The sequence below is a fragment of the Dipteris shenzhenensis genome, chromosome 25, assembly GCF_047967505.1.
Source record: "Dipteris shenzhenensis isolate YYH24624 ecotype China chromosome 25, Dip_SZ_1.0, whole genome shotgun sequence".
Taxonomy (NCBI): Eukaryota; Viridiplantae; Streptophyta; class Polypodiopsida; order Gleicheniales; family Dipteridaceae; genus Dipteris; species Dipteris shenzhenensis.
The window spans coordinates 28,491,563-28,635,741 of record NC_141620.1 but is presented as its reverse complement, the minus strand read 5'-3'; the positions used below and the strand labels follow the sequence as shown (position 1 = coordinate 28,635,741).

The window sequence follows — 144,179 nt, the reverse complement described above, 5'->3', positions numbered from 1 at the left end:
GAACATCTATTAGAGCATCTAATAGTGCGTCTATATGCGCATCTCTATGTTATATAGATGCACCTATGGATGCGGGTCTGTAGACGTGCTAGTAGACATGTCCATCACTTTTTTTTTTAATTCAATAAATGCATCTGAAAACACATTTATGCATGCATTGTGTTGTTGTGTTCTAAAATATCTTGTATTGGTCCCACAATAATCTAACTATGAGGCAAAAAGATTGACATCTAAAGTTATCACTTAACTTTCATGTATGAAGGTAGCCATCATCCCACAATAAAGTGTGATCCTCTTCAAATCGATGTATTCCATGAGTTAAAAAATATTGACATGAGTTAAAGGAGATAGGCCAAAAGAGAGAATATGAAGAGAAACCCTAAACGGCAATGGAGAAATAGACCAAGATAAAGTAACACAATAACATCCTTATATTTATATAATATAAAGAAGGAGGACCATAGTGGAGATTAAATTTACATCACCTGAAGCTTTATAAAGCCTACATTGTCTCTAGAGATAAAGACATGGAAATCATTCACAAAGCCTAGAAAAACTCAAAGAAAATCCCAAAACCAATTGAATGGAAAGTATAAAAAACTTAGAAACAAAGATAGGATGATGATTTGACATATTTGAAATTGGCAAAAGTGAGGGGAGAAGGGGGATTTTGAGTTTGAAGCTCCTTCTTTGCCTTGTTTATCCTTTGACAAGAACTAGAATAGGGTAGGAAAGAGTGCTTGTGTGAGGGGGGGAAGCATTTTAAGGGTGAAAAAAGTTGAAGAAAAAGAGGGAGACAAGAAAACTCTTAAAAGATGAGAAGCAAAGCTAAAATGTATGTTTTTGGTTTCTCATTTTGGGTTTTGTTCAAAATTCCAATGATATTTTTTTCAATGTCATGGATGTTCTCCATAAATGGTTTCTTGTACTGAAGCACCTATAGTTTGATAGGAGGTGGATGCTAGATTGCATGCATGTCATGATGGTTTATCAAAGATTAGAAATTAGAGATGCAATGCAAGGGTTATTAATAGCTATTAAGCATGTAATGGATCTGGCCCGCCCCAATCCTACAAGTTTTGAGCTACAAAAGGCTCAAAATCGAGGTAGTCTTATGGGTTTTGACAACAAATGGCTCAGGACCAAGGTAGTTGACAGGATTGCCCAAATTGGCAAGGATAACACAAGAGCCATTTGCACCTCGTATATGGATAACACAAGAGCCATTTGAAGATAGAGGGAAGGTTGTGAGACTCAGCATATGCCTTGACACCATATGGGCCCAAGTGGTTGTAATAAAAAAGAGAGATGTGTGGTACAAGGAATAGGGTTGGCCCTCCCTTCAAAAGGTGACTTATATAAAAGGCCAAGTGGTTGACTTTGGTCTTCATTGTTGTATGCAACCTTTGAGAAATACAAGCTCTCTTCTTGCTCATGTGTTGAGACTGAGGTTTGCTTGCTCTCCTTGTGTGCCTTTGGTGTTTGCGGATGTGCATAGTTTTCGAGCAAAAACCTACGAGCAGAAAAGTCCGAGCGATAATTTTTGAAACCAACCATGCTTGTATATTTCTCAAAGGAATATACAATTCTTTCTTAATTTCTCATTTATGGAACCATATACTTGCTTATTTTTCATTATAACCCTCATTTTAGAGAACATCATCTACATATGAACAAATAGTGAACACTTTAGAAACTCCTATAAATACCTCCCTACCATACTCTCTTTTGAGGACTATGGTAATTCAATCAATTTAAAAGAGTTTCCCTAATCTTTAGCGATCCCATATTTGAAGCTCTCATATAACAATGTATACCATATTCCTTGGATGAGTAGGAAAAAGATATTGGAAACCTCATACTTGAAGCCATTATAATTTATCATAAATTAATCTCTAATACATTATCAAATATGGGAAGGCAAGGAAGGGATTTTCAAAATATTCCCAATTCTCCAAACCTCAGTACTTTTAAGGAAATGTGGTCTCTATTGAACTCCTTCTTACCATAACATGAATTAGGGAGAAGTTGTAACTCTCATATACATCTTGAAATTTTTAAATTTTCTCTCTTATAACTATAAATATTGTGATTTTAAGCCTACCATTGCATAGATCATGAGATTCTAAACATTTTTTGCTTTTACAGCTCCTCAATCTGAGCTAAGGAACAAAAGTTATGACCCCTTCTATGTAGGCTCTACAAGGGTATTCCGCCGGTGGAATAGGGTTGGGGCAAGCTCTTCAAACCATATTCCTCTGGCAAAATACACTTAGAGTGTCTATTAAAAAGGTATTATATATTTTTCTTAGGTCATCCTGAGGAACTGTAAAGACGATATTTGCTCAAAATTTCATGATCCAGCCAATGGTGAAAGGAAAAGAAAGGATTTTTGAAAGTCGTAAATAAGTCACCACTTAGACATTATATATGTATATTATATAAAGGTATATTTATATGTATATCTATTTATCAATATTTCATATTTACTTACATATTCCTTGAAAAATTTGGATTTTTTTGCTCCCCAAAAATGACTTGAGCCTATATATTTGGACCCTCCCACCTTTTGTTTGCTCATCGTTCGAGGGTTTTGCCCCGAAAAATGGAAACCCTTGGTGTTTGCCATGATTCCTTCTTCACCTTCTTCTCCTTCTCCCTCCCCTCCCCTTCTTCCCTCCCTCGCCTCTACTCTCTCTCTTTCTCTCCCCCTTCTTCTTGGTAGAAACCCCATTGCAACAATCTAGTAGGCACTCAAGTGACACGAGTGAAGGCTTCACAATGCAATGCTCCCACAAGGAGTTGCACTGGAGTGACGAGCTCCATCGGCACACTTCTAGCATCCCCACCATGACACGTGTGTCTCCACTAGACAACACATCTTTGGCATCGTTGTCAGGGAGATATGAGGTATGATTTTGCATTTGTTTAGCTTCCTTCCATAAACAACCCATCGCACATGTCCTTAGGCCTTATTAGTGGAGATTATGAGTGGATTGGAAGCGGAAACTAGTGAAGAAAGAGTGATTTTAGAGTAGGAAAGCTCATGTTTCAACTTTCTATCCGTAAAACCATTGTCATGCATTTGAGCTTGTTTTTTATTGTTTTTTTATGTTTGTTTAGATAGGGAAGTAGCTAGAATGTTGCTATGCTAGTTGTAGTGTCAAATCCAACCAAAAACATTTGAAAATGAAGATTGGAGTGGAATTTCGAAGTGGTTTGGGTGCTTGACATTCCAACTTGTAGAAACCACTTGTTTGTGTGCCCAAAAGTTATTGTTTTGTGATGTTTTTTGTTTGTGATAGGTAGTTTCAGTCCTTAACAACCCATTGCACATGCCCTTAGGCCTTGTTAGTGGAGATTCGTCGGAGTGGATTAGAAGCAGAAACTAGTGAAGACAGAGTGATTTTAGAGTAGGAAAGCTCACTTTTCAACTTTCTATCCATAAAGCCATTGTCATGCAGCATTTGAGCTAGTTTTTTATTGTTTTTTGATGTTTTTTTATGAAAGGAGGTAGCTAGAATGATTGCTAAGCTAGTTGTAGTGTTGAATCCAACTAAAAACACTTGAAAATGAAGATTGGAGTGGAATTTTGAAGTGGTTTTGGGTGCTTGATAGTCCAACTTGTAGAAACCACTTGTTTGTGTGCCAAAAGTTATTATTTTGTGTATTTGGGGAACCACTAGGAATCATCAGAAGGGAGGTGGTGATGGCATGTTCCCAGACAATTCCTATCCCCACAACCCATCATCTTAGATCGCTATCCCAACGAATCATTACCTTAGCTCTATCCCACCGACCTGACACATGTCATTCACCTAACCCGCCACCTTGTTTATGATGTGTCAGGGTTTGCTATCCCGTTGGCATGATAGGCAGTGACTCATCGCCTTCAAACTATCCCCAAGATCCATCGACCTACAGCTAACCCTCGGACTGGTGCCATCCTTGTATCCCTCTAAGGTAAGCCATCCCGTTGCCCATTGCTTTATTGCTAACCCCATGACCATTTCCATACTCACATCCTACCAACCTGATTACCCCCCACCCATTGCTTTACAGCTAACCCTCTGACCGGTGCCATCCTGGTATCCCTCCAAGGCAAGCTATCCCATCGACCGTTGCTTTATTACTAACCCCACAATCGTTGCCATACTCGCATCCTACCGACCGTTGCCTTAAGACTATCCCTATGATCCAATGGCATACAACTAACCCTCCAACTAAAGGGATAGCTTTGGGAATAGATTCTCTAACCAAGAAAAATAATAATTTAGAACTGAATTTGAGGTAGGGTGTACCCTCGCAACAATGATCTCATACATGCACTTGAGGTCCAGGAGAATTTTGTCCAAGGAGCCAGAGTTTGAGGATAGCATTTTGAAAAACTCGCAACCTACTTTCGCCCCATTTTTGGTTTAGATCCACCAACATGGAGTTCAATCCCCAGTTGTTCTCACTCAGTGTTAGGGCCCCAATGTAGCGATCCCTCTAGTTTGTATGAGACTAAGAACTTGAACGATGAAATACAAGAACCCACTAGCCTAAGGGACTTCGAATCCTCCTACACCAGCATAGCTCCACCTCATTTCCTTGCTCCTTCTATACCCTATAGATTAAGGGGGACTATATCCAACGTGTTCGGATGGTTAGATCGATCACATTCAGCAAAAATGGAGAACCCTTTTGCTTGCATGCCCACGGAAAGGGGAGGCCGCTGACACCTAATCCTTGAGCCACAGGCAGGGACTAAGGCCATCTTTGTGGATCAGGACCATAGTCTTCATGGGCACCCTGACTCAGAGTGCATGGAAGATGAAGACCCATGGATGAGGTCCTTTGCGAGATTAAAACCTTGGTCTTGGAAACACACAGGATTTCCAAGGGGGGAACTCTTATGAACCTCCGACCTTCCAGGTGCCCCCAACATTCATCGACTAAGTGCCCTTGCAAGTTCCACCTTATAGACCAATGCAAGGAGCATCCATGCAGATGCCTGGTAACCCACTTCCTTCTAAAGCCCGATAGTTTTACTCCCATAATTTTGACCCCAATGTACAGGGGAGCGGGCCACATAGCCCCAATATTAGTACTAGTACACCAATGGACACTGCTTCCCTATTAAGCCCACAGTAGTGCTGCCTCCACAAGCTTCCCAAATAGTGCTATTGGATGAGGCAATGAACATCCTGGTGGATGCACTAGGAAGGGGGGCCGCAGCTATACCTATATTCCCCATAGGGATCACCAATCCCTCTAGGAGTTGAGCCAATAGCCATATCCAAGATGATAGCTAAATTTCTTATCCGGTCTCCCACGTGGAGTGATTTGAGTAAATATGTGAAGCATTCGGTGCTCCTAGAGATCTGGAATGGTTAATGCATTCGACCTCAGGCTACTAGATGGCAAGGGAGGCCAATGGTGTAGGGCCCTTAGCCCAGAGGAGAAAGTCAACTTGGAGGTGTTATGGAAAGCCTTCATTGTAGGTTTTTCACTCCCAGTGGTCACAAGTGGAGTCCGATTAATCAATTGTATGAGGTGAATCAGAATGAGAAGGAATCCCTTCGAGACTACATCACTAGGATCAAACACCTCAATTCCCACAGCTAACTGCATGAGAGGATGAGCTATGACCGACTGTTGCCACACTTCCTCATTCAATTGGTGGATCCAAAGCTGCATGACCACTTAATGGTTATGAACCCCACTTCTTTTGAGTTGTGCAACAAGGTAGCCATCTATATAAGTGATGATATGATGGATAAGGATGGCAAGGACAAAATAAAACTCCGTTTAAGGTACCACCACTGGTAAGGTCTTCCAATATGGGGCCTACCAAGGAGGATAAAGAGTCCAAGCGGTTAGATATGGGCGAGTTTGGCCTCTAGTTTAGACTCTAGTCTACTGAATCAGCTGGGCCAGTAGTGGAAGGTAGGGACCTCCAAGGAAACATTGAGTAACCCCCACTTATAGCCGAGAAGAGCCAATGTGTGGTGTGGGGTATGCAACAGCAATAACCCCTCAAATGAGTGCCCCTGCATCAGAGTAGGTAAGCCCTCTACTATGCACACTACTATAGATGGGGGAATCATGATACCTCTCATCTGATTCTCGAAGGTCATCCCCCAACTGATCTACCAGCCGAGGCCCCAACTAGCCTTGACAACCCCACCCAACCCAATGAATGTGCAATATAGGGCACAACATGCTCCACTACCACCACTCCATATTAGGTCCACAATGGCCCCTACCTCATATAACTCCAATCAACCAAGTATTGGTGGAAGAACTACCTAATGATTGGGAAGAGTTGGAGCATGATCACATACATGCCGACTATCATCCCTATGAGGAGGGACGTGGCATCATAAGCCACCACCTTTTACATGGGGATCATCATGCTCCAATATATCAGACAACTCCCGTGGCAACCAGGGCAAGAGACATGAATTCTTTGTCATGAAGGACCTCGATCCAATGCTATACATGCTAAGGTCCACACAGGGCAAGCGAATGCCCATATAAGGGCATAAAAAACCCCATTATGTCATGTTTTACATGCCAAGGGCCACACTTTTTAAAGGAGTGCCCATATAGGGATCTCAGCCCTGTGGTCCCCCCCACAATATGTACCATGCCCTTTTGTGCTGCTTGTGAAGTGGAGCATTTATTTAAGGATTGTCCCCTAAGGAGGCCAACAACTCCAACCACCCCTCTCAAGAGTACTAACAAGCATTGAACAAGGTCAAGTAGAGGCAGTTCCCTTGAAGGTCATCACAAGGATGCAATCAAAGGCCTTAGGCAAGGAAATGAAGAAGCAAGCAAGGAAAGATAGGACTCCCATGCCTCTAATTCCCAACTCACCCCAACCCCCACATACCAAATCTAAGAAAGTCACGAGGGTGGCCGAAGGAACAAATCAAGTGCTTATCCAAGACGGTTCGAATGAGGAGACAGCCACCCTTGCCACCTCCTCTACATTTGGATGAGCCCCTTCTCAAGATGATCCTAGTATGCCCCCATATCTCTGTAATAATAGAAGCAAACCACCGCACTGGTGGTGGTAGTTAATATCCTAGTGCACAACCAACCTCCGAGCTGCAACCAACCATTGCTATTATACTAGAAGCTATTATACTAGAACAAATTGCATTGCTACAAAGTGTTATCCTAAAACATATACATTGCCCAACTAAACTCTGGATAAAATTAATAATTCAATAGATTACATATAGACTACATAGATTACATCTCAAAGACTCCTTTCCTTTAGATTACATCTCAAAGACAGACTACATAGATTACATCTCAAAGACTCCTTTCCTTTAGATTACATCTCAAAGACTCCTAAATTCCTTCAAGGGGTGGGTTCCACGCCGCTTTGAGCAAGTTGCCTTTTTGAGCTCCTTGATTGCAAGCTCGGCCCTCCTTGCTCCTTTTCTGAAGGGGGTTAGTTCCTTCTGTCATAGGGGCCTGGCCCCTCCCTTCATGTTGCTTCCTCTTTCCTTGCTTTGTGCTTCCTGGTTGCAAGCTCGGCCCTTCTTTCTCCTTTCCTGAAAGGGGTTGGTTCCTCCCTTCAAGCTCCTTTTCCTTGCAGGAGGCAGGCTTTGGCTTGGCCTTCTTCAATTCAAGCTCCCTGTCTTTTGCATTTTTTTCCCAAATGTCAAATTGAGCTACAACATCTACTTTCTCATCTATTGGCTCTTTCCCACGGCTTTTGCAAGGTATTCTCAGTATGCAAGGTTCCTAAGGGACATATCCGAACCCAGTCTTAGAGAAACAATGATTAATAGATGCTTATAACTCGGTATGAGAATGCCAAGAGAAATTCGAGCATAGGTTCAAGGTCAAGAGAGGGTCAGATACCATCCACCTAGACTAGGTGACTACTCACAAGGAGGCAAAGACACTTAGGGTGCCAGAGAGAGAGGAAGAAGAGGATTCACCCAGCTTTGGTAACTCAAAAGTTTTGGACGTGATGCAAATAGATGTTTCAAGAGGATCTAGTGCTACAGAACCTACTAGAGGAGGAAGACGTCTATGCCTTCGAGGATCCACTATTGGTGGGGAGGGAGACCTCTCAAGAACCACGTGATATTGCTGGGTTAGCAGCCTTCCTCTACACAGAGGTCAAGATGCCAATAGCAGCCTTGTTGAGAGGAAATCCTACCCTCTGGTGAGACCTATCAAACTGGATGAGGGTGGAAGCACGTTAACCTGCTCAAAAAAGCATGTCCATGGACAATGCTAAGAAGCACAATTGAATAACATGTTTTGGCTTGGTTTGTAAGTGAGCATAATGTTAATTGTGGTAGTTGCATCAGCCCATACTTGAAGTGTCACTATCTTTTGAATTTGAATTGCAGTTACAGGTTTACCCCCCCCCCCCTCTCTCTCTCTCTCTCATATGCATAGAGGTGCACTCTTCATCTTGCCTACTCCATCACCAGCTCTCTCTCTAATAGAGGTGCAATCTTCCTCCTGCTTGTTCCATTGGTAGAAACTATTATCCTCCCTCTTAGTTTCCTCTTGCTTGCTCCATCACTAAGAATCCTTGTTGATTCAGAGTATTCTCTCATGTTGACTCGCTATCTCTCCAATGACACAAATCATTTCAGACTACATTGAAGGGGTTACTGCAATCTTGTTAGGATCTCCTTGCAATGAAGCTTTCTTGAAGCTTTGGTAAGTATGTTCACTATATTAAGTCACCAGATCTTGCTGCTTCCACTTGCTTTTTTAAAGAAAGATTTCAAGTTATGGAGTTGATCCAGAAAGTTGTATGGATTCTTGGTTTATATTGCTCATTGTTCAAAGCATTGCTTAATTCCACATTTTTGTCTATGTGCTACATAGAATATTCTATTACTCACAGTCCTGAAGTCTTTGTCTCCTCTTCACTATGTTGGGCATCTACATCGTTGTCTCCTCACTTGCCTTGTTGTCTAGAGTCCCTCCTAGCCTGTTGTGCTAAAAATAATGCTACCCACTATGCTAAAAGAAAACACTAGTTGCTTTCATAATGAACTCTATCCGTGTCTATCTATTTGTCTATCTATCTACATGTCTATGTACTCGTCTATCTATCTATCTATCTATCTATTGACAAAATATTAAGAGGGGAGAGGAGAAGAGTTGAGATGAGGAGAGAGGGAATAGCTAGAGAGCACACCACAAATGACTAACTATACACTAGATTTAGTTGAAATTCTAGAATATATACAAACCCATTTAGGGTTAGCATTTCAGGTCATGAAGGCATTGGACCCGAGGATGTTGCAATATTAAATTGAAAAGTTTAGTCCTAAGTTTTGCACCCATGCGAATCATCATGCTATCAAAAAAATTCACAGTTTTGTTAACAATCCTTCGCTTCTGCAAGTCCTTAATTCCATGTATAGTAACCTCCCTCCTAAGTTTGTCTCTTGTGCATTGCTCTCTTTTCATTCCCACTCCATAATCCCTTATGACATTGTCCCATACTGTTGGTTCAATGGATCTTCCCATGTTGCCTTGCATTGGCTCACCTTGTTGGTAGCTCAAATGTAAACCCAAAACCTACAATTCAGTGCAGGCTAGAACTAAGTAATGTTCTAAATGGTTAATGTGCATATGTTATGTGGCACACTACAGCAACATAGCAGACAATTTCAATACACAGAGATGGGACACAACATGTATGCACTATACAACATTATCTTTGCTATACAAGGATATAAACCCCACAAAGTCTACTATGTAGTGCACAGTTTGAGTGCACACATAGATGTGGAGCTATGTATACTGTATAGCTCACTATTTGTGCTACTCAAACCTATATAGCAAACAATTTCAATATACATAGACACCACACACCATGTATGCTCTAAAGCACACTATTTGTGCTATTTAGCCTGTCTGCAAGTCCTACCTCAGAAGGCTTCAACTTTCATTGTTCCCACTATCAATTGCTTATTAGTCAAGCTAATAGAACAACCTTTCCTAGTTGTGACTTTGAATGATGTAGAAATAATTAACTTGGGGAGGATAGGACTTGAGAAAAAATCTTTTGATATGACGATTGTTTTCAAGGACTTCAAAAGCAACTCCCTAGCATCATACATGAGGTCCTAACTAGCATATGATAGTCCATATCTTTAGTACATGAAAAGAAACCCACTATATAGCCTTCCATGAAATTATAGATATCTCCCATACACTTAGGAGATAGTAATATTCTTTGTAATCCTCTCTTCCTCTTCATCTTGTTCCAGTGGTTGCCGAAGTGTACTTGGAAAGATCTATAATTTCATCCAAGGCTAGCACACAACACAGGCTTCCATGAAATTATAGATCTCCTGTACACTTAGGAGATAGTAATATTCTTTGTAATCTTCTCTTCCTCTTGATCTTGTTCCCTTGGCTACTGAAGTGTACTTGGAAAGATCTATAATTTCACCAAAGGCTAGCACACAACATAGGAAATTTGCCATTGTGGCTAGATTGGTGGTTTCTTTTCATGTGCCATGAGATTTATATAGCAGTGAGTGAGGCTAGTGCTACATTAAGGTTATGGTGGTGACTCAAGTTTTAAAGACCCTGGTGATGATTCTAACTTTGGGACTGACCCCATCAGACTTCATCTTGGTGTGTTTAGTGTACATAAGTCATGGTGCAGATGCCCTACAGATGACATGGCAAAAGAAAAGTGAGCGGATGACATGGTTATATTACAAAGTGTGTTTGTTGGCGTATGATTTTCTTGTTTCCTTTTGGGCATGCAACTTTACCCTTCATGCATGTAACAAGAGAGTGGGTAGCCTGAATTTGGCTCTTTTTGGGTAGAACCTAGGAGGAGGAATTGGTGTTTGAGTCCTTTGGGAGCTAGAATGAGCACTTTTCTCTATGTGCCTATGCTGTTGCTAGGGTTGGGATATCATCCTTCTTGGGTGTGACTGCAATGGGAATAGCTCATGGAATCGTGACGTCCTTGTCGGCCTTTCTCTTTTCAAAGGATTACGTAATTGAAGTCTTAGCATCAATCAAGACCACCTAGGTATAGACGTTGTAAGTTAGGGTAGCCGTTCATTCTCGCCAGCCAATCTGGTAGTTAACTGTCCAACACCATGTCCTCACTAGAATTACCCATTCATCCATGGCACTTGATGGCATGATATAACCATGCAATGGTTGTTAATTGACTAAGGAATTTCAATATAACTGATAGGGAGGGGAAATCTCACCATTAACATCACGAACCATGACAGGTCTAGGTTCCAGGGTTACCTTGAAGGTCAGGAGCTGAGTTCACATGTCATAGGAGATCAAATTATGGCTAGCACCTGGATCAATGAATGCATTGGCTAAATAGATGGTTTTCTTGCACAATTGAAAATTAGATCGCACCCTTGTAGGAGCAACTATCAAGTCTTCCATAGGGTGTAACCCTTCCATGGATGCTTTATAAATAGATATAAGTCCTGAATTCTTTGCCTTAGCCTGACGTGCTCTGGCTTCTTGTTTGGCCTACCACTTCATACGAGTGACCTCTAGTTTTAGCTGCTTCTCTCGATGGATGGGATGTACGGTCTGCAATGTTAAGGAGCTGTGGTAGCATTTAAGCTTACTACCATTAATGTAGCCATCCATCTCTGTGCCATCAATAGTTGCAATTCTGCAATCCTTGTGGTGTGATTTCTACTACCCAAGAGGGACCTATGCTACAATACTTTAGCTTGCACTTGGTGTTTCTAACGCTACACAGAAGAGCAAGATCACCTTCCTTAAGTTCTTATTGTGCAAGCTACGATCAAACCATTTTTTTCAAAGCAGCTTCTCCACTTTCATGCCATAGGCAGCAAATCTTAGCCTTGTCTCATTAAGCTTTTCAAGCTTGATTAACTACTCGAGAATGCCTTCATCGGATTTGCAATCCCTAACTGCCACTCTAAGGCTGCTCATAATAAATTCCATGGGCATTACCACTTCCACCTCAAACGTGAGGCTAAAGGGTGTGCATTTTGTCACCACCTTGTAGGCCATCTGATAGGCCCATAGTGCAGCAGTAGTGAGTTTATGCTTCCAATCACTGCGGCTACCCTCAATCGTACACATCATGATTTGGCACAAGAACTTGTTTGAGATTTCGACTTGTTCGTTTGCTCGGAGGTAGTAGAAGTAGATTTCTAGTGCACTATAAGGAACAAACTTATTAGAATTCTAATTGAATCATTCATGAAGTGTGTCCCTCTATCACTCACAATCTGGAGTGGGAGGCCAAAGTAGGATATCACATTTTCATACAGGAACTTTGCGGCGACCCTTGCATCTTCTTTCCTAGTGGCCTTACCCCTACCCATTTAGTGAAATAATTCATGGCCACGATAATATATAACGAGCCTTGTTTCCTTTTGCAACAGTACTGATATGACCAACAAAATCAATTTCCCACTTTTCAAAGGGCTGATCAGTAAGGACCTTGGTCAATGGCATGTAGTCTTGGTAATGAGGTATGGAGACGTGTTGGCAAGGATCACAGTGCTTGAACAAATTGTTGAGATGAATTGATATAATGGGTTGTACCAAGGGGTACAAGGTTGGTGTGAGTTTGTCTAGTGTGACTAGATTAGGTGGTAGAAGGTTCTAGTAGGTCTGATTGAGGGAATCATGGACCTGATTGAGATATCAATGGAGAAATTAGTGGATCTAGAGATGCTCTCTCTTGGGCACATGCATTGTATTAGTTGCCTATAGAAGGCCACTTCTACTCATGAACAAATAAGTCTTTCTCTCCATTTTTGGTACTCTTCATGTTTCCATTGCTACTCCATCATGTGGTATCAAAGCCACTTTGATGTCCTTGATCCTCCTAGATCCTCCTTGAAGCCTCTAGCTCTCATTATGCCACATCATCATCTTCTCCCCCATCTTTTTCCTTCTTCCTCCTTTCTTCCCCCTTTTGCCCCACTATTTGCTTGAGCTTGTTCTCCCTCTTTACTACACCATTGCTTGAACTATCTCAGCTAGATGTTTCCCACTCTAGGGCAAACCTCTGGATTTGGTCAATGCTTCAAAAATTTTCTCCTATCGCTTGTATTCACATGGAAAGTGTTGACACACTGCTCGTTAGTTCTCTTTGCTAGAACAACATTTCTATAATTCCTCTTAGTGTAGGTTGGGCAACACCTCAAGCCATCTCCAGTTCAAGTTTGAGGTGAAATGGTCTAGTGAGCCAAGAGAATTCACCAAAAAACCGGTCAAAATGGTGACACTCTCCATGATGACCAGGCACAACATTGTGACTTTCCTTTGCTATGCTAAATCTTTAGTATAAGAGCTTTTATTTGCCACTGAAGCCCCTTGTTTAGTGGTCTATGGAGTACGAAATTGAGCCTCCACTTTTCCTTTGTTTTATGCAAAAAAAATTGACATTTTTGAGCATTAGGTGCTAAAAGCAAGTCTAAATATGTGTTGAGGTTGCTCCACTGATAGCATACTTCCAAGATTCCATCTAATCTAGTTTTGTAAGAGAGCAGACACTGACCATTTCTAGGTAAGACCCTCTCATGGGTTACTCAAAGTATTGACAAGTTTGCAGGAAAAGGTCTTCACACATGGCCAAAAAAAAGATGGTCAAGTCTAGTCTTATGAAAAAGAGGATATGGAATGTTGCTATTAGAAAGGAAAAGAAGCCTAGAGAAGAAGAAGATGCTTGGTTGATCAAAGACAAGAAGGCTCTTGATATCATTTCTTTTGGATTAAGTGACTAATATGTTGTTCACATTGATGGCTTTGAAACTTCACATGAAGCTTGGGAACATCTTCACACAGTGTTTAGTGCACAAGGGAAATGCTAAGTTCTTTTGGGTACAATTGAAAAAGGGAGTGTGTTATTTCATGAAGAACAAGAAGGGGTACATCAATCCAAGTACTTCATCAGAAAAACAATAATGAATGTGAGTTTTGTGGAAAGATCAAAAGATTGCTATCTATAGAAGAAGAATGAGAGAAGATTATTTCTCCCACTCCTCTCATCATCCAAGTCAAGGGTGATGATACATTTTTCTTCTGATTCATTTTGTGTGCTAAGCCAATAAGGGTTTTCTACCCTAGGATGTCCCCCTTAATTGATTGTTCCTCTTATTATAAGTGAGTTTTTCCTTGTTAGACCTATGGGAACTTCCCATGCATAGTCATTGTCCATTCTCCCAGTTATAAAACAAGAGCCATAACCAGAGTGAGTCACAGGTTGGGATCATGAGTGCTATTACTAGGTGTGAACAAGTCATGAAGGTTTCGATGTACTACTACTAGGGTGAGGTCATCAATTTGTGGGCGGGTATGTTGGGACAAACTAATGTAATGGTGGGGTTGTACCAAGGGGAATAAGGTCAATGTGAGTTTGTGTGTGTCACCACATGGTGGTTAGTGTGACAAGGCTAGGTGGTAGAAGGTTCTATTAGGTGTGATTGAGAGAATCATGGACCTAATTGAGAGATCAGTGGAGAAATTAGTGGATCTGGAGATGCTCTCTCTTGGCACATGCATTGTATCAATTGCCTACATAAGTCCACTTCTACTCATGTGAATAAATAAGTATTTCTTTGCATTGTTAGTACTCTTCATGCAAGTTCCATTGCTGTTCCATAAAAAATCAGTAGCATCACTTAAGAGTGTTGGCCACCATAACCCGTCTTGTAATACCTTGTGGGCTATATATCTCCAGCAAAGTGGCTACCAGTGATGCTAGAATGAGCTTCCTCTAGGACTTCCACAAATTCATCTATCTGAATGCATCGATGCATAATACCCTCTAACCCTATCCGGTGGAGGGGCTAATGCCAAAACCAACTTAAGTGTCTCATAAGACAATTGAGATTATTCTATCCAATGGAATGTAATCAACAATTTGTACAAGGGTAGGCAATCTCTACAAAATTGTAAATAAATCGCCTATAATAGCTTGTATGATTGGTGAACCATTGTAAACCCTTCGCATTTGTGGGTGGGGGTAATTCTAAAATTAGTTTGATTTTGTTGTAATCAATGGAGATCCCATTCTTGGACACTACGTGTTTGAGTATTATCCCATAGTTCACCCAAAACTAGCACTTCAAGGTGTTGAGGGATATTCTATAGAGACGACATCTTTCAAACACCAATCTCAAATACTTAAGATGATCATCCAAGTTAGAGTGAACACACAGATCATCCATGAAAACTTCTAAAAATTCCCTCAAGTATTCCTTGAACACAGTGATCATTAGCTATACTGGAATGTTGCGGGTGCATTAGTGAGTCTGAAGATCACCACTTTTGAAGCATAGACTCTCCCCATTCTTGGTAAATGCAATTTTATGTTGATCTTGGGGTGCTATGGACACTTGGTAGTGACTGTTGCAGTCTCTTCATCTAAGCCACGTTGGATAATGACTCGGTCTGAACCTTCCCCCACTTTAATTGCATTCATTGCCCTTAGATTAGGATGAGGCCATCCTTTACCTATTGGTGTGCTTATAGAGCTCCTTACTCATGGCTTTGTTCTGGGCCCTTGTGAACACATTCAGTGATACTAAGTCCCTTTCAATACTTAGTAAGTTAATATTAGCTTTTGGGTCAGGAGCCATCCTAGGAGTCCTTCTCATAAGGCAGTCTTTATTAGAGATGATCCCCACTTGCATGCATACCTTGACCATTAACAACTTTTATTCTGGTAGCTCTTGGCTTAAGGAGTACTACCTTTAGAAATTCTTCCCATACATCCTACAAGATGAAGTTGTGCTTGCTCCCAAGTCAGCCAATGCTACTTCAAAATGTACCATTTGCTTGGTTAACTTGTAACTGAACTGGCAACTCGATAGGTTTAGCTGTTAGATTATCCAAATCACGTTCACGTTCTAAGGTTTTCCTTGAAAATTGTCATTAGGCCCTTTTATTTTAGTTTAGGCCCTTTTATTTCACTTTAGCTTGATAGACCCGTGCTTTCTCTATCGCTTGTCTTTTCATGCGAGTGACCTCTTTTTTTAGCTCTTTTTTTCTATGGATGGCTTGCAAGGTTTTTGGCCTAGAGGACCATAGTAATACTTAATCTTGATTCCATTGATAAAGCCATCCATTTCAAACCCATCAAGGGTTGAATTTTCATGTCCCTTGTGGCATGACCTCTATAACTTGGTACAACCCATACCATGATATTTTAGTTTTCACTTGGTGTTGCAAGGTCACCTTTGGTAAGCTCCTTATTTCTAAGGTTGCATTTGAACCAGTGTTTCCTTCAAAGTTTTTCAACTTTCATGCCATATGCTCCCCCAAGTTTGGTCTCATCTAGTTTCTCAAGTTCAATCAGCCTCAAGGATGTCTTCCTCAGATATTCTTTCTTAAACTGCCACCCTTAGGCTTGGGACAATGAATTCCATGGGCATTACTTCCTTTACCCAAAAGGTGAGGCTAAATGGGGTGCAAGTAGCTACAATCTTATATGCGGTTCGATATGCCCATAATGCAATAGTAAGCTTATGCTCCTAGTCACTTTGACTGGCTTCTACAGTGCATGTCATATTGTTACATAGGTTTCTCTCGGGTAGTAGGGGGTTTATTTCCTATGAATTAGTAGAAACTCACTCATAAGGATTTGTATAGTTTCATAAATGAATTGAGTCCCTCAATCACAAACAGTTTCCAAGGGAAGGACAAAGCGTGATATGAAATTTCCATACAAGAATTTAGTGGTTGCCCTCACCGTCAGCCTTCTTGGTTTCCTTGGCTTCTGCCCACTTGGTAAAATTGTTGGTTGCCACAATAATATATCAGGCTTGTGTCTCTTAAGCTACTAGTCTAATAGGTCAAATAATCCTTCTTTTGGGGGATGGAAGCTCTTTGGCGGGTGTCATAGTGCTTTGTGAATTTATTTGCATTTGGAAAGAGTGTTGATCCCAGCTTGCAATACCATGCGGGCCATCAGCTATCTTGCAAAGTGCTCCATTGCAATACCTGAATGGGTTTCTTCCACCACCTTGATGAACTCATCCTCATGGACACAATGGTAAATTATGCCATCCTTACCCATTCGATATGATTGGATGTCTATTAGTTGATAGGGGGTTGCATCCTCGATGACTTTTTGGGCCATGTCTTTGTTAAGTGCCTTATCTTGCAGAAACCCATTGGCAAACAAATGGCCAATTTCTTGAGCCCATTTTGGCATTAGGTCCACAAGGAATAGTGGGGCATTGGGGATATCGTCATCAATGCTAGTTGTTGGCTCTCTATTGGGAATCTAGGACATGTTGTCCACCATAAGGTGTGTTCATCCCTTGCGAGCCTCAATAGTGAAGTCGAATTCTAAGAGTATAAGCATCTACCATGTGATGCCTCCCATCATACAAGGCTTGTTCACTAGATATAGAAGCTCTTGATGGTCTACAAAAGTTACAAACTTGTTTGGCAGTAAATAGTGATGAAATTGCATTATGGCATAGACCATTGCGAGGCCCTTCCTCTCCATGGTGGTTAAGTTGGCAGCTTATAAAATATATGTTATAGTCTAAGTTGGCAACTTACTGCAACAATGAAAATAAATTCTAAGAGTATAAGCATCCACCTCATGATGCATCCCATCATACAAGGCTTGTTCACTAGATAGAGAAGTGCCTGATGGTCTATGGAAAATACAAACCATTTGCCAACAAATAGTGATGAAACTTATTTATGTCATAGACCATTGCAAGGCCCTCTCTCTCTATGATGATATAATTCATCTCAGCCCCACTAAGTTGGCGACTTATAAAATATATATGATAGTCTAGGTTATTCTATCCCGGCTGTTCCAATACACATCCTATCATGCACATGGAATATTAAATCCCAATTTGATGCTTGCAAAATACGAGTGGAAGATAGGACAAGGTTAAGGGTTTCAAAGGAGGTTTGGGATGCCTTCATCGCATTAAATACAATAAAGAGATTATACAAGGGGCGAGAAATCTTGGCATAGCGATAAATAAATCTTTTATAATAGCATGTATGCCAAGTGAATTGCTATAAACCCTTTGCATTTGTAGGGGGTGGTAGCTCCAAGGTTAGCCTGATCTTGTTATAGTTTGTAGAAATTTTATTCTTGGAGATGACATGCCCTAAGATCATCCAATGTTTGCTGGCATTTGAGGGGATTGAGGGAAATCCTGTAGAGGGAACACCTCTCAAAGACTAGTCTTAAATATTAAAGGTGACCATCCCATGCCAAATGTATGCATAGGTCATCAAGGAATACCTCTAGAATTGCCTCAAAAGCTCTTTGAAGGCCATGATCATTAGCATTTAGAATATTGTGGGAGCATTAGTGAGCCCAAACGTGGGAATATTAGTGAGCCCAAAGAGCATTTTCCTTGAAGCTCAACTCCCCATTCCATGGAAAGCCAAAAGAAGAGAGGGATTTTCCTATTCCTCTTGAGGGATTTCTAGAGTCCCCTCCAAAAAAAATCCTCCATATCTGTAGAGATGTGAAAGCTATCCCAATGAGGACATCTAGAGGGCCTCCAACCTCTATAACTAAGCTGAAATCTCCAGGCATTTCTAACCATGTAATGAAAGAAGGGGGTGCTCTTCTCTCATCGCCCTTCATCAATCCACTCCCACTCTCCAGGGTCCCACTGCAAACATGTAATCAGGACACCTCCATAGAGCCAAAGTCTCCATGAATCTAGAGCCAAAAGAAAAGGGTCAGGATCTAGGTACCACTCTGAATCTATACCCTACTCCATAAAACCTACAACCCTGACCGACTGGAAGGGAACCCCTTGAAGGATGTCATCAAAAGATATAAGTAGCATCCTCCAAACAAAATAGAAAACCACGGCATCCTCATGTGCATCCCACAAAGCAACAACCTAAATAGGAATACCCGTCCCAATGAAAGAAACCAACCAAGAGGAATCCATAAGGGGCATATCATGTGTATCCATCCACTCTGCTTGAATGGCTGCATCAAAACTCTCCAACCCTCTGGAAGCTTTCTGAAAGCTTTCCAAGATCCCATAGTGGATGCAGGGCCTCTCTCCCCTCTGGAAGATTTTTGAAAGCTTTTCAAGATCCCACAATGGATGTAGGGCCTCTCTCCCATCTGGACCACTACATATAGTGCAAAGTGCCTAGTGGCATACCATGCTCATTAAGTATGCTTTCTTCCACATAATGGTTACATATTAATTTCTTCACAATAGGAGGGTGGCACTCTCCGCAGTGTACTTTTGAAGTTATCCCAAGCTTTCAGAATGGCTGCCATAAGTCAAAAGTGGGCAATAGAATGTTTCTTCTTTCAAAGAAAGATGCAAAGCACTTTGTGATGCCACCTCCAAAACCATCTTGATTTCCTGAATTGGTGCCTGCATTGGAGATTCTCCAACATGTGTGGGAGAAATTTCCCATTGAGGAAGCGAGAAAAATACATTTGAAGATAATCCTTGAATACTTTAAGGGTGCCATATACAATGTTCAACTTCATTGGAGGGACCTTAGGAGAAGAAACATACCATGCCCTCCATACTAGATCTCTTGATGGAGACAATGTTGCAACTCATGTTAATACTTTGAGGAGTCTTATGACACAATTAGCCTCAATCAACTCTCCAGTTATATATTCATGTATACTCTAGTATTTGGATCCATGTTGAAGACCATGTGATCATTGATGAGCTCATTCCATACTTTGTTACAATAATCCTAAATCATATGTATGGCACACGACTTTAGTAAATGTCTACAATTCCGTCCACAAGGTGACTGCCAACTTCACAAGGCATTTCGTTTTTAGTGATGAGACTCAAAGAATTAATTGAAGAATGGAAAGTGTCACTATCAATGTCAATTGGATGACAGAAGGTGTCACTATCGATATCAATTGGAGAATGGAAAGTGTAACTATGAGTGTCAATGTTATCATCTACTAGGATCTCAAGTGCCTTAACACTTTATTAAGTGAAAATTTGATTTACTTTCTAAAGGACTTTTGCATCTGTAGTTCCAAGGGAGCAAAGAATTCACCCAAAGAAATAATTGCGTAAACAACTTTGTTTGAGCATGATTTGGAAGAGCCTATTAACTTCATTGCGTTTGAGGATGCAAAGAAGCTTATTGTGTGAAGGGACCCAAATATTTTGCATTTCTCCCCCTTGACTCTCCAAAAGAATTGTCTCTTTATCATCTTATTCCTATTTCATTTGGATTAGATGCTTCCCAGAGATGCACCTATGGGTATTAAGATAGTTTGACCAGTAGTGCATGTGCATGCAATCTACCCCAAACCTTGACCTCCACTGGTTCGTTGCAATCCCTCCATGAATAGAGAGCTAAAAGAAAAGGGTGATTTTCATCTTCCAAGGGGTTTCCAGAGTCACTTCCAAAAGGATTTCTACAAATAAGAAAAAATCTAAAAATTTCCCCGGGCCTCTAGCCTCTAAGGATGAGTTGGAATCTCGTAGCATTACTAACCATGTATTGAAAGAAGGTGAGGCTCTTCTCTTAGTGCCATGCATCAATCTACTCCCACTCTTTGACTGCAAATATGTTATGGCAACACCTCCATGGAGCCAAAGACTCCATGAGCCCAAGGAAGTGTGACATGGGTTAGGGTTTGTGGAAGAGTTGGTTCCAACACACCAGAAGTGCACTGGGTGAGGGGGTATCAGTCCCTATCCGATAGCCACACAGAGCCTCCTCATCTCCCAAAAAATCCCTAGAGGGATATGAGGAGGGGCCTTCACCAAGTGTTTATATCCATAGTCACTTAGATTACATATTTGCTTATGGGATTACTTCCCAAGTATATTGCCACGTGTCAATGCACGACACCACAAAGCTCTTAAGTCTCTAAGTTCTCCATTAGTCCACTTAGTCCAAGTTGCCATGGGGGGGGTGTTAAGACCACACAAGGCCCTATATTTCAACACCCCTCCTTGGTCAAAACACCACGACTTGACAAACTATAGCACCAATCAAAGAGTACTGATCACCTTACATGTGACCATCATGAAGAACCACCAATCACATGCCACACACACAAGAAAAGTGTCAATTTAGATCACAGACAACTACCACCTCCCATGACATGCGCCCGTTAGATCTAGTCGTAGAGCCACCGCCACCAACTCATACTATAGTCATAACATCACCTTTTCTCATGACATGCATGCAATCATCAATGCTTCCATAGACTATAGCAAGCCACTACCATGAACTACAAGTACCATGCCCAATCGTTGCCATGTGTCATCATCATAGAGTCTCACAGGTTAGACTCGCTTTGATACCATGTTGAAAAGATGGCGCCAACCACCAGGTGTCACACCAAGATTGCGCCAGTTTCGGGGTCCCACTCCTCATCCCACAGCCATGTAGAGCCTCCTCATCCACAAAAGATATTAGGAGGGATATGAGGAGTTGTTCTTATATCCATGGTCACTTAGACTACATATTTGCTTATGGGATTTCTCCCCAAGCCATATTGCCATGGTATCAATGTGCAAGGCCACGAGGCTCCTCCAATTTTTGGGACAAAGGTTTGCTTTTGACCATGTGAAGGTAGATTTACAAAACCCATCCCTAACTATAGTTAGGGTTTTGGGGAGTGGGAGAGAAGATGGACATCATGGAGAAGAGTGTGGGAATGAAAGAGCAAAATGTTCCATTGAGTTGAGAGCAAGTCCTCTATGAAGCCTCAAGGGTACACGGCTTAGGAAAAGAAGCAAATCAAGCTTCCATCTCTTTACCTCTACTTCTTCTTGTTCTCCTTGTGCCAGTCCTATGGTAGCTGACTTTTCGGCCAACCCGCAGCCAATAGACGGATGCTGCTGTAGCATGTGGTAGAGAATTGGCATGTATAGCATTGGGTTACCGATAACCTCTCCGTGTATTTTGAGGTCCTTCCTCATTTGATTGAAGAAGTAATATGCCTAGTTCGTGACCTAGGGTTTTGCCAGCTGCAACAAAATATTCGACACGATTGACTGGTGGTGGTCGGTGTGCCTTACTTGTGTTAACCACTACAGGGCCCTTGCTAGTTTGGTCTTGAGGCACCACTACAGGGCCCTTGCTAGTTTGGTCTTGAGGCAAGGGAAAGTATGAGCCACAAATAGTCATTAGATTCCAAATCCTAGCCTTGGAAACATTGGAAGGACAAGCATGACTTCTGTTGTGATGGTAAGTATTCTTGCTCCTCAACATCTTTCAGCCTTGACAAGAGGTTTATCTAGTGTTGCTAGACCTAGGATTTTGAACCTAATGACTTTTTGTGGCTACTAGTTCCCTTTGCCTCAAAATCCTTGCGCACGGTTACGAATGGGTTTGCCAATATACCTCCACATGGTTGGAAGAACATTTTCCCCTTTTCTAAAGGTGCCAACTCCAATCTCTCTCCAATCATGACTAGAAGTTGATGCGTCAAAGGGTTATAGGATGCAAATTGAGGGGACCAAGACACTAGTATGAGGGTGATGAGACTCTTCACACTCCTATCTTCACATATATTAAGGAAAATAGAAACTCATACATTGTAATGCTAAACTAGGTTGAGTCCCCCCTCCCCCCCCCCCCCCCCCCCACCTCTTTCTCTTTCTCTCTCTCAAAAACGCCATCCAAATTACCAACATTTATTCCTACCTTCGACTTGTATCAATTCTTTTTGTGCTAATCAGAATAATATTGTACAATGAAGCACATATAGGGTAGCATTGGTGCTATTGTTATTGATGTTTATCCTCATGCATGTCTGCCACATGTCAAAATTTGTGTAAGAATGTTCCTAAATTTAAGGACAACCCTTAGCATTATTCTATATAAACACCCATTAGCTCGTCAGAATTCCCTTTGTTCATAAATAGGAGGTATATTGTTGATCTACTTAATCTCTACACCCTAATAGTTTGACATGTCATTCTCAATAAACAGCTAGGGCTCAGACAATAGCCTCATTCTCACCACTCAAACTCTAACAGATCGACTTGGTTGGCCATGCAAATACAACTTTTGGCTATAGCTCTAGAGGTTTCCATGGCCTAAAAACATCAATCTAGGAAACAAGAAGCAAACAAAGACACGTCCATAGTGGGCAAATATTGTTGAGGCTATTAAAGTTATTAACGAAGGTTTGCTTTAAGATCCAAACTCTAGCCCCAATTAGAGTTTATTTGTAGATGTGATGATATATTTTCTTATCCATACCTTGCGGTATATTTCGTGCATCCCTCCATGCTTGCCTCCCAAAAGAGGCAAGTAAACCCATGTCTTGACAAACACAAGTTCTAGCTATAACCAAAAGTTCTCATGTGCGCATCTCCTTGAAAATGACATGCAAATGCATGAAAGCGGCATTTGGAGGAAGCTGAAGTGATTGGTGCTTGGATGGAAGTGGCAACAAGAAAAGAGTAAGGCTTGCACTAAAAGAGAAGGCTAATAAAAATTTAGTAATAAGTAAAAAGGTTAGAAAATAGGAAACACACCTTACAAAATAAAAAGGATTTATCCCAATATTATCAACCACAATATGGACAAAAACATAACTAGGTGAAATTTGCCATGTCTGCAATTACAATGAAAACATATATCTACACAAATCCTCAAACTCATCCTCTTTTTTTTTTTTTTTAATAGTAGTTTCAACCTTGAGACAACTAACCACAAAGTTGAAAACCATGAACTCCCCCAATAGCAAGGACTTGAAACTAATCCCCATTGATGTCATCAATGCTCAATGGTGGGTGTAGAGCATTGTATAAACATTTTCTCACACACTTTTTTTTTTTTTGGATGAAATCTTTGATTGATTATATTATATGAGTAGCAACCTCAAAATAAGGTGCTACAATTACATCAACTGAAAATTTCAGTATATGCTAAAAAGACCTCATGATCTATGCAGCGGGTCTGCAAGTAATCAAAGAAAGATTGCTGCAGAGAATGCCTAAAAAAGCTAAATAGAGAGAAAGTAGGATCACCAAAGACTTTATAATTCATATATGTCCATAAAGTCCATTATGCCCAGTAGCAAACCCAAATGAAGAAAAGATGAAACTCCGATTTGGATGGATGAAACCCAAATAGCCAGAAGAACTCAAACGAAATAGATGAGAATCTCGCTCACAGGCGCTATCAAAGCAGATCAAAAAACTCATGAGAGCACTAACAATGCCAAAACAAGTAAGGCACAGTCTCCAAAGAAGTAGAACATCTGTGACAAAGTACAGGAGCAATGTGTCGATGAGCTAATAGCTGTCCAAATGAAAACACTCCCAAAAGAACTTGCCAAAAGAAAAGATGTTGCCGAAGCGATACTTTATTGGTCCAAAGTTGTTGTAATCATTTCCTTCACCACTTGGCTAGGCGATACATTTGCCAAACAAAATCACCTCTCTGAAACCCAAGGTTGAGGCAAATGGATTTTATACAATGCAGGTCCAGTAATCTAAGATAGCCTCAAAGGACGAGAAGAGTACCCTCGAGAAGTCAAAGTCCAATCTTACAGCCAGTCCTGGAGTTCCAAAGGAGGAATCGAAACAAAAGGCAAAAGCATAGAAGTAATTTGTCGCCACAAAGAATGATAATGAGAGCCCAATCCATATGTAGTGGCTGCTAGAGAAAAGGGTAGCACAGTACCAGCATCATCTATAACATCAGCAACCAAGGTGATGCCTTTAAACGAGACAAAGTAGGAACGTCGAGGTTCCTATAAAGCCAAGGGAGGTTGAAAGACTTTCGACTAGTGAATGCTTTTAACTCTCAAAGAATTCCCAAGCAAAGATTGCCATCCATTCCATTCTAGATGAGAAAGAACATGCTTCCAATCAAGAAGCAAGCGGGAGACAAAAGGACAGCTAGGCAAAGTGCCATCAATTTAGCCAAAAAAGAAATCCTAGTGATCGAGTTACCAATGATCAAACGCAGAAATACTAATATGAGTGACCAGAGTCGTAATCATAAGAGCCCAAGGTTTTGATCACCTTGCAGAAATTATAGCAACATTTTTCCCTTGTGGGCAAGAATATGCACATGAATATCCATGATGTTCAATCCACCATGCATCTTAGGAGAACAAATGTGATGCATCAAATGCAGCCTGAGACTTTTTCTGCCATGTTTGGATCTTTATAGTAAGGGATTTTAACCCCTTTTGCTAAAAAATATCTTTCTTATTGAGCAGAAAACACAGCACAACATGCATACCTTGGTTGCACAAATCCCAACTCGAGCTATTTGAGAAGATTTGGTGGTCCTAGAGACGAGACTTCTTTTCTCTAGAAGCCTCTTGGATCTCATGACATTTACTTTTCACCTGTTTGGTTGCCTGTGGATAAGACCATTGTCTGATAGGTTACTCCGACCCTTCTTGATCTTTTACGTGTGACCATGAACAATTTTTTTGCTGAACATTTCTTCCTTTTCCCAATGAGCTCTTGGAATACTAGAAGAGAATAAACATTAACTTCAAAAGTCCATCCTACATCTGTAAGGTGCACATAACTCCATCAGAAAGACCAATTGCACTAACCATTGCTTTCGTACAGGGTCATATTTACTGCCAAAGCAAAAATTGAACAAAATTTGACATAGTCCATTGAATGTGAGAATGATGTATAATCATTGTTCATGACCTGAACAAAGCCTCAATAGCATGATGCTCTGCAAAACTATCAAGAATAGAATGGGTAAAAAAATTTGTATTCATTAGTAAGTTCAAATGTCCATTTTACATATGTTAGGTGCAGAGAACCCGATCGGAAAGCCAAGACCCCTAAATATTGTTTCCCTAAGGGTATTATATTTCCTGCCAAAGTAGACATCGAACAAAAATTGATACACTCATTTGTATGTGAGCTGTTGTATGATATTTTCTCATGACTTCAATGCTTTTACAATATTATAATAATGGCCACGCTTATGAAAATGTCCACTATGAGGGCTATACAATCTGCTTTTACATTACTATGGTAATGCCCACGTATGAAAATGTCCATTAAGTGGGCCTACATAATCTGATCTCACAGTGAGCAGAACTTCATAGCTGCAAAACCGGAAGTTTGAGCAAAACAATAAAAACTCTGAACAAGTTATCTGAGCCTGTTGCATTTACATGCATCATAGTAAGATCATCTTCGATACCTTCCATAAGCTCATGAATTGAAGTATATCCACTGTCCAATGTCGCCCAATACAATCCAATCTGTTCGGTAAGTGAAGCTTTAAACATTGTGAGAACGAACAGGAAGACTTACACGCAACAACAAAGAATTTGAGACAACAATGATTGAGCTCATTGCCATCATTGCACCTGCACAAAAGCACCATCAATGTTGATTAGAAAAACCCATCATCCAACACCCCCCCCCCTCCTCTCTCTCTCTCTCTCACACACACACACACACACACACTTTTTTTGGGGTGAAATCTTTGATTGATTATATTATATGAGTAGCAACCTCAAAATAAGGTGCTACACTTACATCAACTAAAAATTTCAGTATATGCCGAAAAGACCTCATGATCTATGCAATGGGTCTACAAGCAATCAAAGAAAGATTACTACAGAGAACGCCTAAAAAAGCCAAACAGAGAGAAAGTAGGATCACCAAAGACTTTACAATTCCTATATATCCATAAAGTCCACAGTGCCCAGTAGCGAACCCAAACAAAGAAAAGATGAAACTCTGGTCTGGATGGATGAAACCCAAATAGCCAAAAGAACTTCAGAAATGGAACAGATGGGAATCTCGCTCGCAGGCGCTGTCGAAGCAAATTAAAAAACTCACGAGAGCACGGACAATGCCAAAACAAGTGAGGCACAATCTCCGAAGAAGCAGAACATCTATGGCAAAGTGCAGGAGCAATGTGTCGATGAGCTAATAGCTGTCCAGATGGAAACACTCCCAAAAGAACTCGCCAAAAGAAAAGCTGTTGCCGAAGTGGTACTTTATATGCCCAAAATTACTGTAATCTTTTCCTCCACCACTTGGCTAGGCGATGCATTCGTCAAATAGAATCACCTCTCTCTAAAACCCAAGGTTGAGGCAAAAGGATTTTATACAATGCAGGTATAGTAATCTGAGATAGCCTCAAAGGACGAGAAGAGGACCCTCGAGAAGTCAAAGTCCAATCTTCCAGCCGGTCCTGGAGTTCCAAAGGACTCACACACTTTTTTTTGTGGGAAGAAATCTTTTATTGCTGTAGAATAATTACATTCATAGTTACTTCAAAAAACGAAGTAGCTACTACTCAACTGAAGATCTCAATATAAGCTGTATATACATCCTGATCAATCAAACGAGTCTGAAGACAATCATAAAATGATTGTTGCAGAGATCGTTTGAAAAAAAGAAAAGATAAAAATAGTGGATCACCAAAGACTCTATGATTTCTGTCCATCCATAAAGTCCATAGGGTCCAATAGCGCACCCATACAAAAAATAAATCAAATCCTTGTCTCTGTGGATGAAAGCCAAACAACCAGAAAAATCAGCCAAAAGTAACAGTAGGAAATCGCTGTCAAAGCCTCTATCTGATGAGAGCAATGAGATCAGAAGTGTTTGGGCATGACAAAAAGATATGAAACACTGATTCAATAGAGTGCTGACATCGGTGACAAACAGCTGAAGCAATATGTCTGTGTGCGAGTAACTTTCCGGATGGAAAAATGCCAAGAAGAACTCGCCATAGGAAAAGCTGTTCTCGTAGAGGGACTTTGTAATGCCAAAGGAGACGCAGCCTTTTTCTCCACCACTTCATTGGGCGATCCATATGCCAAACAGTATTTGCTTTGTGGGAAATCCAAGGCGGAGGTAATAACACTTTATACAGTGATGACACTGTGATATGTGAGAGCTTCAGAGGACGGGCATATAAGGAAGGAGAGCGTAAGATCCAATCCTCAAGCCGATTCTGAAGTTCCAAATGAGGTACCGGCAAGTACGGTTGGAGCATTGCTGAAATTCGATGCCATAAAGGACGATAATGAGCTCCCAAGCCATATTTGCGAGCAGCCATAGAAAAAGATAAGATTGTGCCATCATCCTGAAGTACATCCGCCACAGATGAAATGCCTTTGAAGGAGAGAAAATAAGAACGTCGGGGTTCTTGTATGGCCAAAGGGGGGTGGAAAACTTTAGACCAAAAAATATTCTCTACCCTCAAAGAGTTGCCGGAGAGAGAGTCCCTGCCATGCCATTCCAAATGGGATAGAATATGTTTCCAATCAAGAAGCAGACGAGAGACAAAAGGGCATCCTCTAATCTTGCCTTAGATAGAGCCAAATAAAAAATCCCACTGAGTAAGCTGCCAATGCCCAAAGGCAGATGTATGAAGATGTAATAAGAGAGAGCGGATCATGAAAGCCCAAGGCTGATCTCCTTGCATAAACTGTATCATCATTTTCCCTCTGTGGGCAAGTAAATGCATTTGAATATCGAGAATGTTCAGACCTCCGTGCATCTTGGGAGAACAGAGACGATGCATAGAGTAATTTGAGACTTTTCTTGCCATGTTTTGAACGCCAGAAAATTTCCATGATAGCTGACATAAATGAAACTAGATCTGCCTTAGTGAACATAGTGAGAGGCAGATAAAATTGTATGTATGCTATCAAAATGGATTGTGTGATTCGCAGGCGAACATGTAATGGCCAAGTTGCAAGCTTCCAATATTCAAGTTTTGCCCTTAACTTTGCTAGCACCCAATCAGTTTGTTGTGAGCGGGTGAGTCCCCAGCCTAGAGGATAACCAAGATGTCAAATAAAATGAGAAGCGGGGACAATTTCCCCAGGCCACAGAAGGTTGTGCCATTCCTGTGCATGTAATGGCAGCAATTTTGATTTCTGAAAATTTACCCGAAGGCCAGCAGCCAAACCATATGTGGAAAGAGCATGCATAATCATGGACAAATCAGCCAGAGTATTTTTTGGAGTAAAGAATGAATCATTAGCATATGCCTGAGCAATCCTGCTGCGACTACCAAGAATCTCCAAACCGTGCAACTGATCAGTGTCCAAAAGGTGATCCAAATATTGAAGCAGTGGATGGGTGGCTATGGCAAAAAGTAAAGCACTCAGGGGACATCCTTGCCTGACAGAGCAAGCAAGAGTCCAGGATGGGGAAATATCTCCTGAGAGTATACGGGCAGCTTCACTATCTTGATATAGCCAAGTGATGAGCTGCTGCATTTTTGTGCCAAAACCCAATGCTTGCATAGTCGATGAAATAAAATCCCACTGAACAGTATCAAAGGCTTTGGCAATATCAATTTGCAGTAACAAAACATCCTGCTGTGTATATTTAGCATATTCAATTCCAATGTAGGCATTAGCAATGTTATCGGTGATGTGCCTGCGCGGGACAAAGCCATATTGAGCAGGATGCAACCCATCATGTAAAATCCCCTTTAGCCGATCGACAATCATTTTGGTGGTGACTTTGTAAATTATGGGCATAAGAGTGATAGGTCTCCAATCTGCCAAAGACTCACAAATTTGTTTTTTGGGAAGGAGCTTAACAAGACCTCTCTTCCATGTGTCCGGCATTTTCTGATTTTGCCACGCAGCATTCACCATATATAACAATGAATGCTTCAAAATAGGCCAGTAGGCTAGAAAAAACTCTACTGTTAAACCATCCCATCCAGGGGATTTCCATCTGCCACATGATTTGATCGCATCTGACAGTTCCCTCTCAGTAAAAGGTTCCTCCAATTCCAAAGCTTTAGGAGGGGAAATGATAGGAGAAACATGTTGCAACAGTAAATTTCGTGCAAGCAAAATCTGTTGCGAGAGAGGAGCTGCAGAGCCAAATTGCTGAGAGAAATGATGCACACAAAAGGAAGCAAGCTGTGATCGTGAGGTAGTCCATGATCCATCGGGCATAAGCACTCTGCAAATTTCTGTTTTGATTCTCCTCTGATGTAAACTTTTGAAAAATTCTTTGGAAGAGCAACCTTTATCTGTAAAGGCTCTTGTCTCCCATTTTGCCAGTTTCCTTTGATCATTTAGTTTAAGACAATGTCTGGCCTGGCATAGTGTTGTTTGCTCATGCAAGGACAACGAACGATGATGACTGAGTTCAGTGAGGTCTTGACAAGTAGATTTGGCCTGAGCAATGGTTTCCCTTAGAGTCTTCATGTAAGACTTGCCATAAACTCTAATCACCACTTGCATTTTAGAAATAAAAGTATCCCAGGCACCATCAACATTGAGATGGCTGCTAGAGGAAAGACAATGAGCTGCTTCAGTAACCATTGCCTTGAAATCAGCATGTTGCAAATAACTATTGTTTATGATGAGATGTCTCCTGTGTGGCAATCTATCATCTGGCATGTTATGAAAAGATAACCGTAACCATAGTGGTGCATGGTCTGAATGCACAAAGGCATAGTCAATCCACATTTTGCATGTGAACTCCCCATTTTGTTGGGGAGAAACACTATACCATCGATCCAGACGTGCCTGATAGGCTGAAAGAGCATTATGTTGAAAAGTGTAGCCCGGTGACAAAGGCTGCAATTCCTTCCAAAGGTCAACCAGATCCAGATGCAGAAGTAATTGAGACCATGCATGCCTTTCAGGAGATAACATATGATCATGTCTGGAGGTGTTGTCTCCCTGTTGTGGAGCATTATTGAAATCCCCACATATGTAGGCATGATATCTCCACGGATATTGTTGCATGGCATCCCAAATTGCAGTTCTTTCTCTAGAGGACTGAGGTGCATAAACTGAAGCAAATTCAAACACCTCTCCTCTAATAAGGCATTGGAGAACAAGCCATCTGCCTTTGTTGTCATTTAATGCAATGGCTGGTTGAAGCTCATGTTTGATCAGAAGGACAACCCCTGAGAAAGAGTGCTCCCCAGCATAAAAAATATCATATCCACAGTAGTGTCCTGTCTTGCCTGCATACATATGTTGGTTGTGTTCTTGTAATGCCACTATGTCAGGCTGAAATCTGTTGATGTACAGCCACACAGATTTCCATTTCCTACTGTCACACATGCCCTAGACATTGAGTGTAAAACATTTGATGTGAGCAGTCATATATACAGGTATTTATAGTAATGTAACAACTATGTACAGCAGCAAAATTTATGAGGTCAGCCTTGCATTTCTATCTCAGGGTCAAGACCTCGCGCCTGAGAAGAAGTAGCCGCCTGAGAAGTAGACAGCAAAGCAGCAACCTCTTCTTCAGGGAAGAGTGTTCTGCTGGCTGTTACTGCAGCCCATGTAATCCCAATTCCTGTATTTATCTCTGGGGTATTCCCGCTAGAAGAGGCACCAGTCCAAGTGCGGGGGGGTGGAATTCTTCTAGCAGAAATAACTTTTCTTGGACTCTGCCAGCCATCAGTTGAAGGTTGCTGTCCTTTGGTCGAGGATTGAATAACAGGAGGTGAATGTGATGTGAGATTCCCATTGGGAGCCACTGGAGCTTTGCCTTTATCCTGACTCCCAGCAGACTGTCTACTGCTTTTATTTTTGTTGGCCACTGGAGTAGGAACATCTTTAGTAGGCATGGAAACTGACAAAGTGGCACGAGGCATTTTATGTAGATTCATTGGACACTGTGAAGCCATGTGTCCAAACTTTTTGCATTCAAAACATGCCCCTGTAAATAAACCCCATTTGAGTTTATAAAAAGCACTTCCCATGTTCACATTATTCACCGTGACTGAATAAGAGTCCGGTGTGGGATTATCAGTATCCCAGAGAATGCAAAATTTGTTTGAGTTGCCATTTGGCCGTGGTGGGCAAACCACTTTACCTAAAGATGCTGCAATTTTAGGCAAAAGCGAGGCCATACATTGGGGGAAATCAACAACTTCAACCCAAACCGGGCATCTGTGTCGGATTAAAGCCTGAACGTCCCTTGTGGGAGACCATGGCAAGACATGCACCATTTGCTGCCCAAAAAAAAGGGGTGAGTGTTCCAAAAGCATTTGTCTGTGGATCTCATCCACCATGATAACCTCAAAAAAGCCCCTGGCCGCATAGTGTACTTTCCAAAGGACACACACACACACACATATCCACATAAACATAGGCTTAAAGTGTTTGGATACAAACACCCAATAAAATCAGGAGATGCATTGAGAGACTTTGACATTGGTGGGTGGAAGAGAACTTCCAAGGCATTTAGATATTTATGTCCGCCCCAAGACTGACACACACTAAGAAGTAAATTATTGCCCTGCATGTATAAACCTACAGAAACCTACCACCTAAGAGATACCTATATGTGACTAGCAAGAAAAAATGGACCTAAAATGGCAGAAGATAAAAGCAAAGGTGATCTAAGAGGATGAAAAAATGCACGGGAGGAGCTAAAGCCAAAGTCTAGGAAAGTGACAGCAAAATATGCCATGCAGATGCAAGCAAATGCAAGAAATTATAATGAGAATGGATCAGCATCTTAATTCCACTTGAATGGTTTCATGAAATCAAGAATGAAAAAGTGACAAAACCGAAAAGAAAGAGTCCTCAACCTCAAGAGAATGGGGCTGAGAACATAGACGAGGCATGCAGTGAATTATTTCGGAATATCATTGCCATCTTTGCACCTCAGTGACAGGATGGCTATAGAGTTTGAAAGGAGGGAGATAAACGAGATGTTTCAGAATGAGATTCCAAGATGCTGAAGCAATAATGGTGTTTTTGAAGCTCTACAGGAAGATTGCCTCTTGAGATGTCATCTAGCATTTTAAGCTTCCCCTTTGCCAAAGCAGACTTCTTTTAACCTGCAGCTAGAGGTTGTTTACATAGTATAGACATTAACTTCCCTTTCACAAACTTTAGTCTCACTTTCAGTGATGCATCCCCCACAAATCTGAGCTGAGGAAGTGAAATTCTCTACATGGACCTTTTCTGCTACAGATCTGAATTAAAGAGTCGGCCAAGTATACTCTTTCGGAGCAAGACTATCCTAAGATCAGCAGATAAATCTTTGTGGTTTTTTTTCTGGAGCTTCTCCCTGCACCTCCCAGTAGCTGTCCATCCCTTCCCCTCTCCACGTCCTGTCACCCCCGCCCCATTCACCTCTCCCCACCCTGTTCACCAGCTGCATCCCCGCCTCTGCTCCCTGCACAGCCTGGTAGGGGCTGACGCCAACCCTTTCGGGTCTGACCTGGCTTGCTGCCTGTGCGCCACCCATCCGCCCCTGTCCAACCCTCACTGCTACGCTTCACTCTATTACTTCCGTCACTTCATCCTGCCTCCTTTCTGATCATTTGTGCCTGGTTTTTGCTCTGTCATTGCCTGCTGGAGGCCACCCGTCAGTTTGGAACTTGGACCTTTGAAGCTTCCAAGTGTTACCGCCAGCCCCAGGAGTTCTATTCTAGCCACCCTGTATTGTGACCGGTTTTTGAAGCTGCTGGCAGTTTGTGTGCATGAAGGCCTGATTCTTCTCTGCATTGCTGCAAGCCCTTTTTTGGATCTACTAGCCTTTTCTCAGCCAGCTGGTCAGCCTTATTGGAGCCTCGAACAGTTTCTCTTCTGCCCAGCCCTGGTGGAGTAGAGCCCCATTTTCCATGGCCTGCGTCTTGACTATTTCATCCCTTGGTACCACGGGTTCACAGCTGACGACATTGACATGACGCATTTCCTGGTGATGCTCTGCTTCCAAGGCCTCCCAAAGGGGTACCGACCTATCCCTCCCTCCATCAGGGGCTGTTTTGGCACAGTGGTCCCTACCAGTTTCAGCAACCTCAGTTGTGGCAGACGATGGGGTCCCTCATCTCAAATGGATTGTGAAGGACCATGAGCCTCTTCCAGAGGAGATCCTCCTTGACACACTGACTGAGGTAGACGGTTGAGGTTTCTAGAAGTCAGTGCCTTCGTTGCAGGCAGATGGGCCATCTAGCATGGTCCTGTCCGAAGGGGCAGGGTAGGGCTAACCTCTCCCCCTCATGCTTGTCAGGGGTAGCCAAAAGAGAGTTTCATGCAGATAGAGCACAGTGCCCGTCTAGATAGGAGAAGTTCAAGACCCCCTAGGTGGAGTCTTCCAATGGGGCTTGGACCAGGGTGCCTTTGCTCTTTCTTGCCCAGTTTGTCAAGGTCTGCTGCCCTCTTGCTCCCTTTCTCTTCCTCTTCATGGTAGAGGCTCTAGGTACTTTCTACACTCCTTACAGGCCTCTCGGGAATGAGGTTCCAGATTCGTCAGGAGGAGCTCGTTGATTCAAAGTTCGTAGATGACACAACACTCTATGTAGAGGGAAGGGGGAAAGTACAGAGGGGGTCGGGATAGCTCTAGGGACCTATTGTTTGGCCTCAAGGGCCAAGATCAACTACACAATATTAGTTGGCCTTCTTCTAGCGACTAAGGAGGTTCAAGAGATCCAAGATTTGGGGGCTACAATTGGCTTCCGATGGATCCCGGAAGTACAATGAGATACTTACACAGGTGGACATTGATATTTCAGCAAAGCAACAAATCATCCCAAAGCTAGAGAGTGTGAGGCGCAAGCTTCTATACTGGAGCTCAGCCAAACTCTCACTAGCAAGCAGGGCCCTAGTGGCAAAACAGATTTCTGTTGACTACGGCTTGGTATATTGCCTCTTGTTGGTGCTTTCACAAAGACTGCATCGTTCAGCTCAGGTGCCTAGTGTGCAATTTCTTATGGGTAGTGGAGCTGAAGATGTGGGATATACAAGTAGGGGTCCTCAATGTTTATGCACCGACTACCAACAATGGAGAGAGCCCTTTAGGAGACAGCTCATAGAGAGTATTCCAGACATGGAATCCTCGATTCTTGCAAATGACTTCAACAAACTCGAAGTCCAAGGAGGACAAGCTCCGTGAGTCCTGCTTAGTTACCAGGTCGTCCTCCAAGTGGGGAACATGGGAGCAGTTTATCTTCACCATCAAGGGCCGAACCCTTGATGAGAGGATGAGTTGTCCAAGGTACTAGTGAGTCTCAATTTCTCTTTCGAGCAAGGCTTGCACGATAGGCTCTTGGAGATACTAGACTTAGACCACTAGGTCCTGCATGGAGGTTTTCATTCAGGATTCTACCCGGATGATGATGTTGGACCACATCATATTGCATCTAGAAAAGCCATAACATGGGCTCCACCAGATGAGGTGAGGATTCTACATGCGTTGTTTCAAGAGGAGGCCATTGCATAAATTTAGCGGATGGAGGTTGGATGGTGGGCTAGTTGGATAGCCAATTTCATTCAGCGGGTGCAGCGCAAAGCTCCAATCACAAGCAAAAACTACAAGAGGGGGGGGGGGGGGCGGGGGAGGGAGAGAGAGAGAGAGAGAGAGTTTATTAAAGTCTTCGGAAGACCGATGGGTCTATGAGACTGAGAGTATCCTAATACAAACAAACAGTGAGAGTGGAGCTACAGCATGCACACCAATGCAAATTGCATAAAGCTAGTGCTAAGTACTACATAGTCACGCCAGAGTGATCGACTACACATCAGTATCATCATCATCCTCCTCCTCCTCCTCATCCTCTTCATCATCATCATCATCAGGTCGTCAAGGTGGATGAGAAAACGGAAGCATGAAGTCAGCGATAGAGTGTTGTCGGCTGCTCGCGGGCGTGGTCCTATGTCATCTCTTGGTCATAGCTCTGCGCCTAACAAGGGCTACAGTGACCCATGTCGGTCAAGCCTCGACTCTGAATAGAGAGGGGATATCCCTAAGTGTAGTTTTACCAAGGTCGACCTTCAAATCATAGGACTCACAAAAGGACTGTAGTGCATCAAGGCATCTCTGGAGGCCCCGTGATGATGAAGATAAAAGTGCCACGTCATCTACATATAGCAAATCCGGATCAGCGTGCCAGCAAGACAGCATCCATCCCCCACTAGTGTCCGCATAACTGTCTCAAGCTCGTCAATGTAGAGGCCAAACACGGTGGGTGATAAAGGACACCCTTGTTTGACCCCAATAGTGCTCCTGATCTCATCTGTCCACCCAGACCCTACCCAGACTCAATATACCATCTTCTTCCATGCCCTTGCCTCCTCAATGATACACCTAAGTGTGAGAATGTGATCCATGGTTCCATGATCGTGTCGGAAGAGAGAGAGAGAGAGAGAGAGAGAGAGGCCCTTGTTAGAGTGACAACCTCTAATCTAGCACCCAGACACCTAAGACTAGAGTATTGTAGGTTGGGCCGTGCACGCACATTGGGTGGATGCACATTGAAAATGGTCCGATGAGATCCCTTGATCCATGGAGTCGACTCCCTTAGTAGCCCTAGGAGAAATTGAGCATGCTCGCCTACTTGAGAGGGGCTAGTAGCAAGCTTCGAGAGATCAAGGATGCCATCCCGAAGGCTTGGTGAGAGGGGCTTGGCGCGACCTGGATGCCAAAAAAAAAACTGCTTTGGGTAGTTCTTTAGGACGGGAGTTCCTCTCATAGGCTTCGATCTTCAATAAGACTACGACGAGCCCTACCCGAACTTCTTCAGCTCGGCTTCACCGGGTTACTCTAAATGGAATCAAAGGCAGGGGACAGAGGTGTGGGATACAATGGGATCTTAGACATAGTGGAGTGGTAGAGGATCAGAGTAATTGGCCAGTCGGAGGGAGTTGGACAATCGACCCCAAAACCTTTTATATATGGGCAGGCTCACTCTAGCTAGTGCCTCTGGTAATGATGGCAGACCGGTGCGGTGGGTTTCGACCATCAAGGATAGGTTACTTGGAGCAAGTGGAGAAAGTACCCTCCTTCTCCTACACCACATATGTTGGTAGATGGCTTCAGCTAACCGTGTCAGCGTGAACCTCATCATATGGGCGGAGCACTAGCGATCAGCAGGTGCCTTCTCTTGTCCTACAATCTCCATAATGAGATGCCATATTTTGCCTGAATGCTGGGTGCTCCACACATGCTTTAGCCATCATTCTTTTGTAAAAAGAGAAGAATCTTACAAGTATCCTCTGTCTTATGCATCTAGGCATATGTTACCTAGCAAGTTCAAGTACGAAACAGAGGAGAAGGATTAGCACTGTCAACACTACTTAATGGGAAGAATATTCACTGTGTTGGTGAAGAAGCTTTGCAAAATGGACCCAATCTTTCTTGGAATTCAATTCTTGATATCAAAGTAGTAAAGAAAGGAGCTGCTGCTTGAAAAATGCCTTGCTTGAGTTTGGGCAGCAAGATATGATGTCCCCACCAACACTCACCAATGCTCCTATATTATGCTATCTAAAACATTACATTTCTCATTCCCCTCAAATGCTACAAAGCGAGAAAGAAAAAGGAGAAGAAATTTTAGCGACCATTATATATACCCTATTTGAGATTTGTAATGTATGAATTCTTCGCTGACATCACAAAGAAGGAAGGGATACAGACAGCTTAAAGTTGTCATGATGAACTTTGTGGAGACACTTTGCTGTGGATTATACTACTAAGAAGGTTTTCATATACATAAGTTATGTTTGGCCCACCATATTTGGAAAACCTAACTTGCAGACAGTAGACATCTAACATGAACTAAAGATTATGCACAAGTGGGGAAGAAGTGCTGTACACGAGATTTGATGGAAGTTCTCACCTCCATAAGATTTAAGGGGTTAGAAAAGGTTTGTAGGGTTCAAAAGGAGGTTAGTGTTAAGAAATCTAGAGTTGCAGGGTTTAGGAAGAGTTTAAGGGTTGAGAATGAGTTGGAGGGTTGAGAAATGGAGAGCTAGACTCCTTCACGGATCAACGGGATAAGGCTGGAGAAGTCTAAGTAGGGTTCCAAGGATTGCAAGGGTAGATCTAAGAAAGGGGGAGTAAGGGGCAAGGCAGGGAAAAGGAGAGGGCGAGAATAAGGGAGATGAGGAGGAGGAAGGAAGAAGGGTTGGAAGTGCAAGGGTATGGGTTGCAATGCTTGGAGATGTTGCAAGCATAAGAGCACGCTAGTGCACATTTATAGTGTGATGGAGCATGAAGACAAGTAGATCAGGCACATGGACACAAAAGTGAACCGAACACAAAGCCCCAAAGAGTGCACTGTGCAAGATTCATTCCATTAGGAGATATGTAAATTTACATAAGTTTTAGGATTCTCAAGTCCAAGTAGAAATTCTAGAAAGAGAAAATTTAGATCCTTCATTGAAACACATCCAGCACAAGAGGAGGTTGTACTCCTCACAGGAGACCATTGATGACCAAGCAAATGGAGGTATATGGCCAAAGGGCTGACAAAGAAGAGACCTCAGATAAGCATAGTTTTTAAACACTTCGATACACCATCCAAGATAACAATAATTCTACAGAATCAACCCTCCTACAAAACACGTTCCCTGGTGCGTATGCATTCAAAATAAAGGCATTACAAGGCCTTGCAAATTGTAACACAAACTAGGATGTCAATTTTCAGGAATCACTGCAACCAACATGGGGGGCATCACCATCACACTTTTCTACATGAAATGAAAACTATAAATTAATTGAGCTCCGAGAGCCCTCGTGATATGTACATTAGCATTACTGAAGATTGCACAGCTTTTAATTTCTAACTAGAATGCAAGGCAGATGTCAAAAATGGCCATGAAGGAATTCAGGCTAGCAAAAACTTCAGAATAAAAAGAAAGACTTGAGGTGAAAACTTGAGGTGAATAAAAAGATAGCCTTGAGGTGAAGAAACTCTAAAGGAAGTAAGTCACCTACATTATATATTCCATTTTGCTTATAGATATCCAATTAAAACATGTCCACACATCAATGTCTCTTTGAGGCCACAATATGCAGTTGTGTATACATCAGCAAATGGGACGAACTCTTACCAGCCACCGATGGAGTCATAATAAAATCAAAATTTGGCAGGAGAGCACCAGCAGCAAGAGGTATAGTTACAGCATTGTAAGCCAAAGCCCATACAAGGTTCTGCTGTACTTTGCTAATGGTTGCTCGTGAAAGCTCTATAACTTCAAGCACCTACCCAACAATACATACACATTAAACAGGGTTTATTATTTACAATACTAGCACGTTCACCACCAAACCATAAGCACATTTCTAAAACCAGAAAAACAACAGTCAGAAAGACATAACACCCACCTATTCATCTCGCTGGAATTTATGAATACAAATAAAAGGTAATGGAAATCGTAGAGATTCAGGATCCCCGAAACAACAAATAAAAGGTAATGGAAATCGTAGAGGTTCAGTATCCCCGAACAACATTTAAAAAACGAAACAAAACTAGGAGACAGAGTCTAGTAGTAGACATTCCAATATTCAGTTCAGCATGATTGCGAAAGCCTCATTGAAAATATCAAGAGCGAGGCTCAATCCATACCAAACACTTTCCACCTGCCTAGGGAGTTTTTTCCCTTTTCTTTTCCAAATGAAAAAGAATTCTATTAAGCATGATATAACCAACCATGAATGTGAAACTCAAGAAGCTAATACATCATGCAAAGCATGGAAACTTAAAGTGTCTATGCCCCATGCACAATAGTTAGCAACCATGATTGTGGATGAAAATACCACAATAAACCAAAGGGATACTCACAAAAGAAAGAAGTGGCTCTCCAATCGCCAAGAAAGAACCTGCAGATCTAGAGTTCCCTTGCATCCTAGATCAAATGGCGCTCAGGTATGCACCGTGTCTGTTTAAATGCTAGTGGGTGTATGAGATGGGTGCACTTTATACCATCTAACACATCCGTACATCTGGCCCTCCAAATGTGCCAAGCAGTGATACTAGCAACAATCTCCCAACTCGTGCCAACAAGGTCTGTATTGGGAAACAAGAAGAGTGTCCAAAAAGCAAAACTGAACAAGACGGTGCTGAGAGCTGATAGCAAAAAAATCATGTTGGCTCTCATATATAAAATCTGAGGTTCTGTCAAGGAAAGCCAAGCAACTCAATGCCAAGTATTGAGCAAAGCGATAGAGGAGAATCACTCCAAAGGAAGTTCTCATAGGCCTCTTTCACTGGGCAATACAGCCAAGTGAGTGGCACCAACATGAACAAACAAACCAGATTGTGGCTAAGAACACATGATGAACAATAATCACTCTAGGGTCAAGATCCAGACCTGGGAAAAAGAAAGCTTCCTGCCAAAGCTCTCCAACACTTGAGCACACAGCTGCCTAGAGCAGCTATCAATCCCAACCTAGCAGCACAAGTACCTGATTGAAATGCCATTCTGTACCCAAGAAAATCTGATGTCCGCTCCCCAATCCAGAGAAGGCTCATCGCTGATCCAGAAACCATTAGAAACCTGGGCTCCTGCGACAAGACAAAAGGTATCCAGGGCCAAACTAAAAGAGATGAAAGTTTGCAGTGTGATGCATCCAAATGAAACACAATGTCATCAGCAAGCTCACTATCTATGAGCTCCTCATCTTGCCTGATGGGGGGATGTATAAAGCCTGCCTGCGTGTCATGAAGCCAAAGACTGAGTACCTTAGCCAAGCTTTTATAATATGTGCCTAAAATTGTAATTGGTCCACTAAGTGAAGAGACCCTTAAGAATTGAGGCAGGCATAAAAGCAAAGTCCCAAATGCCCTAGAGAGATGATGTGACATGGTCACCAATATCATTCCAAATGGAAATAAAAAAGGAAGAGGTGAACTCATTTGAGGCCAGCATACTTTCCTTTATGTAGGGCAACTAAAGCATCAATGAATTTTGCATTTGTGAAAGGTGCACCAAGTGACATTCTCATGAAAGGAGTCGCTAATGGCGAAAATTGTGCGAATAACAAGAAAGTGGTCCAAAGTGGAAACCCTTGGTGCAATACAAATAGTGAATCTTTATCCAAACCCCAATTACCAACAAAGAACCTATAAGGCTAAATCCGATCATGGATGGGTGGATGGGCCTCATATGTCCCCCATTTTTGACTAGGAGAATAGGTGGCATATCTAATCCTCAATCGTCAACATAGAGCCTATCAAGACTCAATCTAATCATGGATGGGACTTATATCTATTTGACTAGGAGAATAGGAGTGTTATGCTCTAGTTGAGGTAACATGACCTTGGAACACTCAGTTGGCATTCTCCTTTAAAGAACCAACTTACGTAATATATTTTTTGTGCTTTATTTATATGGTCAAAGGAGTCAATGTTAAGTGCACCAACTTAAGGAAAGTGACTAGGGGCAATTGATTTCAAAGTATCCCAAGAGAGGGGTAAAATGGTGCATTTAGTGAGGGCTCAAATTTGTGACATGTGGCAGGAACCATGTAGGGAACTGAGGGCTCTAGAAAGGCATGCAGGATGCAAAATGAACGGAATGTCTATCGAGCTTGCTTCCAGAGGTTGGCTGGGTGGATAGTTTGTGTGCCATCACCCGTGATAGTCTTTGTTTGGTTGCTTGTTCATTTCATTTGGTATCAGAGCTTGCTGTAGATATCATGTCCGGATGAATCGCCCAAAGGAACGGCTGTCCGCTTGCTCCAAGCTAGGGGGTAACTTGCTCAATTGTTCCACTAATCAATCAGCCAGTGTTCCAAAAGAGACGTACAGGACCAAGGAGGGCGCCCGAGTGTCTAGCCACTGCAAGCAAGAGGCACCGTTCTTTGGACGACAGGAGGGCTCGCGACTTGTGGTTTGGGTGTTTAGTGAGAAATTGAAAAAGAGGCGTTTCAATTGCACTATGGGTAAAAATCCATATGCGAACAGGGTCCAGCTAGAGCTACATATTGCATGGGCATTTAGATGGAAATCTAACGGGCTGACCACGAATTGCTAGAGGCCATGATTCTTTTGTGGAGGGCCCACGAGCTGGTGACGATTAGGAAGGGTTGGTGTTTTATTTTAGTCTTTCTGTGTCAGGCTTCAATTAGTAGCCTTGACATAGCTCTCGCAAGGTTCTTGGTGGACCAGAGAGCAAAGGTTTTTTGGGTACCACGGGTGTGTTGGCTGACCACACGGAGCTTACAGACCCATGATTTCAATTGTTACAGACTAGTCACGAACTGGGCGTGGAAGCTAAGCTGCTTCACCACGTTTTGTCATCTATCTACGTGTGGTTTCGTGAGGGTTTGGTTGGAGGTCGTGAACTGACAGGTTAAGACAGGCTGGTCATTGGGTGAGGAACCCCAATTGTTGTGGGTATTGGGCTGGTTTACAAGGTGTCTTGACGACACACCATGGGGAAATAACTTGGTTCACCACATAGAGCTTCGACAGATGCTTGCAGGCTGTTTGGGAGAGCTGATCGTGGCCAATGATTGTGATTCGCCTTGAAGAGGGTGCCAAGCGGGACGTATGTACACTTTAAGTCAAAGATTGTTCCACAAAGAGTTCGTTTCATCACACATTGTGTAGAACACTAGGGCTGCTTGCACCTTATAAAGAAGTGACATATGGTACAGGAGGTAGAAAAGCATCTAGCGTAGAAGGGTGGAGAAGCATAAACAAACCATGGGGCATCTTATCCCTTTCTTTCTTTGATTGATTTATATTGCAGTTATATTTCAGTCTTGCAGCTGCGAATATTTTGGACAGATTTTAGATGTTTGAAGTTATGCCTGTATAGACAGATTGTGCTAGTTGGTATATACCGGTTAGCTGTTGCTTTGAGCATTTGGAGTTCACAGTTTGTAATTGGAGATTGAGATTTCCAGTTGTAAATTTAGTTTAGGTAGTTTATTTATTTTTTTAAAAACCCATCTTTCGACCTAAGACTCTATCTATAAAGGCAAAGCTATAGCAATGGAGGTTGAAGAAGAGGCCTCAAGGGTGATCCTGTAGAATTGGGAGTCCGGCTGACCCAGTAGGTGTCGCATCCAACGGCCCACACATTATCAAGTAGGATTGCTTTACTTGAGGATGCTTTACAACAGATTCTAGCTCAGCAATTGCAAGCAAACTTAGAGCGATCCGAACTTAGAAAAAATGGTTCACAGTATGTCTGCAAGATCATCTCGAGCGGATAAAGGAAAAGCTCCAACGGAGTTGAAACCAATGTTCATACGGTCAAGCCTAGGAGGGCTAAGATACCTAATATTGCCAATTATAGGCTAGAAAAGTATTCTGGTCCGACGATTGACCATAGCTCTGATGTCATAGAAGCCTGGTTCTATAAATGGGAAGAGGCTTTTGCCATTTGTGAAATCAAGAATGACATGAAGAAAATCCGCGAGGCCACGCATATGTTTAATGAGGCAGCGGATAGATGGTGGATTAAACAACAAAGGGATGGTGTGGCATCCACTACCTCAAGAAAGAATTTACAATACATTTCTTAGCTTCTGACAAAGTATCCCAAGCTTGGAATCAGTATAGAAACCTTCGTCAGAGAACACAAACACTTTAGATGGAGCAATCACCACAGCCTTGAACTATAAGGATGCAAAAGGGAGCAAGTCAAGTGGGTTTTTGCAGGCTGGGACTCGGTATGAGTACCCGAAAAAGAGTGGGTTTAAGAAGAGGTGGGTTGTAAAGGGAAGTATCTCACAGCCTAGTGGCCAAGCCAAGCAGGCAAAGCCAACTGAGGCTCCTTCAAAACCAAGTACCACCATAGGGGTGCAAAGAAAAGTAACTCCAATGGCAGCCTAGGCTTAGTCAAAATCGTCTTTGATTCCCAAACAAAAAGAGAAAGCGAGGAGAGAAGGCTTGTGCTTTGGATGCCTTCAGACACCGGCTCTCTCTCTGCATATGCCTTGATCATTTCTGGGCTGCTGACTAGGGTTTTGGGCTCTTCATGCATGCCTAACTACCTCAATCTCTTGACTTTCCACTCCTTCTCCCTAGCCACTCTGACTGCATCCTCGAAGCTATCGATATTCCTCAGCTCCACCTTCAAATGGAGTGAAGGCTTCAAGCCTGAAATGACGCGGTCTCTCTTTATCATCTAAGGAGGCACCTCCGGCACAAGAGCTTCACACCAGACACCCCATAATCACCCAAACTGAATTAGGTACTGGTCTACCTCCTGCTCCTCCTCCTGTCTCACTTTGGACAGCTCTTTCCAAACTTCATTAGGGCTCCTGGATTGTGCAAACCGTGCAAGGAAAGCTGCTCTCACCACTGTATACTCAGGATTTTGCTGCTCAGGATGAGCAGTCTTGAAGGTAGCAACTTGAGTCTATAGCCATGCTTTTGCATCTCCCTGCAAGCAATAATTCATGATCTGAAACAAAATCTCAAGGGTTGCCCTATCTTTCAGAAGTGTTGTAAATTCAATCCTTTCCAGGAATCTGGTTACATTTTCATATGGCAGTCCCCAAAAATCTGGAAAGTCCTGTGCCATCTCTCTCAGCTCTTCAACACTACAACTGACTGCACAGCTTCACACTTGTAAACTGAAGTGCACAGTCCTCCGTGGAGGCACCAAAACGTGAATGGACAAAAGCAGTAGAGCCTAAGCCGCCTTCACAGCCACCCTCATCCACATTTAAATCAAGTGAACAACACCATTAGATGGTAAAAGGCTTTCATTGAAACTCCTTGTCTCTACACACCTCCGGATACAACTCATACTCTGGCCACATTTCCACTGAAAGCTTAAAAAAACTCAAAAAGAACCTAGTGGATTAAGACAAGCTCTCCTACAGACTCAGATCAAGCTCAGAAAACAAATAGATGACCCATGAAACATAAATTCATCTATATCAGTGTACTCCACAACTACAACTATTCACTATGCAACACCATTTAAAGCCTTCACACATCTCATATATAAGCTGTTTGCTATCCATGAGCTCTCATCAAAATTCTTTGAGTCTGGAGTGAACCAAGCTCTCCTACAATAGCTTGCTATCCTTTGAGTTCATCACAGCCAGTACTACATCTTCTTTCCTGCCTTCTCATTTATCCACTGAATTGCCAGCAATCCATTGGCAATATTATTTACCACTCACACGCTCCTTATGGACTCACGGAAGTTTGAGGTGCACTAAGCTCCCATATCACAGCTCGCCACCCTTGGAGATCTTGATATCCCGCCTAGCAAGGCCTCTCTGCTTGGGCATCTCCCTTGCTTCGTATCAAGTATAGAACCTCACAAGTTATTGATAAAGTATCCAAACTAAGAAACGAGCCACCAAGTCATCAACCTCCTCCTCTCTTCTCAGTCTGCAAATCTTGCTCAATCATTTCCTCCTTCTATCCAATCCTGAACCCACTTGATTCACGTTTTGCCACGCTGCACCATCTACATGGTGATACAATGCAAAAGAGCTCCTCTGATTATGAAAGTGAACAAAAAGAAACATCCTCACAGAATCATTCGAGCATCACGAATGTGAAGGCGAACAAGAGATGGACTTTCCTCTCCATTCTATACCGACATCCTCTTTCTCACAAGCTAAGGCACCGAGTTTGAGTTTCCAGCAGCACTAGCATAGCATAACTGTTTGTGAGGTGCCCTTCGTGCTTTGCCATCTCCTTCTTCACTAGGTTCCCCAGCAGCTCGCTATCTTGGAGTTCCCACTAGCCATGGTCTCTGCAGCTAGCACCCGGTACCCGCCCAACCAAAGGCCTTTCTGCCCTCGGCCTCAAAGCAGTTGCGTACCCATTCGACACCTTCAGCCAGCTCATACTCTCGCCTGCACCACCCCCGCTTCCGTCTATCCTTCACACAATGATACTCCTTCATAGTTTCTCTCATGCTCACATTGTATGCCCTCCATCGTCTCCTGTACTCCCAACCCACACAATCGTCAAGCCACACCAATTCCAGCAGCTCCCGCGTATAGCTCTGACGATCTCCTCGTGTTGGATAGTAGTGAGGCGCTCCCACAGTCGCCCTCTTCCTCTAACAAGAGCCACATGCATAGTCGAGATCACCACTTCTCCTGCTCACGGAGCATACATCCTATCATTTGAGATCCTCCCAGCCGCATCGTAAGCTAAATCCCATAGCTCCCTCTAAGGCAACAATGGACCTCCTCTGCTCACGGTTCTCCTTCCCTCCACTACGAGCCTCTTCTGCTCACCACAGAGCACACACCCTCTGTCGTCCAAGATCCTCCCAGAGCTCCATTTATCCAAGGGACTCCTCGCCTGTGTTGTGGCAACGCCCCCCACTCTCCAAACTCTCCCTCCAACGTATATTCTCGGCTTCCCTCCAGAACCATGCCCAGTGTAATCACGTCGCCACAGCTGCCCTCTTGAGGTACCTGCTAGCTCATCATCTAAAAGTATTCCCCTTCCATCACGTAGCCACGTTGCATGCATACCTTTCTTGATTATAGCCACGTCACCTTTCGTTAGCCACCTCATGCTTACATTTTACCACTCTCAAAGTTCCCCCCAAATTCATACACCAAAGCACTTAAAGCACATATTCCAACCTTAGGCTCACCTTTTCCCTTCCACATACACTTCCATCAAAGCCTTTAAAGCTGGATTGCCACATATAACCACACATCCATGACGCCCACACTAAGTACATGAGAGCTCCCATGTCTTCACCACAATACGGAATTGCACTCATGACACTATGAACACTTGGTAAAGGACTACTATGACGGACATTTGTCACCCACGATAAACACCGTCACACTGGATACCACGCTGTTCTCGAAAGGTGCTTACACAAGATCTGATTGAATGCCATCAAGCACACACACAAGTTGAACATCACACATGTACATATGTACAAGACGAGTTTGGGGTTTCCAAAAACTTCACACATCCTTTAGCAACCCCCCTCTTCTGCTGTGACATTCATGTCCAGCAGCTAAAAGAAAAACAAATCAGCAGACCGCCTGAATCAAAAACAGAATGAGTTTGTACTCTATGCATGTGCTTTTCTTTTCCTAGATCAAAAGGATAACTTTGAACCCTCCACTGCCAGATATGCATAATCCACCATCCCCTTGGATCAAAAGGAATCAACAACACACCAAATCGATATAGCCAGCAGCTCCTTCCACATACCCACACCCTCACTAAGCCTCCAGGATCCCATAGCTTATCCCACCAAGACATCACACAACTCCACTGGCTATTAGCCATCACACTTGTATCATGAGTCTTGCTCAGCTTCACATGAGCCACATCTTTTGAGGTCACTACCTCACACAGAGATCTCTCGGGAACAACCAGCCCATAATTAGTGATTAGGGACTTCTCAACAAACTATATTGCCTCAACCTTGTAAGTTGCAAAACTTAGCCCATCACATGAATTATCAAGATCACCGAGGAGCAAACAAACATCCTTCCCACCTGAAGAATGCTCAAACATATGAGCACACTCTTTGCTATGCATCCTGTCCTCACTGACATTTTCATTTTCTGAACAGTCATAAGAAGTATATATTTTCTTGTCATTACCAACCACACACAATCCATGAGGGTATCATCAAGTAAAGCATCTAGCTGATCATCAACCACACTGTCACTACCATTTTGGTCAACATGCATACTCGTGTTTACATTCTTTTTCGAAGAGATCAATGCTAACATATCATCTAGTGCATCATTAAGAATGCAATCCAGCTCATGATCTGAATCACCATCATCCTGTAAACACTGAATCCTAACCTCATCATACACATTAAAGTCCGCATGCACACAATCAACATTAGCTGGTCCCACCCAAACTAAGAGTTTTGACTGCAAGTCTTTTACTTTATCAGTAATAGCCACATCAGCTTCATCACTGTCAGACATGATTGAGCTCTCATCTTCACTGCTAGTTTCACCTTTCTCTTCCTCACTTGTTGAATCTGAAATCTTAGCCTCTTCGGTATGCACAATCACAGTGTCAACCACAAACTGATTCCCTTTAGCCATGTACTCCTTCCAAGCCTTGTCTTCAAGTGGCTACATAACTGCTGCAACATGACCAGCCATCATATGCACATCATCACACAACACTGCAGCATGATCATCATCTACCACTACACACACAGACTTATCCTTAGTTGCCTTAATGGGCTCTCAACCTTTCTACCACCTGTGGCAGCAACCCCTTCTCGCAGGCTCTCCTCTGCCACCTCACACAGATCTGGTTGAGCAACACCCTCCTCCATAGCAACTGACAAGCCTCCATTCATGATAAGTATAATGATTTCCAGCTCCCCTACATCATCAATACTATATGCATCCGGTTCCTTCAGCAGTGAAGACAACTGACTCTCTTCCTCTGATGAGATGCTCTCTTCCTCTGTCTCACTTTCTGTATCTTCGTATGTGACTGTCTCCTCAGGTTCCTCTTCCGATTCCAGCCTACAGCTCATATTACACTGCATGGGTACAGACATAATCTCTGGTATGGTCTCCATTCTGATCAGGCTAATTGCCTTTCCTTTCCCCTTATCCTCCCATTTCATACCACTAGTAGAGAGCTGATTCAGATATTTCACCTCTATACTATAGTCGCTTGATCTATCATTTGTTCTCTATTGCTCAGGATAGACATCTCCCCTTGCCCTGGCTGGCTTATCACAATGAGGGCTGATATGTCCCCACTCCCCACAATTCCAGCATTGGACATTGCTGATATAACCTCTTCCTCTCCCTGCACCAGCTGAACTTCCTTCTCCTCCAGCCTATACATCTCTCCTGTTATTTTGACCTCTGCCTCTTCCTGCACTCTCCATCCAATTTAGGCTGTGAGTGTTTTCATCAGCTCCACAACTTCATGCAAATCCTTTTTTAGGGAATCATCCTGCACACGAACAGACACCGGCTCTCTCTCTGCATATGCCTTGATCATTTCTGGGCTGCTCACCAGGGTTTTGGGCTCTTCATGCATGCCCAACTACCTCAATCTCTTGAGTTTCCACTCCTTCTCCCTGGCCACTCTGACTACATCCTCGAAGCTATCGATATTCCTCAGCTCCACCTTCAAATGGAGTGAAGGCTTCAAGCCCGAAATGAAGCGGTCTCTCTTAATGATCTGAGGAGGCACCTCCGGCACAAGAGCTTCACACCAGAGACTCCATAATCTCCCAAACTGAATCAGGTACTGGTCAACCTCTTGCTCCTCAAAAGATCATAAACTAGACTCTTTGTTAGCTCCTGCAATTGCTCCGAGCTCCCCCCGCTCCCGTCTACCTCCCTCGCACCACGCGGCCACCCTCCCCCCTTCCCTTCCTTCCCCTCCTCCGCCTCGTGCTGCGCTGCCACCCTCCCTCCTCCTCTCCTTCCTTCTCCTCCTCCGCCTCGCCCCGCGCTGCCACCATCCCTCCTCCCTTCCTTCCCCTTCTCCGCCTTCGCGCCGCGCTGCCACCCCACCCGTCCCTCCCTCCTCCCTTCCTTCCCCTCCTTCGCCTCTTCTCTCCCTCCCTGCTACCGTCTCTTTTCCCCTCGCCTCCTCCTATGCCACCCTCCCTCCTCCTTTCCTTCCCCTCCTTCGCCATCGTTTCTTGCCGCTTCTTTTTCCCCCCGCCCTTCTTTTGCACGACCCCCCCCTTCCCCCTCCTTTTGACCTCCTCTTCACCCCATCTCCTTTTTTTTCTTTTTTTCCGCCTCCCCTTTGCTTGGAGCTTTCGCAGTTTGTCGGTGCAATATGGCGGCCTTAAGCCTGGAACCGGTGGCCCAGATGGACCCCCCCCCTCCTTCAGCCTATCGCGTGACACTGACAGAGCATCAGGTCTCCTTGGTGAAGCAGGCTGCAAATGACTTTTCCCAGACTTTCGTATATGGACGAGTCATTGGCTACGCCCCTTCACGAGCAGACATTAGGGACTGGCTGCAGCCCACCCTATACCTTGAGGACAGCCACATTGAGGAGGTCGCACTCATGGGACGTGGTATCTTTTGGCTCAAGCGCTCCTCGGCGCAGGCTACGAGCGATATGGTCAGACGGTCCCCTACCTCTGTGGGTGGGAAGATCATCCTTATGGTCCCATGGTATAGGGGTTTCAGTGTAGCGGACTTCGATGCCGCTTCTGCATCCCCCGCCATCCAGTCACCCTCATCTTCCCAGGCCTTGCAATAGAGCTTCGCCCGATCATCAAGGACTTGGGGGCGCACTTTGGCTGGCTCATGCAAGACACCTTCATTGATGCGGCGGCAGCCCAAGGGGTGCCACCCGTCAAAGTGGCAGTCTTAGATCCGCATAGTATTCCCTCGGAGTTTGAGATTGAGACGGACGCAGGTGTGGTGACGCAGCGCATGATGGTCACTGGTCGCCCAGATCAGTGTCTGAGATGCCACGGCTTCAGGCACCAGGCGCGCTCTTGCCCTTGCTTCACGAGGACAGAACCCCCGATGGCCCCCAGCCAAGCAGCTCAGGGTCCCCCCCGTCAGGAGTCGACACCCCCTCCAGAGGAGGAAGGTTGCACTAAGGTCAAAAGGAAAAGGAAAGGAAACAAAACAATAACAAAAAAGCCCCCTCTCCAACAGGAGACTCCTGAGGTCACCAGTCAGCAGCAGCCCGATAAGGGGAAGGAGAAGGTCAGCCAAACTCCTCCTCACCTTTCACCCCACCCCCCCCCCTCCTCCTCCCTCCTCCTCGGTTCCCCTACCTCCCCCCCCTCCAAGACCCCCCCTACCACCTTTGGTTTCAGCCCCCCCCCCCCCCCCCCTCCCTCGAGCATGATCCCGCCGGGACCCCCTCCCTCCTCCTGCGGCCCCGAAGCTAGCACAGACCTTCTCCACGCCTACCCCCCCTAGCACGTTGGAGGGGAGAGGCCCTCCCCCTCAGACGGCCAGCACCACTCCAGCTGGTCCGGCGGCCAGCACCCCTCTTTCTGGTTCTGACTCCTCATCTTCGCCCCCCCACCCAAGGGCAGCTCCTAGAGCTCTACCCTTGGAGTTCTATCGAGCAGGACCTTGGGACTACTTGGATGCAGGTGATATTGGCTCCTTTCCTGCATGCCTAGACATCAGCATCTTCTTCCTCCGTAAGGGGGCGGAGGGTAAGGTGTCCGTCCTCGCCCCCCATGATGGTCCCCGCTATTTCTTCACTATCACTAGTGACGGGAATGAGCAATGGACGAATGAAAATGTTTGGGAGACGATTCGTGATCAGTCCCAGGAGCAGGTACAGGACTGGATTGGTAGCAGGGCAGCGGAGCTTCTTCAGCAGCAATGGAAGGAGGGAGACGTTCGTCTGAGATGGCGCTGCAGCGCCAAACAGTTCCGTCTTTTGGTCATCATTCGACCACCTTTGGAGTGGATCTACGCAGAAGGGCTCCGCCCTTGGAGGACCTCAGAGGTAGCGGGCTTCTACAGTCTCTCTCTGGCGGAGGCTTCAAGTTGGTTGGAGAGAGCTTACCACCATGGGACGAAGGGCCTTTCCCCCCTGCTGAAGGTTTTAGAGGATGGGTCCGATGATCCGGCCTCTCCCTCGAAACCCTCACAGAAGCGCCTTCGTCTGCACACAGGACATCCTCCGACCACCTCGACATCGACCGCAAGCAGACAACTGTTTGCGGCCCATCTCTCCTCTTCATGAGTATACGCATTATCTCTTGGAACGTCAACGGGTTCCACTCATTTGGAACCCGCAACCCCAGGAAGATGGTGCTCAGACAGGAGCTCCAGCCAGCTTTGGTGAGAAGGGTAGATGTGCTCCTATTACAGGAACACAAGCTTTCAGCTTCTCAGACTAGTAAGTGTGGGAAGGTCCTCACAGGGCGCTCCCACACCTACTGGGAACCGTCGATTGGCGAGCAGGGGAGGAGCGGAGGTGTCTGTACCTCCATCGACGCTTCTCTTGTACAGCATGTGTGTGGTTTTGGCACCTTAATCCCAGGACGAGCGCTTTGGGTGGGCCTAAATATTGAGGGATCCCGCATCAGCATCCTCAATATCTATGCCCCGACCGACCTGAGACAGAGAGCCGCTTTCTGGAGCTCCCTGATAGACTCATTGCCAGAGATGGATTCTTGGATTGTAGGTGGGGATTTCAACAACCTTGAGGCTCTAGAGGATTAGCAGGGACGGGGCCCAGAGTTCCTCGGTATAGCTCAGGCGGAGCAGTCGGGATGGGACTCCTTCTTGTTCGCCGTGGGAGGTCGGGACAGCTGGAGAGAGCCCTCCTTTTGCAAGTGGCCAGGGAGCTTGGACTTCTCTTGGGGTTACAGGAGGGAGGGAGGCAGACTTCTGGAGTAGTTGGACCGTTTCTATGTAAGTGATTGGGCGATAGGCAGAGGTGGAGAGTCAGGGGTGGTTCCAGGGACGACCCTTTCTGACCATGCCCCAGTCATCCTAGCCCCACTGACTCAGCCCCGCTCCCCCTTCCTCCGCAGTCTCCTCTCGGTCTGGAGGAAGCTGCAGCACAGCCTCTCCTAGGTCCCCCCCAGCTGCCAAGAGGAGATGGACAGACAGCCCCTTATTTGGAGCAGCCAGGTGACAGATGATACAGGTCACCAGCTTGGAGAGAGGTCCCATATCCCATGGGCACTCTGGGCGTGTGGGCCTGCGCACTCGCTCCAAGTTTGGAGGGACGTCTATAGCCAGTTGGGCCCAGACGAGCTGGCAACAGCAGTAGGTACAGCATGAGGGATCCAGGCTCGACGAGCGGAGATTGATGCTGCCATTCCTACAGGTTGGAGAATTCCCACAGTCACCAGACAATTTCTCCCAGGTGATAAGAGGTGGCTAGGGCAGTTCACGCCTCGCGGCATTTCTTTGGTGGTTGCAGGCCTTTTCTCGGACTCCTCGATTCATTTCTTCTCTGTCACCGATGGTAGCCGCCTCCAGAGTAGTGAGGATGTGATCGACCCCCAGCTTCCCTGGTAGCGCCTTCGCATTATAGGGCTGCAACGGAAAGCATGGCATATGGAACCCCTCGTTGTGCAGGCCCGAGACTGGAGACTCTGGATTTGGGAGGGCCGTTCCTTGACAGAGGTGGAGTGGGACCCAGGGAAGTGGCGTTGGCCACCACTGGAGGCTTCAGAGAACCTACCCCCTTCTTCTCATATAGCACGCGTACAGGTAGGCGTGCTCTTGGGGCTCTTCACCGCAGGCTACCCACCCAGGCACATAGATGGTATGCCCAAGGGATATCTCTGGTCTTTCTTCATACATTCTGGAAGACTCTATGGGCAAGTTGGCGGCTGAGGAAGATCTCTTACTTTCTTTGGATGGTGGTCCATAAGGGGCTACCAGTTGGGAGCTGGCTGAGGCAGATGGGGCAGGAGGGGCACTGCCAGATGTGTTTTCAAGAGAAGGAATCGCTGAAGCACTGCCTTTGGAGCTGTTCGCATGCTCAGACAATGTGGAAGGGAGCCATGGGGATCTTAGCAAGGGCGGCACCCGAGCTAAGACCGGTCACTTGGGGAGCTTTTTGTTGGTGCAGCACCAAGTTGGGACATCACCTGGCTTACGAGTTCTCTCGGTAGGATCCAGTTTTCTTCGTCACGCAAGCCACCTCGGCATACATGGAAAGCTTCCCTTGGCATCTAACAGAGACAGATGCAGGAGCGATGACTCGGCACCCAGTTTGGGAGATCATTGGGAGTATTGTAGGCTGGCATATCTGGACCTCCAGATGCACGCAGACCCTAGGAGATCAGGCTTCTTCCGCTACCCAGACCCTAGCGGACATCTAGAGCACGATCATTCACACCCTCAAGGGTCAGTGGGATCACAGTCAGGGGGACTCCCGGGCAGGGAAAGAGAAGAGACGGCGCTTCCTTTTCGACTGGGACCATCAGGAGCTTTTCTTCCAGCACTCTGCTCAGAGTCTTCAGTGGCATTACTCGCCCCCACTGTGGCTGTTTGTCCACACTCAAATGATTATGCCCTGAGAGGCTTGTAATTATTTTTGTTTACCCCAGGCTGTATCCGTTTTGTGATTACAGCCCGCTGGCCTTTAGGCCTTCTCGTACTCTCGTTTTTCAAGTAATATAACTAGCACTACTTTTTGCGAAAAAAAAAAAACCTCTTGCTCCTCTTGTCTCACTTTACACAGCTCTTTCCAAACTTCATTAGGGCTCCTGGATTGTGCAAACTGTGCAAGGAAAGCTGCTCTCACCACTGTATACTCCGGATTTTGCTGCTGAGGGTGAGCAGTCCTGAAGGTAGCAACTTGAGTCTATAGCCATGCTTTTGCATCTCCCTGCAAGCAATAATTCATGATCTGAAACAAAATCTCAGGGGTTGCCCTATCTTTCATAAGTGCTGTAAATTCCATCCTTTCCAGGAATCTGGTTGCATTTTCATATGCCAACCCCCAAAACTCTGGAAAGTCCTGTGCCATCTCTCTCAGCTCTTCAACACTACAACTGACTACGCAGCTTCACACTTGTAAACTGAAGTGCACAGTCCTCCGTGGAGGCACCAAAACGTGGATGGACAAAAGCAGTAGAGCCTAAGCCGCCTTCACAGCCACCCTCATCCACATTTAAATCAAGTGAACAACACCATCAGAAGGTAAAAGGCTTTCATTGAAACTCCTTGTCTCTACACACCTCCGGATACAACTCATACTCTGGCCACATTTCCACTGAAAGCTTAAAAAAACTCAAAAAGAACCTAGTGGATTAAGACAAGCTCTCCTACAGACTCAGATCAAGCTCAGAAAACAAATAGATGACCCATGAAACATAAATTCATCTATATCAGTGTACTCCACAACTACAACTATTCACTATGCAACACCATTTAAGGCCTTCACACATCTCATATATAAGCTGTTTGCTATCCATGAGCTCTCATCAAAATTCTTTGAGTCTGGAGTGAACCAAGCTCTCCTACAATAGCTTGCTATCCTTTGAGTTCATCACAGCCAGTACTACATCTTCTTTCCTGCCTTCTCATTTATCCACTGAATTGCCAGCAATCCATTGGCAATATTATTTACCACTCACACGCTCCTTATGGACTCACGGAAGTCTGAGGTGCACTAAGCTCCCATATCACAGCTCGCCACCCTTGGAGATCTTGATATCCCGCCTAGCAAGGCCTCTCTGCTTGGGCATCTCCCTTGCTTCGTATCAAGTATAGAACCTCACAAGTTATTGATAAAGTATCCAAACTAAGAAACGAGCCACCAAGTCATCAACCTCCTCCTCTCTTCTCAGTCTGCAAATCTTGCTCAATCATTTCCTCCTTCTATCCAATCCTGAACCCACTTGATTCACGTTTTGCCACGCTGCACCATCTACATGGTGATACAATGCAAAAGAGCTCCTCTGATTATGAAAGTGAACAAAAAGAAACATCCTCACAGAATCATTCAAGCGTCACGAATGTGAAGGGGAACAAGAGATGGACTTTCCTCTCCATTCTGTACCATCCATCGTTGACATCCTCTTTCTCACAAGCTAAGGCACCGAGTTTGAGTTTCCAGCAGCACTAGCGTAGCATAACTATTTGTGAGGTGCCCTTCGTGCTTTGCCATCTCCTTCTTCACTAGGTTCCCCAGCAGCTCACTATCCTTGGAGTTCCCAATAGCCATGGTCTCTGCAGCTAGCACCCGGCACCCACCTAACCAAAGGCCTTTCTGCCCTCGACCTCAAAGCAGTTGCATACCCATTCGACACCTTCAGCCAGCTCATACTCTCGCCTGCACCACCCCCGCTTCCGTCTATCCTTCACACGATGATACTTCTTCATAGTTTCTCTCATGCTCACATTGTATGCCCTCCATCGTCTCCTGTACTCCCAACCCACACAATCGTCAAGCCACACCAATTCCAGCAGCTCCCCCGTATAGCTCTGACGATCTCCTCCTGTTGGATACCAGTGAGGCGCTCCCACAGTCGCCCTCTTCCTCTAACAAGAGCCACATGCATGGTCGAGATCACCACTTCTCCTGCTCACGGAGCATACATCCTGTCATTTGAGATCCTGCCAGCCGCATAGCCGACGCCTAAGCTGAATCCCATAGCTCCCTCTAAAGCAACAATGGACCTCCTCTGCTCACGGTTCTCCTTCCCTCCACTACAAGCCTCTCCTGCTCACCACAGAGCACACACCCTCTGTCGTCCAAGATCCTCCCAGGATCCATTTATCCAAGGGACTCCTGGCCCGTGCTGTGGCGATGGTATCCCGTGTGACGGTGTTTATCGTGGGTGACATATGTCCGTCATAGTAGTCCTTTATGAAGTGTTCATAGTGTCATGAGTGGAATTCCGTTTTGTGGTGAAGACATGGGAGATCTCACGTACTCTGTGTGGGTGTCATGGATGTGTGGTTATATGGAGCCTAAAGTTGGAATATGTGCTTTAAGTGTCTTGGTGTATGAATTTGGGGGGAACTTTGAGAGTGGTAAAATGTAAGCATGAGGTGGCTAATGAAAGGGGATGTGGTTATAATCAAGAAAGGTATGCATGCAACGTGGCTACGTGATGGAAGGGGAATACTTCTAGCTGACGAGCTAGCAGGTACGTGAAGAGGGCAGCTATGGTGACGTGATTACACTGGGCATGGTTCTGGAGGGAAGCCGAGAATATACGTTGGAGGGAGAGTTTGGAGAGTGGGTTTATGGTTTAGAATTTACGATACAACATTCAAAATTAAAAATTGATATCATAGTCTTTCTCTATATGTTAAGCATCGATGGTCAAAACAAGATGAAACCTGGTAGGACTCTCAGACATTATGGCATAAATATTTTGACTTGGTGTTATTGCATCTTATTAAACTAACATGGGTACCTTTAATTTGGTGGATGGTGATTAGATGAAAGACCTAGGATGGCTTTAGTGGATGGTGGATGCACTTTGGTGGGCTCCAAATTACTTATTTTGACTTTGGGGAGGCTAGGTTAAAAAGTGGTAGGCACCTTTTAATGTGGACCCTTGATCTAGATCAAGATCACTGGCTAAGATGGAGGTGCATAATGGAGGGCTAGGATGGAGGATGATAATTGAGGGTGGAGATCAATCTCGAAAGCTGCTTACACAAGATCTGATTGAACACCATCAAGCACACACACAAGTTGAACATCACACATGTACATATGTACAAGATGAGTTTGGGGTTTCCAAAAATCTTCACACAGCGTAGATATAGCCCTTGGAAAGGCTTGGCATTCTAAGAAGAATCCAGCCATTCATTGGAAAAAGCACATTTATCGGTTCAAGATGAACGATGTGCTATATGTTTTACCAGGTGAAAAGGATCTGCCTTAGAAACCGTTAGTTTCCATAATGGAAGTTCACAAAACTCAGGAAGAGTTTTTGTTTCTTTGTTTAGCATCGGTAGAGTCGATTGACGGTCCATTGACTAGCACTTACGCTACCCAAGATGGGGAGAGAGACAAGTTGGCTTATAAGATTGCAGAGGAGTTCTCTAATTGTTTTAGGGATGAGTTGTCTTATGGTTTACCTCCACAACGGAATGTTCAACATAGATTAAACTTATCCCGAGGGCAGAACCTGTAAATAGGCCTCCTGATGGGTTCAGTTTTAATGAAGAAGCTAAGGTGCACAGGCAACTAGACGAATACTTCAAGCTAGGGCAGATTCAGCCTAGTTTCTCACCTTTGGCTTCGCCACTGATATTGAAGAAAAAGAAAGACGATACTTTCCGTCTCTGTATAGATTACAGAGCACTGAACAATATCATTGTTAAGCACAGATATTTGATAGCTTGGATTGACGACTTGCTAGATGCATTACATGGAGCTAAAATTTTCAGTAAGATCTCTTCATTGTGGCTACCATCAGATCCAGATTAGAGTTGAGGATGTGCATAAAACCGCTTTTAGAAGCAGGTTTGGACATTACGAGTTTTTGGTAATGTCGTTTGGACTTACCAATGCTCCAGCTACATTCGTCATGCTTATGAACGATTCACTACGCCTGTATATCGGGTAGTTTGTAGTATATTTTATTGATGATATCCTTGTTTTCAGCAAAAGTATTGCTGAACAACGTGAACACTTAAGAAAAGCGTTTGGTACTTTGAGGAAAGCTAGTCTGTATGTAAATAAAAAGAAAATTGTGTTGTGCATGGTAAGACTTGAATATTTGGGGTTCATTATTGCTCTTGATGGGGTGGAAATTGATCCAAAGAAAGTGGCTGTGACACTGACTTGGCCTATCCCTCAAAGTTTGACCACTTTGTGATCATTTTTGCGGATTCATTCAATTTTATCAAAGGCATATCAAAGGATATTCTGAGATAGTATTGCCTTTGACTGACTTGACCTCTGGAAAAGTACCTTTTGTGTGGGACAAAATCAACAAGAGAGTTTTAACGCCGTAAAGCAAGCTGTCGTCTCCGGTCCGATGTTACAAATTATTGATTCCTAGAAACCCTTTTTTCATAGAAACATATGCAAGTGACATTGCAGTAGAAGCAATTCTCCTCCAAAAGGAAAGGCCAATAGCCTTTGAAAGAAAGAAGCTTTCTTCCTCTCAGAGAAATGGCCAACTCATGAAGTAGAGTTATACACTGTTATCCATGCTTTGAAAACATGGAAGCATTATTCGTATGGTTCAGAGTTCTACGTGGATGTAGACCATGATACTTTGATACATTTTTGTAAACAACCTGACTTGAGAGGCCGCGAAGCTAGGTGGACAGAACTCATGCTGGAGTTTAACATGACGATTTGGTACCGAAGAGGAAAGGAAAATAAAGTTGTTGATGCGTTGTCGTGCATTATGCACAATATGAGTTTCACGGTATTAGAAGTGCTCTAAGATTAGAGAAACTCATATAGTAGACGAGTTCATCCAAAGCCTTTAGCCTAAGGCTTATGTGATTAAACCCGAGGAAAAGGATGACCTAGCATCCACAAGAGAACAAACCTATGCAAGATGTACCTTAGCAGATAGTATGTTGAAACAAAATGACAAGGTAGTAGTACCTAATCAGAATCATCTTAGGCAGAGGGTCATTCAACAGTGCCATGATAGCCGTGTGCCGCACATCTAGGTGTCGAGAAGACGTGTGATCTTGTGAAGCAAGATTTCTTTTGGCCAAAAATGAAAAAGCATATTCATGAATATGTGACACATTGTTTATTGTGTCAAGTGAGCAAGGCAAAGCGGGTGAAGTCACATGGCCTTTACAGCCCTTGAAAATACCATTAGGTAGATGGGAGAGCATTTCCATGGACTTTATAGTTGGTCCACGAAGCAAGATTTCTTTTGGCCAAAAATGAAAAAGCATATTCATGAATATGTGACACATTGTTTTTTGTGTCAAGTGAGCAAGGCAAAGCGGGTGAAGTCACATGGCCTTTACCGCCCTTGAAAATACCATTAGGTAGATGGGAGAGCATTTCCATGGACTTTATAGTTGGTCCACCTACGACACAAGGTGGATATGATCCTCTTACTAAGATGGCTTACTTCATTCTGACTAGGTAGTCTATTAGTGCCCCGCAAGTAGCGGATTTGTTTATCAAACATATATTTGGTTTGCATGGACTACCCCACATTCATAGTGTCAGACAGGGATGTTGTCACATGCATCCCTGCAATTGCAATGTGACACACTGCCTACATCGACACATGTGTTAATAGGATATTTTATCATATGTTGTGACCTCTTTGTGAGCCCTTGTCTAGGGACAATCAAGCCCAAGCTACGTAAGTCAGTCTCTCAGCTTTAGGTCAAGACAGATCAGTCCTTGTTCAGTGGTACCCACTAGAGAATAGTAGGGCAGTGTTCCCATCTTAGGATTAGAGATAGGTCTAGGTCCATCCTAGGATAGGGGCCCTTTTGGGCCCCCTCAGGGCTGGAACAAGTCAAGGAAATGGGATGGGGAAGGGCTGCTTTATAGGCTGCCCTACACCCCTCCCTAGGCCACCTTTTTATGGGGCCAAGAGCTGCATTTATGGGGCCAAGTGCCCAACCAACCAGCCCCAAATAGCCGATTGAAAAGCCAACCAGTTTGGGCAGGTTGGCTCAGCCCTCCAGCCCTATAAATAGGGGCCATCCATGCCCTCATTCCACATTCAGCTCTCCCAACCTTTAGTCCTTCAATAGCTCTCCTCCAACCTCTTGTGTGCAGCCCTGAACACCTCCATAGTTGGATCATCCTAAAATGGAAATAGTCAACCAGACTTTAGAGGATATGCTTAGAGCATATGTTTCATTGAGGTAACATGCATCGATAATTGGCTACCACTATTGGAATTTGCCTACAATGATAGAAAACATTTCTCTATAGGAATGAGTCCGCTCGAGCTGAACGATGGTTATAGATCAGCAAATCCAATTACGGTTGGGATACCTCAAAAAGTGCCTAGTGTCGTGAACTACGTAGTTCAGATGCGGGAGATGCTAGCACTTGCGAGAGCGAACATCCAACTAGCTATGGATAGAGCCAAGGCGTCTGCGGATGAAAATAGATCTTTTATAGAATTTAAGGAAGGAGAAAAAGTTTTTCTCAAAATTCCTTCACACTCTTAAGTCTTCGACTGCAAGAAAGTGTGCTAAATTATCATCCTGATATTGTGGGCCGTGGTTAATTCTTAAAAGAATAGGCAAGGTGGCCTATAAATTGGAATTACCACAGGGTTGTAAGGTGCACCCAGTGTTTCATGTTTCTCGTTTAAAGAAGTTTTAGTAGTTCTTTCCAAATACAATATGTTCGCCCCTGTTACTGAAAATTAAGAAAACCAAAATTTGCATCCATCAAGCATGATAATAATCCATTGAGCTCTAGAAGGATGATAACACCATGCCCAATATCTAAAGGACGAATAGAATCTAAAACTAAACTGCATGTCTCCACTCTAGTGTGAAACCACAAGAGCAACCAAACAGAAGTTTGCCCAATTTCTAGCATATGGCATCTTCTAGTTGTGCTTTTGAAGAGAAAAAATATATAAAGGCCCACCTTAAATAGCTGGATGTAGCTAATTATGGATCAGCTGCCGTCAACATCTACGATGAGAAACACTGCCTAGACCCTAAATGTTCTAGCTAACAATCGTTATCGGCAAGATGAGAAAGCCTAGAATTGCTTCCCAGACCTAGTGATGCAAGCACCCTGTCCATGTGCACCTAACCTCTTGGCGTAAGAGATGGAAAGTCCACACAAGAAAAAAGATCAACTTGTTGCTGAAGTCGATTGGCTTAAGAGGGCTGCCTAAATTTGAGAGAACAAACCCTAAGAAGTCTCCACAATTCACTAGAATGGTAAATACATTACGTTGCAAAAGCTAAAGTGGAGTGCCCATTCTCTAAGTCATAGGCAAAACCAGGGAGGGTGTGGCCCTCCCCACAGTTGGAATGGGGCGCACTACATTGGGAATATCCAAGTCACTAACAAAGGACCTCCCATTACGAGGACAACTTGCTCGACAAAAGCAGAGAGGAGCTTAGATGGTGCCAGCTGGCCCTAACCTAAAGAGTGCAGCTCTTGAAGCCTTGGGTCAAATGTTGGTACTCTGCCATCTTGAACTACTATCCAGCTCGGAAGGAGCATGCAGAATAGTAGCATCCATGCAATTTCATCTAATGATTCAATTGAGCAAAGGGTTGTTTAATCACTAAAGTTGGTGTGTCAAAGTTGCTTGGGAGATTTGTCGTCTCCTCATGGTGGGCTGGCTTGTTGGTTTGGCATTTTGTTAATCAAAAAATCTTCGAACTATACAAAGCACCTAAGGAATAACCCACGTTGATTGTGGTTTGCTATCTATCAAGCTAAGGTGATGATTGGAGTGGTCAAAGGTTGTTATGCAATAGGCTGGTCCAATCAAAGCTGGTCGTTATTGATTATTTGTTGAAGTGAGGACGACGCTAGGCATGTTGTGACTGCGAACATGTATGTCAGTAGGTATGCACAAGATTTGAAGGGAAGCATACCATTTTCAAGGAGCTTTCTTGTCTTTCCATTGTAGTTAATTTTGGTGTTGTTTGCATTGCATTTACAGCTTTCTCTTATTCATAGTGATTTTCCTAGTGTAGGGAAATGAGTACATCTTTCATACATAGCGGGGGGCTTTTAAAACACACACACACACACACTTTTTTTTGTGAAATCAAGTTGTCATTATATTACAAAGAGCAGTCCGAAGAAAAGGGACAGGTAGATACAAGTATCAAAAGATATCATTATATGACAAGAAGGCGATCTCGCGCTTGTACACAATCATATAACGATTTCCTTAAGGATGCCCAAAAGAACTGATACTTAGCCAAAGGGGGATCACCAAAGACTCGATGGTTACAATCCTTCCATAGAGTCCATATTGCACAATAGCAAACCCAAATAAAAGGTAGATCATATCCTTGCCTTACCAGATGAAAACCAAACAGCCACAATCGCTTGTCAAAGAAAGCACTAGAAAAACAAGCATGAAGCCTTTAAGCTACCCATGGATAATTTCTCAAGATGTTAAGCATTAATAGATGATGTAATACCTATGGTGCTATTAGCTTGCTTAGACTTCCTCTATCAGAGGCTACCTGGGAATCCGTCCACCAAAATAAGAGAAAATTCCCATATTTTATAATCTAGGACGCAGATTCTTCAAGGAGAAGGAATATTATGTTCGTGACATGATTTCAAAAGCATCAATCAGCAAAATTCTTTAGAGGGACCATGAAATGGTTTTATGTAGTGTAGGTGTCTTTATTGTTATACATAGTAGTATAGTTTAAGGAATGAATCCATGGTGCGATTTATGTTTGGTATGCGGGTCATAGAGTCAAACTAATGGTCAAAGACAAAGTTCTGTCAAGGTGCTTGGTGAGGGCACATGAGAAGAGTAGATATCCCTAGAATTTTCCCTACGCATGCCGGTGTCCATAATGATCTTATTGGGGTTAAATGCCTAGGAGTAAATAAGAACACACGTTATCATATATGGGTCTCAGAAAGGACATAAATGGCTGATATGGCAAGTGCATATGGGATGCAAACTTGGCAAGATCCCAAGTGTGAGGGGTATCTAGCATCTAGGGGATGCTTCTAGGCTTGTGTATTCGAGATGTGAATATGTTTGTTTGGGTGAACCGTGTTTGGCAGGGTGGAGCTCTCTCTTGTTTGTGTTTTGTTGTCCACAGCTTAGTGCAGGTTCACAATCAAATGGTAAGAGGTTTTGGCTGTTACATAGTGGCATGCATTGTGAGCATGAGGCTGTGGAGGGAGACAAGAGGATCGTAGGACTGAGGGTAGGTATGCAAGGAAACGAACCAGAGGAGAATGATAAAAGAGGGGTGAGAAGGCTGCAAGGAACTCCTCACTTGTATAAACAGTTACCAAAAAGGAATTATTTTAAAATTTACGACTTAGAAATGTTGCCAAGACAACAAATAGATTTGAACATATGAAACCTGAAATGCTGTTCACAATGCCTTCCTGATTGAAGACCATACGTGCACAAGGGTTTAGATTCAATACAGATTGAAGCCTCTCATCCACAATAACAAAAGAGCAGCTGTAGCAAAATGTGTCTAAGAGTTTCTATCTACATTCCCTACATATCAATTGCCAAGAAATTCCCGAAATATATAAGGCAGTACACATACCTGAGACAAACAGTTGCCAAGAAGAATAACAGATGCTGCATCTGATGCAGCATCTTTTCCCTTTTGCATCTTCAAAGCCATCCCCACATCAGCAACAGCCAGTGCTGGTGCATCGTTCACACCATCTCCTACCTTGCCACATTGACAAACGGAACCAAATTTGAGCAAACAAACAAATGTGGCACGCTAGGCTAGACAAACCAGCTTTCTCTACACCTGAAGGATACTTTAACATATTAGTATGTGCACAAGACATAGGGTTCTGGATTAAAATTCATTCCCTCCTTGAAACTGACACTTAATTTCTTAGTATCAATAAAAGGCCACTTCAATATAAGACAACCCTACATCCATTATTATTTCCAAACAAAAATCGACCTTTAACACACTTCTATAAACCTTGATAATGTGCTGTCTTTAATCCATCGTACACTGTCAACATCAATTTCTAACAAACTACCATGCTTAACCTTTTTCACTTGACCTACTATTCTCAAATATTACATTTCCAATCAATAAGCAGAAACTAAAAGTATATAGGTAGTTCAGAAATCTAGAACTCCTTGGGCTCTACAATCCTCTATCCTCTTACTCTCGTGTGTGTGTATGTGCATGAGTGCGTGATTTTGTGTGCATGTGTGTGTGTGTGTGTGTGTGTGTGTCTTTCACCCAGGAAAAGGAGTAATGTGTCTTTCATTGGACTCGCTTTTGGGTATTATGGACCATCTGGACACAGAGACTGCACTCTAGGATGGGTCAACAGTTTCCTCAGGCATATATTTTCTTCAGAATGTCCCTTAAGCAGTCTTTACATGACAGTATTGCTGCAAGGGATTTGGATGCTACTTGCCTTGAAGTGTTCTCTACTTGTTTTTGAGTTCTTCTATTGGGCTCTCTTTCGGAGTTCTTTGCTAGTGTGTGGGAGACCTCCCATATTGTAAATTTATGAGCATATAAATACAATGGATTTTACCCAAAAAAAAAAAAAGTGTGTCTTTCACCCAGGTGTTTGAGAGCATGTAAACGTGTGAGTGTTGTGTGTGAGTGTGTGTGTGTGTGTGTGTGTGGTGAATTCGCTCCAGCCCTGCGTGTGTGTGCGTCGATATCTGCATCTATAGGCTTCGTTTCATTTCAGTTCCGTCTTCCATCAGCATCTTCGTCTCTCACCGGTAACCTTGTACCATCCCCTTCTGTAAACAGGTTTTTAACCCTGTGATTCAGAAATTTCGGGTACCAACCTATATCAAGAAGAATCACTAGGGCAAAAAACAACTTGTTTTTATTGATGGTGTGGTTTCATCACTGCGTCAGTTTTTACAGAGCAACAATTTGAAGCTGGAGGATGCTGTGCTTGATATGTAACTTTTTACTTGGCTGCCTCATGACTTTTGCTATGAGGCATTACTAGTAGATTTTTTCCTTGTACTTATTGGTGGGTTTTTACCTCTTTTGAGGTTTCCCACACAGATTTATAAGATTTCACTGTAAAAAAAAAAGTGTGTGTTGTGTGTGTGTGTGTGTGTGTGTGTGTGTGGTGTGGTGTGGTGAGCAATGGAGACCTCCTCCTCCTCTGCTCCAACAACCTCTATTCCCTCCTTGGTTTTGTCCTTATAGCCCCCGTCTTCCTCCTTGCAATCTTCATCGTCATCCGTATAGCCGCCGTCAGCTGTACGAAATTCCGTACAGCCCCCTCGACCCTTGAAGTTCTTTGTACAGCCTTTGGTTCAGCTCACGTGCTCCTTACATCATCTTGTACAACTTCCGCTTCCTATCCAGCCCTTTGTACAACCCTCCGTACAAGTACACGTGGTACAATCGATCATACCTGCTTCATCCATACCTACTCCACCTGCTCCATCCGTACTTACAAAATCTGTACAGGATTCTCCGTCCGTACATGAATCCCTCTCCATATAGGATTCTCCGTCCGTACATGATTTCCCGTCCGTACAGCCTATTATACCCTCTATTGCTATCGAGGTTGAAAACGTGAATATGGGAGCTAAGTATTTTGAACCCAAATGTGGTGTATTTACATGTGCATGCTACAGATGTCACAAATTTGGACAGGTGTCTGCACAGTGTCCTCTTTTATTGCATCAACCTCCCCCAGTGGGCAATTCGATTGCCCCTCCCAATAAAGTGAATACTACGGTGCAGAATGGGAAAGGAAAAGGTAAAATGGTTATTGTATCTCCCACTGGGCCTCAGCTTCAACACATGCACAACGTCAAAGAAAATAGTCAAGCAAAGAAAAACGAAAAGGTTTAGTCAGATGGAGAACAAAACCCTAAAAGACCAACATCAGCTCCTATGAGGTCTCCAATATCAAGAGCATGGGATGAGTGTGAAGTTGCATCTGGTTCCACTGCTACATCTTGTGATGTTATTGCGGTTGGTGCCCTATGGACTGACATTGTCAAAGGGAAACATAGTATAGCAGCTTCTACGCACTTTGCAAATGATATGGTTGATAGCATTGATGTCATGGCACATGATGCTTGCTGATTTGCTTTTTTGCTTTCACATTGATCACTTTTCTGTCATGTATATGCCTCTAAAGTGTTTCTCTTATAATCTCCGTGATCCCCAAAAATGGAGGCTTTTTTGGCATTATGTTTATAAAACACAGCAAAGGGGATTTCAATCCCTGTCTCGCTATGAATCATCCTAGTGGTAGATGGTTAGTAATTCAATGCATGATTTATGAAGAAGTAAATGAATTTGCTTCTATTTATGCCCCACAAAATTCTATCCATAGATGGTCAGAGATTGCAACTTATCCATGGTGTGGAAATGCTTATCTATGGTCAGAGATTGCAACTTATCCATGGCATGGAAATGCTTTCCTTTGTGGAGATTTTAATAATGCTCCAAATTTTGATGACAACACAACACGTCGATCTGGTATGCTCACCATGGAACGCACATCCTGGGCTGCTATGCTTTTTGATCTGCATGCTTCTGATCTTTGAGTTTTTTCAAAACCCTCTGATAAAGGATTTACATTTCATCACAATGCACACTCACTGAGGCCAACTGGATAGGTGGTACTTGATCCATGCTTATTTAAATGATGATTTCACGTGTGACATGTAGGTGGACCACTTGCTTATCATTCACCACTTTGGATGGGTCTGTATTTTGGTATGCATAGTCCTGCACTTAGGCTGCCCATGCAAAGATTTCTTATTGTCAATAAAAGCTATCTGCAACATTGACAGTTTACAGAAATGGTGAAGCATGCACTTCAGCCTTTACTCATGCAAGCCAGTTGTCACATGCACCCCTGCACTTGGGTGCAAGGTGACACACTGGCTACATCGACAAGTGCATTATAGTTCCCAGATAGGAGATTTCGTCGTATGCTGTGACCCCTTTGTGAGCCCTTGTCCAGGGACAGTCAAGCACAAGCTACGTAGGTCAGTCTCTCAGCCTTAGGTCAAGCCAGTAGTTAGTTCTTGTTCACTAGTACCCACTGGAGAACAGTAGGTTAAGTGTTTCCATCTTATAGTTTAGGTCTTAGCCTAGGTTAGGAGTCCCTTTAGGGTCCCCAAAGGCTGGACAGGTAAGCAGGGAAGGCAGCCTGCAAAGGCTGCCCAAAAACTCCCCTGGCAAATGAGCCAGGGAGGGCTTTTTATAGGCTGGTTGTAGGCCAGCCAGTCTGTAAAACAGACTGAGTCTGTTTGTTTACAGACTGGGTTGGCTCAGTCCAGCCCTATAAAAGGGCCCCTTGGCTTCCCTGTTTTCTCATTCAGTTTGCTCCTGCCTTCAGTCCTCCTACAGCTCTACTTCAGCCTCCTGTGCAGCCCCTGAGATCCTCAGATCTGGCCCTGCTCTAGCCTCAGTCCCTTGGCCATCAGTTCAGCCTGATCTGAAGGTGACCACGCAGCACAACAGTCGGAGGTTTGGACCAGCAAACGGAGAGAGGTTTGGACACTGTTTCCTCAGCTTTCTCAGCTCTCTTTTACAATTTACACAGCTCACTCTCAGCTCTATATTTCCGTCATCTCTCAGTTCTCTCATAGGATCTATCACTTCTAGCTTTTCACTCTCTCACTCACGTAGTAACCTTGCATTCCGCTAGACAGCACAAGCCTCTTCCTTGCCTTGCAAAAGCGCCCTACATCGTCAGTGTGGACAGCATCAAGGTCTCGGTATTGGTTAGCGTTGCCTCTCACGTCTTTGGGTCTGCTATACGTGTGCACAGTGAGCTCTTCAGAAGCGTGTTCCGTGCTCTCTTGAAGAGAGTTCTTTGTATTTCTCAGTTCTTCAAGTATAAAGCAAATTCTCCCCTGATTGGGGGAGGGGGCCCTCAGTGGGTACAGGGACCCAATCGGAGGTCGACTCTACTCTCTCTCTACCCTCATCTCCTTCCTCTCTCTATGGTAAACAACGCTCATTCCTCGCTAAAGGTTTAAAGGAGGTCTTGCTGTGAATTACACGATCAAATAACCGTTGCATGTTACATTGGTATCAAAGCTTCGGTCTATATCTAGCTTGACTACCGCAAGTGTATGGTTGTGCTGAGATCCAAAAAGGACACACAATCAAGCACCATGGAAGGGTCAGGAAAAGATTTCAATCGTGAAGACTTTGAAGAGGAGAAAGACTACCAACAAGATACGCTTCCGCCAAATGCTCAAGAAGTGATGGCGAACCTTCTAGAGCAGAATCGGGTCCTGCTGCAACAACTCAAAGAACATTCATCCCAGCTGGAAGAAAGCAGAAGACAGCTGGACCAGACAAAACAACGTCTGGAGGAAAAAGAAGCAGAAAAGCCACTGGAAGAAAGAAGAACCACAAATTTTGAAAAACTGCTCTTGTTGATGCGTGAGGAATGCAAAAATGAGGAGGCACTGCGACGCGCAGAGCTCGCCCAGGCAGAGAGGCAACAAAAGCTAGACCGAGAGGTGATGCTTCTCCAACACAAACAGATGTTAGCCGCTATGCAGGCAAGTTTGAGCGCAGCGGCCGTCTCCGCCACAGCTTCGCCATCGACAAAGGTAACACCACTCACTCAGTCCACTCCAAATTTTGTTAAGTATGATGGTAAGTGTGATCATTCAGCAATTTTGCAAGTTATTCATCAGTTTGTAGCTCATTTTCCGTTAGCGCAGATTCAAGATGAGCAAGATAAAGTCCACCTTGCAGCCCCTCATCTTACAAGTGAGGCGGTGACTTGGTGGCAGCATTGGGCTAGTAAGCATACTGACCCAAAAACGTTTAAGACGAATTTCGTTTGGGCAACGTTTGTGGCCAACCTCAAAGCCCGTTTTCTCCCACCCCAATATATGCTTAACCTGGAGGATGAGTTCGCTCGTCTCTCCAAGAATGGTTTGCCTGTGTTGACATACAGTAATAAGGTCATCACACTGGCGCAACAGTTGGGCGTGACAGAGAGTGCCAAGATGACGCAATTCATTCGAGGTTTGGACACGAACATACGTTTTACCATTTGGAACGTCGACCCGCCGGGCGCTGACTTTCGCATAGAATCAGGAGATGATGCTGAACGCGGGAAAGCCCAAGCAGGTCCAGAAAGATTCCAAAGCCCCGCAGTAGTCAAACAACACAGCGGGTAAGGATCAGAAGAAGGAAAACCAGTTTCAAAAGAAAGACGACCAGGCTTATGGTCAAAAGAGGGAGTCCAAGCCAAAGATGACTTCGGATGAGAAGGCTAAAGCGGGTATTACAGGAGGCTATCTACAGCCCGATGAGCAGAAGCGATACCACCAAGAACATCGCTGCTTTCATTGCCACCACATCGCTGGGCATGGCAAGAAGGATTGTCCGAAGTCGCTTGCCGAAAAGGATGCGAAAGCACCTACTTCATCCGTCGCTAATGTATTGGCTCTTCCAGCTCCGCCTCCATCCTCAGCTATGAATGTCGTCTTCCCTGCTTTGAACGCCGTTCCCACGGTGGTCTTTCAAGGTAAGAAGGAGGGCGACTTCTCAGATCAAAAGAAGGCGCTCATTCGAGCGTATGGCACAGCTAACGGGCATCAGTTTATTGTCCTGTTCGATATGAAAAGTTCAGAAGATGCCATCTCCCCTCAGCTTGCCAAGACACTGGGGTGCACCTTGGTGCCTCACGAGCTTGCAGTGGACGGGTTCACGCCCGGCTTGCGCACACACATCACGCATAAGGCCATCCAGTTCACTTTTTCAGTTCAGAAGGCCATGTTTACGCGGGATTTTATATTGACTCCTTCGATGGGGTGCGACATGATCCTCGGGATTCAGTGGTTCCGTGAGCATGTTCCGACGCTTGATTGGCAGCAGGACACCTTCACGATTGTGGAAGGTTTACCTGAGCCCCCCGTGATACACGGTGATCTGAGCATACCAAGGATTCCATTAATCTCTCATATTCAAGCAGGTCGCACCGTCCGCAAGGGTGCCATGTGTGCACTTGTCTATGTCCAGTGCCAGATCACTGCAGTTCAAGCCGCTCCTCCGATGGGGCAAGCAATGGTGGATCTACTCCAAGAGTTCAAAGACATCATGCTCCGGGACGATTTGTCACCCCAGCTACCTCCCAACCAACTGGAAGACCATCCCATCCATCTACTTCCAGACTCGACACCTCCAAGTAAGTTCCCTTATCGACTTTCAAAGTCTATGGAGGGGGAGTTAGAACGTATGCTCATTTCCTGCAAACAAACGGCCAGCGCTGAAGATGTAGCTTGTTTGTTTATCAAGTATTAGTATCCCATTGGAAGGTTGCCAAAGACCATCACATCCGACAGGGACTCTAAGTTTACGTCTAACTTTTGGCGAGCCTTGTTTGATAATTTTGGTACTAAGCTGCAGATGTCCAGCGCTTTCCATCCGCAATCGAACGGTGAGACGGAAACGTATAATGGTATGGCATTTGATATTTTGAAATCATATTGTCATGATGCTCAGGGAAAGTGGGAGCAGTTTCTTCCGCTTGTGCAGGCCATTTTGAACGATACCTATTCTTCGAGTATTGGTCGCACACCTTATGAAGCGGCGTTTGGACGGCGATTTATCTCACTCCTCACCCGGATGGTGTCTCCATCTCTTGAAGCCAACAAAACCACCGAATCCATGGCAGAGATTACGGAGTCCGTGAAAAGCCGCATCGCCAAAGCTCAAGCATCGTATACATGCCAAGCTGACAAATCCAGACGAGATGTCAAGTATAAAGGGGTTCAATGGGTGTATTTACGCATTATCAAGCAACGATTGAAGCAGGTGGGCAAGCGATGCCCTAAGCTGTCCTTCAGGAGCTTCAGACCATTCCCTATTATTCAAAAGATCAACGATGTCTCAATGAATTTACGCCTACCAGACAATTGGACTATGCACAACGTGTTCCATATAGCTTGGTTGAAGCCATATTTTGGACCTCCTCTTTCAGAGATTTCCGACCAGCAGCAACCAGAAGTTCTTGATGAAGCCGAAGTTTTGCAGCTAGAGCAGATCCTTCTTCATAAATTCAAGCATGGGTCAGGACGCAGGATCCGGGAGTTTTACACCAAGTTCCGTGATCGAGGTACCCATGAGGCAGTGTGGTTGGACGAAGATTTTTACCAAGAGTTTCCCCAAATATTGGCGGACTACTTGGAAGCAATGAACCTACCGCCAAGTTAAGGAGGAGGGAATGTCACATGCACCCCTGCACTTGGGTGCAAGGTGACACACTGGCTACATCGACAAGTGCATTATAGTTCCCAGATAGGAGATTTTGTCATATGCTGTGACCCCTTTGTGAGCCCTTGTCCAGGGACAGTCAGGCACAAGCTACGTAGGTCAGTCTCTCAGCCTTAGGTCGAGTCAGTAGTCAGTTCTTGTTCACTAGTACCCACTAAAGAACCGTAGGTTAAGTGTTTCCATCTTATAGTTTAGGTCTTAGCCTAGGTTAGGAGTCCCTTTAGGGTCCCCAAAGGCTGGATAGGTAAGCAGGGAAGGCTGCCCAAAAACTCCCCTGGCAAATGAGCAAGGGAGGGCTTTTTATAGGCTGGTTGTAGGCCAGCCGGTCTGTAAAACAGACTGAGTCTGTAATACAGATTGAGTCTGTAAAACAGACTTAGCCAGTCTGTTTACAGACTGGGTTGGCTCAGTCCAGCCCTGTAAAAGGGCCCTTTGGCTTCCCTGTTTTCTCATTCAGTTTGCTGCTGCCTTCAGTCCTCCTACAGCTCCACTTCAGCCTCCTGTGCAGCCCCTGAGATCCTCAGATCTGGCCCTGCTCTAGCCTCAGTCCCTTGGCCATCAGTTCAGCCTGATCTGAAGGTGACCACGCAGCACAACAGTCAGAGGTTTGGACCAGCAAACGGAGAGAGGTTTGGACACTGTTTCCTCAGCTTTCTCAGCTCTCTTTTACAGTTCACACAGCTCACTCTCAGCTCTATATTTCCGTCATCTCTCAGTTCTCTCATGGGATCTATCACTTCTAGCTTTTCACTCTCTCACTCACGCAGTAACCCTGCATTCCACTAGACAGCACAAGCCTCTTCCTTGCCTTGCAGAAGCGTCCTACATCGTCAGTGTGGACAGCATCAAGGTCTCGGTATTGGTTGGCATTGCCTCTCAGATCTTTGGGTCTGCTATACGTGTGCACAGTGAGCTCTTCAGAAGCATGTTCCGTGCTCTATTGAAGAGTGTTCTTTGTATTTCTCAGTTCTCCAAGTATAAAGCAAATTCTCCCCTGATTGGGGGAGGGGGCCCTCAGTGGGTACAAGGACCCAATCGGTTGTCGACTCTACTCTCTCTCTACCCTCATCTCCTTCCTCTCTCTATGGTAAACAACGCTCATTCCTCGCTAAGGGTTTAAAGGTCTTGCTGTGAATTACACAATCAGATAACCGTTGCATGTTACACCAGTGAGGATATGGATGTAGCTTGGCACTCTTTTACCACAAGGATGAAGTATGTCGTCAAGCAATATGGCCACCAATATTTAGGGGATCAAAGACTCAATGTTGCAACTGCAAAAGAAAATGCAGGAATACTCGAAATTATGTCAGCTACAAACATTGCAAAATGCTGAGATGCTTGATTTTCTTACAGCCAGGACTGCATAAGACAAAATGACCAGTGCAAGCTTCAGAAACGGCAAATTCGTGCAAGACAAAAAGCTTTTGAGGATAAGGGTTGCTCATCAAAAAGCTTCTTTAAAAGTCTGCACACTTCTAGACAAAAACAATCCATTGCGCGGGTTTAAAAATTGGATGGGACTTGGACAATGGATACTTTTGAGCCTGAAACTGAATGCTTGACCCATTTCAACCAACTATTTGCAGCACCATTGCCACGTACTCCATCACAGATTGAAGCTAGAAATCTTTTTTGTAATACTGTAATGCCTATAGTGCTTCCCCAAGATGCTTTCACTATGGATGTGCCTTTTCTTCAAAGTGAGCTAGATGATGCTTTCAATTCTTTGGGTGCATGGAAATCCCCAAGATGGGATGAGCTTACAGTGGAATTCTTTCATGCATATTGGGGTCAACTCAAGGGTCCGATCCTTCAAATGGTTAACCATTGTTGGGAGATTCAACTCCTCCCACTGGGAGATTTAACTCCTCCCACCTTCATGGAAAGAGGGACTAGTAAAGTCGTGTGAAACCCTTTCTGATTGGAGACCTATCACTTTGCCTGTTATCTACAAGCTCATAACAAAAACGTTGGTCAATCGATTGAAAGGGGTTCTTCATGCAGGTCTACATCCGGCTCAGTATGGTTTTGTGCCACAAAGGCAGATAAATGACAACATTGCCAATGCATATATAGGCATCGAATATGCCAAGTATACAAATCAAGATATGCTAATTATGCAGGTTGATATTGCTATGTCTTTTGATACTAGGTAATGCATAGATTGGGTTTTGTTCAAGAATGTCCAGTGCTATCTTTTGGTTATATCAAAATAGTACTGCTCGCTGCATGATTGGTGGTGATCTCTCCCACCCATGGGCGTTGGGTATATCAGTGAGGCAAGGATGCCCTCTCAGTGGTTTACTTTATGCCATTGCTACCGATCCATTATTGTCATACATGGACAAACTTACAATTGAGGGCAGTTTGCATGGGGTACAACTTCCAAATGGCAAACACTTTATGGCTCAAGCATATGCAGATGAACCTTTCTTCTTTCCACACAACATTCAGTCGGACATATGCTTTATCATGGATGCTTTGGAATTATATGGACTGGCTGCCAGGCTACATATTGATTTTCAAAAGTCTAAGCTCTTGCCTTTGACTACAAAAGATTGGCATGAGCTACTATGGTTGGGTCACATTTTGGAACCAGGACAGCTAATACGGCACTTGGGATACCCAATTGGCTGGTGTATATCTTTAAGGAGGAAACTTCTTGGGTGATGCAACAAATACATCATAAGCTAGATTACTGGAAGCTCTCTACATGTGCATCTGCACATCGTACAAGAAAACATCATTGCTTATACACAGTTCTATTTGCTGCTTACAGCATGGGATAAGAAAACCTTGGATACTTTCATGTCATATGGAAAACGAGAAAAGACAAGAAATCTCTCCATCTCCTAAAAGTTAAGCTAAGTTTGTTCTCCCAAAATGCATGGAGGGCTCAATATTTTAACATACACTATCATTTGGTTGGTTACTTTTGCAGCTCAAAAGAAGCCATGGACTCAAATGCTTGCTGAAATGTGCACTAAGGTTCGTACACATGCTTTTGGTAACTGGGAGACCACTTTCTAGGATTTTATTCTTTTCAAGGAAACATCCCTAGCAGTACTTTTTCAAGCTGACTGATTGCTGATTGGCAAGTAATCCTACAATACATCTGCTAGTCTGGATGTCCACCAGATATGGGAAACAGTATGGCATTTGAGAGCATACATTGGAGCAAACTCTTGCGTGTACCTCTTGCTGTGGTAGAACCCCGAAAAGCATATTTTCTTGCGTTCAAAGGTGTCCAATATGTGCAAGATGTAATCCAAGATGATGGTTCTTTCATGTCCTTTCCTACAGCAAATAGGCGTTATGGTTTGGGCTTGCAATCTTGTGGACTTGTTCAGCTTCCCTTCTCATACTTTCTTTTTCTTTTTTTTTTTGGGCAAAAAGAGACTTCTATTAGGTATTAAAGAAAAACCGTTAGAGCAAGCTTCATACGGGATACATCATGCAATGCACGAAAAGCTCAAGAGTCAAAAAGAAAGGATTGAGGCTGATAGTTGTTAGAATTATAGATATAATTCAGCAGTGACCAATGTAATATAATAAGCTAGTTAGGGGCACTTTTCCCTCTTTAAGAGGTTTTTCCCCCTAACCGCAGTTAGTTCACTAACTATGGTTAGTGACTACTAAGGTTTTGTCACTAGGACAAAACCTTATCTTTTCTCACTTTGAGTTGTACTCTTTACACTCTATTCTATTGCAACTACGTCTTCAGCTTCCAAGCTTCCTGCACTCTCAATCTCTCTTGCTCTAACTCACTCCCTATTCCTTCATTTGGTATCAGAGCATGTTCAAGAGCTTTGAGCTCCTTGCTCCCTTCAGTTCCAGCGCTTAGCCTCAAGCTTTAGTCTGCTCCAATCTGTCCGTACAGTCCGTACGACTGTACGGAATCCTGACGCACAGTGTCGTACACTCCCGTAAAACCTCCGTACAGCTCCCGTCCGTACATCGCCGTACTTGAGCAGGAGCACCTGGACAACCTTGTCGTACTGCCCGTACAAACTGTACCGTACAGTTCGTACTGTACCGTACCACCTGCACCCTTCACAGATTTGTGTGCATTTCTGCATTTTCAGATCTGTACTTGCAGATTTACACAGGTTACCTTCAGCCACAGGTGTTCTTTGGCAAGCACATCTTGCAGAAAACCATAGTTTGGTTTAGTTGTGTGGAAGTACATTTGGGGCATTTTGTATATTGCAGACATTGCAATCATTGTGGAAGTTTGGAGCTACATCTGGAGCAAAATTGCAGATCTAGTCTGAAATTTGGGGCTTTTGTTTAAAAATTGCAGATTTGGGGCTTTTAGTAATTTTGCCCCTTTCTGGCTGCAATTTCTAGCCACAAATTGGGGCTTTTGTGTTGAGAGAGCATTTTTTGGAGTATTCAATACATACTGCCTTTCTTGGAGTGTTTGGAACACTTTTGGCAGATTTTGGAGAGTGTTTGATGCTTGGACAGATTTCTGACAGCTGAAGTACAGAAATCTAAGTTGCATATACAGCCCGTGCTTGGCTGTGTTTTTGGGAGTTGTGCATTTTATTCCCAGTAAGGGAATTCAGCTTTGTATCTGCTTCAATCTCTTTCTCAGATATGGCCCATCAAAATCAGAATGAGTTCCAGTTCGGTGGTCTTTCACAGGAAGACAAATTGGATGGTACCAACTACTCCCTCTGGAGTTTCATGGTACGTAATATTCTGATTTCTCGCAATTTATGGGATTATGTCAATGGGGATGAAATCCGACCAGCAGATATTGCACCTGCTACCCCTCCTCAGCAAGGAGGTGGAAGAGGTCGTGCACAGGGTGCAGCTGCAGGACAAGTTGTTGGTGCAGCTACAGTCAATACTCCAGAGCAGAAGAGATGGGATTCACGGGATGCCTTATCCTTTTCATGCACCTCTCTTTCAGTGAAAAGATCAATCATTCCACATATCCGGTCGTGTAAGACCTCCAGGGCAGCATGGGATATTTTGGAAAGCATGTATGCAGCACGGAATGATGCCAGGGTATCTTTCTTAAAAAGAGAGTTGAGCAATACACATATGGAGGAGGGTGACTCCATGTCAGTCCACCTCACAAAGCTACAGGATCTCAGAGAGCAGTTGTTAAACATAGATGAAATTATTCCTGATTCAGAGATGATTACAACCACTCTGAATTCTCTTCCCGAGTCTTATCTCAGCTTTCACACTTCGCTGAATTTATCATTGAGGGGGGGTGCAAATCCTCTCACTTTTCATGAGTTGATAGGACTTCTGCTTCAGGAAGAGCAGACCAGGAAAAATTTGGCTTCACGTGCAGGTGAACAAGCCATGCTCTCAAAATTTAAATCAAAAACAAAGGGACAGGCAAAGACAACAGCAAATCAGCCTTCCAGTGGGTCAGGACAGCCTTCACAAAAGGCTAAAAGTGATGCAAGTAAGCCCAAAAAGAAGGGTTTTTGTCACTACTGCAAAAAGCCAGGTCATCACATAGCAGAATGCAGGAAAAGGATTGCAAAAGAAAAGAAAAACAGCTCAGGAATGGCTGTTTCAGATTCAGCCCCTTGTGCATCTGACAGTGGGGATGCTACAGCCAACTTTGTTGGTCAAGATTATGCCTTTTTATCTTGCATTTCAGATTCTAGGTTGGTTGTTCCAGATGCTTGGGATAGTACAGCCTCTTGCAATGATGATACATATGCATTTTTGACTTGCAGCTTTGACTCTTCTATAGATGCATCTGCTTTCAGTGTTAATGAAACACTGAACACATGGTATTTTGACAGCGGTGTATCCAAGCACATCACTTCTAGGAAGTGTCTTTTTACTTCCTTGCATCCACCTCCTGTTGGTAAGAAAGTCACTTGTGCCAACAACTCCTCATATTCAGTACGTGGCACAGGAGAAGTTGAGCTCACTGCAATTGATGGCTCAATTTTCAGACTTTCAGATGTCTTATATGTGCCTGGCATAACCAAAAATCTCCTTTCAGTGTCCACTCTTAACAGAGGGGGATTTCAGGTCATCTTTGAGGATGACATATGTGCTGTCCGAGACAGGGAAGCTAACTATGCCTTAATGTTATCTGGTACTCTGCTGCGTGGGCTTTTTCAGCTTGATATTTTTGAGAAAAGAGCAGCCCATGCTCTGGCAGTTTCTACCCCTACAGCTGCCATGCAAAATGCAGAATTATGGCATGCCAGATATGGCCACATGCATTACAACAGCTTAATGACACTTCAGAAATTTTCAATGGTTGATGCATTGCCACCTCTTGAGATACCTCCTCCACATGCCTGTGAAGGGTGCATTTTAGGTAAGATGCATAGATTCCCCTTCAAGAAGGATGGTTCAGTTAAAGCTGTTCGCAAATTGCAGCTTATACACAGTGATGTCTGTGGTCCCATGAGGACTCCGTCATTGGGTGGTCATCTCTACTTTGTCACATTTATTGATGACTACTCCAATTTTACTTGGGTTTATGGGCTGAAAAAGAAATCTGAAGTGTTCACGGTATTTAAACACTTTTCAGCCATGGTTGAAAATGAAACCGGACTCAGGATACAGACATTACGCACGGATAGAGGTGGGGAATACCTATCTCCAGAATTTGATGCTTTTCTCAAGCAAAAGGGTATTGTCCATCAGCTCACTGTCAGGCTTACCCCTCAGCAAAATGGCAAAGCTGAGAGGAAAAATAGAACCCTCATGGAAATGGACAGATGTATGCTGAAAAGCAAACACATGCCTCATAAATTTTGGCTTGAGGGTTTGATGTGTGCCAATTACATTTTGAACAGGGCTCCCACTAAGGCTTTAAAAACAAAAACTCCTTTTGAGGCCTGGAATGACAGGAAGCCTTCAGTGGATCACTTCCGAGTCTTTGGATGCCTTGCCTATGCACATGTGCCAGTTGAATTTAGGCACAAATTGTCAGATAAAGCCATCAAATGCATATTTGTTGGATACAGTGCAGAAAGCAAGGGGTATCGTCTCTACAATCCTGCTACACGCAAAATCATTGTAAGTAGAGATGTGATATTTTCTGAAAATTCAGCTCACACTCAGGCTGAATTTCAAATGCCTTCATCTTCAGAGGATGTCTTTCAAGGGTTGCTACCCATTGCTTTGGGTTCCCCTGCTGATTTTTCTGATCCAAATCAGAATTTACAGCAACCTTCAAATGCTTCAGTTCCGCCAAAGGATGTCTTGCCTCCTCCACAGGCAGTGGAACAGGTGGTGCAGCAAGAAATTGCAGACATACATGCAGCAAAAACAGTCCCAAATTGGCTGTTACAGACTCTCAGGGAAAGTAAACTTGATGCTCCGTTACCTGGCAGGACTCGCAGTGCAGCAAGGCACATGGAAGGTGCTAATTCAGTGGAATCAGCATATGCAGGTACTCTTTTTGATGAAGAGGAGCCTGCCACATTTGAAGCAGCAAAAGGCAATGTGCATTGGATGAATGCCATGCAAGATGAGTTGCAGTCCATTGCAAAAAATCAGACTTGGGATGTTGTGGACTTGCCACAGGGTAAACATGCCATTGGCACACGATGGGTATTTAAAGTCAAACGGAAGCCAGATGGCTCCATTGACAGATATAAAGCCAGGCTGGTTGCTAAGGGCTATGCTCAGAAAAAGGGCATAGATTATGAGGAGACATTTGCTCCTACATCCCGGATGACCACCATCCGATCAGTAATTGCAATGGCTGCACATTTTGAGTGGAATGTTCATCAGTTGGACATAAAAACAGCCTTCTTAAATGGGGACTTGCTGGAAGAGGTGTATGTCACACCACCTCCGGGCTTTGAAATTACAGCAAATGCACTTCAAGTATGCAAGCTCAATAAAGCTTTATATGGGCTGAAACAGGCCCCTCGTGCATGGTATGCTAAGATACATGCCTTTTTGACCAGCAAGGGGCTGCACAATAGTCCTACTGAGAGCACCCTCTACATCAAGATGGATGGGGGGGAAATATTAGTCATCCTTCTTTATGTCGATGACTTACTGCTCACAGGGTCCAATGAAGAAAAAATTGCAGATTTCAAAGCTGATTTGCAGACCAACTTTGACATGTCAGATTTGGGGCTGCTTCACTTTTATTTGGGGATCCAGTTTTCTCATGAGAGACGTGGCACTGTTATGTCTCAGTCTAAGTATGTTCAGAAACTCTTGGACAGATTTAACATGCAAGAGTGTAAGCCCATAGCCACTCCTATGGAGTCGGGGCTGAAACTCACAATGCATGATACAGGAGAATCAGTTGATGCCACACTTTACAGTCAAGCTGTTGGATGCCTCATATATCTCTGCAACACTAGACCTGATATTCAGTTTGCAGTATCTCAGGTGAGCAGGTACATGCACAGCCCCAAAACTATGCATTGGCAGGCAGTTAAGCGCATCTTCCGTTATTTGCAGGGCACCAAGTCTTTTGGCTTACTATTTCCCAGGGGGGGTGACTTGCAGATGCATGCCTACAGTGATTCAGATTGGGCTGGTGATTATGACACTAGGCAGTCCACCAGTGGCAATTGTTTCTTTTTGGGTAAATCTTGCATTTCATGGCTGAGCAAGAAACAATCTACAGTGGCTACCTCATCATGTGAAGCTGAGTACAGGGCAGCTTTCACAGCAACAGTTGAATGTGTCTGGCTGGGACGTTTATTTGCTGATCTTCATCTGTCTTTGGAGGGTCCTTCTCCAATTCTCACTGATAGTCAGAGTGCCATTGCAGTGGCAAAGAATCCAGTGTTTCATGCTCGCACGAAGCACATTGAGGTTCACTATCACTACGTCAGAGAGAAGTTGCATCCAGGAGAGATCAGTATGATCTTTGTGTCCACACATGACAACGTTGCAGATATTTTCACCAAAGCGCTACCACGTGAGAAGTTTGAGGCATTTCGCAGTGCCCTGAACTTATATCCGTTTGGTGATTGATCAGCCTTGTACATGACATTGGCACTGCAGGGGGGTGTTAGAATTATAGATATAATTCAGCAGTGACCAATGTAATATAATAAGCTAGTTAGGGGCACTTTTCCCTCTTTAAGAGGTTTTTCCCCCTAACCGCAGTTAGTTCACTAACTATGGTTAGTGACTACTAAGGTTTTGTCACTAGGACAAAACCTTATCAATAGTGCCATCTCAATCCGGTAGAAACCTACGAGAAAAAGGGAGAACCCCTCCAAACTCGAAGAAATAAGAAGCTACCCGTGAAGGGCCCTGCATGCTAGCCCAAATGGCTATCAAAGTGTGAACCGTGTCAGTCCAAATACCCGTGAACACCTATGATGGGTGTATCTGGGTGCCATCCAAGGCCTCAGTACATCTGGCTCTCCAAATGTGCAGCCAAAATCTCCCAAGAGGTGTCTACCGAAGCATGAGAAGCTCTGAAGGGAGTAAGTGGTACATCTAAAGAGAGCAGGGCTCTATCACCTGCCGGCGGACCGAGAGTGCCCAAGAAGAAGGCTCACCCTCATAAAACACATGGGGCCCGATAAGGGATAACCATGCGATCGAGCCCCAAGTCATGAAGAAAGGGGAAGTGTGAAAGATGCTGAGTATCCGAGCAACCCCTTTCCAAACAGTCCTCGCCTGACTGCAGTCCCAAAGGCAATGTCGCACTGACTCCTCTGCAGAATGACATCGAGGACAAGTGGGATCAGCCCCAAATCGTGATCTTCACAGGTTCACTGCAATCCCTCCATGAATAGAAAGCCAAAAGAAAAGAGTGATCTTTCTATTTCTGAGGGATTTCCAGAGCCTCCTCCAGAAATTTCTACGCAAATCTGCGGTGATGAAGAAGCTTTCCCAATGGGGGGCTCTGGAGGGAATCCAACCCCTACTGTTCAGCTGAAATCTCCTGGCATTACCAACCGTGAAACGAAAGAAGGGAATCCCCCTCTCACGGGGCCCATGATCTATCCACTCCCACTCTCCTGGGTCCCACTGCAAGCACCTAATAGGTGCATCTCCATATAACCACAACCTCCAGGATCCCAAGGCCAAGAGCAGAGGGTCGGGGTCTAAGTACCACTGCAAGCCCACTCCATGGTCCACAAATCGAGCAATCCTGACAGGCTGAAAGGCAACCTCAAGAAGAATGCCATCCTTGGATGTAGAGAGTAAACCTCCATCCCCAACGTCAAAGACCAGTGCATCTTCCCCGAGACCTCGGAGAGCGATCACTTGTAAAGGAACTGATGTCCTCGAAGCACTTCTGGTGGATATTCGGACGATATCACTCATCCCTTGCCGACTATAGCCCATTCTTTTTGTGGGTTAGATTTACTGCATACTGGACCATCTCGCATGATACAACCCATCGCATGTCCTCTCATGCTCCTTTGGATACCTATGCATTCTTCAGGCGTTCTTTGCATATGTCCCTATATGATGCTTGTCATATAGGTGACATTTCCCTGCATCTTTTAGAAGTGCTTTCCCACTGCTTCTAGCTGCCACACTTGGTGGTTGGATTTTGTAACTTGCATTAATTAATTGAATCAGTGGTTTCACAAAAAAAGTGTATGTGTGATCCATGCTACAATTCCTCATAAGGTGAGATAGTTCCATTTTAAGGCTCTCACAAGGGAGTATTTCTGATCAAAATATCTCTAAAAACATATCTTATAGGGCATTGTTGTGCTTGATATAGAAAGAACTATAACAACATCAAACCATCCCATAAATGCAAAACAAATGTTGTAGATTAAACTCATGATAGTCAGCCTTACTATTGAAACTATAATCTCCATCACACATAGCAGGGAATATAAATATAGCTCTATAGAAACAATCACCTCAAAACACCACAACTTCTATGAATAGTTCACAAGGTGACATACATGTGTACTAAGACCACAACAAAATATATTCATGATAAATGCAATAGTGTGAGCAAACTCATTCTGTAATGGCAACATAGCGGGGCCGTCCCAACCTCATATAGTCACCTACAAGGTAAAGACCATAATTACCATCACACAAAGCAGGTCCTAGCAGCTATGATATCCCCACTAACATCATAGAACTTGCAGCTGAGTAGTATTCTCTCTGTCAACCATAGCAAGACTTTTGTTTAACTAAGCCTTGTGCATTGCTCACTAAATGGATGGCGTAGATTGATGCTTTCAAAGAACATCGGAGCATGTTTGAATTTAGAAATAGATTGTGTTCGTAGGAAAAACAGGAGTCTTAGACAAAATGCTCCATTGGAATCTCAAAGGCCAGACAATTATGCTCAGCTTTGTATTTCTTGCTTGCTCATGCATACAAACCTTTTCTTGCAGTTCGTTTGAACTACTTCACTACTACAATGTCATAGCACTCAAAAGTGAATAAGGCAATGCATGTGATATACTTTTCACTCAAACAAGCAAACTCTTCCACCCCAGCGTACTGAAGTTTCGCCTCACCAAATCCTATGTGAATTACAGAAATCCCAAAAAACAACAAACAGCCTCAAAGATGTTCATTCTACAAAATTTGATTGAAAGTTAAGTATCCCACATTCTTTTCAACAAAAAGGTTTAACTTGATCAACCTATTAAACAGGAAGATTTAATTCAAAGTAACAGATCGTATGAGGTCTTTAAACATGTCAAATTACCATTGCAACAGAAAATCCTTGTTTCTGTAAAGCAGCTATGAACTCGGCCTTGTCTTGAGGCCTTAAGCTGGCATACACGTGTTCCTCTCCTATGCCAACAGTCTTTGCTACACATGCAACTGCCTCTTCCCTGTCACCAGATAACAGCACAGTCTCTATTCCCATCTCATGTAATCTGCAGATTCCATACCTCAGGAGAGTTAAGACTTGGCCTGCTATGCTCAAGAAAGACGTATAAAGATTTTCAGTGCCTCATGAATAGCTGATTTTATGTATTGTCTTTTTTATGCTTAATAAGATGTTCTTATCTCCGTGGGGGAAGGGGGGAGGGGGGGGGGGCGGGGTTCATCTTCTACATCAAGGAAAGTCAAGGCTAGAACTCTTAAATTAACAGCCATGCATTACAATCAAGCAACACTGGTCCTTGTACACAAAGAAGCACCTTGACACAGTTTGCTTTGCATCTTCTCGCAAGATATCCGTCACAGCCATTGCTCCTAAAATGCCTGCACCTTCCATCCCCACATATACGATAGTCTTTGATTCACTGGTAGACATATTTCCCATTTTCTTAGAAAGAACTGTACTCAACTGGCTCTCCAGGCTTCTCACTTCTGATGATAAGGCTCCTTCAAAAGATGCAGACTCTGCACGAGATCCTCTTTGGCAACAACCTTGAACCCACTCGAGCAAGCCAACAGCGACAATCTTTCCATCTACATCTGCCAGGGCACCATATCCTGGCTCTGTTATGTGGCCACAACTCGAGGGTATAACTAGACCCATACTGTCACACTTTGAGAGTACTGCAGAGGCGATGGGATGACAAACATGTCTTTCAACAGTAGCAGCTAATTCTAAAACAGCCTTCTCATCATAATGTCCTGCTGTAGCCACTGCTGCTACACTTGGCTTTCCTACAGTCAGAGTTCCTGTCTGCTCACACAGAAATTTGTTGAGGAAAATAGCCAAAAATTTTCATAGCATATTTACCTCCTGATAAACTTCAACTTTATTTTCAAAGATCAAGTGTCAAGTTTTGCAGAATGACCTTATCAAATATGATCTTATCCACACCAGCCAACCGTTCCAGCACATCACCACCTCGCAAAAGTAGTCCTCGCTTAGCACCTGTAGCATTGAAGTCAAAATATCAGAGTACTGAATGTTGCTTGCAGCTTTTCAACACCTGCAACAGATAACAATCAAAAAATAGTATGATCCTACAGATACACTGACAATGTGGAGATTTTGGAATTCAAAAGTATTAAAGTGGAAACCTCAAAAATATCATACCGTTTGCATCCGGTCCTCCCAAAGTATCGATGCCTATTATGTGTTCATTAGAAACAGTGACAGGGTGTTCAATGTCTGTGAAAGTACTTATGTGGATCTGCCATTTACTGACAGTTGTTTCTCGAAACTGTATAATGAGCTCGTCATATTCCATGCTTGCCAAAAAGATAATTTTCAATTAGGTGTTGTATAAATGAGCATCAATGTGGATTGCATCATCTTTAATGCACCCACAATGCTTTATCCCATTCAGGTAATATTTTTAAGTTCCATTATACTCTATGCCATTTGGGGCCCTATTGTCCAAAAATTCATTCACAAATGTCCAAGGAGCATGCAATTGTTAGTCTTTAAATAAGAGGAAACATGCTAAAATTGGGCCTTATGTGCATCCAATTAGGAGAATTTTGCATGGAGGTGGGTTGCAACCTCCTTCATGCCCTTGTCAAAGAATGCAGAGGCCAAAAGAGTAGCAATCACACGATAAGAAAACATGTGGAGAGGAGCAGGAGAGACCACAAGCACAGTTTTATATGACCTACAATACCGTATCATTATCCACAATGGACACACGCTAATCTATGATTAGGCACTAATAACAATTAATCCATATGAACATGTTAGCATATGATATATACACCAATAGCATTGATTTCTAACACTCTTTCTTAGAGCTTAACTGGAAAGGAACAAGTGCTAGCTGAGACCTGAAGTGCTGATTCTTGTAGCCTGTATGAAGATGTTGGCAGTTCAATCCTTAGGTCTCACAAACACCAGATAACAGCCTCATTCAGAACCTGTTCTCCAACAAAATGATGACATATTGCAATATGATTTGTTTGAGCAACAGAGGGTTTTTGGAGAAAGGCTCAGCATATCTCCATATTGGAGGGTCCCAATCTCCATAACAGCTATGACCAGCTAAGTGTCCTTTAATAGGACTGAGAGGAACCTTCTCCAGAAGTAGAGGATACATGCCTTCTGTTTCTCTTTTGTACTCTTATGGTCCACACCAACACTTACTGCATCTTCATATAGATGACTATCCTTGTACAACTTTAGCTCTACACCCACTCTTTTATACCTCTGCACCAAGATCACTGTTTTTCTATTTTCACTCTCTGCGGCTCAGAGGATTTGGTTGGGCTCCCTTAGGGTCGTGGCCAAGGTACTGAGGATCTGTCAAGCCTGGCTGATAGAGGGGAAGTGCTCCTTCTCCATCGAGGCGACTTCACAAGTCTACCTAATTGATGGCAAGAAGGTCACATCATCGATGTCTCTCTCCTGACAAGATGGCCATCCCTAGCTTGCTAGATCCTGAGTAGGAGACTCAGTCAATGGGCACCCTTCTCAATATTTGGCATGATAACATCTACACCTTGCAGACGATTTTGGAACAAGATGCAGAGGATTCTAGGAATAAAATTGAAAGGCGTGAGCCATTTTGCAAGACGTGGCCTGAAGGCACCTTCTACACTTTCACAGATAGAGGTACCTGGTACATGTTGGTTATTTAACCCCCCCCCCCCCCCAAACCAGCGCACAGACGTTGGCACCGCTTTCAAGGTACTCTAGGCAGTTAGCTGAGACCTTGAAAGGAAGGGTGCAAGATGGCCGCCACCGTTCCTTTCAGTGCATTTTTGGATTGCTGAATTTGTATTCTCAAATTTTTCTAACAGAAGGTCCCTTTTTCTGAGGGGAAGAAGAGTGATAAGCCTGAGAGATGGAATAATGATAATTTTGAACTCTGAAACATCAAGAGATTGCCGCACCTAAGATAGCTATTGTGGATCCTAACACACAGTTCGTCATTGAAATGGATGCTAAATAGGTGCTGCTCTACTCCAAGATGGGAGACCTGTTGCTTTTGAAAGTAAGGAGGTAAATGATGCCCAAGTAAATAATTTCATGAAGGAAAAAGAATTATATGCTGTAATACAAGCCCTTAAAGTATAAGACAAAATGGAGGATATGCTGAGGACATATGTTTCCAAGAAACCATCAAATTGCGAGGTACCTTCCAATGATGGAATTTGCCTATAATAGTGCTAAGCATTTGCATACAAGTTATAGATAGTCACTATGCTTATATAGGGATCCTATCCCCTAGATCACCAATTGTAACCTGGCGCTGGAAAATCCGTACACTTCTCGAGACACAGTTGAATCGCCAATTAGAAAGAGTGTTGGGAGAGAAGGGTAAGGAGAAAAACACAGCACTAGGGCCCAGAAATAAGGGCTGGACCCCCCCGAAGGTCTTTAATGCAATGGAATAATCTTTGTACAACTGGCTCTTGAAAGAGCATAGAAGTGAGTACAATTCTGAATACATCTGGGAGGACAGAGGCCTTTCTTTTATAGACTAGGCCTAGCAAAAAGCTAGGGCCTGCTTTCTAAATGCTCCTTTTCCATAAAAGCTAAGCTTTCAAGAATTTCTTCCTAAATTGGAGGTTTTAGGTGCCCTTTTAGTCTTGTGGGCCCTCTTTTAAAGAGGTGCCGCCTTGTCCTTGCTTAAGAGCCTTGTGGGACCTGCTTTTCGTGCTTTTCTCCCCAATCTTGAGTGCTTTTTGCACTCTCTTGGGTCCTACACATAGCACAAATAAATTCCAACACTTTAACCCATTAGAGGTTAGCGAAATGCATGCATTCCTAGTTTTTGGACTATTTCTAGTCCCTTGTGGGCATCCCCATAGTTCTCTTTTTACCAATGTAGGGCAAAAGTAAAACAATAAAACTTATTCCTAGTTAACCAACTTCACCATTCTTTGACCGAAGTCAATTCTAATAAAGATTACTCTTTATTTTCTTAGGAGAAGTCCCAAATGGTGACATCCCCTCGGCTTCTAAACCGTTGTCCTCAACTGAAAAGCTTCTTGATACAACTGTAAAACTTGAGGATACTCTAAGAAGAATTCCTCATCTACCCACCTGGCATAAAGTGCTGAATAATTCTTAAACTTGACAAGATATCTACAGATAAGATTGCCTCTCGGTCCTTTCTTCTCTATATGATATACGATTTGTTCTGGTTGGAGGATCTCCTCCATCTCTTCCAGCTCAGGTGGCTCTTCTTGAACTGGTTCTGTGGGTTATGGTCCTTGATACTTCTTTAGAATGATTGGAAGAAAGAGCTTGAGGAGCTGAGCTGAGCGGGTGAGCTCCCCCGCCATCCGCGGACCTGCGACCTAGCTGCCCCACTGCTTGCTGCTCCTCTACCCCGCCCCTTCCCCCCTTTCGCCTCCCCTTCGCCGCCCTTCCACCCCGCAGCCCCACTCTCGCGTTGCTCCTCCGCCCCTGCTCCGCCCTTCCTCCTCCCCGCCATCTCACCTCCCGACCATCTATCCCCTCCGCCTTCTTGCCTCCCCCCGTCTTCTTGCCTCCCCCGTCATCTCACCTCCCCCCGCCATCTCGCCTCCCCCGTCATCTTTCCCCTCCGCCTCTCTCGCCCTCTTCTCCGCCCCTCTTTCCTCCCGCGCCTCCCTTTGGCTCCTTCACTCCCTCCTTCTCTCCTTCTCTTCTCCCTCTTTCTCTCCTTCCCTTTCTTCCTTTTATCTTCCCTTCTGCCCTCTCCACCTCTCTCCTCCGCCTCTTCGCCTCGCCTTCGCCTCCCCCTCAAATGTCCTTCTTCCTCACCCCCTCCTTTTTTTCTCCTCTTCCTCCTTGCAGCGGGAGCATTTATGCTTGTTAAGGCGAAAGAAAATGTTGGTGGTGACCCTTGGCCTGTTGGCCAGAGGGGCTCTATGGCAGCACCCTTGAATCCCACAACCGTTAAGGTTCTTCTTTCCCCAGCTGACAAGCAACAGGTATAGAAGACAGTTCAGTCCCTCCAAGACAAGGCGCTCGTGGGCAGAATTGTGGGCCTCACACCTACACGAACACAGGTGCGAGAGTGGATCCAGGCAAGCTTGACATTAGAGGGCGACCACATCGAGGGGGTCACCATCTATGGAAGAGACGTTTTCCTCATCCAGCTGAGCTCCCCCGACACTGACTCGACACTCGTGTAGCAGAGTCCCATCCTCCTTGGCCTGCATCTACTTTAACTTTTTCCTTGGTATCATGGCTTTATAGTGGAGGACGTGGACACAACACACCATGTTCCCCATTTTTCGGTTGCACCCCGATTCCCATGGCTCCCCAAGGAGTATCGAGCCATCCTCCCCTCCATTGGTCAGGCATTTGGCACCGTGCTCGAGTCCCCACCAAAGTTGGCTGCCTCAGTTGTAGCAGATGACGGGGTCCCCACGATCAGACTGGTGGTTGAGAGCCCAGAGTCCCTCCCAGAGTTGATCCTTCTAGAGACCCTTGAAGGAGGCACACTTCGCCAGCGAGTAGAGATTTCTGGCCAGTGTCTTCAGTGTAGACAGATGGGTCACCTAGCCAGAGATTGCCCCCGTGGCCATGGCCGACCGCCTCCCCCCCCCTCCCCCGCAGAGTAGGCAGAGCCAGCAGACCAGAGTCCCGCGCCCCCTCAGATAGGAGCAACAGGAGTCTCAGACCCCCCGGGTGACCCCCTTAGAAGGGGACTAGACCTAGGTTAAAAAGAAAAAGAAACCAAGTAAATAGGCTCACAAGCACCGTAGGCAGAGGGCCAGATGCACAGAGAGAGAGAGAGAGAGAGAGAGAGAGAGAGAAGGTTGTCCGTGAGGCACCTGAGGAGGAGGAGTAGCAGCCCTTGCATGGGGATCCACCTCCCTCAGTGGAAGGGGCCACCGCCCACCCAGATGATCCTCACGTGATAAAGGTTCAATGTCTGCACCCCTTGCATTAGTAGCGAGCCCCAGGAGTTCTTGATGTAGCGATTGCAGACAGTAGCCAGACAGTGGCTTAGGAGGAGAGGATCCAGAGCCCCGACGAGCCTGATTAGCAGGGAGAGCCTATGATCGCCCCTATTCCTTCCCCTCCCCCTGCAGATCCCTCCCTCCACTCTCTCCCCCCCCCTCTGGGTTCCCCCTGCACCCTCCTCCCCCCCCCTGCCCCTCCTGATGTGATCACTTTGCCTCCCTCTCCACCTCCGTAGCAGGTTCTTCAACCTCCCTCCACTCCCTTGCTTCGACACCCCTGCCAACAGGCAAGGGTAAGACGACGTCCCCTTCTGCTCCCTCACCGCAGCATCAGGCCCATTCAGGGAGTGAGCCAGAGGAACAGGGCTCGTCCTCTAGGTCAGCAGCTCCCCACCTACAACTTGGGGGCCCCTTACTGTGAGACTTTTGAAGGTTGGGACCCTGGAATTACCAGGAGATCCCAGACTCCTAGCCTTTACCGATGGAGATAACGCTTATGATTCTGCAGCCACGGAAGGGGGGTTTGATCAGCGCAGTGGGCTCTCAGACACACCCCGTTTGGAGTTTCCAGTTTGCCTCCACAGGGTTGGAGAGGTGGACTCCAGAGGTTTTTGATGCTATTATGGGAGAGCAGATTTCACGCATGATGGACGAGTGGATGCACGGGGACTGGATCTTTGGTACGTCCATGGTGCAGAGGTGAATTTTCAGCTGAGCTTCACGCGAGAGGATCCGATGTGTGGTTTGGCGGTAGGAGTTATCAGATTGCCAGTAGAGGCAACGGTGGATCATGCATACTATTGGCCCCTCCACAAGTGTGCGGAGCGGTTCGAGGTGGAAGTCTCCTTCATGATGAAGTGGGCACGGAAGATCGGCATTGAGCCGGTATCCACCCTAGTACATCGTCGCACAGATACGGATTATTCGCCCTCCAACCCGGCAAAGTCACATAAGGCAGTCTTTCTGGAACAGGCACCCACTCACAAGAGAGCCTTGTTCTCTACACCCCCGTCCTCATGAGGTGGACCATAATGAGTTGGAACGTACACGGGCTCCACGACCATGCTCGTAGCTAACCGTAGTACCTGATACTCTGGTAGGAGTTGCAGAGGGCAATGGTAGGACGGATAGTGGACATCCTTTTGACTTAAGAGCATATGTTCTCTCAGCAGCAGACATCAAATGGCATCACCACCTCCTCCCAGGGAAAGGTCCGGAGGAGTGGTCCCCTGCAGTAGGACGGAGCAAAGGGGTCTGCATCTCGGTCTCACAGACTTTGGCTCCAGAGATCTACGATCACGGCGAGCTTATCCCAGGATGGCCAGTTTGGATGGGAGTAAGCACGGGAGAGTCCAGGATTGGGATCTTGAAGGTGTATGCCCCAGTGCACCGCCTAGCCTTTTGGAGGAGGCTGACAGAGTGTCTTCCGGATGTAGACTCCTAGATTGTTAGAGGGAACTTCAACGACCTTGAGTTTGGGGAAGACAAGCAAGGCGGCGCCTCCTTCTCTGAGATGCCAGCATAGCACCTGGGAGCAGTTCATTTTCATGATCAATGGTGGCAGGGACCCGTGGCAAGAGCCGATGATATCCACTTTTTAAATCAATACAGCTGAAAATCATGGCCCCTTTCAGTCTGTCCAAAATATCATCTATGCGAGGGATTGGAAACCTATTCATGACTGTCATTTTATTAAGAGCTCTATAATCCACATACATACAATAAGAGCCATCCTTCCTTCGAACTAAGAGCACTAGACAAAAGGGTGGGGAACTAGGCCTGATAAGTCCTTTGGAGAGTAAATCATGTACCTGTGCCATAATTTCTTCAGCGCTCACACGATAAGGTGGTCGATTTGGGGGCTCACTTCCTGGAAAGAGCTCTATAACATGATCTTTAGGTCGTTCTGGAGGAAGCTCTCCTTGTTGAGAATCGGGAAAACAATCTTTGAAAGATTCTAGAAGCTGAAATTTTTCTTTTTCTGAAGGACTTATTCCCACTTGAGGTTCACCCTCTTTCTCTTCACCAAAGACCATATACGCAGAAATTGCAGACTTTATTGATTTAGCAATGGAAATATTTGATACAACTTGAATGGTCTCGCCTTTTCCCTTGGCCAAAATCTTGTGCTTCTTATTACGATGCACCAAATTGAGGGTTCTTGCTTTAGAATCAAGAACTACCTCCTTTCTATGGAACCACGGCATACCCAAAATAGCATCATAATGCTTGAGTGGTGAAACATCAAACTCTTCGTGGTCTACATAGTCCTGTTTATGAATTCTGAGCTTTCCAATGAAAAGTGTGACTTTGACTGGATCCCCTTCAAAAACATGCTCTTCATCCAAAGATAATCCCAATTCTTCCATCTTAATTCCTAGCTTCAAAGCTAGGTCTTCTGAAATGAAATTATCGGTAGCTCCTAGATCAAAAAGAATTAAGGCATTCTGATCTCTTACTTTGCCCCACGCGAGGCAAAGTTCTCGGTTTCTTGGTTTTGTGGTTCTGCCCAACATATATGGGACTTCTCCCGCCACAAGCTTTGGTGGTTCTCTTGACGTTTTCTGCTCCCTTGGACCCGCAGACCTTTCGGGGCACTGGGCAGCCATATGCCCTTATTTTCCACAGTGGAAACACTTACCCTCCTTTCAGAAGGTTTCAATCTGTTCAAGAGTAAGATTTGACTTCCCTTTGAAGGGCTTGAATGAGCCCCTCGGCTTCTAAGGCTGAAATCTCCTTGAACCTTGAGTTGGTGCCACAACCCTCTTGCTAGTATCCACACCCTTCCCTTTTCCTGCCATAGTGTGGAGGTCTTCCCTTAACAGTTCAACCACGGAAGCTGAATGCATCAAATCTCGAAGCTTCGTCTTCTTTGAATCAATGCTTACTTGAGTTCGTATGTTGGAAAACAATCCCGCTTGATACTTCCGAAGCTTCGTCTTTTCTGAAATTTCTTTGGAGAGTGTGATTTGAAGATAAGCTATTCCAAACTTTTGATTATATGTCTCGATGGTGTCAGAGGCTTCCATGCACACACTTTCCCAAGCTGTATGAACATCATCAAAGAAAGTATTGGGCAAAAACTGGTCATAAAACTGCTTCTTAAAGTCTTTCCATGTCTTTGGAGCCTCTTCTGCAACTAGAAGAGCTCCCCACCAACCATTGACATTGTTTGTCAGGTGAAGACTTACAATCTTTAACTTGGAGTTCTCATGATAGTGGCCCGTTTTGAAGGCTATATAAAACTGATGAATGAACTGCAAAGAATTTTGAGTGGCTCCATACTTTCCATTAAAAGTAGTGAACTTGACCGACTTACCACCTTCCTTGAAGTCTCTGCTTCGAGATCCGGATCTCCTTCTTCTGCGCTTATGACAAGAGCGTCACCCAAATGCAAAAGAAGATGAGGAAGAGGAAGAAGAGGAGGAAGAAGAAGAACTAGAAGAGGATGGGCTTGAACTGGGAGATCTCCTTCCATGCTTTCGGCTTCGTCTCCCGTGAGGAGTATGACGCTCCTAGTGCGATGCAGGACTCCGAGAACACTTCCGTGAAATATGTCAATGCTTAGAGAGGTCTTTTGATGCTATGGTTTTTGGATTGTATCTTTCAAAATCTTATGTTCCATGAAATTGTTATGCTTATGGAGGGGTGAAAGAAAGCTCTTGATCTCCCTTTTCTTTTGGCAATATTGAAACTTGCTTGGTCATCCTCTCCTCAAATAGATGCTGAAATCGAGGCTTTTGCTTCAGATACTGAAGCTCCCTAATCTTTGCTTTTAAAGATCCTTCACTAAGGTCGTCTTCAGATCTCTTAGAATGCTTCTTACTAGAGGCTGAACTTGGCCTTTTGGTAGCTGAACTCCCGTGCTCCAAAACCATGATCTGGGAGATGGAGAATTGAACCCACTGCCTAAAGCAATAAACTGCAAAGCCCCTACTCCTTTCAAGAAGGTAAATGCTTACGGGTGAAGACGGGAGCCGACCTGATGCGCAATGAAGTATGGGTGGGTGTGGCTCTTGGTTGTAAACTTGTATGGTACAACCACTAGTCTAGGGTATGGGCAAAAATATAAAATATTATATGCACGTTTCTGCAAATCCCACTTCTGCAAGCTTGCTCTGAGTTCCACTAGTCCGTGAGTCCGACTGCGGATGATGTTCCGTCCGTCTGCGGTTCCGTTCGCCTGCGCGCCTGCAGGATGATGTTCCATCCGCCTATGCTTGCGCGGATGTATTCCGTCCGCTCCATCCATCGTCTATGGATGTTTTGTACGCCCGTCCGTCTGCGGATGTTCCAAGGTCTCCCAATATGCACCTGTCGGACGTCTTTACCGAGGTCTATGGACCGTTGCTACCAAGGAAAGTAGCAAAACCACGCTCTAATACCACTATAACCTCACGTTGGAAAATCCCTACACTTCTCGAGATACTTTGGGAGAGAAGGGTAAGGAGCAAAACACAGCACTAGGGCCCAGAAATAAGGGCTCAACCCCCTCGAAGGTCTTTAATGCAATAGAATAATCTTTGTACAATTGGCTCTTGAAAGAGCATAGAACTGAGTACAATTCTGAATACATATGGGAGGCCAGAGGCTTTTCTTTTGTAGACTAGGACTAGCAAAAAGCTAGGGCCTACTTTCTAAATGCTACTTTTTCATAAAAGCTAAGCTTTCAGGCTTTTCTTCCTAAATTGGAGGCTTTAGGTGCCTTTTTAGTCTTGTGGGTTCTCTTTTAAAGAGGTGCCACCTTGTCCTTGCTTAAGAGCCTTGTGGGACTTGCTTTTTGTGCTTTTCTCCCAAATCTTGAGTCCTTTTCGCACTCTCTTGGGTCCTACACATAGCACAAACAAATTCCAACACTTTAACCCATTAGAGGTTAGCAAAATTCCTGCATTCCTAGTTGTTGGACTATTTCTAGTCCCTTGTGGGCGTCCCCACAGTTCTCTTTTGACCAATGCAGGGAAAAAGTAAAACAATAAAACTTATTTCTGGTTAACCAACTTCACCATTATTTGACCAAAGTCAATTCTATTAAAGATTACTCTTTATTTTCTTAGGAGAAGTCCCAAATGGTGACACAAATTGCCTTAGGTCTTAAGAAGGTACAGACTGTAAAAGACTTCTTCCTAGACATGCAAGAGTTGTTGGCACAGGCTAAAGAATTTCATAAAAAGGGGCTCAGGATAAAGCTAAGTTCATGCAAATCACTAACATAGCCTCAGGGTTCTTAAGGAAGGCATGTGGGTACATCTTAGACTTCCAAGAGATTCTAAGACTTTAAAGACTTGAAAATATCCAAACATTTCCCTTAAATATTAAGGTCCATTCTGCATCATTAACAAAATTAATGATGCAGCCTATAAGTTAAAACTCCCTTCTAATGTCAAGATTCATTCAGTTTTCCATGTAAGTGAACTTAAGGGAAAACATGGAAATGGAAATAGTTTCGTATCTCCTAGAGAACTGATAGAAGATTTGCCCTATGTTCCACTTGAACCTGCAAAGGCTGTAGACAAAAGGCAAAAGCAATCAAGAATAGAATTAATACTAGATTAAGTGAAAGGACAGGACTGTTGAAGATTCAATTTGGGAGAGATTGTTGTCTTGAAGAAAAGTTTTCCTGACTTTATTTCCAAGGATGTAAATATCTAGAGGCAAGAATGTTACATTGGTTACCTTGACCTTGATGCACTTGTATACCCATGAATCTCTTCATATGGTCTCCTTGGGCAGGGGCATCCATACTTGAAGTTGCTTTGGCTCTCTAGACTTGACCTCTGTCTTATGTTTTGATAAAAGGATCTCTTTTAGCCCAAAAAACTCTTTATGTTTTGATAAAAAGGATCTATTTTAGCCCAAAAAATAGGAGCCTTGCATGGGTGATGTTTTGCACTTATTGGCTATGGTCCTCCAGTTCCAGAACAAACTGGTGTAAGTATTTGCCTTTCCCTCCATAACCTTGCAATCTCTTGGGAGTACACACTTGGTGGGAGGATGGGCCAATCCTAGAGATCAAATGTTTCAAGAAAATGCACAAGACAAGCTTGATCCAAGACAGGTACGAATGGGGAGATTTTCAGATTCCTGTAGCTACATGAAAGTGACAAGCCCAAACTCATTATCTAAAAGAACAACAAATAACAGTCAAGGTAGTCTCACTAATAAGGATTTTTAAGACCATCAACTCCACCTGCATACTAGTGGTATCATATCCCCCACCAACATTGCCAGCAGCCAGTAGTATGAGGCCAAAAGGCACAAACTTAATCATGCATAGCATGCGACTACTACGGCATTCCATCCAATATCACCTGTACTTTACAGTGGAAGCTATCATTGTATATGCTCTAACGTGTGCACATAGTACATCTATTTCCATGCAACCTTCAGCATCCAACCATACGAAGGCATCGATACTAAGTTCCTATCAGAGCTCCAGAGGTGTGCAGCAGACCCAGTGATGGTAAAGGCTAGCACTATGTCAATACATTCACAGATATGGCTAGAGATCAAGTGCAGGGACATCCACATGCAGAGGTTGCATTCGAGTCAAGAAGTGAAGTCACGACCGTAGAAATGAGGAATTCGTGGTCAGGCCGGCTAAGGGCAAATGCAAGAAGCACAAGCATGCTTCAAATGTTAAAAATATGGATGATATTTACAACAGTAAATCAGCCCCAAAACCATGAGCTTACGATTTCTAGGTCAATGCCGAATAGTCCACATTCCCATGCTCAAGGAAGCATTAATGTTCAGCCACATGATGTTGAGTTTTCTATGTGATACCAAGTGGAGAGACTCACTTATTATAGGTTTGCAGTCATCATGGGACAATATCACAAGTAGCACATTCTTGGTGATACAGGGTGCAGATGCGGGCACGTGATAGCAGATCCCCTCGATACCATTAACATTCTTAGAAGCCTGCTAACTAGATGCATTTGCTCTTCTAGAGCAGCCCAACGGACATATTTCTCCTTTGAAGATCTAAAATTAATTGCTTTTAACATTCCCTCTATGTCCACAGGGTTCCAGTTCTGATCCCCGCATATTTTGAGCATTGATACTACGACAAATTCTTCTCGACTTTCTCCCTCAATTTTGTCAGGTCACAAAATAGAATAAAAGGAGATGTATAAGCTACATTATTTAATTATCTATCTGGAACTCAAGAGGGTAGCAAGGAAGGCATGACTAAACTGGCTGTTTTAGATACCGCCTCTTACATTGAAAATTTTCACTGATTCAAAGAGAAGAATGTGGACAACGATCATATCTTTACTACAAAAGCGAGATAGAATGACAACAAAAAGTATGTGCTACCGAAATTTCATTTCCAGTCGGTTACCAGTGCATGCACTGTTGTGCTGGGCGGTTAAAGATACAATCCAACCTCATCTAATAAAATTGTGAACCGTAAGCACATATACATCTGTCACCTACCCATAGAGGTCCCCACAAGCACCGCAGTTGGCGTTGCAAGGCCGAGTGCGCAAGGACAGGCAACCACCTAGGCAAGCACGTTAACAGCATCAGAGATATTGTTTCAAACAGAATCATTTCAGGAGACAATACAATGTCAGGATTAAAATAGTGATCTTTTTTTTCGAACAATCACTGACGATTGAAAAATGGCTTCATCTCAAGAAAATAGGCCTTAAGAGTTCCCATCATCAAAAGTGCTCAATTCAGGTTTGCTATTTTGCTCCAGCAAGCATACTCTTTACTCTTACAAATTATGTCAGCTTTTATAAAAATGCAAGGCTGACATAACAATATCAGAATGAGATTTATTTTGGGAAGAGAATTACACTACAATACTTTTATCCTTTATTAATTCATTTGACTTAACTGTCTGCTTCTCCATCACTATCTGATGCAGGAAACGAAAATAGAAGCATATTCCATTTCAAAGCAAGACAACTGTCAGATATTTATCAGTCTATTAATCATTTAGTGAATGGACAAGTAGATATGTTTCATGCCTCAAATGAAAACTCAGCTATGGGACTGAAACGACAAGAAAAACAGAATATTATGCACATACCAATACATCAATGCCAAGCTTGAGGCTTAGAAGAAGTGCACTGCCTTCCGGACCAGCTGCATTGTTTAGTAGCACATCTGGAAATAGGTCTGAACCCACAAAGTTCCTGCAAATGACAAAGTGCAATGTCACTACATATCTCTCAAATGCATGGAATGACTCCTGTGAAATCTTGAAAGGGGAAGAGGGGGGGAATTGGTCTGGCATTAAGAAAAAGAGAAAATGAAAGAAGAACGTCACCAGAACATAAAAGTTGCAGCAGAAGCAGCCATTATTGTATAAGCAAAGGCGCCTGCTATCGAATCTGCCATCCGTTGTACTGGAGCCTCCCTTGCTTGAGCCTCTTCTACCTGTTGAAGCATCCACTTACAAGTTAGAGTGCAGTGGTGTAAAATGAAATTGTGTCCTTCTCAAGCTGTTTTCTACAGCATAAACAAATGTAGGACGCCCATGATCATAACACAACACAGACCTATATAGGCATTCATGGTAGCATTGTCCATCCCAAAGAGCAGGCCAGAGTTGTACGCCTATGTATATACTTTACAAAAAGTAGGCTTAGGTCAACTTTATAAAATACCATTTATTTTGGACATGTCTATCAGATCTACACATCCTTGATTTGTTTGTTGACAGTTGTACTTATAGATCTTACAGAATCTTTACAATCACAATGGGTTACACTCAGTAAAATCATTGACTGAATGTATGAAGCTGCATGCATTTCAAACATCGCATCTTCCTCACAGTATATAGATGTCATTGTTTTGACTGCAATCAACATATTCTTTAATGCCTATATTTGCTCTTTCCACCTGTAAACTAGTGAAAATGGTGCTCTCTTGAATTAATTTTGAAGAAAACGTTTGACAAATCCAAAGATGTTTTACCAATTGAATTATGTTGGATATCACAGACTTAGCTCCCGTCGTTGACGCTTCCACTCTTATAGGCCCCTCCTGTAAAAAGGCCAATTTGACTTAATCAAGATACATTAAGTTAGACATCAAACCCACAAACGCTTGGCCTACTTTCCTTAAATGCTTACAAAAGGAAAATAATAGACTTGTCAAAATAAGCAATCGCGATGCAATTTCATGCAACACATATAGTAAGAAATAGACTAGAGATTATTTATGTCAGTCAAATGCATGGGTGTTAGAGGTGCTATGGGGGCACATGTAAGAGGTGTCATATGGGCACGTGAGCATGAGCTGAGGACTGCCATGTCAGCAGACAGGCTGCCACTGGGAAGCAGGTGGAGCTGACAGAAGGGTAGTATAAAAGGATAAAGTATGAGCATGATCCTCGGCCATATAGGCTGCTGTGGATGGTTAGCAAAGGTGGCATAGATAGGTCCTTGGCTGGGGCTGTTTGTGAGCCCAGAAAAGGTGCAAAAGACTGGATGGCTGGGGGCTCTACAGCCTAGACACCATGTTAGCCTGCAACAAGCAGAGTGGCCGATGGGACCCTGTGTTGTTGGCTGTGCGACAGACTGGTCAGCCCCATCTGGATTTGCAGGGGTGGTGGGCAGCAGCCCACCACCTATCATGGGAGCCTGAGGCATTGTCTACATCATGCAAGATTTGGATAGATTAAGAGCCACTGAAGCCTGCAGCAATAGCCACATAGAAGATAGAGGGAGGAAGAGAGAGCTTGGAGCAGCATAGGTAATCACCCCAGTAAGCTGACCTGAGGATGATTGTTTTGTATGTTTTTGGCCTACTTTTTGTTGCAATATATACTGAGTACTTTTTCTGTTCATTATGCTGTGCATACCTCTCTAGATCTATGCGTGTATCTTGCAATATGCCTATACACATGCCATATAAAAGGTTATCTTGAGTGTTGGTGATTCTGGCAATATTTCGCTGCACTGGCTAGGCTGTAATGCCTTTCCACGTCTGCATCCTAACAGGGCAGCCTTCAGTTCCTTAGTAGCCCAGCTGCCTCATCACATATCTTCAGATGGACTTTGTGCACATCACAATAAGATTTGAAAGTGCAGTTCACACAATTAAACCAGCCAGATTTTAAGGCCAGTTCGCTTAATTTCAAAGAGACGAATGTCATGGACAGCGATTTATGTGGTTCCTTGATGATAGGATTACAATTTCTTAACTGCCGTAAAAGGCATCTCTTGGAACAATCATCCACCTCTGGGCTCATTCCTGTTGGTTCACTGATTGATAATGCCCCTTAAAGCTTGTAGCAGTTTTCAAGAAATCCCCAAGCCTTCTCCTATATTTCAGAACTGTAAGAATTCTCCTCACCTATGTTTGCACGTTTCATTTGCCTGAAAATATCCTTTTTACTGGGAACACAAAACATTCCGAAGAATATTTATATATATCTAGATGAATGCATGAACATGCCCAAACTCGTCCTTTGAAACACAACAACTTCTTGAAAAAGAGATGAAATAGGGAACATCTCAAGTGGATTACGATATGAGTAAATCCAAAACTTCAAACCAGAAATAAAGAGAGAAACTCTTCTCTTGTGTTCGTATGATCCATCAAGGATATCAATCGTGTTTCAAAGTTGATATAAATAGAGAATGCAAAGCACGACACTCAAGGAGATATATAAGCCTTTGTGTCCACATGTTTACTATGTAAATCAGTATTTAAGCATTTGGCAAACATACCCAATTTACTGTCCCCGCTGAAACACTAGCACCCTTTGTCTTGGATACTGGCATTGGCTCACCAGTAAGCATGGACTCATCAACAGCACCCTTGCCCGCAACAACTGAACCCTGGCATAGCAAAATGCTTGTGTGAGTATGCATAATAACCTTTTAACCCAATTCACAGAGAGTAAAAGAGTCATTCTAAAAAATACATACGCACAGCCACCTCTTCTTTGAAAACCTCTCCTACAGATTCAACAAAGGTTTTGCATTCAAAGGCTGATAAGCAGTCTCCAATGAAAATACTTGTCTGTAATGAAGTATCTTACACTGCATATCAGTCTGTTAAGTGTCTTACACTGCATATCAGTCTGTTATCACCAAAGAAACCTTTACAAAGAAAACTTTACCAAAGCACCTCTTCAAGCCTAAATTTTTTATGCATGTACCCACACCAGTCCTATACCTGTTCTATAAACTTAAACAAATGTGAATCCCATCGAGACAAAAAGTATAATAGGAACCAACAACTATGCCTCTGCCATACATAAAACAAAGGCATTTTCTTTAATTTAGAAAGCTTTCATCATAGCAATCTCTGGATAATGACCTCCGAAATACCTTGTTTCGGAGACAAGTTGGTATATACAGGTTTGCATGCAAAAAGATATACATAAGTCCAGAGTGTATCCGACCTTACAAATTTGAGTTTATCTTAAGTGATTTATTAAAGAAAAAGCACGATCAATGCTAACACAAGGAAACAAAAGACAAACAACTCAAACACAATAAAACAAAAGAAACACAAACACAAACACAAGGATGAGAGAGAGAGAGAGAGACAGAGAGACAGAGAGACAGAGAGACAGAGACAGAGACAGAGAGTAAATTGTGGGGAGAGGAGAATAATAAGCTTACATCCACAGGGATTGTCTCGCCAGGAAGCACAAGAACACAATCTCCAGGCCGAACTTGATTCGTTGGAACTTTAACAGACATGGCTTGATTTGCAAGCAAGTCACCTGATTGATCAGGTGCTCCACCATCCTCATAGACCATCAAGCGTGATTCAGAAGGCACGAGAGACTGTTCACAATAAGGCATCCAGGTAATCCAGCTGAAGCTTGAAACAGAACTTCATTTTGCAAAAGAGCAATGAAGCAGGTAATATGCAAAACTAACCAACAGATCATGCATATCACTTGAAGCTTGTACTCGTGCACGTTCTTCAAGAGCCCTTCCCAGCAGAACAAACGCAAGAAGCATGACCTGTGCATGATGATGTGGAAATGAGAATAAGTGCAAACCATAGTAGGATATTTTCTCATTCATGTATTTCTTTCAAAAGGAAAAATACAATGACACCTTCTATTCAATATTAAATTGTTTCTTTTAAGTCTTTTAAAGATAATAATAGGGCACAACACCGGTTCATCAAAAAAGGAAGCATCCCAGTGGAGCTCAGGGTTTGCCAGAGATACCTGTTCAAAAGCAGAACGCACTTTTAGTTGCTTACAATCGTGCAACCTTAGCGACTGACTCTCGAGACTGTATCCACATGAATGCACTCAACAAGTGAAACATAATTTGGCCCTAAATATAAGAAAGTGGCATGCCCACTTACAGCACTGATTGAAAAAGCTGCAGTTGCACCAAAGCCAACGAGAGTATTCATACTTGGAGATCCCTTCCAGAAAGCCTTAGCTCCGTCTACCAGTAATTCTAAGGTCAACAACCCCCCCCAAAAGAGGGGAAGAAGCAAAAAGGCAAACCATCGAAGTCAATATATGTGGTTTCAAGAATGATCCCCCCTGACAAGCTAAGATTAGAAAGCCTTTAGCAACCTTCCAATTTTTTAGCGTTGCAAAAATGCCTTACTTAATAATACACTGAAGATTCCATAAACATGAGCAAAAAGTGAGCTTCACAATTCTTACGAATCTGCAGTACCCAGTGACAACATGATGAACATTACTCGCAAATCTTGGAAGAATGTATGCAATATTTAAATATGCTAAATCGAATACATTTGAACGGAGACACGACTGCATCCAAGATGATATAATCTGTTTCATTATTCGGTGGCCTATGGCAAAAAGAGAAGTACACTAAATCTCCGAGCTCACATTCTTTGTCTACTTGAGAAGCTTGAGCTTCTCTTAATCATCCAAAAAAAAAAGGCTGGAGACTTAGCCTCAGAAATAACAATCTCCGCAGCTGTAAGTCGATGCCTAAAGCTATATTCCTTTGGAGAGTTCAGCAATAAAATCCAGCTAGGTAAACGTTTATTTCTCAACCCTCCCTTGAGTGTAAATGGCCTCTGTAGATTTTCTGGCACATGGAACACCTTTAGCCTTCCTTCCACTGCATTCACCTCTTTGTCAAATTTGGTTGTTTTTCTTCAACTTCTCTTGATGAATTTCTATGAGCAAGGAAGGCCCTTGCCCTCATTTCTGTGATGGGAATATTGCTTCTCACTTTGAACAAAAGTAAGCCCAGGATCAGGACCTGAGGTGGGCTCTAGACTTTTTACTGATAGTCTTTCTTCTATAAAGTCCATGTGTGTGTGTGTACATGCACGCACGTGTATGATGTGTGCGTACCTTCACAAGACTATAATATATCAAATCTTACACATTACATTTCCTTGTAAAACAAACAAAGGAACAAAGGGGAGAGAGAGAGAGAGAGAAGGGAACATGTCATGTACACCACTGCCAAGCACAGGTCGCAGTCAGGCCAGCTGGGTTGGCCAGGGTCATCCCAAAGGGCCAACCACGTCGGATCAAAAGACCCGACCAAGCAGGTTGGTTAACCAACAGGTCTGGTCGGTCAAACCGCCAGCCAGTCAGATGTTTTTCCAGCCCTATATAAGCCCCTCAGTCTCCCATTCAGTTCTGGCCATTTCCCCTCCAGTTTTCCCAGCCTGTAGCCACCAGTGCGCATAGCTCACCCTCCCATAGTCACAGTTTCCACCTCAGATAGGGAAGTTTCCAGCTCAGTTTTGTATGCCGATTGGCAATCATATACAGTCAGTAGTTAGGGCATTTTCACCACCATTTACATATCATAAAGAAGCAGCGTACAGGAGTTAGGAAGATCTCTAGTGTTCTTTGTTCTTGATTTCTCTATTAACTTCCATCTATGTACACACGGTCACTTAGCTTCTGCACAGTAAGTCCCCGCATGTTACATTAACATCAGAGCAGCATGGTTCTTTTGGATTCAAGGGAATCCTGGCAGCAACTTACAGTAATGGGGATGCAGTCAGTAAAGGAGGGAGCATGGTTGGGATATTTCCATTTTTGTATTTTGTCACTAACTCAGACTAGTGTAGCACCATACTCCATTGGCCTCTCCATCCCTTCCTTCATCGCGCATCGGGTCAGTTCCCATCTTCCCCCATGGGCATCTACACCCTGCAGCAAACTAAGGGGGAATTTTTTCTCTATGGCAGTCATTGTTCCAGCAGTTGATGGGTCTGGCAGTCTTCCATCATGAAGCGATCCAAAATTGCAGCTCCCATGCAAGCATTCAGGGAGCAAGATCATCTCTTTGCGCACAATCGGTTCCTTTCCAACCAGCCCTAGATCCAGATCGAGCACTATCAAAGTTCATCATCTGCTCGGAGGTCTTCCATCTCAAAGCACAGTTTCATGGACTATCCTGCGACAGCCGCCATCATAGTCAGTTCTTCATCCACATCAGTCCTTCATCCACTCAGGCATCTTCCATCTCAAAGCATAGTTCAGTGGACTACCTTGCAGTAGTTCAAAAATTGGCTTCTCCTAGGTCTACCAGTAAGGGGACCAATCAATTTCCACATTAGCCACATGCAGTTCCTCATGTTGTAGCAATCTCCACAGCCAACTCTCGAGGGTCTTCCATCCCTGGGGCCATCTCAGCACCATCAGCAGTGGTGGAGGTTGAGTCTCTTATCTACCAGTCGAGGGGGGAGGTTGAGTCTCTTATCTACCAGTCGAGGGGGCCTTGCACTTTCTCCCATTAGCTCTCAGGGGTCGGGCACATCTCAACATTTGCAGATGACGAGTCTCTTGGGTTATAGTCCATGGGGATCATCCAGTTTTAGCAGTTCATTCTCTTGGGGATCCCACCCAAGGGGATCATCCCGTCTTTGTAGTTAATTCGGACAAGTCCTCTCGTCCGGCCTCTTCATCTAGTTCGAACTTCATCTTCCACCCAAGGAGCTCAACCAGCTACATCAGTTTCATCAGGGGATCATACAGTTTTCACAGTCGTTTCTTGTTGGATCTTCCATCCTTGGAGACATCTCAAGCCCATCAGCAATTGCAGTAGATGAGCCTCTTGGGTCCACCAACCAAGAGGGTTGTCAAGTTCCCATATTAGTCCTCCCAAGGAGCACGGCAGAGAAGCAAATGGGCCAACAAATCGGCGAACAAATTTGTGAGAAGGTCGGAGAGGTTGTACACATTGCAATGCAATCGATGGGAAAGCAGCCCACGCTTCCTTCTATGCACCAAAACGATGGGGATGGGAAGGATATCAATTCACCCAAAGAGTCTCCTGGAGCTATGATGTCTAGAGGAGCTATGCATCCTAGCCATGCTATGCCTCTCCCTAGTACGCAGCAAAATCATGCTTCAAAGCCGTGGAAGATGCCTCAATATGCAGGACAAAAATCTGGTTGTTTCCAGGCTATTACAAGTGCAATTACAAAAGGGATATGTGGGGATAGCTCCTCAAATAAAAGCAGCAAACCACATGAGGGAAACAAATATGGACAGCAAGGGGGCTGTTATATCAGTTTGCAGGACTGATACATTGCTCCAGATGATGCCCTGGTAATTCAGCACACTAATGGAAGAAATGCCTATATTCAAAGTATATACCTTTGTAAGACTAGAATAAGTCCAATCATACAAATTTAGAATTTTTGTTGTTCTAAAGATCAAAAATCTACAAAGAAAATAAAAGAGAAAATGAAAGAGAAGAAAAAAGAGGTAAACAAAAACTTTTAAGAAAAGCAAAAGGAAGACATACTTAGCAAGCAAAGCAACACTTATGTCGTCATCAGTGCCCAAGCATAAGCAGCTATACTGGGTTTCTAAAGACCCGCGGAGTCTCTTGGGCAAACCTAGTGCTTACTAAAATACGTCAAATAAACAAAAGAGAATGAAAACAAGAAATAAAGAAGAAACAAAGCAGGTGACTGAAGCAAAAATAAACAAGCAAGTCAAGAAACAAAAACTTCCAAAAAACTAGAAAAACTCTCTCTCTCTCTCTCTCTCTCTCTCTCTCTCTCTCTCTCTTATTTAAAACATAAAAAGTTAAATGGCACTTTACACTTATGTCTCGTTTCTGCAAAGAGGCAAAAATACATTTCTAACTTAGAAAGCATAAGTATACTCAAACAAACTCTCTTTTGAAACTAAAAGAAAAACGGGCTATTCAGCTCCCCGCTTTTTGTTTTCAGCTTATGTTCAATCATTCTAAACAAACCTAAGGCCGAAACACCATAGATAAAAGACTTCATATCTAAGAATGTGCAAACTTTTTTCATTATTTTCCTTGGATTATACCTCTTGTGTAATAGTAAAGTGATCAAATTACTACATTGAGTGATAAAAGACTCCTTAGTTGTATAAAGGCGGGAAAATCTATGAAATTGGGAAGAAATGACTCCATATTTTGCCAAATCAGAAATGTTTGAGTCAATGTGAGGCATTTTTATAATGTGTAAACCACTGTATTCAGGTTGTTCACGTTTATCGTATATATCAACCTCTAATCCTATGGTAGATTGAGAAAGTCTAAGATCTAAGAAAACACAAGAATCCCCTCTTGAAGTGCAGTTCAATTCACAAGAGTCATCAGGATAGATTCCTTCTCCAAAAGCTCTAGCGTCTTTGTACATAAAGTCTTGAAAGTTAGGAACATCTGGTACAAATAAATCATCTATAAAACGCCTAACTTGACTAAGCTTATATAAAATGATAGGGCAGGTATTGATAGAAATAAGACGTTGCATAAACTCAAATTCATAAGTGAAAAGATAAAAGTTTGTATAAAGGCGGCACAATTAGTGCCCATGGGGATTCCTATAACTTGTTGAAACAAAGAATCACCTATTGTAATGTAAAGATTATCTAAAAGAAAATCTATCCAAGAGCAAACATCTTCTACACTTACTACCTTTGTGTATCTTTTCTTTTTAGAACCTATGTCATGATCTTTATTTTTTAGCCACAAAAAGTCAAAGGATAAGGCTGTTTTCTCAACTTTTAGCACTTTGCATCTATCTTTGTCAAATCTCAGCTTGAAAACTTCAGCCACTAGCTTTTTAATTCTAAACTTCAGGTCTTCCAGCTCAATCTTTGTGTAAAGCGTCGTAAAATCATAGGTTTGAAGGAGAATAGGAGACTCTTTTTCCTAAATGCTTCGAGAGGAATTAAAAAATTTTACAACAGGAATCACTCCTACAGAATCATTTAAAATCCAGCTTAAGTTCGAGGGGACATCTACCTCTTTTAATAAGTCCCTCCAAAGTTCATGGACACTAGGCAACATGGCTTTGAAGCAGTAGCTTAGTCATTTAGAGACATTCATCAAAGTAGTCTCACAAGCAGCTGCAATAAATCTTAGCTTTTTTGGAGTTTTGTGAAACTTCCAAGCAGCACAAAGAAAAGGTATGCTTGGATTGCAAACAAACCCAGAAGACTTGCAAAAGCTCTGATGTTTTGAGATCAAATCCTTTTGAGAAACTAAGGCAGGGGCGTAAGTTTTGGCAGACGAGTTCACTTCTCTCAAAAGACATTCTAAGTAAAACTTTTTGCAAAATAAAAACAAAGTTATTGGAACATTTGTCCACATAAGAAATGACAAAATTCCTACGGAATTTTCGAAGAAGAGTTTCATCTTCTTTAGAAAGATGGTTACTTTTCTTTGAACAAATAACCGAAGGGACTTCTTCTAGTTTCAAAGCAACTTTCTTCAAAATCTTCCCTTTCCATTCTGATAAGATATTTTTAACTCCTAAAAATTCTTCTAATTGCAAAACAAACTTTGAGATTCCCTTATCGATAGCTTTTAAAAGGCAAGACTCTTTAAAAGAGTAAAATCGAAATTTTGTGCATTTCATGAAAAGGTCTCTTAGGTTACTAGAAAGCAAAATTGAGGTATCAATTGTGACCACATGTCCTAAATCAGCATCAATAAAGCTTTGGAATCTCTTACTTTTACAACAACAAGGTTCTTTAAGGATAGAAGATTTTGAATGCTCTGAAAGCCTTTTACCTATCTCTCCATAGTTGAAAGCCTTTTGTCCTAAAGTTTTTACATACTTCCAAGCTACTACTGGATGCTTTCAAATTCTTCTCACAAAATGAGGGAGAGAATCCATTACTTCAAGAGACTTCAAAATGGAGTTTAAGCCTATCTTGTCAAGTGAGGGAGAAGTAAAAATACAAATCAAGAGTTCCTTATTTAGATAGACTTCTTTGCTTTGAAATGAAGCTTTTACTTTTAAGAAACGATCCAACGAAGTTTTAAGTTGTATATAATGGAGCTTATTTAGATTCAAATCCTCAAAAGAGAAGTTTTCCAAGGTGTATTGAAGTTTAAAAAGAACTTTGACATTATATTTTTCAAAAACTTTTATTGAAAAAAGACCCAGTGACATTAATCTATCTAGGTAGAGTAGTCTTCTTTTATAGTCTCAAGAAGCAAAAACTCTTGGAACTGAGGAAGTTAAAGGAACTAAAGGAGGAGGAAGTGGAGGAAGAGGAAGTGAGGGAGGCAACTCACGAACTACATGTGAGATTGCAGGAGAGCTAGGACAACCTCGTAACATAACTTTAGGTTTCCATACGATGTTAGGTGTATGACTATGTTGGTAATGATGAATGTTAAAGGGCTTGATATGAGTTCTCCACATCAAAGGGTTCTTTTTAGAGGTTCTTTTATTTTTACAAAGAGTTGATTTTCCTTCCAAATTAAAACCTATATTCAAAGTAGCCTACATAACCATGACAATCAAGCAGACCTGATGGGTGAAAAGATAGATGAGGCGCCAAGCAATGATGAGCAAATCTGTGATATTGATGAAGATGCACAGCATGATAAGGATGTGGATGCACTTACACTCGATCCTTCTAGGCATGCAAACTTTGAGGACAAAGTTTTTGAGGAGGTGAGTATCCAGCATTGTATGGTCTCCATAAAGGGAGGAAATATCGAAGACCATACAGATGATATCAAATGATGCCAAAGTAAACTTACACACAATGAGGAGCAGCAGCTTGTGCAGCAAGAACAAGATATGCATGACAGTTTTAATCTGGAAGCTGCATCACAACACATTCATAAGCATGGCCACAACTTTTACCATACCTAATGCCCGTCACTACTGCTCACTAGGTGAGCATACCTGGGAGCTTTGCCTTCTAGACTTAGCAGCCATGATGAGAACAATGGCACCTCATAGGATTGCTGTAAATGCAAGGGCAGAACTTTGGAACGATGTCCTTGTGCCGCGTATAGTACGTGACAAATATTGCAGCTATGTAGTAGTAGCACTTGCAAAAGCAAATCCATGTGCACAGGATGAGGCTGAACTAAACTATGAGGGTGATCTTGGGACTATTAAGTACAGTCCATCAAGGTTGACTACTAGGAGCATGCACTTCGAGCTAGAAATTCAAAAATATTTAAAAAGGCTCCTTGTCCAGCAAGTTGCAGGCATAGGCCAGCAAGACAAGCCCCAAGATTCAGCTGCTATAATTGCAGTCCTGATGCAGTGTGATGTTGAGGGTTTTGGGCCACAAATTTTGGCATATTTATCATCAGGGCATTATGCTTATTTATGCTGCATGCAGTTGTTCCAGCTTGTCAACAAGGAAGGTCCATGGATGTCGGTGTCACAGGGAGTCCACCAATATGCTTGCCAGTTCCTTCATGGTCACTTGCAGAATGTAATTATAAATGGGAATCGTGCTTTTGAAATGAATAGCTGCTTGATAGACAAATTTTCAAGCCTTGACGGGAATGAGTCCATTGCACTTTCAGATTTGAGCATCGTGGCTATGGAACCGAATTTTTTGATGCAATTATTTTCAAGGGATAATGCATTACATAGCCCTATGTGCATGCCACTATTTCAGCCCATTCCCGATGAGGATTTATGGAAAATTATTTGGCAGCTGACAGCAAATCCTGCAATGTTATCAATATTGGGAATTGTGCCTTGCATGGAGAGCTTAAGCAGAGGCAAGTCTGCGAAGAACTAAATGAGCGTGAAGGAGCCACTTGGAAAGGATCTACATGCAACCTTCTACACATGGGCATCCACAACTCAGCCCGTTTCAAGATTGAATCGCTATACCTAGGTCAGCTAGCACTACTCTAATTCACAGCATTATAGGCCCATCTGCACAAATGGCTGCAAATCTCCCTAACAGCTCAAGCACTATAAAAGGTTAACAAACTCATCACTTCGTCAGGACTTCAGAGCTAAAACATGGAGATTATCATGAACACATACCAGATACTCAGACTCCTCGAGCCTGGCTCTGATATCAATGTTAAATCCCATAATTGGGTGACCGCCCTGACTTAGAATCTGACCCTGTTGCTCCACAAACTAACTACGCCACAGCAGGGCCTGCATAGGAGAAGAAAGCACAACATAGGAATCCTACAACCGGGATCCCAACAACAAAGGATACACTCTCTTGCAAACAAACCCCAAGGGGGGGAGCTAGCACCTCACCACCCAACCATAGGTAGATACGAGAATCACCCCTGAGCCTGAGGCCTAGGCCTCAAGGAGGCTAATCCAACTGAGAGTCAAGCCATGCGCCCCATACCACATGCCCCTTTCCCCCACCTACTAGTCCTAAGGCCAACAAGTCATATGGTTCTGGGGAATCTGTCACCCAAGACACCCGTGAATTGAGCCCCCTAGCTTGTACTTCTAAGCGAAGTTCCTACTATCTTTGGCATCCAATTCCAACAACAGAGATATGCTCTGTTAGCAACAAACCACAAGGAGGAAAGGTAGCGGCTCACTGCCCTAACCATAGGTTCTACATCTGAAAACCACCCCTGAAGTTGAGGCCTAGACCATGAAGAGGCTAACCGACAGAGAAAGGTCATGAGTCCCATACCACATGCCCCTTCCTAACCTACTACTCTAAGGCCAACAAGTCATAGTCTCTGCGGAATTCATCACCCAGGACACCCGTGAATTGAACCCGTTGCTTGCATTTAAAAGCCAAGTTCCTGCTATTTTTGGCATCCAATTCCAACTACAGACGCCATGCTTTTCTTAGAATAACTTTATTCACGGGACCAAAACCTCATCCATGATAATTCCATTCTACATCTTCAGTTATTCCTAGCCCCTAGTTAGACTATGCTCATATCCTTAGATCAATACAGATGAGCCACCAGACTCCTTTGGCTATTCCACGGTCCACCCTGACTGGACATCAAATTGAACCACTGGCCTTGTTTTCTTCGGTGAGTTACTTTCGGGATTTCAGCAGAAGGAGCTGTACGGAGCAGTCTGGCACAGATGTACAGGCCTGGAAAGGTCTGGTACAAAGGCATCTGCTGCAGGAATACTGGCGCAACAGTCTGGGCAGTCCGGGTACTGACAGCAACAAGGAAGACAGGATCAAGGGAGGAACTTGTGCCTATACCTAGATGAATCCAGGAACATTCCCAAACTCATCCTCTAAAAACACAACATAGTGCAGTTTCAATCTCATGATAGTCACTCACAAGGTTGAAAACCATAAACTCCATCATGCATAGCAGGGACTAGCTACTATGACATCCCCATTGACGTCATCAGCGCCCAACAGTGGGTGTAGACCATAGTATAAAAATATGCTCTCACACATACAAATCCACACACCCACACATACTTGAGCATCCATTTATACAAAGTCTTCATACTAAGTTTCTGTCGTCACTCCGGAGGTGAAGGGCAGACTCAGCCATGATGAAGGCTAGCACTAAAGGAGAAGGCTAATCAAAAGATAGTCCAAAATCTCTTCATTCAAGCTACAACTGCTTGTGAAGTCTAAACATTTTCAATTTAGTCTCTCCCCAACGAGCATCTAAATCTAAATCTAGCTGATAGGGCAACACACCATTTAAGATAGAAAGAATTATCACAATACCAGCAGGCCGCAACTTGGACGAAAACTTCACGAGGTGAAATTTGCATGTCCGCTAATACGGCAGAAGCATATACCTAGATGAATCCAGGAACATTCCCAAACTCATCCTCTAAAAACACAACATAGTGCAGTTTCAATCTCATGATAGTCACTCACAAGGTTGAAAACCATAAACTCCATCATGCATAACAGGGACTAGCTACTATGACATCCCCACTGACGTCATCAGCGCCCAACAGTGGGTGTCTCACCATTGGCTGTCTATGGAGCAGCAAGGAGGTAAGCATCCACAGCAAAGCGATGCCACATGAGAGGTACTTCAGGAAGATCAGTCGGAAGGTGTGGTTACAGGGCACACTTATAAGTTGTACACAAGCTACGAGTTGTACACAAGCTACACGGGAGCACCACAGGCCAACTGTTTTGGAAGTGCCACGGAGATAGGAGAATAGCCTTTTGTATGCACAAGGGTCCACATCTAATCAGCACTCCACTGAGAGAGGGTGGCACACTGAACATAGCATTTTGTATTGTGTCCACATTGGATGGAAACATATATTGCTGGTTCTACATCTCTCTATTGTACATTGTCCATTTACTTACTGCACATCTATGAACAGTACACATAAAGGAAAGCAGCTTTAGATTTGAATATACCACGGTGTGAGTTCCTGGGCTCCATAACTCTGTCTCTGAGGTTAGCTTCCACTATGAATACCTCCTGTTGTATTCTCTAACACACATTGTAAGCAGACAAAAGAGAGCACATTTTGACCTTATTAGCCATTGACTCTGAGCTTAACCATAATGCAGTACACTTAGTAGGGAATACTGGAAAATATTATGTTATTCCTCCCTTTTCAATCTCCTAAAGACTGACTTGGCCTTTCCTTAAGGAAATTTATTTTCATTCCTCGGGAATTAGTCCACAAACCACTTGGGAGATGATTGGCAGTATAACTGCTTGGCATCAAAATCAAGCCTTTGAAGATACAAATCAAATACCTCGTGCTGGTCCAACAAGGGTAGTGAAAGACACTATGCACTTGAAAATTGGATTGTGAACAAAGCTGAACAGTGAACCTGCAAAAGAATAAGGGCGAGTATTAGGTCTTTGCACTATAAAATTTGGCTTGCATATGTTTTAGAGCTCTCCCACAAATATCAGAAGTCCAATTGCCTTTCCTTAGTAAAATATTATCTAAGCTGAAGTAACAATGTAAGAGAAGGGGGCAATTACAGTTCTAACCAAATGTGGATAAGGACGTATTTGTGCACCAAATACAGCAGTACAAAAACTTGATTACGAATCACAACGTAACCCCTTTAACAAAATCGAAAAGTCTTCAGCTCAAAGAATATTAACGTCCCTGGAGATCGACAACATATGTTTCGCAACTGTCTGAAAAAATAATGAAACACTGCTAGCAAGCAACAAACGCGACCGAAACTAAAAGTGAGCGTTCGGTAGTATGCTATACATCGTTGAAACTTCAATGTGTGTGCAACCCAACAATATCTACTGTAGTAATCATTGAATATTACGATATAAAGCTATCGTTTGAAGACGAATTCACATACTAATGCAAAATCTGAATGGACGGATGAGAAAAAATAACGAAACACTGCTAGCAAGCAACAAACGCGACCGAAACTAAAAGTGAGCGTTCGGTAGTATGCTATACATCGTTGAAACTTCAATGTGTGTGCAACCCAACAATATCTACTGTAGTAATCATTGAATATTACGATATAAAGCTATCGTTTGAAGACGAATTCACATACTAATGCAAAATCTGAATGGACGGATGAGAACAACGCATAAAATACTCTGCACCCTACTGCCCAACGCTACGCCTAGAATACTTTGCAGGAGTCAGCATCCATTCTGAATTATAGTGTGCATGTAACCAGAAAGCACACGAAATTTTTCATACCATGAGCTGTAACGTGTAAGCCAAGAGAATGTAACCAATGCGTTGCGTGAGTCCCACAACATAATGCGACGAGAGTCCAAGCGAAAGCTACACGAGCAGTGCTTTTTCGGAGGGAAGCCTCTCTCTTTCTTGCAAGATCGGATATTTTCCTCTGTGAGCTACCATCTTCTATTGTTTGCCTCCTTTTGGAAGGGAAACCACATTCAGTCAGTCGAGCTGCCAAATTGTCAGCCAGAATGATATGATCTTGTAAACTCGAAATCGATCGGCTCAAACGGATGGCCGCAGTCTCCGTCAGCATGTTTACGGCGACAGAATCAACATCAGGTTCGGACTTCAGCACATTGCGAACGCGGGCAGCACACCCTCCACACATCATCCCTTCTACATCAAGTACGACGGACACTGGCTCCCCTTGGGCACCGTCGGGCTCCGCAATTCTCTGAACGTCACGCGGTAGAGGTTCTGCTTTCACCGCATGCGTTACGCTAAATCTAGTACGACCAGACTTTGCTCGCCGTGACTGCAGAAGAAAGATCCTTCGCAGATGTAATTTCGTACCAATTCTGTCACTGAAAATCACACTTGCGTTACCAGCTGCAGAGCTGAGGGGGCATTGAAGGAGCTTCGCATTCGGACTGCAAAAGGCAGACAGATGGCGCGCGGTCTTAAAATCTGGAGAAGCGGAGCGAAATCCATGTTGAGTAAGCACATCGGAGCACACCATGATTCCGTGAGCGAGGAAGGGAAAGAAATGAGTCTTGTTTCAGCAATCACGCTTAGCAGTTTTGCTAGTCTACAATCAAGCAAATCGTGCTCAATCGCAACCTCGCAACCTGGGTTGCTGTGCTTGCCTGCGATCGTCCTTTTGCACTGTAGCACATTAAACATACAGTTTCACTGCACGGCTCTGTACGCAATCGCCGACAGAGCTGCTCGGCGTGACTTCAACAGTTCTCTTCTCTCCCCGTCGTAGACAGCGTTGATCATCGAATTCCGATTCTTCGATTGCCAAGCATGTATCACAGAGCCTATGCGTCGCATTTACCTATTTACAACACGTCTCTTGCGGAGAGTCGCATTCGGAGCTTAAGAGGCTGCATTCTGCGGTGAAACGAGTGCGAATGGGGAGAGTCAGAGCCTGAATTCTGCGGTGAAGCGAGTGGAAATGGAAAAGTAAAATGAAGCTTTAGGAAGAAGAGGCTGCATTGTGAGGAAGGTGAAGCGGGAAGGCCTTGAAAAGGGGGAGGATTAGAGGGCGAGCTGGAGCTTAAAGAAGAAGAAGAAGAAGAAGCTGAGCTGCATTGGAAAAACGTGGGGCTTTGGATTGTTTGGTTAAAAGGCAAAATAGAGTTTTGTGGCGGCTCCCATGGATGATATGGAAATCTCGATCAGGCTCTCCATCATCATCATCATCATCATCATCAATAAGCACGCCCCCCGCATCGCTCCCACCTCCCCGCGCTCTGGAGAATTTTGGAACTGTAGCATTTGGTTGCTACGCTAGATTTGCAAAAGACACGTCCCCGTCAAGGTTTGTGAGGTTGCAGACTACCATTAATGATGGCGTGACAGGGATTTCACAGGTTCTTTCAGCCAACAGGAAGCCCATCAAAGTCTCCGGACCAATCACAGCACCTGGGCATTGCAATGCTAGGCTAGCAAAGCTTGAAATGGGGTTGTTGGGCTAGCATTGCAAAGCTGAAAGAAAGCCAACTCTAGCATGGGCAATCTGGCTGCCAGTAGGGCTATCCCATCCCTACTGGCCGGCGCGGGGGGGCCCTCTTAGCACTGCCCCGTTAGGGGCAGAGCTCTAGCTACTACAAAGTTTCTTTTTGAAGACCCTTTGAAAGCAGATCAACTCGAGTTCTATTCAGCCACTTGGGGGCAGTGCTGTAGGCACACGTGTGCCCCTTGTTAATTCTCCTTATCCCTTGCCCAGATGGTGAAATGCGTGAGAGTAGGTTACAGCTTGGAGCACAGGGGAGCCCACTCCACTGTGTTTGAGTAGCCACACGTGGGACATTATTCTTGCTGAAACCAAGACTCTGGCCACTCTAGCAGCAGCAACACTAGGGAGGCTCTCTAATAGAACAACCCATCCACCCTACACAGTGCCCTGCAACCACCCACACCGAGACAAGGGCATGCAATGTGTGGTTAGGGCAGGTTCAGGCATGGCCGTGGCCATGACTGCAAAAGGGGTGTGGAGTGATTTAGCTACTTCATGTCCGGCGATAGACATTTCACCCGCAGCCAAGCACCCATCAACCAATCAAAACATTCACGAGCATGGTATCGCATGTGGTCAATGCAAATTAACGAATGATTATCTCTAACTTGAATATCTGTCTCCCTTGTCTGAACATGGCATGACGAGGGCCATCCTCCCAAAGCTAGCTTGGGCGTAAACCCCCCCGCCTTAGAGGACTCCCTATGCCACGAGAGTCAGCAATCGTCTGTCACCTAGGCAACCAAAGCTCTGGAGGCAAATTACAACCCCGCATGTTCTAAGCTCCATTACTGCCACCACAAGCAAAGGATTGGAGACATTGGGTGTAGGCTAGGGCTGCATGGTCTTTGACACAAGAAATTGTCAAATATGCCACTTCAACATTGGAATGTCAGCTGGAATCCACAAATCTCACTATGATAGGCCAGAGCTACAATGCCAACTTTATGGCTCCCCTAACCCTAGCCCTACATGGGGCATGGACAGTTGCTTGCTAGTGGGACTACTGAGCGCCACTAGCTAGCGCAAGGATCCCATCTTACAAATAAGCACACATGTGTCGTGGGCACAAAAATTAAAAAATAGCAAAACAATACCAAGCAAATAAGAATGAGTCCCCCCATTGGCTAATGGGGGTTCAAATGCCATCAGAGCAAAATTCAAATGGGTGCAGGTTGCACAGGTGGTCAAGGCTTTCCATCTACATGGGCACTCCCCTTTTTGAGCACCCAATTGCCTTTACAGCACATGGCGGCCACCCCCTACCTGCCACTTGGTTCTACTAGTCCCCCTGCCACTAAAAGAAGCCTCCTCTTTATTACAACAACCCTTCCCACGAACTAGATATTCTGAATCAATCACCTTCTACATCTCCAACTGCCCCATTGATCACTATCCACACAACCCAAAGTCCTTGACCCACTACTACCAGCATAGCTTGCAGCTCCCACTAGGCTCCTCCGTCACCAATAGCTAACTTATTGCATTGAATGATAACTCTTTTTAAGTGTGGAAGAGAAGATTTTGATTCTCTGATTGCCATGCCTGGGGTGCCTCAACCCCCTCACTAAACTCCTTTGAACGGCTTGGAATCTCCAAAAGGAGCCTAGTTGGATGGTTTTCCCCCTCCCCCCCTCGCCCCTCGCTGTCCCAACTTCGACCATTCCTAGCCTTTTCAGTACCTTGAATCCCAACAAGCCATTTTTTATTTCATGCCTCCTAAAGTTGGGCAAAGAGTACATATGGCCATTTTAGTTGATGAGATTAAGGTTGTTGCAAGTTACTTTAACTAGTAGAATCCATTTCTCTCTCCCATTCAACCATGGATGGGCTTGTTTCATACTTCCTATGCCAAAGAAACAAAATTTCACTAGATTGGTTGTACCATGGTGCGTCAGAGTGCCAAGGGAGGCCAATATTAACCACTAAATTGCAACAAATCTAGCATAAAAGGATCTCTCAAACATCTATTGCTTCCAATATGATCTGTGGGATAGTTGGGCAATTACATGGATGTGATTTGTGTTCTAGAAAGTGCATATAGCGAGCAATAACTACTAGCTGATGAAAGAAGTCACAATGCTCATGTATGGTGGACTCATAGTGCCAAGAAAAAATAAAATTTCAAACCTGATAAATTTAACTCTTAAGCACAACCTATTTTTACAAGTTAACATGTGTAAATTGCTGATTAAAAAAAACTAAAAGTGCATAGGATAAAGTCCATAAAATACATGTGGCAATATTTTAGTAGGTTGTAGGAGACAAATGATACAGAAAGGGTTGGTGTGGTCTCCTCAAAATTTTAAAAATACACTAAGAGCAAGGGTCCCCATGCATTGGGGATCCAAGCAATCTGCGCGAACTTAAAGCTAGGTGCATGTGTGGAAAATGGATATAGGGGCATAAATAAACTTGGAATAAGATCAATCCCATGAAGGCAAAGGCCTTGCATGCTCGTTGTCCAAGTTGGTTTCCCTTTGCCCACATGTTATTATGTCAAAGAGTTAGTGGGAAAGATCAAGGGGGTCAATGGTACAATGATCAGGATAGATAAAGGGAGACCATTGTGAGTGGGACTTTAGGAATGAGGCATAAATGTGGTTTTGTAAATGAGAGGGAAAATGGGATGAAAAGGCTAAGAGGTTGAATGTGAAAGGCAGAGATGGCATTTTTTATTTCCAAATGTCCCAATTTGCCTGCCTCCATTTTCGTTAAATAACTCTAACAAAAAAATTAGAACATATTCTGATGCTTTTATAGATACTTTTCCCAATGTTCCCTATTCCAATGCTTAGATTGATGCTTTGGATTTTAAACTAAGTTTAAGGTAAGTCTGATCACAAGGTGTGTTTAAATTGATTTGAGGGTCAAGATTGAATGAAATTTGAGTTCACTTGTTGCCTTGCAATACCTTTTTTTGGTGTCAATATTGTCCAAGCCAAGAGAGGATTATCTTAGGGAGAGAATGCCTCCTAAAGGCAGTGCTCGAACGTATCCCTATAGACTAGCCGACTAATACGGTGCTGTCTACCCGCTGGTGAGAAGATCAGTGGATCCTCGGGAAGACTAGACTCAAGAAGCTCTTTGCACGGGCAGCATATCGACACATGTTTCAAGGTAACTTACTCTTTCCTGAGCTGAACAAGAAATGGTCCCTCAGAAGAGGCGATACTTGGTGGCGGCATCGCATCGGAACTATCTGGAAGAGTGGTGTCACGGGCAAAGTGCGCTTCCTCCTTTAGAAGGTCCTGCACCAACGACTGCCTACGAGAGGAAAGCTTTCCAAGCACTTGCATGTCTCCCTAGTGTGCCCTCTCAGTGCCGTGGAAATGATGCCCCACTTGTTATGGCACTACTGCGTCACCAGACAGCAGGTTTGGTGTGGAGAGTTGAATGCACGATCCGCACCTCGGGACTTATGTCCAAGTTCTACTTGGGATTCAAATGGAGACTTGTTCTCCTAGGGGAAGATGTTAGCATCCCCTCATCATTGGTGGCCTATTGGCCTTATATAAGAGCTGATGTCTTGGTTGCCACATGGGGTTTAGGAATAATCTGGTGTTCGGCATGGAGACAGGGTACGGAGATTGCGAAACCGCAATCGCAGGTACAATCAAGGGTGTCCTGAGAGACCTAGGATGGACTCTGACCCACAAAGATCCGGTGGTTAGTAGGCATCTCATTTTGATAAGTTCCTTCATGCGAGTGCCTTTTTTGTTGGTTTCAGCGTAGGCTGAGGGCTTGGTCCCATTTTGCTTAGCCACCTTTTGTATCTAGCCTTTTTAGGGCCTAACCAGCCCCTTAATACATTCGGCCATTTTGGTTTAAAGATATAAAAAACAGATGCACCTTGCAAGCGACAAGTGAAGTGGCAATAACTTTTGATGATTAACGACGATTAACCATATGCTTTTGCATATGATCATCTTAGTCTATTTGAGGCACTTTTATTCCAAACTTAGAAGGTTTGGTAAGACACTACCAATCCCATTTGAATTCCCCCAACCCCATCGATTATTGCGTTGATGTTGTTTTGCATTCTAGGATGAAGAAGAGTGTCGTGAAAATAGGCACTTATAAATGCAAAGAGCACAAGTGCACAATCAACCCAAGAGTCTTCGCTTAGTCTTAAGAAGCCATAGACAAGCAAGAAAACAAGATGTGTGTAATCACAAACATGAAGCAAAAGAGATTGATGAGTTTCCTCATGATGATGATAAGGCAATGGATGACTTGATTCATATATTCTATGATAAAAAGAGGTATGGGATAGCCCCAAAGGAAATACCATAAGATATAAGACAAGACTAGCAAAATTGGCCTAAAACATGAGAGACAAAAAGAGGTTGATGTTGTATGAAGGAGCCAAAACATCGCACCTTCCTTTTGATCTTAAATTTGCCAGCAAATGACAAAAGCCAATACCAAAGCAAGATGCCAAGAAGGCCCTACCTTCCTTGGGAATAGAGTTAACTCAATCCATGCTCTTCTAGGTAATTATATTCTTGATTAAAAAGAGAATGAGCATGCAAATGATGTTTCGAATGGTAGGCATTGTGATACATTGTGATACAATTAGAGAAGACAATTAGACAATTAGAACATACAATTTCGAATGGTAGGCATTGTGATACGATTAGAACATACAATTAGACAAGGTACTAAGTCACACATGCCTAGAATAGGTACCCCAGATTGAATTTGGGGGCAATTAATTAATTAGTTTGTGGGGAGGGGGGGACTGGGGGAGGGGCGAGTGGGATAAAGGGGGGAGGGCTTAAATTAAATAGGGGAAAAGGGAAGGGCAATAATTAGAGGGGGAAGGGGGAGGGGCTATCTCACAGTGGGGAGGGGAGAGGTTGAATTAAATAAGGGAGGGGCATTAAAGAAGGGGGACTACTTATGAAGGGCATAGGGGAGGGAGGCTTTATAATACTATCATAAGGAAAAGAGGATATAATACTACCTTGTAGCTTGATGGTAGGGCTCACTAGATTGTAAAGGAAGATTCTGGGTTCAAATCTTTTCTTGAACATTTGGGGAAGCCCTCTTGCACATACTCTATGCATAGAATAAATTAAGACATGCATAAATAAATTAAACCATAGAGAAACATAGCTCAATTAAAGCGTAAATAAATTATGTCATGGATAAACATAGGTTAATTAAGCCTCCACATACACTTCACATTATCTTTTTGTACTTTCAACATATCTCGTGTACACGTTTCTCTTTTCCATAGCATTTTTATTTCTTAGGTCTCATAGTTTTGGGATATCACACTTGCTCCATATGTGGCATTGATCTAGAGTTCCGATGCTCAAAGTACCTCAATAATTTTGAGCACACCTATTCATGAGCTATAGGTTTTGATAGATGCAAGACACAGAAATGGCTTCAGAGAGAGTAGGGTGTGATAAAATGGCTTAGAGGTGAGGGGAGTAATGAGGAACATGTGGCTAAGGACAAAATTGGGTGCAAGCAAGATGCTATCAATGGCACCATGGGTATTGATAAAGACTAAGGGAAGAGCATGATTGCAAGCATGAAAACCCAACAAAACATATGCATTCTTTGAACTGTGCATTATTACTAGATGGAAACCCACTAGACTAAAATCAAAATGTGTGCAAGATGTTGTAGGTAGAATTTATCTTTGACTCTATTCATCATGGCAGCACTTAGGACTAATGGACTGTATAGGCTCTTGGACAAGCATTGTTTTACTTTGCACTAGTACTTACACACAATAGGGATGCTCTTTATAAAAGAGGTCATTGAGGATATTAACCACCAATGCTCTTTTGTAAGGTATAGGCTTGTCTTATTAGCTTTGTAAGGTATGGGCTTGTCTTATTAATTTTGTATTGTTACCCCAATTGTTGGATTTACCTCTAGTCTTATCCTAGTGTAGATGGCTATCATCAAAGAAGATAAACATGCAATAATGAGAATCCATGCCATTGAGGTAGTGTGCCTGATTGAACAGTATTTCCAAAATGTAATACAATTTATGGACATCCAATTGTACTTGTTATCCACCGAGTTGATGAGGTTGAGCTCAAGTGTAGTCAATGGAGACTATGTATAGTTGATGGGTTATTCTTGGAACTTTTCATGAAGGAAGTGAAAGGTTTTATAAGGTATAAGGAAATCTCTTAGGGTTGCATGTTTGAAGAGGATGGCTAGTGTAGGGGTCAATGTTTTACAAAACAAAGTTCCTAGTGCAATTGGATCCATGTATGAGGTGGCTTGAGAAAATAGAAATTGGAATAGGATGAGTCTCACCTCATAACTAAAAGTAGATACCTTTTATCTCTAGAATTGTGGTGAAATGGAGAAATGGATTAAGAGCCTAGTGGTATATAGAAAGCTAAAATAAAATGAGAGGACAATAGGAAAGGTTGGAGGAGAATAAAAGAGGTAAAAAAATATTCAGACAAGCTATGTGTGCTACCTCCAAAATGCATGCTAGAATGGTTGGATCTTGCACCCCGACAAGCTAAGAAATCAAGAGAGACTATACACAATAGAGAAGAATGATATGCCTATAAGATGTTAAGTCAACTTGTCATTTTTAAATTATTCATTTTAAATGCATTGAGTGTCACTCCCTAAAGTGAATCTTTTTTTTTGTTTCATGTTTTTAGTGCACCTTAATCAATGTTTTATGGGCTTAAGTTATGAGTAAAGTTTTATGACCATGGAGTAATGATAGACTTTGAACAAGGTAGTTGTGATTGTGCTAGAGATGCAGACCTATTTCACGATGAGCTAGGAGACTATGTTGAAACCTAATTTTAGACTGAGCAAGAAAACTATGTTGGAACCTTTAAGACATCTTGAAAGTGAATTACTAAGCATTCAGAGTATTCATATTTGATGTCACATGGTTTAAGATAGTATGCAAAGGGCCTCAACAGCTGTGAGCAAAAGACTCCAATGGTGAAGTGGATGACAGAAAGAGGGGAGAAAGGGACAAGAAAGAAGGAGGGAGAAAGGGGCAATGTGAGAAATGGGTGGGGGATATGGAAAGATGTAGGGGAGAAAGGTAGAGGAAGGAGGGGGAGGAATGAAAAGGGGGGAAGAAACAAGGGAAAATGAAAAGGGGGGGAGAAACAAGGAAAGAGGGGGAGAAATGGAAAGGGGAGGAGAAAATGGAAAGTGGGAGGGGAAATCGAAAGGGGGACAGAAACATGGGAAAATGGAAGGGGGGGGGGGGGGTGAAAGATGGGAAAATGGAATGGGAAGGGATGCGTGGGTAAAGGGAGAAAGGATGGAAAGGGGAAGGGAAATGCATACTCTTTAAAGTAACCAAAGTCTTAATCTCCTCTTCCTCCTCTTCAAAAATGTCCCTCCCTCTCTTCTCCTCTTCTCCCTTTCATGAATCCTCTTTCTCCTCTTCTCCTCTTCAAAAATCTTCCTCCCTCTCTTCTTCCTCATGCCCACATGTAAGTTTGCAAATAGTATAAAAAATCATATAATAATATATTAATAGTTTGCTAATGTGTATAGCAAGTGAGTAATGGGAAGTGGAAGTGGGAGTGAGGAGGGAGGAGTGGAATGGGAGAGGGAAGTAATAAGGGTGTATGATAATAAGTATAAAAAATAGTATAATAATATATTAATAGTTTTCAAATGGCAAGTGAGTAATGGGAAGTGGAAGTGAGAGTGGGGACGGAAGAATGGAATGGGAGAGGGGAAGGTAATAGGGGAGTAGGATAATAAGGGAGTGAAATGAGTGAGGGAGTTAATAGGGGATGAAAAAGAGGAGGGTGAGATTGGAAAATATGGGATTTTGGGAAATGGGAGGAGTATGGGACGTGGTGGAAATGTGGGATGGGAGTGGTGGCAATGGGGAGGAAGAAGAAATGGATGGATGGGGGGAGGGCTAATGGAAGATTGGGATGAGGGATGGGGGTCCAATGGGAGAGGGGGAGTAATGGGAGCCAATGGGAGAGAAGATAAATGAAAAGCTATTAGGAGAGAGGGGAGGAATGGAAAGCCAATAGGAGAGGAGGAGGAAAACCTAATTTTTCTTATATATAGTCTTCCTTCTTCATTCATTCTCCCCTCATTTCATTCATTGAAGCAAGAAAGCAAGGACGATCAAGAGAGCAAGGAAGGAAGAGCAAGAAAGCAAGAAAGAGCAAACTTACAAACTTTTTCCAGGTACTTGCAAATTTTTTTGATTAATTATTTTTCTAGATTTTTTTTTAAAATTTGAAGAGAGAGGAACTAGAGAGAGAAAGGTTCAAGGGAGGAGAAGAAGAGGATGGAGGGGCTGGAGGGAAGGGAGGAGGAAGGGAGGGAGAGGGTGGGGCTGAGTAGAGGGAGGAAAGGAGGAGGGAGGGGGGGGGGAAGGGGGGGACTGGGTCTCCCATGGAGGGGGGGAGGGGGGAGGGGAGGGGGGGCTGGCGGCGGGGAGGGGGGGAGAGGGAAGGGGGTGGGAGGGGCTGGCGGCCGCCAGCCCGGGGGAGGGGGGGGGAGGAGGGGTGGGGAAAAGGGGGGGGGGGCTCAGGGAAGGGCTGAGAGGGGGACCGCCAGCTCGGGGGCAGGGAGGGGGGTGGGTGGGGGGGAAGGGGGTGGAGGGCTGAGAGGGGGGGCGGCTGGCGGCCGTGGTCGCCAGCTCGGGGGCGGGGAGGGGGGTGGGTGGGGGGGAAGGGGGTGGGAGGGGTGAAGGGGGTAGGAGGGGCTGAGAGGGGGGGGCTGGCGGCCGCGACCGCCAGCTCGGGGGCGGGGCGGGGGGTGGGTGGGGGGGAAGGGGGTGGGAGGGGTTGAGAGGGGGGGGGACTGGCGGCCGCGGCCGCCAGTCCGGGGGAAGGGGGGGTGGGGAAGAGGGGGGGAGGGCTGAGAGGGGGGGGGGCTGGGGGGTCACGAAGGGGAGGTGGGGAAGAGGGGGGGGGAGGGCTGAGAGGGGGGGGGCTGGCGACCACGGCCGCCAGCCCGGGGGAAGGGGGGAGGGGGGGGCGGGGGTGAAGGGGGGGAGGGGGGTGCGAGGGGGGGTGCGAGAGGGGGGGGGCTGGGGGCCGCGAAGGGGGGGTGGGGAAGAGGGGTGCGAGAGGGGGGGGGTTGGCGGCCGCAGTCGCCAGCCCGGGGGCCGCGAAGGGGGGTGGGGAAGAGGGGTGCGAGAGGGGGGGCTGGCGGCCGCCAGCTCGAGGGCCGTGAAGGGGGGTGGGGAAGAGGGGGGGGGAGGGCTGAGAGGAGGGGGGGCTGCGGCCGCGAAGGGGGGGTGGGGAAGAGGGGTGTGAGAGGGGGGGCTCGCGGTCGCCAGCCCGGGGGCCGCGAAGGGAGGGTGGGGAAGAGGGGGGGGAGGGCTGAGAGGGGGGGGGAGAGGGGGTGGCGGGGGTGAAGGGGGGGAGAGGGGTGCGAGGGGGGGTGCGAGAGGGGGGGGCTGGGGGCCACGAAGGGGGGGTGGGGAAGAGGGGTGCGAGAGGGGGGGCTGGCGTCCTCGGGGGCCGTGAAGGGGGGTGGGGAAGAGGGGTGTGAGAGGGGGGGTTGGCAGCCGCGGGGGCCGTGAAGGGGGGTGGGGAAGAGGGGGGGGGGCTGAGAGGGGGGGGGCTGCGGCCGCGAAGGGGGGGTGGGGAAGGGGGGGGTTGGCGGCCGCGGTCGCCAGCCCGGGGGCCGCAAAGGGAGGGTGGGGAAGAGGGGGGGGGCTAGCGGCCGCGGCCGCCAGCCCGAGTGAAGGGGGGAGGGGGGGCAGAGGGGGCAGGGAAGGGGGGTGCCGGGGGTGAAGGGGGGGAGGGGGGTGCGAGAGGGGGGGGCTAGGGGGCCGCAAAGGGGGGGTGGGGAAGAGGGGGGGGAGGGCTGAAAGGGGGTAGGGGGGCCTAGGGAAGGGGGGAAGGGGGTGTGGAGGGGTAAGGGGTTGGGACGGGGCCGGGGGAAAGGGGGTGGGACGGGGACGGGGGGAAAGGGGAAAGGGGGGGGGCCAGAGGGGGAAGGGGAGGGGGGGAGCGGGAGGGGAGGGGTCGACGGGGGGAGGGGTTTTGGCAGCGGAGGGAGGGGAGGGGAGGGGAGGAGGGGAGGGTGGGGGGTCGAGGGAGGGAGGAGTTTTGGCGGTGGAGGGAAGGGAGGGAAGGGGAAGGGAGGGGAGGGGAAGGGGGGAGGGCAAGGGAGGGGAGGGGAAGGGGGGAGGGCGGGGGTCGAGGGAGGGAGGGAGGGAGGGGAGAGGAAGGAGAGAGAGGAGAGAGAGAGGGAGAGGAGAGGAGGGAGCAGAAGGAGAGAGAGGGGAGAGGAGGATTTGACTTACTATCACGAGCAAGAGCGACAAATAAGATTTGACTTACGAGAAGAATGAAAAGGACTTACGAGAAGAAAGTATCGAGAAGAATATTGAAGAAAGTATCAAGAAGAATGTTGAACACAAATTTGAATTCAAAAGGAACGTACGAGAAGAAAGTATGAGAAGAATGTTGAACACAAATTCGAATTCAAATTTATAATGAATTCAAATTTCCCTCTCTTTTTTAAAAATTCAAATGTATGCGTAGGAGGAGTGGGCTAGTTTTTCTTATATATACTTTTCTTTCCATTCATTCATTTTAACTCTCTCCTCATTTCATTGAAGCAACCAAGAGCGGAAGAGAAAGGGTAAGTGGAGCCTTACTTTTTTCACTTTTTCCAGGTACTTGCATTCTTTTTCATTCGTCTTGTAATTCTTTTTCTTTACTTACAATTCTTTTTCAATTAGTTTCTTGTTAAAGTTTTGGAGTTCTATTTCTTAAAATTCATCTTGTAATTCTTTTTCTTTACTTATAATTCTTTTTCAATTAGTTTATTGTTAAAGTTTTTGAGGAGGGGGGTCTTTTAGAAGGCATTACAATTTTTTTAAAATTAGTTTCTTATTTGAGTTTTTGAGTTCTATTTTAATTAGTTTTTTATTTATATTTGAATTTGTAAATTTGAGAAATGAGAGAATAGGGAGGGAGAGAAAGAGAGAGGAGAGAGGAGAGAGGGAAAGAGAGAAATTAAGAGAGAGAAGAGGGGCTCCTTAAATGAGAGAGGAGAGGGAGAGAGGGAGAGAGAGAGAGAGATTCACAGAGAGAAGAGGGGCTCCTTAAATGAGAGAGAAGAGTAGGGAGGGAAAGAAAGAAAGAGGAGAGAGGGGGAGAGAGATTAAGAGAGAGAAGATTGTCTCTTGGGGGCCGTGGCTGCTTGAGGGAGGGAGAGAGTAGGGAGAGAGAGAGAAAGAGAGAGAGAGGGAAAGAGAGAAAGAGAGAGAGAGGGAAAGAGAGAGAGGAAGAGAGAGAGAAAGAGAGAGAGGGAGAGAGAGGGATTAAATTAGTTTCTTATTTGAGTTTTTGAGTTCTATTTTAATTAGTTTTTTATTTATATTTGAGTTTGTAAATTTGAGAAATGAGAGAGAATAGGGAGGGAGAGAAAGAGAGAGGAGAGAGGAGAGAGGGAAAGAGAGAAATTAAGAGAGAGAATAGGGGCTCTTGGCGGCTGTGGCCGCCAAGCGAGAGGGAGAGAGGGAGAGAGAGAGAGAGAGATTCACAGAGAGAAGAGGGGCTCCTTAAATGAGAGAGAAGAGTAAGGAGGGAAAGAAAGAGAGAGGAGAGAGGGGGAGAGAGATTAAGAGAGAGAAGAGGGTGTCCTAGGGGCCGTGGCTGCTTGAGGGAGGGAGAGAGTAGGGAGAGAGAGGGAGAGAGAGAAAGAGAGAGAGGGAGAGAGAGAAAGAGAGAGAGAGGGAAAGAGAGAGAGGGAGAGAGAGAGAAAGAGAGAGAGGGAGAGAGAGGGAGAGAGAGAGATGTTTATCAGAATGAAACGTGGCGAGAGGAGAGAGGGAAAGAGAGAGAGAGAGAGAGAAGAGAAGAGGGAGACTTAGGGAGAGAGAAAGAGAGAGAGGGAGAGAGAAAGAGAGAGAGAGAGAGAGAGAGAGAGAGAGAGAGAGAGAAAGAGAGAGAGAGAGAGAAGAGAAAAGGGAGACTTAGGGAGAGAGAAAGAGAGAGAGAGAGAGAGAGAGAGAGAGAGAGAGAAAGAGAGAGAGGGAGAGAGAGGGAGGAATGAAACTTCTGTGCTAGAGGGAGGGAGAGGGAGAGAGAGAATAAGTGGGATGAGGATAGAGAGGAAAACACATAAGAGTTGTCAGAGAGAGAGAGAGAGATTAAGAGAGAGAATGAGGTGTCTTGACTATGGCTACAGAGAGATTTAGGAGTTGAGAGAGAGAGAGAGAAAGTAAAGAGAGTTTTATATATTTACATGTTTTATATTATACCTTTAAAAAATTATAAAAGAGTGAATTTATGGTTTGTTTTGAAGGTGAGATAATATTTTTATATATATTCATCTTTTAAATTGAAAAATGTTAACTTTTCGTTAGATACTTGTTCTTCATTTATCTCACATGGAGGTTTAGCCTCTATATCACAACCCCTTCTTTTGCATATTTAAGCCTCTTAAACCCCAGCACATTAAAATGAACACAGAAAAAGAAATTATTTATTGCTTTTCTTCGCTTCGACGATTGGTTTAACATAGTTTAGCATAGATTAGATTGCCTTAGAGGAGAGACAATTCTCCAAGTTGCCAATCAAAGCCATGCTCAAATTTTTCTAACTAGTTCCTAATCGTTGTCAGTCCCTTCACTCACATGCCGTTTAACACTCATTACATGCTATTAAATAAGACCTTTTACCATTTACCAAGAAGTTTATCAGTGGGCAGATTGCATGAGCAGATATCAGTGGACAGATTACATATATCAGTGGACAGATTACATGTCATGGGACATATTGGAGCTTGATGATTATTGGTTATTTTTATTGCATTTGTATAAATATTTAAGCTCCTTTATTGTCATAAAAACCCTTGTAAAGCCTTCTATGCTATTTTTTACTTTCATTGTCATATGGAGCACCATGTAATAAACCCGACCATCCCAACCATTCACTATTTAATGAGTATCAGTGGGATGCATAAGTGGATATCATGTGGGCTGCATAAGTGGATATCAGTGGAACAGTTTTTAGTGGATAGATTGCATCAGTTGGGTATCAGTGCACAGATATCAATGGATGGACAAATTACATGTCATCACGAAGATTGAAGCTTTATGACTAGAGGGCAAATCAATGGATGGACAGATTACATGTCTTCACGAAGATTGAAGCTTTATCACTAGATGACATTTTATATTACTTGTGAAGCTTTATTGGCTAGTTTTTTTACATTTGTACAAATATTTAAGCCTTGTAAAGCCTTTTAGGCTATTTTCCACATTTATTGCCATATGAAGCCTTGTAAAGCCTTTTGGGCTATTTCCCACATTTATTGTATCAAGGGTTGTATATTGTACTTTACTTGTATGTATCTAAATTCTTCATTATCTTTTCTTGTAGGATTATGGAGCAATCAGCTAATGTGATGGCTATCCTAAATGACTCTGAGATCAGAGAATGGGTTTCTGATGTCACTCTGAATTTCAAAGGAAAGGAATATAGCCCCAATGGCTTTTGTAGGTGGACTCGATATCACATGGGCAGAAGAGCTTGGTTTCTTCATCAAAAGGAAAAGAGACTCTTTCTACTTATGTCAAAAAGGGAGTTCAATGGTGTTGAAGATCCATGGGATGCTACTTTCTTCAAAAAAGATATGACTTCAAGCCTTGTGGTAGGCATAATAATATAGCGAAAAGACACCTTTGTGGATATTTTAACAAAGAGTTCAGATCCTGAAGTTGGCAGTATTCATTTTATTGTGTCAAGGAGAGACTCAAAGACCTTTATGATGCCTCCTCCTCAACCATCAAAGTTTCCTGAGCTGTAAAGTGCATTGGAGACTCTTTCATATACTTGGGAGCAATTTCCTAGTGTGGTGGCAAAAAGGATGCATGCAAAGATAATGTTTGAATACTTTCAGGATGCAGAATATGCTCCTCATATTCAAGGATCTTCACATGAAGGAGATCAAAAAGCTCAGACTTCGATGCAGGGACAAGAAGAACAGGCACACTGTCACAAACGTGTAGAACATGAGCGCAAACTTCTAGAGCCAGAAATGGTGGATGTAACTAAGGATGATGAAAAACAAGCCTTGAGTGCACGGGAATTAAAAAAAATTGAAGAAGATCAAGGTCGATCCACTGCAGTTATGCTAGAAGCTCTTGCTAGCAAACCACGATGTGAAATGCAAAAGGCTAGTACTGCAAGAGCCACGGTTCCAAGCAGTAAAAAAAGACATCGTCCCACTGTAGAGAAAGATAATGTGGATGAAAAACGGTTAAAAAAAGAGAAAGATGAAGAAGACTCAGAACCCGAGGCTGAACATGATCAGGATGAACTCACATCAATCAAAAATCTTAATCTGCGTCTTAATGAAGCAGTTACAGATGATGATGTGAGATATATCTGGGGTCAAAGGACGTGGTTTGTGAATGCCAAAGATGTGGAAGCTGCAGCTCTCTTTACTAATAGCCGAAGCCTTGATATATCCTATGCAATGCAAATATACGAGGCTTTGAGAGATGGTAAGAAACCTATGGCAAGCAATGTGGTCTTGCGCCCAATAATGTTTTGTCTAACCAAAAATAGTTTTTTGGATCAAATAACATTTACAGGGCCTACACATTTCGAGGAAACCTTCAGTCGATTCTTTAAAGACACTCTTAAAAATATTCCACATGAACAAGGCGAAGAGGCACAAGGTGAGAATATGCTAAAGGAAGTAAAGAAGGAATTCCTTCTTCATTGCAGATTCCAGCCCATTGATGGTCAACATTGGGCTTATGCTTGTAATCAGATCGCAAGGGAAGCAAAGGAGGGCAAAAGACTCACTCCAGAACAATTTGCAAAGATAAGTTCATTCCATTATTATCCTGCAACAATCTGTATATTCAAGCATGAGATCAAGTATTTGATTGAGTTCGAAAGACTTAATCATTATGTCCATGGAAAGTGTAAGATATCCTCAACATCAGAGGTCTTACAGAAGGCAAGGGTTATATGGACAACATTTGGTTCTCCAAATCCTGATTTGAAGCGAAAGGTCACAAAAGCAGACGCCAACACACTCACGAACTTCTATACTTCATTGAGTGCAGTTGTGCCTAGGGGAACTCAAGAGCGAGAAGAAAGTATGACAAGCCTCAAGGTGGTAAGGGACAGATATGCCGACTACACTTCTATCATATTTCGTCCTGTTGAAGTGTTCAATGAGATGCTTGAAACGTGCATTGCTTGTGAGCATGGACAGCTGACCTATGAAGCTCCTTTGTTTATCTCCGGCAAGTCAAAGGTAATGGATAAGAAGGAGTTGACGGCAAGGATGTGGAGGCCTATAAAGTACTTACCTGATAAGTATGCATCCATGGCAGCACAAAAAATTTTAAAGAAAGAATGGTTTTTTCGAAAAAAAGACAAAGACCACTGCATGGAAGAATGCATCAATGTACAGGTGAGGCGTGATGCAGTGCATAGTGCCATTAAGTATTTGCTGTCAGAGAAAAAAATTCCACTTACTCATTGTAACATTGACTATAATGTGGTGAAGCATATAGCTTCTTTGTCAACACCCAAGGTAAAGCTATGGGCAAACAGGTGGATTAAAAAGGATGAAGATGGGTCGGAAATAGTAACCTCTTATATGAGAAAAGAAATCCCACAACAGGTGGTTGCATATGTGGAAAGATTAATCAGCGAGATAAGGATGCCGACAGATATGCACCAAAGCTTTCAATTCAATGTAGAGGTTATGGCAGAGTCTAGAAAGCTTGTGAACTTTAGGGGAGTCTCAGAAGATGACTTCTTCAAGAATGAGTTAGCATGGGATAAGCCACAACTATTCTTTATCAATGAAGTTTCTAGCGATGATATCCATAACTTCATTGATAGAATAGTATATACCACCATTAGCAAAGTGGCGATTTGCAACATTGTCATTTTTGTTGATAAAAAAGACAAAGAAGCCATCCAGGTTACTCTAGAGCGAGCATATTCATCAGATTTGAAGATCTATAGTGGTGTTTATGCAGCAAAGAGAGGCAAGAGAGAATGTGGCATAGCGATTCAATCTCTTGAATCATTCTTTTTGTGTATGCGGAGTCCCAACCCTGATCACTCCTTACAAAAGAACATAAGAGGGAATTCAAATAATTTGAGATTGATGCTAGAAGAGCAAGATATTCCCACGTCCATACATTATCAAAAAAACAACTATGGAAGTCCTGCAAAAAGTGGGAGTCTCTTTCTTACCATGATGGAGAATTTGCTACCGGCAGGTTGGGAGGTCACCTTGTGCAGGATGGGATATTTATTTGAGGATCTCCTCAGAAAAGGCAACTCCACAAATATTATTGAAAATAAGCATTTCATGGCTTATTTCCAGCTTCAAGCAGATCTAACCACAGGCTATGAAAAAGAGATAGACCACAAGGACACCGATGACATGGATGATTACCTTGAAGATCATAATGTCCCAGTTGATGATGATGAAAAGATGGACTTACATGACCCGTTCACAGAGAGGTTGGTGGATGAAGACAAACATGATGATGCCTTCTTTGATAATTATGGCTCGCAGGGTTATGAAAAAAGGCCACTACAACAATACTTAGCGGTATGAACTCTCTATTTCTCAACTAAATATAATTTTTTAAATAAGATTTAAATTTAAAGATAATGAATCTAATCTCTCATATTTGTTTACAGGCAATAGAGGGAGAAGAAATGGATGAAGTTAATACGGAGGCACTCCCTTCTACTTCAACAATGCAACCACCTCTAAATTTGATTGAAGAATCAAATTTAGCTGCATTGGATAAAATGGAGAGCTCATTTGAAGTTAGGATCGTTTTGAAACGAGAACCTCAGTATTTAAGCTTTAGAGAGGAGGTTTCAATCCTCTCCAATCCTTTAAAAGAGGTTAATGACAATGTTATCTTGGCCATTCTCAGGTAACGTTTGTTTATTTGTTGCTACTTGAATGAGCTAACATTTGTTTATTTATTCATAGTGTAGTTATATATCAGTTTCCTAGTGCAGAATGCAAATCAATTCTATGAGCTAATGTTTGTTTATTTCTTGGTGTAGTGTAGTTATTTCTCAGCTTCCTAGTGTAGTGTAGCATCGTGTCTACATGCTCGATGCTCTCCTTTCTTCTATTCTTAGCTCTCCTCAAAAGACTATAGAAGATGTTTGTACCTGGTTAAGCCCTTTGAATTTAGATGGGGTGCGAGTCATCTTAATGTCTTATCATGAGGCATAAGTATTAACTCTAACCTTATTTTTACTATTTCTTTGGCAAGTTTGTGTAAAACAATAATCATTTTTATTTTGGTCGTGTAGCTCACATTGGAGTCTGATCTTTTGGGACCTTGAACTCAACCGTTTATGGTTTGTGAATTCAATAGAAGGCTATCATGCCAACTCCCCAAGATAATTATTCTCTTAATATTTTTGATACTTTCTTATTTTGTATCTTATGATCATGACATATTAATATATTTAATATGTCATGATGGACAGTGCTGCATATCGGCTAGTATCTACTGTCAGAACAACCACGGAGCAACAAGATCAAGTAGAATTCAAAAGACGTCTGCCAGTGGAGCAAAAAGGATGGACACAGCTGTGGGTGGAGAGTTGCCTACAACTGCATGTTGTTTCTTAGAGAGATTTTTGATTTGGAGTTACCAGTCGAAATGGAATCATATACAGACGCCGATCTGCTAGCATTTCGGGCTGAGAGTATTCAGCGTCTAATTACTACCATTGGGAAACAACCTGAAAATATGACTACATTGCAGCATGTATGAAACCTTATCTTTATACTTGTATGCTTGTTCAAGCCTTTAATTGGGATGTGTAAATCTCATAACTTTTTTATATTTTCCTCCAAGAGGAGAAGAGACTGAGTCTAATGAAAGCATGCTATCTTTATACTTCTATGATTATTTAAACCATTATTTTTATTTGGGATGTGTAAATCTCATAACTTTTTAAATTTTTCCTCCAAGAGGAGGAGAGACTCACTCTAATGAAAGCATGTATGAAACCTTTTTAAATTTTTGCTCCAAGCGGAGGAGAGACTCACTCTAATGAAAGCATGTATGAAACCTTATCTGCTTATTTAAGCCTTTATTTGGGATGTGTACATCGCATAACTTTTTTATATTTTTATCGCAGAAGGAGGATGTGGAGGACATAGCAAGTGAAGAAGAATACGATGTAGACTACTCTTTCAATAAGATGAGTCATGAAAATATGAATCTATTGGAGCAGATTGGAAGTTCATTCACCGCTATGTTGTTAATTCGACAACAACCTCATTTTTTTGAATTTGGTGAAGAAGAGATTTCAATCCTCTTGAATCCTAAGAATGAGGTTAATGTCAAAGTCATTACAACCATCCTCAGGTTTGATGCAGCCTTTTCCTTGGCTTTATACTTTGCTTATTTTGATTAAACCTAAGAAGCTAATACTTTTTTTTTAAATATAGTAATGTTATAGCAAATTTTCCGCAAAATATACAAAGTGTTTCATATATGCTCGATCCTCGTATTTCGGAAGTGCTTAGCAACAAAGAAGAAACCATAGAGGATGTTTGCAAGTGGTTGAAGCACGTTCCTATGAATGACGCACGAGTTATTTTTACAGCATATTATGAGAAGTAAGCATCAAACCCTACTTGTTTTTTCTATTGCATTGCTAGAATTGTCTCAAACACAATAATTATTCTTTATTGATAATGCAGCTCACATTTGGAGTCTGGTAGTCGTGGACATCCTTGCGAAGAAGTGCTTCTTTGCCAACTCAATGACATCCGTCCATGGCAATGTGTTAGAGTAAGTATAGACTACACTTGTTGTCACTTCTTGACATGTAGATTGATATGCAATGCACATATTCACTGTTGTTATATGTTTTGATGTGCAGATCAACTCGAAAGTTAGTAGGTGCTATCGACATAGTAATGCAGCAATGTGACTTGGCACAACAAATAGAGTATATAACATGTCAGGTATCACATCAAGAGAATAGCCACATCTATAATTGTGGATGGAGGGTGGGCTACAATTGCTTTTTGGTACTTGGTCAAATTTTTGAGATACAAAATGACACCACACTGTCAACATATACGAATTTGCATCTCTATGCATTTATAACATGTACCATTCGAGCAAAAATTGATTGCGAAATTAATGCCATCAAAGAGTCAAAGAGGATAGAAGACCTCAACTCTACAAACATGGCTTCATTGGAAGAATTGGGAAGCTCTTTTAATGTTAGGGTTATGATTCAACATAGACCTCAGTATCTTGAATTTGGGGGAGAGGAGATTTCAATTCTCTCTAGAGCTTCAAATGAGGTCAATAACAACGTTATGATGGCCATTCTCAGGTTTGATACAAAATTTTTCTCTGCTTGATAATTCAATATTTTGATTAAATCTAATAAGCTAATATTCATTTATTTGTTGGTGCAGTATAGTTATCTCACGATTTGGTAGAGTCGTACAAAACCGTGTGTATATGTTGGATTCCCTCCTTTCTCCTATACTTAGCGATAGCAGAAAGACAATAGCCGATGTTTGTAAATTCTTACAGCCTTTACATTTACATGGCGTGCAAGTCCTATTTATGGCATATCATGAGATGTAAGTATCATGGCAACCTTTATTTTCATCTTATACTGGCAACATTGTGTTAAATAATAATGGTTCTTAATTATTCGTGTAGGGAACATTGGAGTCTGGTGGTTTGGGACCTTGAATACAGCTATTGTTGGTTTGTTAACTCGATTGCAGGCTTTCATGGCTCAGTGCAAACGTAAGTATTCTATTAATCTGTTGTTACTTCTATATTATGTACCTTATGTAATAGACACACTAAGTTTTTTTAATATGTCATGATGAGCAGGTCGATTGAGAAGTTGGTATCTGCTATCAGAGAAATAGGACAGTACAAAGACTCGGTAGACTTCCAAAAGCGTTTAATAGTAGAGCAGGAAGATGGGCATAGTTGTGGGTGGAGAGTTGCCTACAACTGCATGTTGATTTTCAAAGAAATTTTCTCACTTGAGCCACAGATCTCATCGGAAGACTCTTTGGAGCTCAAATATTCAGAGAAGGATATACAATTGTTTAGGGCTGAAATCATTCGAGACCTAATTGCTGCCATTAGAATACAACGTGCAACTGAAGCAATATTAGAGCTTGCATTTAAGGAAGAGGAGACTGAGTCTACTATGAAAGCACTGTACACTACGAAAGAAGTAGAGACCCAGTGTACACCTACAGCACCAAAGCCTCCATTGGAAGCATCAGAAGAGTTGCCACAGCCTCCGCTTGCATTTAAGGAAGAGGATACTGAGTCTACTCCGAAAGCACTACATACTACAAAAGAAGTAGAGACTGAGTGTACATCTAGAGCACCACAGCCTCCATTGGAAGCATCAGAAGAGTTGCCACAGTCTCTACTAGAAGCATCACAAGAGTTGTGATGCATGTATGATGTTGTGTTTGTAGTTTTTGTTGATTATACACCAATTTGTGACTTATTACTTAAGTGGCATTTACTGATGATATTTATATAATTATTTCATGCACACAATTTTATGATATGAATGTGTGATGATGTGATTATTTGGAAATAAATCCTTGTGTGATGAGAATTTTTATGAATATGTGATGATGTAATATTTGTAATATATTTCTTCATGCACACAATTTTATGATATGAATGTGTGATGATGTGATTATTTGGAAATAAATACTTGTGTGATGAGAATTTTGATATGAATATGTGATGATGTAATATTTGTAATATATTTCTTCATGCACACAATTTCATGATATGAATGTGTGATGATGTGATTATTTGGAAATAAATCCTTGTGTGATGAGAATTTTATTCAGCTGGACAGTCTCCACTCACTTAAAGTAGAGCATTCCCAATGCTTCTCTCACTTTATTCCAACCCTTATCCTTATCATCTCCACTTACTTAAAGTAGAGCATTCCCAATGCGTCTCTCATTTTATTCCAACCCTTATCCTTATCATATCGCTCTCTCTCTCTCTCACTTGTAATATATTTCACTCGCAAGTATCAATTCCCAATGCTCCACTCACTTAAAGTATAGCATTTCCAATGCTCCGCAAAATTTTTTTCAATTGGACAATCTCCACTCACTTTATTCCAACCCTTATCCTTATCATAGTGAACACATCGTGCCTTAGTGCACTTGTATTCTTCCATCCTAGTCCTTCCACAAACACTCTCTTATTTCTTACATCCTAGTCCTTCTGAGTAACTTGTATTCTTCTATCCTAGTCCTTCCACAAACACTCTCTTCTTTCATCCATCCTGATAACTTGTATTCTTCTATCCTAGTTCTTCCATAAACACTCTCTTCTTTCATCCATCCTAGTGCTTCTCATTAACTTGTATTCTTCCATCCTAGTCCTTCCACAGACACTCTCTTCTTTTTGCATCGTAGTCCATCTCCCTTTCTTTATCATCTCCCCACCCATGGATGTCCTTGGCATTGTCCAAGATGTGGAGTTCGGAATTAACAATCTCAAAGAATGGATTGTTGACCAAGGAGCACAGAGAGAGGCCAGAATTCGACAAGGTTCTCCTTTGACACACATGGAGAGAGAGGAATTTGATGCACAAAGGCACGCAGAGAGGGAGGAGACTCTCAAGATAGCAGAGAGTGAAAGACTTTTAAGACGTATGATAAAAGCACGACAAGATCTCTTAGACTTCTTAAGTAACCTGCGTTATCGCAGCTCTCGTCATGGGCGATTTGATGTGGATGCTGAGAGAACAATAAGAGCCTCTTAGAGAAATTATAAAGAACAATTTGTGATTGCTTAAATTTCTTCTTCGCATGTAATTATGTTAAGGATACAGCTATGGAGGCAGTGAAAGATTGGGTTATTGAGAAGATAAGAGAGACCAATGATGAGATCTTCTAGACTTTGGGTGATTATTATAAGAAGATAAGAGAGACTGTATTAAGGTGTTTTTTGACACCATATGGCTTTGGGTAATATGATCTACTTCTTGTACAAATGTGATGTGCTCTTTTTGAAATATACTCTAGTTTTCATAACATGTCACGTCATTTTTTCTAATTTGATTTTTTAAAATCTTACTTTTTGTCTCTTTTAACAATGTGATGTCCTCTATTTTTAATGTACTCTAGTTTTAATAACATCTCACGTCATTTTTTCTAATTTGATTTTTAAAATCTTCCTTTTTGACTCAATGTTTTGTTTTATAAGAGTCTCTTTTTTTTAAATGTTTTATCCAAAATTATCTCACAAAATGAATTTGGACAGTGCATTAGTCCAAAATTAATGAAATAGGTGTTATGCATGGTGTGTGTGGAAAAGTCTCCCATGTGGGCTAGGCGGTTACGCACTCTCAATTGTGTGCGACAACCCTTTGCATCAATTTTTCACATAAATCAAGCCCCATATCTCAAGTCTATGATACTCCCTTGGTCTCTTCCCAATTTTATAATATGTTCAAACCTCTAGGAGGACAAGTGGAGGGTTGGCACAAGGAATCTTGCCACCTCATCCTACTTTCCCCATTATTTAACTTGCTCTCTTGGACCTTCTATACCTCCCCCACATGGGCCTATCCCATATGGAGGGAATAACTCAATATAATATCCATCTCCACCTATTTTATATTGCTTCTCCTATGGACTTTGAGCCATATCTCACTAAATGCAGCCTGGGTGGAGGGGTGGCACATGGAGGAGCCATGCCACCTTACATTTTATAATATTACTACCATGGATTATGTACAACACACCTTATGGGTTCTCTTACATGGAAGGGTGGCACATGGTCATGCCCTGCCACCTCAACCCTGGGCCCTATGCACACCATATTTTATTATACTATTGCCACATATACAAACACACACACATATTAATGCCTTTTTCCTTAGACAATTTTAAAAGTGGCATCCTCCACTTTGGAGTTGCAAATCTCAGAATCAACCACGCTTCAACTCCCTCTCGAGAAATGTGCCAAGGTCTAAAAACCTCCATTAGTTGCGCATCTTTGGCATCGTGTGCACTAACGCAAGACATACAAATTAAATGGTTTTATTCAATTAAATACAATACAATTTCTCAAAAGTAGCGTTTGTTTCAACTTACATTGAAATGTACAAGAGGAGGGCAAAAAATATAGGCTTCTCAAATTTTAAATTTATTGAAGGGATATAATTATTGATCCAAAAATTCACACTAGGGGTATATAAATAGATAAAATGTGGTTATATAGGGGTTTTTTAAATATCTTTCGAATGCATGTTGTATAGCTAGCTTATGTAAGGTGGATCCCTCGAGGTTGCATGTACATGCAGAGACCTCTCATAATGTAAGCTCGGTAATCTTGATTGGCCTGCCCATCCAAGTCTGTACCAGCTTTTGAGCATTGAAAGCATTGTCATTGATGGAGGACCAGATGGCAACTTTCTATTGGCGATATGGGAAATCGTGCTCTAGTGCTACAAGTGGCATCCTCCACTTTGGAGTTGCAAATCTCAGAACCAACTACGCTTCAACTCTCTCTCGAAAAATGTGCTAAGGTCTAAAAACCTCCATTAGTTGCGCATCTTTGACATCGTGTGCACTAACGCAAGACATACAAATTAAATGGTTTTATTCAATTAAATACAATACAATTTCTCAAAAGTAGTGTTTGTTTCAACTTACATTGAAATGTACAAGAGGAGGGCAAAAAATATAGGCTTCTCAAATTTTAAATTTATTGAAGGGATGTAATTATTGATCCAAAAATTCACACTAGGGGTATATAAATAGATAAAATGTGGTTATAGAGGGGTTTTTTAAATATCTTTCGAACGCATGTTGTATAGCTAGCTTATGTAAGGTGGACCACCCGAGGTTGCATGTACATGCAGAGACCTCTTATAATGTAAGCTCAGTAATCTTGATTGGCCTGCCCATCCAAGTCTGTACCAGCTTTTGAGCATTGAAAGCATTGTCATTGATGGTGAGGACCAGATGGCAACTTTCTATTGGCTATATGCGAAATCGTGCTCTAATGCCACAAGTGGCACCCTCCATTTCGGAATTGCAAATCTCAGAACCAACCACGATCCCCTCTCGAAAAATGTGCCAACATCTGAAAACGTCCATTAGTTGCGCATCTTTGGCATCGTGTGCACTAACGCGCTACATACAAATTAAATGGTTTTATTCAATTATACAATACAATTTCTCAAAAGTAGCGTTTGTTTCGACTTACACTGAAATGTACGTCACCTTCAGCTGCGGGTCTGCCCTTCCATGCTAGCAAACCAAGACTCTCTTTCTACGCAGCCACCAGCCTCTTCAGGAAGCTGGATTTCAAAGAGAGGGGGCAACTGAAAACACTTTGGTCCACATATCCATCCCCTGAAAATCCCGGCTAAGATTCGAAGGGCATTCTTCGACACTGTACAGCCAGCCATGAATTTCTGCTCTTCATTCTGGCCTCCTCGTCTCTTCCTAGCTCGGTAGCTTGCATGGTCACTCCTGCCTCTTCGAGGAGAGTGGCCAAGCACAATCTTTGACTACTATATGCGTCTCCTTCACTTCCCTTGCTTCTTCCCGGCTCCAATCTTTGAGATCTGGATTTGCCTTCTTTGAAGGATCGATGTTGCTCGCAACCAGCTGAAGGATCTCTCACTCCTCAAAATCTCGCATCTTCACCAGCTAGCAACAACATGGAATTTCAACTAGTTCCCATCATCAGGCCCGGCAGGAATGATTCGATGCGGGCAAGCCACCGCCTCGTCACCGTGGAGGAGGCCACAAAGTTTTTGTCAAAGATACTGCAGGATTGTCAGCCCAACGAAAATGTAAGGTTGAAGAATGGGTACTTGAACACCGATGAGGAAATTGTAGAGCAACGTTACCATCCCGACCTCACTCAGAAGCTTGTTACTCCAATAACGGACTCCCCCTCAGGTGCGTTACGCCACCTATTAATTTTAGTCTGATTCACAAGGTTAAAGAACCTCAATTTCGTTGATTATATCGTGTGTTTCCAACATTCAGGGCCAACGCTAACGTATGCAGATTGCAAGATAGCAATGACGTATGCATGTGAGAGTGACGATTGGCAGGAAGTGCAAGAGCTAATGGAATGCGCAGGTCCACGCAATATTCTTGCCGATAAGCTGCCTCATGAATATAAGGGTACAGTTCTTCACGTTTGCGCAATTTTCAATAGTGTTGAGACTCTCAAAAACCTGCTCAACCTGGAAGGCATCTGTCGCAACGCGCGCGATAGTTATGATGAGAGTACGCTTCATAGTGCCGCTTTCCGGGGCAGTGTTGAGGCCGCCCGTCTCATTCTGGCAACTCCAGAGTCTAACGAGATGCTCAACCTGGGTAATATCTATGGCAATACGCCTCTGATCCACGCGGTAAGGTACCGAAAACACGAGGTGTGCAATCTACTTCTCGACGTTCCAGAAGTTCTTCGAGATCTTGAGAACGAGAGCAAAGATACACCGTTGCACATAGCTGTTCAAAACAATGATATTGGTATGGTCGAAGCAATTTGCAAGGAGCGTCCAGCTCGACTAAAAGACTCGCAATTCCTGAATAAGGGTAATGGCAAGCACCAAACTCCTCTACATCTTGCCGCCGCTGCAGGTCAGGCGGACCTTTGCTCAGTGCTGTTAAAACATGGTGCGTCATTAGCGATCCAAGACATTGACGGCCACAGCCCACTCTACCTTGCACAGAAAGACCAGAATCTTCTGCAAGAATTCTTGCCGTGGTGCAACTTCGAAACATTGCTGGCACTTTGCGCGGATAAGGAAGAGCTAACCAACCGGACGTTCTATCCATTTGGCGGCACAGCATTGCATATAGCAATAACTCACTCAGACAATATGAACTTGACGAAGCGTCTGATAGGAAAAGGAGCCTACTTGGATGCAAAGAATGCTGATGGGGATACTTGTGTGCACATGGCTGTAAAGGAACGTAAGTGGAGTCTCTTCGAATACCTTTTGTCCCTGGAGGAAGATAAGTGCAACTTCCATGAAAGGATGAATCGCCGGCAATGGCTAAGCATGAAAAATTCGCTCACCGGCGATACGGCTTTGCACATTGCAGTCAGGGATCCTGCACCCGAGTGTAAGGAAATGGCACTGTGTCTCATAACACACGGCGCATCTGTGGATGTTACGAACGACCTCTGCGAGACGGCACTGCACATAGCAGCCAGGGAAGGTGCCGATGTTAAGGTGCTGGAAGCATTGTTAGGCGGGCAATGTGCTGACAGGGCCGGTGAGTTGATCAGCATGTGCGATATGGAAGGGCAGACCGCCTTACACAAGGCGGTAAGGGCAGGGAAGCAGGATGCGATCGATAAGCTCCTGAGTGGCCTCACAGAGCAGGATGCAAAACAGCTCCTGCTGATAAGAGACGCCGACAACGCGACGGCCTTACACTGCGCGTTGAAGTTTGCTGAAGCGTTAGACATGTTGAAAAAGCTTTTGGATCATGCAAAAGACGAAACCTGCAAGCTGTTGCTATTGTGGAACCTGTGGCCTGCTTTGGAGACCTACCCCGGTATCAAGGAGGAGATGCAGAAACTTGTTCCGACTACAACAAGAATAAAGGATTTGGAGCATCTTCAGGGAGATCAGATGAGTTCTTTATTGGAAATGGCAACGGACATCAAGGACTTGGAGCTGTCGATGGACTTGATCAGCAAAGGCGCTGACGTTACAATGGTGAAACAAGCTGGTAGATCAAATTGCAACTTCTCACAGTTCTTTCTTTGAAGCGCTACCTGCAGTGCCTGCACTATGCTGCTCTAACATCGTATTTCTCGCTACAGCGATTACCTGGCTTTCCCAAAAAATTCGCGAAACAGCATCCGATCGACCGGCGCCTCAGGACAGTCTGGGTACTCTACTTCAATGCTTTCAAAGTTTCCTGTTTTCATGTTCTCTGATCCCATAAAGAGTTGGCTCCCGCGCACACCAGTGCTGGCATATATGCCAGGCCGCCGAAACCAACTCAGGACCAGAAATCAATTATACTATCCTGTCCGCAAGCAACTATGTGATGCACAAACCACATGCTCCAGCTTCAACTAATCCAGATTCCACCCAGTGACCCTGGCAGCCTATGCCCAACGAAGTCAATTGTCACGTGACTTGCTTGTGTTTTGTGTTGAACGTTAATATTTTCATGGCACTCTCGCAGGCAGAAAGTCATTAGTGGACGGCATAGCAGCCTTGCTGTTGAGCCCTTTCACGGCAACTCCCATCACGCTTGGGCTTTTTGGCGCGTGGGGGATGGGCAAATCTACGGTCATGCTTCAAGTACTTGCTAAACATGAGTCGGTATTTGGTCAAAATGCATCTTCTGGGTAACCTTAATTGCTCACAGCATGTAGTTTATTTTAGGTGGAGGAAGCTTTGTTAGAAATGGCTGCCAATGGGAATCTTACTACACCGCAATTCAAATCGATCCAATCTCAAATGCTCAAGACTGATTCTACGACTCGAGATGAGGTTTTTCGACTTACTCTTTAGGCTTTATCATAAAAATACGTGGGTTTTGTTTTTCTTCTAAGGAACCAGATACTCCTGTGAACGTATTTAAAGCTTTTTCGCACAATTTCGTTGATGTTTACTGATTGACGTTTTTTCTACAGCTCATCCAATACCGGCCAGAGCATCGTGAATTGTTCAAGTATTTAGCATTGGCACCTCACTCGGCAAACGTACGTATATTTTATACGTGTCTACATCATTGTACGGTCGGGAATACTCAATGGTTTTATGGGGTACTTTTGGGGGTCCTCGTTTTGGTTATGTTTATCTTCACAACTGATGCATGTATTTTGGTCAGTTATGCTCCACAGAGCTCGGTTTTATGTGCTTAGTAACACCTTGGATGCAATGTTGTAGCAAGTGTCTAATCCTCAGGAGCTGCTTAACATTGTTTTTCAAATTTGGATGCTTGATTTTTCAGATTGCCAAGTTAAGAGGGCGTGCAAACGATCAAAATTCTCAAGAAGTGCAAAATCCGTTACAAATACCGTCTGTTCTTACTGTTAAGTACAATGCATGGCGCTACCAGGATAAGACTGAGGCCGCAGCTGGTCTTGTAATCGAGATAAGCAAGGAGATTGAAAAGTCCATGCTACCCTCTCAATGGCTACGAATGTGTTGGAATTATTCATGGCCGGAAACCCAGACCAATTTCGCTTTTCTTCAGTTTCTAGTGCTCCCTCTCTTTGTCGTTGTTCTAGCGACCTCGGCTGTAGTCATATTATGGAAAGTGGTACCGATCAAGACGGCTTATAAAGGATTAAGTGTATCGGGTGTTTTCGCGGCTGCTGTGCTCCTCTTCCGCAGTTGGATGCCAACTTTACAATCAGTAACGCAAAAGATTCTCAGTTATGTTAAGACGCCCGACCACAACTCGAGCTTGGGCTACCAGCACAGAGTCATACATGACATAAAGTTCCTCAAAAAAGAGTTGTCTACTCCACCAAACATATGTTGGACTATCTTAGGCATTTTTGGCCAGTGCTTGACCCCAAATATCAGCTTTTATATGGACGGTACGAAAGTGTACAAAAAAGCTCCTGGCCGGGAGCGTAATCTCCGCATTGTTGTATTCATCGATGATCTGGATAGGTGCCAGCAGAACATCATTTTAGAGGTCAGTGCATAGCTTCCTTCACACTTTTTAATGCCTATCCCCTCGCTAAAATTTTCAGATATATGATCATCTCACTTATGTTGTGCGTTGTCCCTCGGCGATCATTGGCTTGGTGCAGCTACTTTGTGCTATCAATTTGATATTAGCCGAGTGTGAGATCAATGTCGTGCTCGGGATCGACAAAAGCATGGTTGAATTGGCTGTCACCCAAAGTTTTGTGAAAGATTCGGGCGGCAGTGGAGATTCTGCTCAGGCGGTAGCTGAAAAATACCTACAAAAGATCATCCAGTTACCCATCCAGTTGCCGGATCTGAGCAGAACAAACCTCAGGACTTTTGTGCAAGGGCAAATCGGGCGCTCCTACCATGAAAACACCACACGTCCCTTTGGGAATGGCTCCTCAAGTTTATCTATGGAAAGACGTCCCAGAGGGTCATCTGCATCATTGGCGCGGAATCAGGCCGTGGCACAGAGCTCTGACGATTTGGAAATTAGCACTATTCCTTGTGCAAATGAGGCCTCACAGTCAGGCCGGGAAAATCTGGGCACCAGCGGCATCCAAGTAAATGAGAACAATCAGCGAGCCCCCTCATTCTTGAGCATAACCATAGAAGAACCTTGTCCTGTGGGAAACGGAAACAGTGGTGAGCTTTTCGAAAACGAAGTATTTTTCATACAAGAATGCAAATCAAGTTGTATATGATCATCAACAAAACGTATCGCTTCTCACAGTTTACAATATTCATCCTTATAGTTGATGCAGGTTCAACCACATCTCGTTTAAATATCCTTGCGAGCTATAGCCCGTCTGAGGCACAAATGCTCGAAAGGCTGTGTGCGCACACACACATCGGAGACCATAAATTGCCGCGTGAGTGGAAAATATTTCTCAATTACCACCGCCTCGCCTGTAATATTCTCCGTCAGCGTCTCGCTACAGATCATTACGAGAAGTTCAAGGGGTGGCGGAGGAAGCTCATCCTATGGATCTTCATCTGCTGGAATTGGAGAGATGAAATGAACACAATCATTAAGGTGCCTCTTCAAACCCCCACTATACACTTTATACCAATGTACAAATTCAGATTTCAGATTTTTGTTGTTCTAACGTCCAAAATTCTCACTATACATTGTCCTATATATATTTATATATATGTAGATATTTCATTTCCTTATGTGTGTTGATGGTTATAATGTTACCTATTGATATCATTGTCAAAGACATAGGATCTTCTACAAATTTGCTCTAGCTATTACATTTATAGAGACCTACTTTTCTATGCTTCCCCAAAAGGAAAATGCTACATGTAAATGCCCTACAACTTTAATATCAAAGGAAGGCCTCTAATTGACACTATTTCAGTAGGTAGACATCTAGTTGCCAGTTGCCTGCCACTTAA

At 43.6% G+C, this 144,179-nt stretch overlaps 1 protein-coding gene across 2 annotated transcripts; it reads right to left on the bottom strand.

Annotated features, from left to right (window-relative positions):
- Positions 1–25,676: 25,676 nt before the first annotated feature.
- LOC147885703 (copper-transporting ATPase PAA2, chloroplastic) lies at positions 25,677–113,139 on the bottom strand. 2 transcript variants are annotated; one of them, XR_015543390.1, is made up of 18 exons: positions 112,371–113,139; positions 111,439–111,516; positions 100,890–100,987; positions 100,693–100,746; positions 100,448–100,534; positions 100,184–100,351; positions 99,281–99,391; positions 97,521–97,589; positions 96,871–96,980; positions 96,631–96,736; positions 96,027–96,093; positions 83,558–83,637; positions 82,949–83,442; positions 82,507–82,681; positions 63,201–63,332; positions 38,729–38,879; positions 26,125–26,293; positions 25,677–26,026 (listed from the first exon to the last, which is right to left on the bottom strand). XR_015543390.1 is itself a non-coding variant. In XM_087396057.1 (17 exons), the coding sequence occupies exons 1-17, from the start codon at positions 113,095–113,097 to the stop codon at positions 26,205–26,207; spliced, it is 2,796 nt and encodes a 931-aa protein (XP_087252183.1). In that variant the 5' UTR covers positions 113,098–113,139; the 3' UTR covers positions 25,677–26,204. The 2 variants fall into 2 exon arrangements, 1 of the variants encoding a protein (XP_087252183.1); XM_087396057.1 differs by having other exon boundaries at positions 25,677–26,293.
- Between the last annotated feature and the right edge of the window lie 31,040 nt (positions 113,140–144,179).

Excerpts from the sequence above, each read along its gene's own strand:
- LOC147885703 (XM_087396057.1), bottom strand. The coding sequence starts at position 113,097 with ATGGTGTGCTCCGATGTGCTTACTCAACATGGATTTCGCTCCGCTTCT. Across the intron at positions 100,535-100,692 it reads CTTCCTTTTTTGATGAACCG|GTCATGCTTCTTGCGTTTGT; the intron begins GTGTTGTGCCCT and ends CATCATGCACAG. Across the intron at positions 83,443-83,557 it reads ATAAGATCATATTTGATAAG|ACAGGAACTCTGACTGTAGG; the intron begins GTCATTCTGCAA and ends CTGTGTGAGCAG.